The sequence below is a fragment of the Silene latifolia genome, chromosome 2 (genome assembly GCF_048544455.1).
Source record: "Silene latifolia isolate original U9 population chromosome 2, ASM4854445v1, whole genome shotgun sequence".
In the NCBI taxonomy this organism is placed as follows: Eukaryota; Viridiplantae; Streptophyta; class Magnoliopsida; order Caryophyllales; family Caryophyllaceae; genus Silene; species Silene latifolia.
This window is the reverse complement of record NC_133527.1, coordinates 11971970-12116148: the sequence shown is the minus strand read 5'-3', so window position 1 is coordinate 12116148 and position 144179 is coordinate 11971970. Positions and strand designations below refer to the sequence as shown.

General features: G+C 38.3%; 8 protein-coding genes and 1 long non-coding RNA gene across 17 annotated transcripts in view; 4 read left to right on the top strand and 5 right to left on the bottom strand.

Annotated features, from left to right (window-relative positions):
• LOC141633971 (uncharacterized) overlaps positions 1–1873 on the top strand; it is a 3717-nt gene extending 1844 nt beyond the window's left edge. Inside the window, exons 2-4 of the mRNA XM_074446316.1 lie at positions 1–303; positions 475–1170; positions 1439–1873. The exon at positions 1–303 is cut by the window's left edge and continues 171 nt beyond it. Of these exons, the coding sequence (XP_074302417.1) occupies positions 1–303; positions 475–1170; positions 1439–1873 (1434 nt within the window). The remainder of the gene's footprint in view (positions 304–474; positions 1171–1438) is intronic.
• Positions 1874–6772: 4899 nt separating this feature from the next.
• On the top strand, positions 6773–9422 carry LOC141642276 (G2/mitotic-specific cyclin C13-1-like). Its single transcript, XM_074451036.1, has 7 exons — positions 6773–7302; positions 7778–8010; positions 8111–8263; positions 8367–8400; positions 8487–8636; positions 8810–8944; positions 9042–9422. The coding sequence occupies exons 1-7, from the start codon at positions 6889–6891 to the stop codon at positions 9114–9116; spliced, it is 1194 nt and encodes a 397-aa protein (XP_074307137.1). The 5' UTR covers positions 6773–6888; the 3' UTR covers positions 9117–9422.
• A 186-nt stretch (positions 9423–9608) lies between these two features.
• LOC141642275 (uncharacterized) lies at positions 9609–12796 on the bottom strand. Its single transcript, XM_074451035.1, has 9 exons — positions 12681–12796; positions 12426–12523; positions 11909–12081; positions 11516–11609; positions 11260–11370; positions 10591–10680; positions 10270–10355; positions 10123–10187; positions 9609–9976 (listed from the first exon to the last, which is right to left on the bottom strand). The coding sequence occupies exons 1-9, from the start codon at positions 12697–12699 to the stop codon at positions 9870–9872; spliced, it is 843 nt and encodes a 280-aa protein (XP_074307136.1). The 5' UTR covers positions 12700–12796; the 3' UTR covers positions 9609–9869.
• Positions 12797–13046: 250 nt separating this feature from the next.
• LOC141642274 (tubby-like F-box protein 6) lies at positions 13047–19762 on the bottom strand. The gene is made up of 6 exons (XM_074451034.1): positions 18318–19762; positions 16048–16135; positions 15819–15948; positions 15551–15730; positions 14688–15167; positions 13047–13324 (listed from the first exon to the last, which is right to left on the bottom strand). Exons 1-5 carry the CDS (start codon positions 18645–18647, stop codon positions 14696–14698), a joined length of 1200 nt encoding a protein of 399 aa, XP_074307135.1. The 5' UTR covers positions 18648–19762; the 3' UTR covers positions 13047–13324; positions 14688–14695.
• A 2551-nt stretch (positions 19763–22313) lies between these two features.
• On the bottom strand, positions 22314–26795 carry LOC141642277 (NADH dehydrogenase [ubiquinone] 1 alpha subcomplex subunit 8-B-like). The gene is made up of 3 exons (XM_074451037.1): positions 26727–26795; positions 26467–26645; positions 22314–22712 (listed from the first exon to the last, which is right to left on the bottom strand). The coding sequence occupies exons 2-3, from the start codon at positions 26643–26645 to the stop codon at positions 22580–22582; spliced, it is 312 nt and encodes a 103-aa protein (XP_074307138.1). The 5' UTR covers positions 26727–26795; the 3' UTR covers positions 22314–22579.
• A 17529-nt stretch (positions 26796–44324) lies between these two features.
• LOC141642273 (uncharacterized) lies at positions 44325–50786 on the top strand. The gene is made up of 2 exons (XM_074451033.1): positions 44325–48119; positions 50256–50786. The coding sequence occupies exon 1, from the start codon at positions 46113–46115 to the stop codon at positions 47499–47501; it is 1389 nt and encodes a 462-aa protein (XP_074307134.1). The 5' UTR covers positions 44325–46112; the 3' UTR covers positions 47502–48119; positions 50256–50786.
• Positions 50787–64128: 13342 nt separating this feature from the next.
• LOC141633947 (secreted RxLR effector protein 161-like) lies at positions 64129–64810 on the top strand. The gene is made up of 2 exons (XM_074446293.1): positions 64129–64366; positions 64416–64810. The coding sequence occupies exons 1-2, from the start codon at positions 64129–64131 to the stop codon at positions 64808–64810; spliced, it is 633 nt and encodes a 210-aa protein (XP_074302394.1).
• Positions 64811–77491: 12681 nt separating this feature from the next.
• On the bottom strand, positions 77492–78809 carry LOC141628384 (uncharacterized). Its single transcript, XR_012537127.1, has 4 exons — positions 78458–78809; positions 77948–78118; positions 77775–77840; positions 77492–77677 (listed from the first exon to the last, which is right to left on the bottom strand). It is a non-coding gene; the product is annotated as an uncharacterized LOC141628384 (long non-coding RNA).
• Positions 78810–93939: 15130 nt separating this feature from the next.
• LOC141642272 (uncharacterized) lies at positions 93940–115387 on the bottom strand. Of its 9 annotated transcripts, none has more exons than XM_074451026.1 (12): positions 115221–115384; positions 112203–112282; positions 108041–108081; positions 104769–104893; positions 104568–104618; positions 101513–101534; positions 101193–101307; positions 100905–100937; positions 98567–98689; positions 96449–96555; positions 96293–96361; positions 93940–94536 (listed from the first exon to the last, which is right to left on the bottom strand). In XM_074451026.1, the coding sequence occupies exons 2-12, from the start codon at positions 112208–112210 to the stop codon at positions 94187–94189; spliced, it is 1044 nt and encodes a 347-aa protein (XP_074307127.1). In that variant the 5' UTR covers positions 112211–112282; positions 115221–115384; the 3' UTR covers positions 93940–94186. The 9 variants fall into 9 exon arrangements, with proteins under 9 accessions (XP_074307127.1, XP_074307125.1, XP_074307126.1 ...); XM_074451024.1 differs by having other exon boundaries at positions 108041–108096; positions 115221–115314; XM_074451025.1 differs by having other exon boundaries at positions 108041–108096; positions 112203–112261; positions 115221–115314.
• Between the last annotated feature and the right edge of the window lie 28792 nt (positions 115388–144179).

Below are 144179 nucleotides of genomic sequence, written 5' to 3'. Positions count from 1 at the left end.
GGCCATCAAATTTATGATGCTAAATCGTCTATTACTTTTAGTCCGAACTCCACCATGCATACTACTAGAAATTGTATTAAAATCCTTAAGGTCGTGGCCAATCGACAAATGGGTTTATACCTTGGGATCTTTACTGATTTTGGACGTACTAAGAAGGAGATTTTCGCCTTAGTCTCTGGCAAAGTCAGGAAGAGAATTCATTGTTGGAATAATATTTTTCTATCTCCAGCTGGACGTCTTACTCTTATCTGCTCCGTGTTATCTTCAGTGCCTCTTTTTTCACTATCTGCTTTTCGAATGCCGGTAAGTGTGACTTCAATGATTGACTCACTGATCTCATAATTTTGGTGGAGTGGCACTTGCAGGAAGAATGGGCTCCATTGGAGTAGTAAGCTCTTTACCCAAGCCTCTAAATCATGTGGTGGATTAGGCATTAGAAATATTGGCTGCCTTAATCAAAGTTTGCTTGCTAAGGTTGGCTGGCGAATTCTGCATAATGAGGAGAGTTTGCTTAGCCGTGTCTTAGGCAGTAAAATGGGTATTACTAGATCTAACCTAATGTCGAATAGTGGCTTTTTGAAAGGTAATCTCTCTTGGGGTGGACGTGGAATCCTATGGGGGGTGCAACTGCTTGTTCCTAATCTTGTATGGCAAGTTGGTTTTCCGTCCTCTCTTGATGTCTGGACTGATAAATGGATTCACGGTCGGTCGCTTGCCAATCTGTACTCTTTGTCTACAGATAGCTTAGCCATCAAACCACGGGTTCATGTTTCTCAGCTTCAAACAAGAGAGGGTGACTGGGACCTTGATCGGGTTCTTCAAGTGTGTCGTCATGATGCAATTCCTTTTATACTCTTTGTCTCTATTCCACGGGAGGATGAAGAAGACCACATTTTCTGGAGCCTCACCCCCAATGGTAAATACTCGGTTAAGAGTGGTTATAGGCTGGCTTTTGCATCCTTATGGGCGTCGAAGGCATCTGCTACGGTCCGTCTTCGGATGAATTCCGACTCAGTTTCTTTCTGTCATAAACGTCTTTGGTCTCTCTGTATACCTAGAAAGTGGAAAGTTTTTTTGTGGAAGATATTTTCTAATTCTCTCCCCACTGGTGAAGAAGCTCTCAAACGTAGACTCACTTGGAACCATCACTGTCAAGCTTGCCACTCTGAGGTTCCATGAATCTCTGAGTCATATCTTTCGGGACTATCCTTTTGCTTCCAGAATATGGTTTGGCTCTTGTTTGGGTATCATAAGTAGTGTTGGTAACTATCTCTCTATCCAAAGATGGATTATTAATTGGCTCCTTCTTTTCCTTAAAAGCAGTAACCCTATTCCTAAGGTCTCTTTTTTCGTTAATATCCTTTGGAGGCTATGGATATTTCGGAATAATTTAACCTTCGTTGATTTTACCCTTGACCTTTATTCAATTTTTAATCAGTTGAATAAGGATGCCAATGATAATATCAGTGTTGAAGAAGATAAGAGGATCCGGATTGCTATGCCTATTGTTAAGCTTTTGGAGGATCAGGATGAAGCCTTTCTCATTCGCTCTCATTTCCCGCATACTTTAATTGGTGATAAAATCTGCTACGACCATATCCAAATCAAATGTGACGCATCATGGAAGTCTAATTTCAAGTCGTCTGCGAGTTGGGTTTTTCAAGATGGTAAGGATGCTAATTTTCATTTTGGACAACGAAACTTCTGGGCTAGAACGCCTTTTCAAGCGGAAGCTAGGGCTCTTCTTTTGGCTGTGAGTGATGTTGTTTCTCAAGGATATAGACACATTGATGCTACAACGGACTGTATGAATCTCGCCCTCCAGGTTAACGGTGTTGGTGACCCTTGCCAAGATGTTGCTCCTCTTATCTAACTCATTTCTTCTTTAGCTATTTCATGTCATTGTTTTTCTCTTAGTCACTGTCCCAGACATCTTAATAGGACTGCTCACGCTCTGGCTAAAGCTATAGCGTAGTTGAGTAGTCTTTTTCGTACTGACAAAAAAAAAAAAAAAAAAAAGCTAAACAACAAAAGTGATGACATGCTAATATGAAAACCGCTCCCAAGCCTCCAAGCTAGTATATGCAAATGCTACCTGTCAAGCCACTGCTCCCCGTATGAGCGGAAATCATCATTTGGTTCACCGCTTTGGTTTGCTCCAATCGTACAAATGCCCACTAGAATCATGTGAGGGTGACATGTTAAATGCTTATGACATGAAATGATAATGTAACAATGCAAGTTATCAAAACCAATGTCTCCTCTATACCAAACCCAGTGACGGCATCGCAACACCGTCACTCAAAGCCGGACCGCAGTCCATAACAAAGTACTCGGGATACACCCGTGGTATCGAACCCGGGCGCTAACTGGATCTCTGCCAGACAGCGTGCCTCAACCACACAAGTCCTTCCAAACTCGAATCATTAGCGTGCACGTCCTTCTTGAAGTGGAAAGCTCCAAGAGGCGACTCAAGCGTAAGACGGATTCCCAACCGCTTTATGTCTCCTCAACAACAACCAACATGATACTCAAATCCTCCATTCATCACCTCCAACATCCACAATAAACCAAGTATGCAAAATATACTAATTAAGACTTTCCACATAATAATGAACCATCTTATGACAATAATCCACATGTTTACCAATAATCCAACTAATTAATTGACAAACTTCCCAATTCATGTTATAATGTAAAAAGGTGATCATCATGGGAAATCCATTTATCCAACCATGAGATATGATTAACACTTAACATTAGTATGCAAACAAACCTTAGTTACTTACTTACTCATGTTATCATGCAATTACTACATGTATTATGTAATTCATGACAGTAATGCAAGAGCAAACACTCATATTATCAAAGCTAAGTAGGAAAACCTTACCTCTTCTTAATCTCCAAGAACTCAAGTAAGCAGGCTATAAGGGCTCCTCAATGAAGTCTCCTCCTACACAAATTATGACTAACTATCACAACAACATATTACAACAATAATAATATTAATTAACCCATTTAATTAGTCAAAATCCTAATTAAAATCTCATAAGACAAGCAACATACTAAATACCTAGGTTTTACTAATTAAGAATAAAGCAAAAGGTGTAAAAGTATACTTACGAATGTAAACAATTGACTAGGAACAAGAATTGGAAAATCAAATCCTCAAGGTATGGGCAAGATCTTGAGTGGATAAGGTTTGAGAGGATTTTTAGGGATTATGAGAGATAAGGGGGATAGGGTTTACGAGTGAGAGTGAGTGAAAAATCTGAAAAGAGGGCTTAAACACCAAAACCCAATAACAAAGCCCAACGCGGAAAATAACTAAGCAGCGACACTTGATCGAGTGCTCGGTGGAACTCGGTCGAGTGCACCAGCCACTCCGCCGAGTGAATCACAATCAGAGTTTGATCAAAAGTCCCAATAGCCACTCGGTCATCCCACTTGGTCGAGTACTCGGCTGAGTGCAGCACTATAAAACACGGGGTATTACACTACCTCCCCCAAAGTGGAATGGATAATAAGGGTAGGGACTAAGGAGATCCAAAGAAGAATGCGTTGAAACATTAAGGGACGTGCCGATATGTCGATTGGTCAACTGACCTAAATGAGAAATCCTCGTACCATATGGGGTTCGCGACGAAATGTTGATTTGACGTTATGGAGAATTCACTCGTGCTTAACTGCAAAAGTGATGTTGAAGCAAACATTTGGAAAATGCTCGTGAAGTGTTATCTAGGGGATGAAGATATGCACTTATCAAAAACCGCCAAAGCTAGCCGAATGATTCTTGAGGATATAATGTTTGGTGACTTTTATATCATCGAGTTCAATTTATCCTTAAAGCAAAGCTTTACTTTAACATTTGAAAAACCCTTAAAACTTCACGTTCTCTCTTCCCTTTTCCAACTTGTTCATTACGGGAGTATATCTCCTCATAAACTGTCAAATTGGTGAATTTTGAAGATGAAGTGGGTTTATATAAAATGAATTTGGAAGGAAGAATAATGTTTGTTGGGAAGAAAACAATATTTTAGTTAGGGTATTCTTCTTCATGCGGTCCACATAGCACTTAACATCTTAATTGATGTTGTTTAGCATTATGGTCATGCTTAGTGTGTAATTAGAGAGTTGAAAGCCGCAAATGAGCTTTTCCAAAAAGTAGGGATACGAGTGGAATTAACCTATACTCAAGGGTATAAGTGCGAATTTCCCTTACTATAATTTCATCTTGAACTGACTCAACTTCCATTTCATATAAAACGTAATATGATAGCGAATTCTCAAAATACAACTATTATTCACAATAATTATATCAAACTTACTAACTAGTAATTCTTATATTAAATAAGATAATTATCAATTGAAGCACACAAAATCAAATGATACATAGGGTAAACACTGAGGGCAAAGTACTATTAATTTCATGCTCTCAATAGGATATACAGTTAAACCGAAAGATTTTTTAATTTCCACAATAATTTAGTGGCAGCTCCTTTAATCGAGCTATTCGATTCAATCCCTTCATCATTTAGAGGCAAACCATCAAAGTTAAAACAATCTAGTCGTCTGTGGTAGTAATCGTTGTGAGTATGTGGCATTCGCACGCTAGTAATCTAGTAACGTTCACTTCTTACTCAACCTTAGCTTCTTAGTTAATATATGTATGAACATATCTATATTTTCATACAAGTCTGCCCAAATGCTATGAAATTGGTGAGCCAATTATGAAACGCTTTATATATATTTCTATTAGTTATATCGAGGAACATTGTTGCTAAATTAAACAAATGATAATTGGCGATTGGATGAACTGGACTCGAAGAGGGACGTTACATACTACTATATATTTACTACTAGGACACTTTCATATTGATATAAACTCGCCTTAGCATTTAATAAACATAATTTCAAAATTACGCAATGCCTAGTTGGCTAATTCATTTTAGTTTCTATAAATTAACCTTTATAATTAATGTCGAATTTCCGCGCCTATTTGAGTTGAGTTGAAAGCGACATCCCTGAGTTCCCGCCATTTTATATTTCTTATTGATTCTAATACCATAAATGTTTGGAAACTGAGTAAGTGCGCGGGTTTTACTTTTACACCCTGTTTGCCCAAAACAGAATTATTCAAAAAGACGATCCTCTCACTAAATTATACGAAAAACAACTTGTTTCATAACTCTATGCATGCGTTTTTTTGGTATTCCGTAACACTTTAATTTTATATTTAATTATGTTCCAAATGAATTTTTTATTTTTTATTTTGGACCTGCCATTTTCATATTGACCACAACTAATTTTATTAATAAATCATTCTATATTATTTGCATTCATTATATTTCTCTAAATACCCTTTTAGTTCAGACTTAAAAGTGTAAAATGCTCTCAATCTTAAGTCTTATATGTACAACAGTTTTTCCAGTAGGTGGATTATACATCTGATGTATTACCACCAATTCATTAGATTATGAGCATTATAACAAAATTTTTGAGTTTGTTTTAAAAGTTCTAAGTTTTATTAGAAAGTTTATGAGTTTATTCATTTAAACATTAAGTTCTAGAAAATTATAATAAACTCAAAAACATTACATATAAATTTAGTAAAATTTGAGTTTTAAAGGTAAAAAAATTAAAATCTAACTTATAAATTTTAATAAGCTCAAAAAGAATATACATATGCTCAAAAATAAATAAAGTTTGAGGTAATAAGCTCAAAAAATATACATATATGGTCAAAACAAAAAGATTAGAGGTAGTACATCTGATGTATGTTCCTTTTTCTTCCAGTTTTTCCTATAAATAATCGAGTATAATATAAATACAAAGTACTCCCTCCTATTCATTTTAACCTTCCCCTTTCAAAAAGGCACGCAAATTAAGGGTAGGATTATTTTATTGTAAAGTATTGTGGTGGTGTAAGGTAATTGGAGAGAGGGAAGATATTATTGTGGGGTAAGATGATTAAAATAAGTATTGTTGTGGGGTAAGGTGATTAAAATAAGATAAATTATGAGTATTGTGGGGTATTGTTGTGGGGTAAGGTGATTAAAATAAGTATAAAACTTTACTAAATAAGGAAAGGGGGAGAGTTATATGAATAGATGAAAAAGGAAAGGGGGAAAGTTAAAATGAATAGGAGGGAGTACATTTTTTTGACCAATTCACTCTATTTAGATTTAAATCTTGTTTTTAGGATTAAAACTATCTACTAATTAAACTAAACTTAGGCGTTGTTTTTTATGCCTTAATATCAGCTTCTTTCACTTCAACTCTATTTAGTTTAGTTCAGGTCACAAACTAACTTTTACTCTAACCCCATTTAGTTCAGCTCAACCTCATTTAGTCAAGCTCGTTTTAATCGAAAATAACATGCCTATAAAAACTAAATGAACCCAAACTAAAGTGAACTTAACCGTGGAAAAACCAAAAAACATAAGCTTAGATATGCTTACGTGTTCCACTCCACTAAACATATTCAAATAGTTTCCGAACATTTTGACAACCAAATTTGGACCGCCAAAATTCAACCATATACTCCCCAAAAGCTGAAAAAGATCATCCCCAAAACTCAAAATCTCACCATCACACTTTCCGCTTCCGCTTCCAAATTTTTCGAAACCAAAAACTAAACCGAACCGCCAAAACAAACCCCCCTCTCTAAATTTCGAACTCCCTCAAAAAACCTCAAAAAATCAAACACGTTGTGTTCTTCAATATTTTCAAACACAACAAAAATGGCGCCTTCTTTAATCTACTTCACCTCCTACAAATCCCTACCTTCTTTCACTCTCTTTCCTCACCACCTCACTTTCTCTCTCTAAACTAAACCAAACCAAACACTCCCACATTTCCAACTTCAATTCAACCTTAGCTTCCTCCATGGCTAACCAAGAGAACATGATCAGGGTCGTAACCCGAGCCGCGGCGGCGAAACGTAAAGCAACTGACGAAAACCCGAACCAAAACCAACAATCAGCGAAACATGTTTCCAAGAAACGGGTTGTGTTGGGTGAGATTTCGACTAATGTGGTTGGGAACCCGAATTTGGGGGTTAAGCCGGTGGCGGTGCCGGTGCCGGTGGGTGTGAGTGGTGGGCCACGTGGCAGGCTCAGGAAGTGTTCTAAGCCTATTACTTCCCGTCCCGATACGAGTACGACTACGACTACGCCGGAAGAGGATGTTATTGAGCAGAAGAAAGGTGGGTTTTTGGATGATGTTGATGGTGATGATGATGATCCTCAGATGTGTGCTCCTTATGTTGCTAGTATTTACGATTATCTTCGCAATATGGAGGTATTGATTGCTTCTCTTGCCTATTTTTTCCCCGGGTTTTGATTCCGTCTCAATCATTTGTTTACCTTTTGTGAGTCGTATTTTAATCAAATAATTTAATTAATTAGCTATGAATCTTGTAAATTGAAAAAGGGTAATCCTGAATTCCTGTTTTACAGCTATGATTGTTTCTATTATGTACATTTTCCGGGTTTTTGATTGGTTTTTAATTGATACTTTTTCTGCCTCAATCATTTGTTTACTTTTTGTGAGTTGTATTATAATCAAACATCAATAAATGAGTGAGACGGAGGGATAAATTAGCTATGAATCTTGTTAATTGAAAAGGGTAATCCTGAAATACTGATTTAATTTGATTATATTAATTTCCCCCAAATGTTAAGGGTTTTAAATTTGAATTTTTTTGGGGGTTTAATGCTGAAAATGAGAATTAGGGTTTGTGTTGAATTGAGTGGAGTGTGATTAATTGTTGCAGAAGGAGGAGAAGAGGAGGCCGGTAGCGGATTATATGCAGAAGGTTCAGAAGGATGTGAGTGCGAATATGAGAGGGATATTAGTAGATTGGCTTGTTGAGCTTGCTGAAGAATTCAAAGTTGTTTCAGATACACTTTACTTGACGATATCTCACATTGATCGATACTTGTCGACAAAGCCTATCAATCGACAGAAACTGCAGCTTCTTGGTGTTTCTGCAATGCTTATTGCATCGTATGTTCTCTGATCTCTGATCTCAGATTTCAAGACTCTTCTCCTCTGATCCATTTTAGCTGGTTTATTGAAGTCTCTAATTTCGTGTAATGTATTATAGGAAGTACGAAGAGATTGATCCGAAACCTGTGGAGAAGTTCTGCGATATGACTGAAAACACGTATACTAAACAAGAGGTGGTAGACATGGAGGCTGATGTACTAAGATGTCTCAACTATGAGATGGGGAATCCGACTGTCAAGACATTTCTGAGGTGAGTTGCAAGGATCTGGTTTTATTATTGGTGGATCTGTAATCCGTGTTTCGCTTTTGAAATGTTACTGATGACGGTGCGTTTGTGTATTTGATCTTTGCAGGAAGTTCACTAGGGCTGCTCAAGGCAACTCTAAGGTATATTGCCTGACATCCCGTCTTAGTTTATCTTTGTTACAGTTAATTAAGAGCCAATTATCTGATGTTTTACGTGATTTATTCAGATCCCGAATCTGCAATTGGAATTTTTGGGCTACTACTTGGCTGAGCTCAGTTTGCTTGATTATGGCTGTGTGAAGTTCTTGCCTTCGACCGTTGCAGCCTCTGTCGTCTTTCTAGCAAAGTTAACTGTCCAACCCAAGAAGCATCCTTGGGTAAGTCTTTGCCTCGAAACGTCTTGCTGTCTTATACTCTCATTTCTTTAATAACGAGTTAAGTTTGAGACAGTTTCACATGTCTGCATAATGGTTTGTCGATTTGTTTCACCTGCAAGACTGATTTGTGTTCCACAAAACCGAAGTTAAGCTGTATATTTCTCATGTTTCAGTGTTCGAGCTTGCAAAGCTACACGGGATACAAACCGTCAGATCTAAAAGAATGTGTTCTTCGTATCCAAGATCTACAACTAGACAGAAGAGGAGCATCCCTAGTAGCTGTCAGAAATAAATACAAACAGCACAAGGTATAAAAACGAATCTGCTTCTATGGTAATATGTTTTCCTGCATCTTGGATTTTCGACTTTGTTTTTCTGATACTACTCTTTGTTTACTTGGAACAGTTCAAATGCGTGTCTCTGATGTCATCTCCACCAGAGATACCTGCATCTTATTTCGATGAAGTCAAAGAAAGATAGTTACTGTTAGCACATACTGAACGACTTTCGGCATGAATTGGAAGCTAGGACATTCATAATCTGACATGATGATATTCAATACAGCTGATTGGCATTTCCGGCGAAATTTTGAGCAGAAGTAGGCATGCAACTGATTGAAAGTTCAGCGAATTTTTTTGGTGCGATTTAGTTCTAGTGATTGTAACTAGCTTTGTGTAGTATCCAATAGAATTTGATGAGATTCATCACTTGATGAAAACTTATATTGCTGAATAAAAGTAGTATTTTCTTGTAAATGCTTCAATTTCACATTTGTGTTGCGAGATTTAGCCATAAACTATCCAACATTGCAGGACAAGAAGTTCTCTATTATTGTAATTACTTTATACTATGCCTTATTGCCTTGTACAATGATCTTACAGTTAAAGACTAAGCCATCTTGCTTTGTTTTACTGGTTTGCTCACTAATTTTGTGCACGAATTTTCGAGACAGTAAGATCGACTAGTTGACAATTTTGAGTTAACCTCTTCCTCCTTGTACAGACAACTGAAGTATTATCCTTGTTACTCTTAGCATTCTTCTTTTTTTATATCTTCCTCCTTGTACAGACAATATTAAGAAGAGAGTAAAAGCTCTGTATTTCCAACATTTACAGAAGTTTCTGTATAGAATCATCAATCTCAAAGCCACATCACGGATTCACGGATATCTCTATGACTATCCAGTATCCACCATGCCACAAAAGTAGGCTAAGCAACCAAGCTCCTTCACTTTTACAGTGCATCAAGAAAATGAGCAAAGCTAGGGTATTTCGGTTGCCATCCAAGTTCTTCACGAGTTTTTGAGTTATTTAATCTCTTCCCGAGCACACCATCAACACCTGAATAATTGAACACCGTCAAGGAAAACACTGTTAAGGGTTATCTTATTCAAGGTACTGTGCAATTATTTACGACAGCATTAATTGGCTAACAAAGAATACTCCGTATCAAAATATTTCATTGTGGACGATAGTTTCTCCTTTACCTGTGAAAGCTTCAAACTTTTTGGTAAATTTCCCACTTTGATTAACCAAGTCCATAATTTCTTGCCTGCACGGAAAAAAAAACAAATCAAAATGACGCTAATATGAGCGGAAGGACAGCTCATCAGAGATGATATACTGAAAAGCACCTTGATAGAGGATGATTGTCGCAACCTAGGAAGATCCTCTCCCGCAGATTCTTTTTCATGATTACGATGGCCAGAGAAGCTGCATCCTGGCAGCATAAAAGAAAGATCAGTGTATAATCAATCATTATTTGATACCAAAGAATACCGCGTCTTTGGCATTAATGCTCCATCGGAAATAGAAACAAAATCTCAGTCCATATGAATTGGCTATATTACTAAGGGCCAACAAATTATGACAATTCATGTACTCGTACCAGACGGACAGTTGGGCACATATCAATATCAAAGTACTAGTAAGCAAAGTAAATAATGTTTACTTACTTCATAGTGTATGAGGTTGAGGATGTGATCGGGGCGCAGATCACTAGTTCCCTGATTCAGCCAATATGTGTGAGGTCCTTTATCTGCTTTGTATGAAGAGTTAAGGATACAATCATGAAATACAATCCATACTAAAGTTCTCTATGAAATTTCACAATTAATATCAACCTTGTTCGGCACTCGCATAATAATCCCAATTTCAGCCCCATTTTTTTCCAACTAATGGTCCTACATACTCCTACTGATCCGAACCCAACATTATACCGTGGTAAAATAGGATCATACAGCTCGAGGGTAAGTGAAGACGGGTTGGGATAAAATGTCGCTGACCTTAAGGTCAAGGAGGAAATGAGGGGGTAGGTAAGGGAGGAGGAACCGAAACAGAAGGCCTGATCTAAATAGTTCACTCAATTTTCCGTTTGTATTTTCCTAGTGCACCTGTAAGTTCACCTTGACTTTGTATTACATTTTCGCTCTCCCTCTTGTTTTTCATTTTTCCCTTTTCTATTCGCATTTTGAGGTGTGCGTTCACCCAGGGACGGTTCTAAAGCATGATTCATGTTAGCCGACCCCAAATCATTTTGGGATTAAGGCTCTGATGTTGTTGTTGTTGTAGTATTTTCCTAGTGCACAGTTTCAAGAGTAAAAAACAAGCATCATTAAGGATATGTAGAGTCCTGACAATCGGAGAACACAACCACCATGCTCCAAAACCACATTTTCCGCTTTTAGGAGAACATCAGTCCTTTGGCTCTTCCCTATTGGTACGACAGGCGTGTCCTGCAGACACGTGAAAGAAAAGAGACGATTCATTAACCCTAAAATTTCACAAACCAGATCTGCAATGTGTATATACACCACATCTTTGTAAAATTCACAGGCAGAAAACTTGGTATCTTTGGTAACAACACAAAAGTTGTACTACCTCATCACAGTATCCATTTTCTGTACAGTCATACGGTGCAGAGCTTGACGTGAAAACAAAATTGCCTTCACCATTCCAGTTTGAAAACGCTTCCCTGTTTATTGTAAAATTACTAAACCATTAACAGACAAAAGATTCTGCATCTCAATTGTTCATACTTGAAGATACGCCTAGGAAATGCAGACATCGAAAGCTAGCATATAGTCGAACTATGGGAAGGAAGAGGCAGCTTTAGAAGTTAGAACCACAGAGCTAAATGGAGTAGACCAAGTATCAAATACCACATGTCAAGCCCTTTAATTAGGAAGATTCTTAGGTAAAATCGACTGGCTAGGGTGTACAGTGACGTGAAATATATCGGGTGGACCTAGGAAGATTTTGGTATGGACTTACCTAACATCAGCAGCATAATCCACACCCCTAGACGGGGGAGCACAGAAAATTACATAAGAAAATTGACGAGGCAACCTCGTTCCCTTAACAGACGGAATTATCCCAATCTCAATCAATTCGTCGTGATGATCAGTAGTTGCAGTCTGCCCATAAATTTGACATCCAGGATATTCCTACCCAGTAACAAAAAATCTCAAACAAATCACATTCCTTCATTTAAATTATACTCCCTCCGTCCCGGTCAATTGTTGTCCTTTGGTTTTGGCACAACGACCAAGAAAAGAGGAAAAACCTAATTACTAAACGACAAGTGGAACAAATTGAGTGTGAATGGTCAAATTGCTGACACGCCAATATGGAAAAGTACAACAAATGACCGGGGACGGAGGGAGTACACCAGAATAATAAGTCTAACGTGTCGAGGGTTAGACACGACTAAAACTAATTGTGTAAAACCGTCTTACACAAGTATTAATAATTACGCAAATTTTAGTAATTTAGAGATATGGAAAAGTACCAGACGCCATTGATGAGCAACTAAGCGACCAAGAACACCAGGTCCAACAATAAGGAGATCATTATGTCCATCAACGCTAGACGACATCGTTTCCGATTCTTCACAAAATTATTTACGTTTGAATTAATACAAAATATTCATCAAACATAACCCCATGATCAACAAAATTGTATGCTAATTCATAAATATATATAAAAAATCGTTAGATTATGTAGAATTTAATAAAATTGCAAAAAATTTAGCGAAATTATTTACCAGAAGTAGAGGAAGCCATGGATAGGAGAGTATAGAAGGTCAAAAAGGAAGATGATTAGTGGAAGTTGAGTGATGTTGATGGCGTGACTGTGATTGGCCATTCTTCACTTAATTCTTTTTTTTTTTTTGAAAAACTGGACCGATCACTCGGGTTTAATTCAGTCGGTCTCCCTTAAGACGAGTACACGTAATGACAAATTGACAATTCAACAACCAATCTAACGCTTATCTTTATTCTAAGAAACTTGCAGAGTTATACTTCATAATAAAACTACCATGACGCATTCGTATATCGTATAACAGTCTTATAGAACACGATTAATATTCCTCGTATTATAATGACCAAAATATTTCACGACATTCGTATTTTCATGAACTTATTTTTTGATTAAACAAAGCTCGAATACAATTTGTTTCTATATACCCACGATACAAATTGTTGATTAGATAATGAAGAAAATTACATGTACATAAGAGAGACCAACTGATACATAAGAGCAGGAAATACAAATGCACTGTACACATATAACTTCCGTTTCGAGGTGTGACTGGCAGCTTCTTCCAACCAAGATTTCGCTTTTTGAATCATGGAGCGATATCTGCTCTTTCTGCATAATTTAGGTTCTCGACTGCCTATAACTACCCTGCAGTAAATACATTAAAGTGGTAAATTACTTCGGCATACTTGTTTTACCGGATGGCATGACAACTAGAGAACAAAAACACAAAATCTCATTGAAGACGGGCGATATCCGTCACAAGCTTGTGACGGATACCGTTTCCTCTCATAAAATGCCCATTGAGAGGTGAGTGGGAAGCACATGGGGGGTGCCCCACCTTGTCCCCTCTACCTTTTTGTGAGAGGTCACAAGCTTGTGACGGGATTAGCCCGTCACAAGCAAGACTAGCTGAAAAAAAAAGGTAGAGCGAGTATATTGACATCTACTCCCTCCATTCATTTGGATTCACTACATGTTCTTTTCTGAACTTGTAAGTCATCTCTCAATGTTTCCACCTTCGTAAAGATAACGAACAAAAACAGGCGGATGTGGGTGTGTATCCCATTCATCTCTCACATTTTTGCTTCTCCTAACATGTTAATCCAAACCCAAATGTAGTAAATTCAAGGGAATGAAGGACAAATCAAGGGCGACGGCTACTGACAGCAAAATGAGCACATGGACTATTGGTCCAACACCTAACATAAAATGACAAACAACATGTTCTTTCCATCATTTTGGGAAGGTGTAGGCCGTAGGGGTTGAATCGGTGTTTCAGTTGCAACAGCAGAAATGGTCGTTTATGGTTGTCAGCTCATTACAATCAAAGAATATGATGTCCTTGTTGCTGGAGTAACATAGATGGTAAAACACAGATATCATGTTTTTAATCCAAGCTTGAAGCCTTGAAGTAATTGGGTCTATCTTCCTTGTCCTTTTGAAGGAGACGACAGCATAATGGTGATCTAAAACCACATTTAAATGTGAATTTTGTACTCAAGTTTTAGGGATAACCCAAAGTCCCAAACTTCCTATGGATCTTACTTTTTCCGTGTGTTATATGTCGCCACTACGATTTCTGATCCCACAATAGCCCACATTTTCCCTCGACTACCATTTCCCTGATTCCCTCCACATCTTATTCGTGTTCCTCAATTCAGTGGTGATGAAGGATTCGAAGTTAGGGGGCCCAAAACATAAACTGAAAATCTAGGAGGGGGATTAGTACTGCAAAGGGGTAACTTACAAAAATCGAAAATATTAACTACAGCATTCATTTTTCTCATTGTCTAGTAGCACGGCTTCCCTTGTTAGCCCCTCTCATGCCACCATTGCCTTAATTCTTATGCCAACGGAGGCATGGAGTTTATGGGAGGTGGATAGATGGAGTAACATGTAACATAGTCCGTTTAACAAAGTTTTAGCGTAACAGTCACACAATTATCGACATTAGCTTCCTTCCAGCAAAAGTGATATGCAGAGATAGGGTAAAAATCCAAGGAATTACCTCTTTCTTCATTCACAAGCAATCTTGGTATCAAAGCTGCTGAGGCAAATTGCGAAGGCTTGATATGCGGAGATAGGGTAGCAGTAATCCATGGTAAATACATCTTTTCCAACTTTTCCAAACTGAAGGACCACCTTTTCATGTTCAGGGCCAGACGGTCCATCTTCTGGAGAGGCGACTAACTGAAAGTTCTTTACTGAAGCAACAGTAACACGCCCGTGAAAATTCAAGCACCAGCATTGAAGCTGCTCATGCCACCTTGGAGCCTTGTTTTTCAGTATCAGGGACCCCGGAGTAGGACTGGTGAGAGTTGTGGACAGATTATCCTCCACGTGATTTGATTTTGAACGGAACAACGGAAGCATATGGAACAGCTCACTTCTACTGATGGGAAGCTCCGTCGGCGTAGGAGCTACCCCTCCAAGTCGTATAGCAGAATCAGGAATTGTGTCCATCACACATAACATCTTCCTTGGACCCCTGGTGCATTATAACTCCGAAATTAGTTTGCAGTGATCTAAAGAACTACTATTACTCCATTCTCTTCAACTCAACTAATTGTCACTTGTGTTACTCAGACACGCCGACACGTGTCGGTGTCCGACACGTGTCGGCGTGTCGGACACGGCTATTTGGGGTGAATTTCCCTGTTTTGTGGTCTAAATTGAAGTGTCGAAGTGTCGTGTCGTGTCGGACACCGACACGTGTCTGACACGCGACACGGCAGTTAAGTTAAGTGAAGTGTCGGAGTAACATAGATTGTCACCCTCCCTTTCTTTCCGAATCCATCCTTCCAAAAAAGGGATAAAGATATTCATAAACTTAACACATCTATAAATGACACGACCTTTACAAATAATTACCTGGAACCTAAAACATTCATCTCATAGGAAATGTGTGCCACGGCATAATTCCCAGCTGAAACCCTAGGTAAAACCGGGTTTGGACCGCTGATCTTTGCAGAACAGCTCTTCATCATCTTGACCCCACTTTGAGGCAGTTGCGAATCAAATACAGTAAACTTGGTTCCCAGGAAGTTTGATCTTAATAAAGAAAAACACCACTTTCAGTTTAGAAAGAGAAAATAATATTTTTTAAACATTGCTCAAGTTTATATCTAATATGACAAACCTTAGTTTTCCAACATAGGCACTGCATCCCTTTGACATTTCATTAGCTTGTAAGGAAATAATATAGTCATTACAGGTCGTCTGTCTACACTTACGAGCAGCAAGAAGAAGCTTACCATTATCAGCCAGTGCTGCAATAGAAGCAAAATAAGGGAGATTGTATAACTTAGTTATAGTAACAAATATGGACTGCTTTTAAGTTATTTACTGTAACATAAAACATAACTCACCGTCAGTCAAACTGAGATAAAGATGGTATGTCTGCATGGTTCTGTTTCTCTTTATGAAACACTTTATAACATTCTCTCTTGGACCAGGCTGCAAATGTTGAATTTAATGGTATATGAGCAACCAAAAGATCAGCTTGTTGTGAATTTGTAATTGTAACAGTATAGTAACATGAAAGATAGCGACTTTAGAAGTATACGGCGATGGGGTTTGAATCTGAAAGTCACCAGAGACGCAGAGGGTGTTGAGCAGTATAAGAAACTATCTGACGGACGTGTCCTTGCACCTCTATCCAATAGCTTTCATCAATCACACCCCTAATAATCCCAAGAAGGAAGATGGCAGGACAAACGATTCCAACATTAAACAAAACCATTTTACTAGTGGGGTACAAGGGCCTGAGGGGTTGGATGTACGTAGCAATATCCTTAAGAAAAACACAAAGAGCCGACAAAAATCTCACAATTTAAGAAGCATGTAGAGGTTAGTGAACCATTTTACTTTATTCATCATACTAAAGCCAAATAATTCCTTAGAATTAGGAAAAACATACAATAAATCCCCTAATAAATAATAATAAACTACTGATCTAAGGGGTATTTCTCTGATAATGGGTACAACTGTACAGGTTCGACAAGTTCGACAGACCTCAAAAAAATCCAACACATATTCCTCTGATAATGGGTAGAAGTTCCATAGGTTCAGACGTTCAGTAGTAGATCATAGCTACAGCCTACAAGCCCCATATTAGCCAACATCCAAAATTAATTAGCACTGCAAATTTTCAATCGTTATACAAGAACCTTTTCCACAATCTCTTTGCAGCCACCGCTACTTTTGGTTTCTGATGTAGCTATGACAGGAAGCCAACAAGTGCTAAAAGCACCACTTTATTACCTAAAGGAGAAAAAACTTCTTAAACTTCTAAAGACAGGGGAGCGGGATTGATAGATCAAAATTACCAAAAATAGTACTCGTAATAAAAACAGATGGATCGACCTTCTCCATCAGATGTCTTCGCTAAACGTTTCCAGATTTCGGCTCTTTTGGTAAGTCATTAAACGGAAGAACGGAAAAAAGCTTGTGAACTAATTTACAAGGGCTGGCTTATGTGGAGGAACTACTAAACGATACAGGTCTTTCTATTCTTTGGTTCTCTGTACCACCCAAGAGTCTAAGACTACCTCTGGAGGTTGAAACGCGAGATAAAGAAAATCAATGAAGAAAGTCACACACTTGGACTTGGTGGAGATACTTTATTTCCAAGGTCATTCATAATCAATGTATAACACATTGAAAACAATAATGCTGTCTTAATTTACTATGCCCTTCCAACAAAATGAGTCATTTATGTCTTGACCACAAGTCCACATATAGAAACAAAAAAATCAACACAATAATGCACCTTATCCTTTGTGGCTATCTTAATCATAAGAGAAAATGGATACAGCAAGTACAATCATAACCACAATTATCAGTTCAATTCCAATATACTTTATCATTGAATTTTAGGAGTTGACACCTAAGACTGGGAAGGTAATGACAGGAAATGTAATGCTGCACATCGGAAAATACAGTCCACCAATATGTCACCAGAACTGTCCTACGAAGCAAGCCGCTTATGTCTTATCAAAGACTAGAAACTCAAAATTAACACACGACTATAAAGCTTAATTATCTACAACTGGCCTCGACAAAGAATGCATAACTTTGGTCGTAAAAAGGGAATCATATGACAGTTTCAGTGCATTAATTCTGACAGGTTCCGAACCAACGGTCATTAATACCACCCCTCATTTTTCTCTCCCAAATTTTCACATCACCAAATTTCAAACCCATGTCATATACATTACCCATGGAACAATCACAAGTTCACAACTCATTCTTGTTCACATTAACTCTATTCAAATGCAATATATTTAGTTGCCAGTTTTAATGCACTAATTCTGATAGATTCCGAACCAACTATCACCAATACTACCCCTCCTTTTCCTCTCTCGAATTTTCACCTCACCAAATTTCGAACCCATGTCATATGCACTACCCCTGAATGACTTTACCAACTAAACTAGCCGACACACAACCGTATACAAATATCACAACTGCACAATCACAATTCACAGCCCATCCTTATTCACATCAACAGAACAAATGTCATATACTCATAAAGTCATATACACTACCCTGAACGACTTTACCAACTAAACTAGCCGACACAAAACCGACTTTACTCAATTCAAATGCAATATATCGAATTAGTTCATTATAATACCTGCTTAACAGAAATAGGAAATGTAATCTTGCCACTCAACTCAGGACTCTTGACAATCTCCTTCATAATATCTCTCCAACTCTTACAAACACCAGCACAATTAATCACATTACTTCTCATAGGCCACTCACTTTCAGAACTCTCCAATTTAATCAAAACTTCCCTAAGAAGTTCAGGTGGCATATTTGCCCAACAACTTTGTTCCATCCCATCAATTCTCATCATACAATTATTATCTTGGTGCACCACTCTTCTTGACCATGACCTCCATTTCCTACCAATTTTATACTCTATCCCTTTCTTTAATCCCTTGTTTATTGTATCTTCCATTTCAACTCAAGGGTCTTGTAAAGTTTTAACCTTTCTAACCTCTCCCACCCCACAAAACCAAATTTGGGTGAAAATTGGATTAAAATTCAATCTTTTATTTGCTTTTGGTGTAAACCGGGGTGTCCACCGCTGCAGTATAAAATCCAATCTTTTAAGCTACCCAAATCATAATTTTTCCTCAAGTTACTAAATTCTTGAACAAATTCCAAATTATGGATAAAAAAACCAAACTTTTAAGCTACCCAAATCATAAATTTTCCTCAAATTACTAAACTTTTGAACAAATTTCAAAACCCAAAACTTCAAATTATGGTTAAGGTACCCAAATCATAACTTCACCTCAACTTACTAAATTCTTGAAGAAATTCCAAAACCCAAAATTACAAATTATGGATAAAAAAACCCAATCTTTTAAGGTACCCAAATCATAACTTCACCCCAATTTACTAAATTCTTGAAGAAATTACAAAACCCAGAACTTAAAACTGGATAAAACAACTAACATCATGCAATCATGCAGGCAACTAACTATAATTGGTATTTGGCAAGTATGTGAAATAGCATTAAAAACCCAGAATTTTGAGAGGTAGTATAAGAGTAAAGTATTAAGAAGACATTAAGTTAGGAGAATAAAAATGATTAGGAGAAGTGAATTAGTAATGATTCGTTGCTTGAAAGTATGCAAGTCACGTCTAAAACACAGGTTGGATGTTTTGGCATAAAAGATTAGTAGGAAAAGTAGGTAATGAAATGAAATGATAAGGTGTCAAATACTATAAATTATATAATTTGAGCTTAATTATTGTATATTATTGTATCATTTGTATGCTTCTAAGGATATTTTTTTGGTGACTGCATAGAGACTTCACAATCACAGGGGATAACGATAGGTGCTTTTACCTCTTTTATACTTGTATCTATATTTTATTTCAGGGGATGAAATTTGATTGATATGAACTAGCCTCTATTGAGTAATTCTCATTTGATTAATTTTTTGAGGAAGAGGATTAGAGAGATTGTTTATTCTGTTTTTTGGGAGGTAATATAGGAAATTAATGGCAAAAAGTTCATAAAAGACCAATCTTTATCCATGAAAGAGCAACTGTGTTTTATTTGATTGAGTTTTGTACTTTCCTAGAACCGTAATAAAGAGATTTAATATCCACCTTCTCCTATCAATCTTCCCGCTTCTACCCTCTTACAAGTTACAACCGATTAAACTAATCTATACTTCAATGATGGTGTTGGAAGACAAGTGGATCAGACAAAATATATGATATTTTAAGCGGTTGTGATAAGATAAGGTAGAAGAGAAGATTGGAAAGAAAAGATAGGTAGTAATTCTCATTGGATAGCATAGACCTAGAGTTGAAATTGGGCTGTGCTGGGCCGGCACGCGTCGTGCATTCCCCCAAAAATGGCCCGGCCCAGTCACGGATATTGGGCTGGCCGTGCCGTGCCGTGCCTGGCCCACTCACCCAAACCCTCGCCGCGGCCCGCTCCTGGCACGCCCAGTTTCGTGCTTGGGCCGTGCCTGACCCATGTCTAAATACTTTTTGATTTATATAAATAATGAATATTAATGATTTAAATATATATTTTATTAAATATTAATGTACTTAATGTCTTGATTAGTTGATTACTTGTATTTTTAATGTATTAAATTTAATTAAATAATTAAAAAACGATATTGAAAAAAGAAATTTAATTAAATAATTAAGAAACGGGCCAAATCGCAGGTCGTGCCTGGTTCGTGCCGGACCCTCCGTGCTTGGGCCGTGTCGTGCCAGGGCACGGGAATTCCCAAAAAACGCAGCCGCGGCCCGCCTCCAACCCGTCCGTGTCGTGCCCGTGTCGGACTCGTGCCGTGCCCGTGCCACCCGCCTTAGCCCGACCCGAATTGCCATCTCTAGATAGACCCGATTGGATAAATGCTATCTTTACAATTTGAGTTAACTCATTGTGACTTGTATCTAATGACTCGATATACGGAGTAATATACTAAAAACGATGAAACACACCCTATATATGGTTGAGACAAATGTTTTGCAAACAATAAATCACATGATTGAATCCCTTCCTCATGTATATCTCTTTTACCAAAAATAAAAATAAAAATAAAATTTGAATATCCGAGAGTATATCCATGGCACGAACCTTGACAATAGTCAATAACAAACATAAAATATTTATACAAGAAACAAAGTAAGACGTCCTTATGGTTGAAAATGCACCTCTCATTCTGCATCTTTATCTCTTAAAACGATATCGACAATGAATTGCTGATATCGGTTTGTCTGAGAAATTGCATGTTGTAGTATCCCTCTATGTCACGTACTCTATTGTTCTTAAATTGTGAGTTTGTCCGCATGTCAGGCGCAATACAAACAACTTCGTTTCGAGCTAGGCACATGGCTTAAAATGAGTCAAGTATGATAAATAAGATACGGTAAAAAAAAAAATGATGTCAAGGAAGTAGGAACTAACAAAAATTTGACTTATATTTACAAGTTGAGAGCATATTTAACCCATTTTCATCTTAAGATAGATATTGCCGTTTTCATCCTAATCCAAGCATTCGAGTAGTCATTGTGAAAAATTTTATACGGATTGATGGTGTTATGTTCGGTTTGGATATGTGAGCCGTACCACCACAATGTAAAACACTTTCTTCACCGTTGCAAAAAAAAAAAAAAAAAAAAAAAAAAAAAAAAAAAAAAAAAATCGCTTTGGACTTATCCAAGTTCGAGCAAGTCAATTCAAGTCTTCCACATCAATTTGAGTTCAGATTAATTCGTACTTGTACTTGTCTGTCCGAGTCGGGTATCAGTATTCGGATTGGGTCACTTTTGCCAGGTGTTGTCACGCACTAACACCATATCATAGTCTTCCTTTTATAGTATGAGCACTGACTTGAGTTTCCGAGTGTAGTAATGGTTCATACTTCCACTAATCCACATGGTTTAGTGTATTTGGCTATTACCTATTCTTGTTTGAATCCCATATGTCCTTTATACTTTCTTTTTCCTTCCATTTTGAGCAACTTTTTGGTACAACTCCATTCTTGCCAAATATCTTCCACTATCTTATTTATTCAACAATTCAAAATAATAATATCAAAAATATCAAAATATTAATAATCTTCACTAAAGTGCAAAAAAAAAAAAAAAAAAAAAAACACAGCAAATGGCAAGTAATCGTTTTTTAATACTCCAAGCGGATACGAGTTATAAGTTCTTGTGGGGTATCATATGTAGAAATGTATTTTTCTTTGGTATCAAATGAGGCGCACCTGCAAGGCTAGTACAATCTAGGGGGATGGGGGGTTCAAACTTGACCTATTGTCACGATACCTCAGTCCTCAGCCTTAACCACGAGGCTAAGACCTTTTTGGTTCTCCGTGAAAAAAAAAATTAATAAGACCATAGTGGATCAGAGAAGAGTGAACTACAATTTCATGTCTAAGATTACGAGGTCCGACAATAAAAGATCAAATTCATTATAATCCTGGTTAAAAAAGTTTCAGTCACAAAGTAGGTGAGAAAATGCAAAAATATAGCAATATATGCAACCATAGATGGAAGTTGGAACGCATACAACACTACGCAAAGAGTACAATGGATTAATATTGTGCCAATTAGTCCATACTCCATACTCCATACTCCATATTGAAAATGATAGGATATGACTTCAAGCAATAATTTCTTCAGTAATCAATTTAAACAACACATTTTGACGACACCGGGATTTCAGGAATTTGGGCATCTCTCCAAGACAACGTTTTGAAACCTTAGTTGAAATAAACAAGTACATGGAAGCAACAAATTCGCAAGTTTGAAAATGAGATACATTGTCTGGTACCAAAAAGGTCACATAATGCAAACAGCATCACTTATTCAGAAATATAAGCAGTTTCGTTGCTTACTTCTTTTTCACTGCAGAGGACATGCTTTCTCAAATGCTTGCTGCTCCTTGCGACACAGATCAAATTCATTGGTATGGTAATACATGCAGTTGGAGTACGAATCCATCTCTTTCGTGCACTTCTGTTGAAGGTCCCTCAGTCTGTATTGCAAATTTGATGTTAGAAAACTTCACCTATCACATAGGTAATCAAATTCGTGTCTGAGAGAAAAAGATACAGCTTCCATCAATAAATGATGATTCTGTCAAACTATATGCACAAATTTTAAGCTCACTCGTAAAATACAAGATGGTCATCGCAGCCTTGCAGGGCAAAAGAAAAGAAGGAATTAAGGAATAAACATGGGTATTAGAGAAGATTGGGAACAACAGCAGCAAACCGGAAAGTCAGAAACAATTGACGTTAGAAACTTTGGTCATCACATGGGTTGTCAAATTCATATCCACACAGAAGAAAACACCTTTCATCACTAAATGACAATTATGCACAAATTCTCAATATAAAGTAAACCTTACTCGAAAATACAAGACAGCCATCGCAGGGCAAAAGAGACAGGAATTCAAGAACAATTGGAAGTACTAGGCAAGATTGGGAATTATAGCTAGTGGCGGAGCCCGACGAGGGGCTAGCAGCAGTGGTCGCCCTCGCTTAACAATGAAAACATTATAGCTTTAGTTGAACAGCGCGTCTTGCTTCAGACGGTTGTTTCTCGTCTGAAATAAGACGGGCAACATGTTATTTTACAATAAAATGTTGTTATTTTCTGATAACATGTTACCATTATTTTTCACAAATCATTTTCAGGGTAAAAAGTGACACCTCTAGTGATAACATTTTGTGGATTAAATGGTTACATTCTCTTAAAAAATGGCAACATTTTGTCGGTCTTATTTCAGACGGGAAAACAGCCCGTCTGAAATAAGAATTTGTGTTAGTTGAAATATATGGATTTTTTTGTTTGCTTTATTCATTAGTAGTTCATCTATGATGGAATTTTTCGGTACCCTTTAACGTATCATCCTGACTTTGCCACTGATTATAGCAGCGCCACGAAAAAAATTACTATTCAATTCAAAGAGAAACAAAGTGAAGTGCTGATGCACATGAGATTTGAACCTTAGTTATGGCCTATGGGTACTAGTGTAAAGAACGAAAGGATTTTAATTTTGTTGATCGGTTGAACTTTGGTTATGGGTAGTTGGGTACTACAGTACTATTATACCACCCCAATAATTTGACCTGTCGTGACACAATCTTTTTAACATTTCACCCTTTCAGCCCATATGCATAAAACTCTGTAATAGTCAACTCATCGCAGTAAAAGGGTGGAAGCATGAACAGATATACAAACGGATGGGATCAGGTGCTTGAGTCGTCAAAAGCTGACAAACCCTTCAAAGAACCCCAGAAAGAAGAAAAATAGAGCAGTATCTGAATGCCACATCGCCACTTCTCCCTTTTCAGGTTTTCCCAAAAAAAAAAAAAAAGTTATCAAGGTCTTTCAAGAAAACCAGGACTAGATTTCTGTAGCTTTGCGATTCTTTAAAGTTCTCTCCCCAAAACAGGACCACTTATGTGAAGCTACCCTGGCTTTGTATCAGATATTTAAAGTAGATAACTAGGAGTAGTGAGCAATTGGAGGGCAGCGCCACCACAGCTCTCCTTGGCTCTGACACTATGCTCAAGTGTGGATTGTTCGACCGACGCAATCGTCCCCCATTTTTGTAAGACTAGATTGTGTCTAGATAAACTAAACATGACTTGATACCTACCCTGACTCCCACTTGAAGCACCATATGCGTCTTTCTTTCGGCCATTGCCCCATCCTCCTTCAAACCCACGTACATCCTAGACCATGCCTAAATGGTTTAAGTTTGAATCTTTCTGGTTTGCTGAACCAACCTTCCCCAACGTGCTCATTCGGTCTTGTCCACTACCTTTAGAGGTTTTCTCTTCAAACTTGAAACTCTGAGTCACCACCCGATGGGATGGGATAGAGACGTTACAGTTGCCCTATCCACAATAAATAAAGACTCCTTGCCTACATCGATGGTCTTCAATGCGGGATTTGCAAATACTCATCATCTTCCCAACTCTTTCACCTTAATGACACCTTCACTCATGAGCTTAATGGAATCCTTGACCAAGAACAACTTTTCTGGTGCAACCGATCCACTCGAACCTATTTGGGGAGAGGACTTTGAAACCGAGAAAGAAATTTGCAGTAAACAATACAATCATGAAATTTGCAGTAAACTCTTTCCCCTTAATACCCATCATGAAGGCTGACAGCTCAACGAAAACTCTCAATAAGATTTCTTTTTAAGATTATATAAGAAAACCTTGGTTTCTCTCTTTCTAACTTCATCATTGAAGGGCTTGTCTTCTTTCCGTACTCATTCATCTATCACCTAAACATTTTTTTTTCTTACAGGAAAAGAAAAGCTAATTGATTGTATTGTTTATTCTGGAACTCGCACAACATTGAAATGTCTTATGATAACTGATAAGCACCTAAACCCTGGAATGGGTACGAGCATATTTCCATAACTCCAGCCTAAGATATTGGAACTGGAGCTGAAAATACTATAACATGTTTAAAGAAGAAACGAATATAATCAAGATACGAGGAAAAAGAGTCCCACAAGAACAGGCCTAAAGAGCTCATAGAGAAATCTGCCCAGATATCTAAACAGAACAGATCTGCTCATACTGGAACCAGATTGCATTCAGTAAAGTTCAGCGTGTATATGGAACTAGAGACTCATTATTAATCGTAACCAGTCTACAATTTTATGACCAACTTATCACCTGATTAACCTAATCAGTGTGGAATTAGGTTCACATTCACCGTTCATTGACAGCACTAAGCACAAAATCATTCTCATGAAAACAAAAGAGAACGCATGCTCACAAACATCTCTAAATGCCTCAACAGACATCCCAAATTTCTTGCGATGATAAAATCATTCATACGGAAGCAGCCACACTTCACCCTCCTTCAGTGTAGGCATTAGGCAAACCCTTGCAGGGTTTTAACGCAAGCCTATGCAAACTTTATGTCCTCTAGCTACATTTGTTGCAGCCCGAGACAAAGCAAACTAGCCAGATTAAGAGAGGGAAATGCCTGAGCTCCAATTGAAATAAGATTGGGAACAGAGCTAAGACTATGAAGCTAAAATCTTCACAATACAATGACTAGTATCGTACTTTAAAAAATAATGCCAATCTACGTTACTCCGACACTTCACTCTGGTCGCGTATCACGTGTCTGACACGACACGACACTACACTTCGACACTTCATACTTCAGACCAAAATATTGAAAATTTTGCGGATAACAAATGCATCCAACACTCTAACACCGTGTCGTGTCAGACACCTGCAGCTGAGTCAGAGTAACATAGATGCCAACATTTAGCATCACCTTATACAGAGTCCGATATTCAATCTTGTCAACTCATTGATGCCAACATTGAAAGCATCGCCTTATATAGAGTCCGATACTCAATCATGCCATCTCACTATCTCAGAGTAACACACTCCAGAATTTACTAAGATGAGAGATCATAGAACTCCATCCATTCCTAATGGAGCCAAAGACATCCTAATTCATTTGACTTTCGGACAAAACGGCCTTATTGCTCGTCAACACACTATCAAATCCGCAATTACTCCCTATCTCGCAATTATTTGTTTATCTTTCATTAAAATACTCCTTACCTAGAATAAAAGAGGTAAACAAATGATTGAGACGGAGAGACTAATCCTAAATTTACGACCTCATAGCTTAATACCAATCAAACCGTTACTCTATCATCACCAGCACAACAACGACAATCGAGTCAAAATTGAAAATTGCATAAAAAATGAATCGAAGAGAGAAATACGTACAGGCCAAAGACACAGCGAGTAACTTGATTACCCTTGTCAAGGCATTTCTCAGGATTAGCGTCGTTTTTCTTGCACTTTAAGAACGCAACGTTTTGATCATGACATCGTGTTCCTATATGCTTCGACGACGCCATTAACACCGCCGATGTCGGCACCGTCGATTCCACCGCACTTGCCATCTGAGGAAATTCTCAATTGTTAGGGTTTATTACAGTTGAAATTGGGGGAAAATGCGAAGAGATTGAAAGCGATTACATTACCGTTGTAGTTCAAGGTTCGTGAGACTTGATCAAATCAATTGGGGAAGTAACTGGATGACTGGATCAAACACTCGTTAAATATTGCTTAGATTTATTACACCTTGAAAATGTGGGTCCTGTCAAAACTCGACCCGACCCGTAAACCCGACCCGACCCGACCTGACCCGTTTTCTTAGGGTTACAAACCCGGTTTTCTCGACCCGCGACCCGTTTGACCCGAACCCGAAATGACCCGTTATTTTAGGGTCGAGACCCGACTCGCTTTTAATCGGTCGACCCGTTAGTCAAGGAAAATCATGAATTTTATTAAAAATATTATTATTTATATATTATATTTGAAAATATAGTTAAAAAATTAGTTTTTTATTACTTAAAATTAAAAATTCAACTAAAAAGTCAATTTTATATAACTTTTATAATATTTGTTCCGGGTATGAATTCCGAAGTAGGTTTGTTTACCACGCTAGCTTTGTCGAATAATGCCTCTTCTAGCCTTGACTGCTCTCCTCGGCCTCTCCTGCAACAATGAGCAAATCGAGGGCTTGGCTTTGTGCCAGTCTCTCACTCCGACGCTCAGTCGGTGAACTTATTGTGATTAAGTGGTATGTTGCTTGATGACGTGTATTGTAGAGAGATGAGAGAGATAATACCAATTTAAGGGGTTCTTAGGTTAGATTCGGATCCCTTCCTCATGAGGGATTGAGGTATTTATAGACTTTCACCTTTTGTCACGTAGTGCCAAGTGGGCCAAGTGGCACGGTGAAAAGATCGATCTACCCTCGGCCGAGGGACCTGTAGCGGCGGCGAGCCGTTGACTCCACGCCGAGGGTTCTTGGATATGAGTACGCGGGTAGGTGCCCCTACCGGTAGGTTGCCATGCCGACCCAGTCGGGCAGCCGAAAGGTCGACGGCCGGGATGTCTAAGTCATCGGCTTGCCACTGGGTCTCGCATGGCAACCTACCACCGGGCACCTACCCGCGTACTCATATCCAAGAACCCTGATGGAGTCAACTGTGCTCGCCGGCCCGCTATAGGTCCCTCGGCCGAGGGTAGATCGCCTTTTCACCGCCGTGCCACTTGGCCCACTTGGCCACTACGCGTGACAAAAGGTGAAAGTCTATAAATACCCTCAATCCTCATTGAGGAAGGGATCCTAATCTAACCTAAGAACCCCTTAAATTGGTATTATCTCTCTCATCTCTCTACAATACACGTCATCAAGCAACATACCACTTAATCACAATAAGTTCACCGACTCGAGCGCTTGAGTGAGTACGCTGCACAAAGCCAAGCCCCCGCTTGCTCATTGTCACAGAGAGGCCGAGGAGAGCAATTAAGGCTAGAAGAGGCATTATTCGACAAAGCTAGCGTGGTAAACAAACCTACTTCGAATTCATACCCGAACAATTGGCGCCGTCTGTGGGGATTGATACTAGAAGCTAGTCATTCCCAAACCAAAACAAAAAAAAAAAACCCACCCAAAAAGCCGAGAAGATGTCAAAAGAACAAGAGGTGTTCGTAAATCAAGAGCCCCTCCACCCGATGACACCGTCCACAATTTCGAGTTGTGCGCACCCTCCACCGCCGGATAATTCAACCGGAAGTCGGGATGCCAATAGTGCCGATACGCCGCCGCCGCTCGCGACCAGGTCACCGCTATGGGACGCGTGGTTGATGCAAAGAAATCAAGCAACTCCTGGACTCGATTGTCGGTCGCGCCGCTCACACTGTCACACCGACAAGAGCGGCGGGACCCGTCCAGGAAGCTAGGGCCCAAAAGGTGACTCCGAGAAACCTGAACGAAGCACTAAGAGAGGCCGAACCTACCAAGACGCCGGGGAGCCCAGTGTCGGTGGTAGAACTAAGCCCTTCCCGCACTCGCGGAAGGACGACGCCGCCGCGACGCCCACGAGGCATGCCCCCGGACGAGCGAAGGAGTCCGACTCACCGTAGTCGGAGAAGGAGTCCGACTCACCGAGTCGAAGAAGGAGTCCGACTCACCGAGAGCGGAGAAGAAGCCCTTCCCACCACGGGGAGAGGGACCGGACTAGGGATGCGAGGAGCGATCGCCGCGTGTCATTAGACACGTGGTCGACACGCCCCTCGGTGCCTACGTCCTAGAGACCCCAGTGCCGCCAAAGCTAAAGCTACCGTCTATATCATACAAAGGAGAGGGCGACCCAACCGATCATGCCGAGGCTTTCGAGTCTCACATGTCGGTGTGGGAGCAACCTGACGAGGTCTGGTGCCGAATTTTCCCAACGACCTTGGTTGGAATGGCGCAAAGCTGGTACAAGGGGCTACCCGATGGGTCGGTATACTCCTATTCCGACCTAAGAGACGCGTTCTTGGCCCAGTACTCTACCAATAAAAGGAGAGCCGTTGAGACATCGGATCTCCTGACCATCAGGCAGGAGGGAGGCGAGTCACTCCGAAGCTATGTGAAGAGGTTCGATGCCGGGTTCGGCAGATTAGGGAGTCGAACAAATGCGAACTAGCGGCCTTCGCGGCGATGAAAGGCCTCCCCAGGGGACTTGAAAACGAGCTCATCAAGTGCGGTGGCCTGAGCCTGGAGTCCGCCAGGAAATTGGCCGACCAGGCCATTAAGGTCGAAGACTATCACAAAATATGGATAGGCCACGGCGAGGCCGGGCACTCAGAAAGAAAGAGCCACCGGGAGGACAAGCCGGACGAAGGGCGCCGTGACAATAATAGGTCACGAACCGACAGGCCCGCCAGAGGCGAGAATCCAAATGCGGGCGGGGAATTCAGTCCGTACTACCATAAGAAGTACAAAGATCACACCCCCGGTCGTATCGGCCGCAGAGGTCTTCTCCCGAGCGAAACGAGGGGCGAGGTGGGAAAGGCCCCCAAACCTAGGGGGGACGGTGACACGAGCCTTGCATCTGCGAGTACCACGGCCACACCGGTCACTTAACCAACGATCGCGGCATTTGAAGAATGCCATTGAAGAGCTGATCCGGAAGGGGAGCCTCGGCAAATATGTTGCCGGAGGTCAAAAGACTAACACCGGCGGCTCAGATAAAAAGTCCGTCTTTGAACGGATAGGGACAATTCATGTTGTCATCGGGGGAAACGAGAACGGCGGATCCGCTCGCGGACACAAACGGCACCTGAACGGATCGTATCGGGCCGTCAACTTCGTGCCCACTACAAATGCGCCCGCGCTTCCAACATCCCGAACATAACTATTGGGAAGGAGGACTACGAAGGAATCATCGCCCCACATAGCGACCCACTCGTAGTCCACTTAGACATAGCTAACCACCTGGTCATGAGATGCCCGATTGACACGGGTGCTTACACGAACATCATGTTCGGGGAGTGCTTTACGGGGCTCGGCACGAAAATTGCGGACCTTAGCCCATGCACCAACCCATTGTACACTTCTCCGGCAGTTTGGTCCCCCCGGGGTCTATCAAGTTACCAGTGATGTTCGGCCAATCCGACGCGGCCAAGAATGTGATGTCCGAGTTCGTGGTCATCGACGGCTCATCCGCATACAACGTTCTCATCGGCCGTGTCACCCCGAGTGAGGTCGATCTTTGTAATGTCCATCCGGCCCGACACCGATGTATATCTCGGACCGCGGGGAGGTTCATAAACTCGTCTCAAAGAACGAAAAAGACGAGGTGGTCAACGTCCAAATATCGGCCAGAGGATGCAACATGCAATCCTTCAAAGTGGCAAAGAAAGAGGAAAAAGGGAAGAACCCATCCTTAAGACAAGAGGACGAACCGATGAGCACCAACCACGTCGCCATGGTCGAAGGGGTTGAGACCGAACAGATAGAGATTGATCCAGGACGCACCGTGATCGCTTGCGGTGTCGGCCGGAACCAAAATTCAGGGCCGATCTCCTAGACTGCCGAGAAGGAACAAAGACGTCTTTGCGTACTCACCGCCGAGATGCCAGTGTAAGCCGAGAAGTCATCGTTCACAAGTGAACGTACTCCCCAGCCGCCGCCCCCGTGAAGCGAGGATGAGAAACTCCTCGGCCGAGAAGGAAGATGCCATCAAGGCCGAGGTTGATAAGTTGTTAGATGCAGGCTTTATCATCCCTTGTACATACCCTGAATGGCTAGCTAATGTTGTAATGGTTAAAAAGTCATCAGGAGGGTGGAGGATGTGTGTTGATTTTACGCAACTTAATAAAGCATGCCCGAAAGATTGCTACCCCTTGCCTCGGATAGATAGTTTAATAGACGCAACGGCAGGCTACACAATGCTGAGCCTGCTCGACGCCTTTTCAGGGATACCATCGGTATTCATGGCGAGGAAGACATGCCTAAATGCGCATTCATCACCATACACGGCACCTACATGTACAAGATGATGCCGTTTGGTTTGAAAAACGCCGGCGCGACTTACACAAGACTGGTGGACAAAGTGTTCCAAAATAAAAAAGGGCGAAACATTGAGGCTTACGTCGACGATGCTATTGTCAAAAGCAAGTCCGACGGCGAGCACCTAGCCGATTTACACGAGACATTTTGTTCACTAAGGAAATACAAGATGAAGCTTAACCCTACAAAGTGCAACTTCGGTGTCCGGGCCGGCAAATTCCTCGGCGTGCTTGTTAGCGCCAGGGGAATTGATGCCAATCCAGAGAAAGTCCAAGCAATTCTAGACCTGCCGGAGCCAAGGAATCGCAAAGAGGTTATGATACTGACCGGGAGGATGGCGGCCCTTGCCCGTTTTATCTCTCGGTCAGCCGACAAGAGCACCCCATTCTTCAAAGTGCTAAAAGGGAATAAAGACTTCTGGCTGGGGGAGGAACAGAGCACGGCTTTCAAACAATCAAGGCCCATCTCGCAAACTCTCCCGACCCTGTCCCGCACCGACGCCAAGGGAAACGCTATATCTATATTTAGCAAGAACCTCGGCCACGGTCGATCTTGTAATCGTCGAGAAGAAAACAAGCAAAAAGACCCAATATACTTTATCGCCCATACACTGTTGCCCGCCGAGAGAAACTACCCGCGATTGAAAAAGCGACCTTTTGCCGTGGTTGTTGCCGCAAGGAAGTTGAAACCCTACTTCGACGCACATCCCATGACGGTCTTAACCGACCAGCCGTTGGAGAAAACACTGAAAAATTCGAACAATCAGCGGAGACTTATCAAATGGGCAAAGGAGCTATCCGGCTTCGGCATTCAGTACAAACCGAGGCCTTCGATAAAAGGGCAAGCGCTGGCAGACTTCTTGGCCGAGTGCACGTATCAGGAAGAATCGTGTCCCGGCATGTGGGAGGTATATACCGATGGATCCTCCACAACGAACGGCTCAGAGCCGCATCCTTATCATCAGCCCAAACGGGGACGAGTTCGAGTACGCTTTGAAGTTTACCTTCTCGACCTCAAACAACGAATCCGAATATGAGGCGGTGATAACCGGAGTTGAGTTAGCCGTAGCCGCGGGGTAACACATCATTTTGAAAACAGACTCTCTCTTGGTGACTAACCAATACGAAGGAGAGTACGAAGCTCGGGACGATGGGATGGTAAGATACCTGGAAAAGGTAAAAGCCGAGACCTCAAAATTGAAGTCATTCAAAATGCGACACATACCTGTGTCCGAGAACAACCGGCCGACGCTCTCTCAAAGCTGGCGTTCAACCATAAAGAATATTAGCCGAACCGTGCTGGTGGACATCAGGAACGCTAAAAGCATTGACGAAACCATCGGCATGGTGTGCGACGTGGAAACCGAGACAACATGGATGACTCCGATAAAGGGGTATAAACTGTCAAATGAATTACCAGAGGACCGCAACCTCTCACAAAAGATAAAGAGGATCGCAGCAAGGTACTTAGTGTTTGAAGGAGAGTTATATAGGAGGTCCGCGACAAGGCCACTCCTAAGATGTGTCGGTCCGGTAGATGCGAGCTAATCTTGACGAAATACACGAAGGCATCTGTGGTCATCACATGGGGGCAAGAACACTAGCCCACAAAGCTCTCCGAGCCGGCTACTTCTCGCCCACCATGCTTGAGGATTCCAAACAAAACCGAAAAATGCAACAATCGCCGATGCACGCTCCGGTGATACACGCACCTTCCCGAGACCCGCAACCATGCTTAATCCCCTTCCCTTTGCACAGTGGGGAATGGATCTACTAGGGCCATTTCCAACGGCATCCGGAGGAAGAAAGTTCCTAATCGTCGCCGTCGACTACTTCACCAAATGGGTTGAGGCCGTGGCGGAGTGCTGCAAAAACTGCGCGGCCGTAAGAAAGGTGATCTGGGAAAATGTCATAACTCGTTTTGGGTTACCCCAAGTCATGGTGTTCGACCATGGCCGAGAATTTTGGAGTGACACAATAATGAGCTGGTTGGAAGAACTCGGCATCAAATTTGCATACTCCTCCGTCCGCCACCCCCGAGCAACGGACAAAGTGAGGCGACCAATAAAACGATCCTCAACGGCTTGAAGAAGACAAATTGAAGACCTCAAGGGAAGATGGGCCGATGAGCTACCCGGCGTTCTATGGTCCCTCCGGACCACGGAGAAAGAAGCAACGGGTGCAGTCCTTTTCACCTAGTCTATGGGTCCGGCGATCCCCGCCGATTGAAGCAACGGTGCCACATTCGTAACGGCCACTTTTAACCTGCATTTAAAACGAGGAAGGCCTAAGAACCTCCCTGGACCTGGTCGAAGAAAGCCGAGATACGGCACGCCTCAACTTAGCAAAGATATCGAGCCGAATGAAAAGGGCCTACAACCGAAGAGTCCACAAAAGGGACTTAAAAGTAGGAGATCTGGTCCTAAGGAAGTCAGCCGCCACCAACAAAGGAAACATCCATGGCAAGTTGACGGCCAACTGGGAGGGTCCCTACAAGGTAGTTGAAGAAATGAGGCCGGGTACATACCGGCTGACGGACATGGGAGATGTACCCTTGATGAGCCATTGGAACACCGACAATCTCATAAAATACTTTGTATAACAGCGGAGTTGCCCAAAACAATTGTTGGCACCCCAATGCATATTCATATCTAATGAGGAGTCATCCAAGTTTTTCATCAAAGTGTTAATCCACCCCAATCGAAGGCATACTAACATATGTACACAAAGAGACAGAGCTAAAACCTCGATCATCCCGGCCTTTAACGGAGTGACGGGGACGAGCCGATATGCTAACATATGTTCAACGGCGGTCAAAACGTAAACTCCGTTGCCCCGGTAACTAGCCGGGAAGAGACGAGTGAAACGCGACTACCCTCGGCAAATTAAGACCGAGCTTAAAGACGTTAAACACAACAGATACGCATTCTAACTGCCTCGGCCAAGCCGAAGGTAAAAACGAAAAAGCGCTCAATTAATTAACGCAACTACCCTCGGCAAATTAAGACCGAGCTTAAAGACGTTAAACACAAATGAGATACGCATTCTAACCGCTCGGCCAAGCCAAAGGTAAAAACGAAAAAGCGCTCAATTAATTAACGCAACTACCCTCGGCAAATTAAGACCGAGCTTAAAGACGTTAAACACGGTTGAGATACGCATTCTAACCGCTCGCCAAGCCGAAGGTAAAAACGAAAAAGCGCTCAATTAATTAACGCAACTACCCTCGGCAAATTAAGACCGAGCTTAAAGACGATAAACACAAATGAGATACGCATTCTAACTGCCTCGGCTGAAGCCAAAGGTAAAAACGAAAAGCGCTCAATTAATTAACGCCCAAGACAAGTGAAGGGATAAACCAAATGCCACGGCCCGACCCAGGCAAAGCAAGCAAAATTCTCATTAAGAAAAAGATAACGAGTTACAAGAAGGAGAAACACAGACGACGGCCGTCCCCTTTGGGATAAGCCAAGACTCTACCTACCAGGGTCTTACAAAAATACAAGGAAAAGTAAAGCAAAAGGTTTCGGATTTGGTTCTTTGAAGCGCCAAAAGGATGGCGGGAGAAAAGGCTTAATAGTTGGCCCCCGAATAGCCGGCTATCCGAGACGCCGGTGAGCCTCGTGACGACCGCCCGTCTCTCCTATGCCTGTTCTTTCGCTTGCCCTTACCGCCATCGCGCGCGTTACCCTCGGTGAGCGGCTTAGGTGCAATCTGGCGGCCCTTAGCATCCTCGGCTTTCTTGGCGGCCTTAGCATCCTCAAATGCCTTATCCGCCGCAGACTTTCTTAGCGACCTTAGCATCCTCACCGCCTTATCCGCCGCAGCTTTCTTAGCGGCCTTAGCATCCTCAAATGCCGCTTGATCCCGCGGCCTCCTCCTGCCGCCCTCGTCTCCTCTACAAGGGCCGCCTTTGCGGCCGCCTCCTCCTTCTTGGCCCTCGCGTCCTCGGCAGCCTTATCCGCCGCAGCCTTCTCTTTAGCCTCGAGCCTATCGTCGAACAGCTCGTCAAATTTTGTCCACAGAAAGGAGCCATCCGGAATCTAACCTAAGAACCCCTTAAATTGGTATTATCTCTCTCATCTCTCTACAATACACGTCATCAAGCAACATACCACTTAATCACAATAAGTTCACTGACTTGAGCGTCGGAGTGAGTACGCTTGGCACAAAGCCAAGCCCTCAGTTTGCTCATTGTTGCAGGAGAGGCCGAGGAGAGCAGTCAAGGCTAGAAGAGGCATTATTCGACAAAGCTAGCGTGGTAAACAAACCTACTTCGGAATTCATACCCGGAACAATATTTAATAATAAAATAATTATTAAAAAAACTTTATTTTAATAATTATATCAATATAGTTATTGTATATGATGAATATGACTAAAATAATAATTTAAAATATATTTAATTTTTAAAAAAATATTTTTTAAATTTAAAAAATCGTTTAAAAAAGGCGTTAAAAATTATTTCTTGACCCGTATTCTGACCCTAACCCGACCCGTGACCCGTATGACCCGACCCGTATCTGACCCGACTCGTATTTGACCCGACCCGTATTCTGACCCGACCCGTATGACCCGACCCGCCCGACCCGTTTGACAGGTCTACATGTAAACGAGTACAATATTAACTGAAGAAGGATTCGAACCTGTAATTTTAACAACTAAGCCACAAATATAAGGCGTAGTTGCTTTTTCATTGACGCAATTTACTCTTTTATAGACTTTTTGCCATTAATTTTCCATTACGTACCCTTCCCTCCAAAACAATATAGACAAACACTAATTCACTTTCTCACAAATTTAATCAAATCTCGCACCAAAAAACACAAATGTAATCAAATTTATCAAATTAATCAATTATATACGCTAATTCTCAGATTAATCAGGTAAAAATTTTAATTTATTAACTTTATATCAAATTAGGGAGATTAGATTAATTTATACTAATGAAATTAGGGTTTGAAAAAAATATTATTAATGAATATTATTGCCAATGAGGAAGCGAACTGTAGTAGCACATTCACATGAAGCATCAACATGGATGTTGTGCAATCGAAAGCATTGACTTGAATGTTGTGTATTAGTTCATGCTAATTAAGGCCTTCTTCCAATATACTTACATTGTTCTCAAAGCCTACCAACAATCGGATGATAATTGAGAAGTGACCTAATTGAATCAATTGAGTCTGAAAAACAAACCCACTGTTTGAATCAATTCAGTGCATAGGGCGTGATGGTAGGGGACAGTGGTGTATGGCGGCTGTATGTGGTGGTTGGTGGCCAATGGTGGGTGGTTGTAGAGTGCTTAATTTTAGAGGATTACTGATAATGTGGTAAAATGGAAAATGAGTGTATGGAAATGACAAGGGTATAATGGTCATTCATGTCCATGATTGAGTAAATCATGTCCATGAATGAGCATGACCCATATAAGGGGAGAAGGATTCGTGAGACCGGATCAAATTTTTTTTTTCTGAGGGTAACAGCCCGAAGGCGCATTACGCATTAATGATAAATAAAAAAGTACAACACTGTTTGCAATCGGAGGTAAAACATCCGACGACCACAGAAATCTACCAACTATTCTAGGTTCGATATGAGCTAAAGCATGCGCTACACAATTGTTAACGCGACTAATATGTGACCAAACAACAGAAATAAAAGAATTACATAAAGCTAAAATATCGTCCAAAATTAACCAAAAGATACTCCTTCCTTTAGTCTTCTTCTTCAAAGCTTCGATAACCTGTAGACAATCACTTTCAAAGACAACACTCGTGTGCCCCATTTCGCACTCCTTCTTTAACTCCTTTGAGGACTGCTTCAGTTTCAGCGATGTGAGGCTCCCAAACCCGCTCCGTCACACTCGACACAGCCCACAACACTTTCCCCCGATCATCTCGACACACCACCCCCAAGCTAACACCCACCTCCTCTTTCACCCCTCCATCGACATTCACGTTGACAAATCCCGGTGGCGGACTAGTCCACCCCATCCCCTCGCTAATCCCGTCAACCCCTCCCTCAACCGAAACTGGATCAAATTAATTGGGGAAGTAACTATTCCAGCCTTTCTTTTTTTTCCAAATGAAACGCCAGACCCGTACAATATAAGTGGAGAGAAATTCGAACTGTGATATGTTGTCATAATTCCGTAATTTTAATCATTAGGCCAAGACCTTTTCAATAACTACTTACTTTTTAAAGTACATGTTTTTAAAGTACATGAGCCATGGTTTAAAGTGAATGAATGGTAGTATAAAACGATTCTAAGTGTAGAGTAAAACGATTCTAAATTAATGTTAGTATAAAACGAGATTATAAGAACCTAACTCAACTTGTGGATGGAGTTTTTTTTTTGACATATAGAAAAAGAGAGCTTATGACCTAGCATTTTATTGCTAGGTTATGACTTATGATCAATTCTATTAAGTCTTTTAGGACAATAACTAAGAGAAAAATAGTGTAAAAGGTAAATAAGACGGTTAATATAAAAAATAATAGCCTTGGTAATTTTGTCTAAATATGCAATTAGCCTTATCTGGTAAGGAATTAATTTGTTCATAGTGAATAAATGTAATATGTTCTTATGATGAGAGTGTGAATTACTTATTTGATGATAGACTCAAAGTCCGGAAGACATAGCCTTCGTTTTGTTAGGAGCAAAAAAGTGCGGATCTAGTAGTATTCTTGTTGCGGAAGCTCTCGTTTTAAAAGAAGGTATTTTAGCCGTTAAACACTTAGGAATCTCAAAGTTAATTGTGGAGGGTGATAATTTATGTGTTATTAACTCAATTCGTAGTACTTGGCAAATTCTTTGGGAAATGTTTAGTATTATCAAGGATGTGAAATTAGATCTTCATTTCTTCGATGAAGTGATAATTAAACATTGCTTTCGTGAAGCCAACAAGGTTGATGACTTCATGGCTTCTATTGGACATTCATGTCCAACTCTTTCGAGGTGGTTTGAAAGCCGGTGGCTTCAACTTACCCCCTCATTCGAAAGGATGAGATAGGTTGGTTCTACCCTAGAGGATCAACCTAATTTTCTTACCTTATCAAAAAATAATAATAATAATAATAATAAAAATATAGCCTTCAACCGTAATTACCTCCACAAGAATGCTTCTAAGAGGCCTATATACTTAGGCCCTATTCTTTTGGACTTAAAGTTGCTGAACTTAACTTAATTTTTCTGAACTTAACTTAATTTTGCTAAACTTTTCTGAACTTAATTTTGCTGAACTTAATTTTGTTGAACTTAATTTTACTGAACTTAATTTTGCTGAACTTAATTTTGTTGAATTTAACTTATAATTGCTTAACTTTCTGAATTAAAAGAATCTTACTTAAATTAACTTAATTTAATTTCACTTACTACTACTACTACTACTCAGCAGGGTTCTCACTCATCTGATTGGTTACGTGCGGTTCCTATCTCGGGGTTAGGTCAGACTATGAACGGGAGGACTTACCGTAGTGTGCTGGAGTATCGTCTGGGTGTTCCGTTATTCACGGTATCTAGGCCCTGTCCGGCTTGCTCTCGGGTTTTTGCTGAGGATGTTTTTGGGGACCACGCTGTTTCTTGTCTTTGCATCTTGTGTGCGTTAAACATCGGCATAACCTTGTCCGGGACACTCTTTTCGACATCTGCTATACATCTGGTATTACTGCGGGAAAGGAGGTTGATATCGGTTTGGTTGATGGACATGGTGGCTCTCTTCGTCCTGCGGATTTATTGCTTTATTTTTGGGACAGGGGGCGTGATATGTGCGTTGACTTGACGTGTTCTTCTCCTTTGACTCAGACTGGGATGTCGGATTTTGTGCCTGGCCGGGTTGTCGCTGATGCTGCTCAGCGAAAGTGTGCTAAGTATGGGGATTTGTGCGCGGTAGCGGGTTATGGTTTTCTTCCTTTCTCTTTCTCTTCACTTGGGGAGTTAGGTTCGGATGTTGTTGCCTTACTCAAGCGGATCCAGAAATTCTCGGTATCTCAGGATGCGGGGGCTCGGGTGGCCGCTTACATTTTTACTAGACTTAGCTTTGCTTATTGCTAAGGGTGTGGAGCCCAGTTGTCTCTCGGCTCCCCACCAATTTCATGTAAACTTTTATTTTTCTTTTAATGAAAGATGCGCGCATCCTTCTATAATAATAATAATAATAATAATAATAATAATAATAATAATAATAATAATAATAATAATAATAATAATAATAATAATAATAATAATAATAATAATAATAATAATAATAATAATAATAATAATAATAATAATAATAATAATAATAATAATAATAATAATAATAATAATAATAATAATAATAATAATAATAATAATAATAATAATAATAATAATAATAATAATAATAATAATAATAATAATAATAATAATAATAATAATGATGGGGCATATTCTCAGACCACGACTAAGTCAACACATTGAGCAAGGTCAAAGATATCCACAAAGAAGTCAACGGCTTAGACAAATTAACTAACGACGCGCGTCTTCTGTCGACGGGTCCCCGGGCAACCACAAATGGCCGGGCACACATCCACGAACTCATATCCAAGACCCCTTGGCGGTGAGTCAACAGGGCCCGCCGGCCTGCCATGGGTCCCTCGGCCGAAGGGTAGATCGCCTTTCCACCGCTAGCCACTTGGCCACTTGGCCACTACGTGACAAAAGGTGAAAGTCTATAAATACTCCTCTACTCTCATTGAGTAAAGGATCCACAATTTAACCTAAGATTCACTATTCATCCGTAATATCTTCCTTATCTCTCTACAATATTTACTTCACCAAGTAACAACAACTTATCTTTCTAAGTTTACCGACTTGAGCGTCGGAGTGAGTTCGCTCGCCCAAAGCCGAGCCCTCGCTTGCTCATTGTTTCAGGAGACCGCAAGGAGGAGTTGACAAAAGACGTCATTCTACAAGCACGGGTGGTGATAAATAATCGCTCCGGAATTACACCCGAACAATTGGCGCCGTCTGTGGGGAAAGATACTAGAAGCTAGTCACATTCATTCCCAAACAAAAAAAAAAAAAAAAAAAACCCACCCAAAAAGCTAAGAAGATGTCAAAACAACAAGAGGTATTCGTGAATCGACGAAACCGAGTTCGCCTGCATGATACCGTCCACAACTCGAGTTGCGAGCCCTCCACCGCCGGGTAATTCAGCCGAGTACGGGATGCCAATAATACCGATACGTCGCCCCGCCAACCAGGTCACCATCATGGGACATGTGGTTGATGTATCGAAACCGAAGCTACTCCTGACCTCATTAGTAGTACGTCGGCTCACACCGTCACACCGACAAGAGCGGCGGAACCCGTCCCAGAGACCAGGGCCCGAACGTGACTCCAAGAGACTTGAATGGAGCACTGGAAGAAGCCGGCCCCGTCAAGACGCCGGAGGAGCCCAGGCGTGCCGTGGTCGACCTAAGTCCTTCCCGCACCCGCGGAGGACAGCTCGCCATGCGATCGACGAGGCCTCGCCTCGGAGGAGTGAAAGAAGTCCGACTCGTCGGAGTCGGAGAAGAAGCCCGACTTACCATAGTCGGAGGAGAAGCCCCACCCAAGACGAGGAGAGGAGCCGGACTAGGAATGCGAGGAGCCGATCGCCGCGTGTCATTCGACACGTGGTCGACACCCCTCGGCCTATGTCCTTGACACCGCCGTGCCCACCAAACTAAAATTGTCGGCGTTCACATACAAAGGGGATAGCGACCCCACCGACCATGCCGAGGCCTTTGAGTCGTACATGTCGGTGTGGGAACAACCCGATGAAGTCCGTGCCGAGTCTTCCCAACGACCTTGCATGGGATGGCTCGAGTTGGTACAAAGGGGCGCCCGACGGCTCGGATATCTTTACACGCCGACCTAAGGGACGCCTTCCTAGCCCAATACTCTTGCAATAAGAGGAGGGCCGTGGAGACACTCGGACCTCCTAACTATTAGGCGGGGAGGGGGGCGAGTCTCTACGGCTATGTGAAGAGGTTCGATGCCAAGTTTCAAAGCAGATTCGAGAGATTAATCCCGAAATGGGCACCTTGCATGATGAAAGGCCTCCCAAGGGGAGACTTAAAAACGAGCTCATCAAGTCCGGAGGCCTGGGCTTAGACGCCGCCAGGAAGATGGCCGACCAAGCCATCAAGGTAGAGGACTATCACAAGACTGGGTCGGCCACGCGAGGCAGGTCAAACCGAGAAGAAGAGCCACCGGGAGGACAACCCGGATGAAAGACGCCGTGACAATAATAGGTCACGGTCTGATAGATCTGCCAGAAAGCAGAGCTCAGCGGGCGCCGGGGGGAGTTCGAGAACGTACCACCAAAGGCGGTACAGTGATCACACCCCCCTGGTTGTATCTGCCGCCGAGGTCTTCTAGAGCTGATCAAATGGCCCAAGCCCATTAATCCTACCCGGTTCGGCCCGCTTTTTGGAAGGGCTTGGCCCTTTAGTTTTGGCCCAAAAAAGCCCATGGATCGGCCTAAAAAGGCCCAAAATATTTTGGGGCCGGGTTTGGGCCAAGCGTTTGGCCCAAATTTTGGCCCGACTCGGCCCATATTTATTGATAATGAATTTTTTTTCTAATAAAACATATTAAAGTAACGTTAAAGTTATACCCAACTCTTTACAAACTCAAGTATATTTTTTTAGATTTATAAAACAAAGTATACATAAAATAAATCATATCTATGAATGCATGATTAAGCATTCTAAAGTAGCGATGCTTGTCTTTATTTTATTATAGAGAGTAATTCTTATGCATTTCATCATATTTTGTACAATTTTATACACTATGTATGTTTTAAAAGTTGTAATTGAAGGTATTACTCTAACTATTTCCGAGGGTAAGTCGTAAATTTTAGGGCCCGGAAAAGCCCATTTAGGCCCAAAAGCCCGCATTAGCCCATAATGGTCGGGTTTGGGCTTGCTAAATAAGTCCACACATTTGGCCCGACCCGACCCGGCCCATACAAATGGGCTGCTTTTGTTAGAAAGGCCCGGCCCAAGCCCGCATTGGCCCGGCCCATGATCACCTCTAAGGTCTTCGCCCTGAGCAAGGGCGAGGGCCAGAAATGGGAAAGGCCCCCCAAGCCGAAGGGAGACGGTGACACGAGCCAGTACTGTGAGTACCACGGCCACACCGGTCACCTTATCGACAACCGCGCATCTCAAGAATGCCATTGAAGAGCTAATCCGGAAGAGGAGCCTCGACAAGTATGTTGCCAAAGGCCAAAAGACTGAGGCCGGCGGATCAAATAAGAAATCCGTCTTTGAACGAATAGGAGTGATCCATGTTGTCATCGGGGGCAACGAGAATGGTGGGTCCGCTCATGGGCACAAACGACACCCGAACGAGCCGTATCGGGCCATCAACTTTGTGCCCAAAACAATGGTCCCCGCTTCAAAGATCCCCGATATAACTATCGGAAAGAAGGACTACGAGGGGGTCATCGCCCCTCACAAATACCCACTCATAGTCCACTTGGACATATCCAACCACCTGTCAAGAGGTGCCCGATTGACACAGCGCCTACACGAACATCATGTTCGGGAATGCTTCCTCAACCTCGATGGCCTCAAAGTCAAGGACCTAAGCCCCCGCTCCACCCATCGCATGCCTTCTCCGGGGCCGCCTAGTACCCCAGGGTCAATCGATCACGGTGATGTTCGGCGAAGGGAGTGCGGCTAAGAATGTCCTAGCCGAGTTCGTGGTCATTGACGGCTCGTCCGCCTACAACGTTCTTATCGGCCGAGTCACTCGAGCGAGGCCGACGCAGTGATGTCCATACGGGCCCGACACCGATGTATGTCTCGGACCGGGGGGGAAGCGCATAAGCTCGTCTCCAAGGACGAGAAGGACGAGGTGGTCAACGTCCAAATATCCGCGAGGATGCAACATGCAATCCCTCAAAGCGGCAAAGAAGTCGAGAAGGGGAAAAGCCCATCCTTACAACAGGAGGGCGACCTCATGGATGCAACCGACGGCTAACTAGGAAGGTGTGCCTTTAATAAGCCGTTAGAACACCGACGATCTCGTAGAGTACCTTGTAAAGTGCCGGAGGTGCCCAAGACAATTGTGGGTACCCCGACACATGTTTCTATCTAATGAGGAATCGTCCAAGTTCTCCATCAAAGTGTTCATTTCCCAAATAGTCACTATCGAAACAAAAAGTCTTGGCACACTTTCGTCATACCGACAAGAGCGGCAATCATCATCAAAAAGCGGCGCCGTCGCGATAGCCGCCCAAGTAGTAGACGCTACTAGCGATCACCCCAAGAGGTAGACGCCGCAGATCACTCCAGTGGTAGACGCCACTAGCGATCATCATCAAGAAGCGTGTACCGTCGCGCGTCACCCCAAGTAGTAGACGCTACTACTGTCACCCCAAGAGGTAGACGCCGCAGCTATCACTCCAAGTGGTAGACGCCACGGCGCATCATCATCAAGAAGCGAGTACTGTCGCTTGTCACCCCAAGTAGTAGACGCTACTGGCAGTCACCCCAAGAGGTAGACGCCGCAGCGGCCACTCCAAGTGGTAGACGCCACGACGTCATCATCAAAAAGCAAAGCGCCGTCACGGTCACCCAAGTAGTAGACGCTACTATCACCCCAAGAGGTAGACGCCGCAAAGTCACTCCAAGTGGTAGACGCCACTAGCGATCATCATCAAGAAGCCGCCGTCGCAGCCACCCCAAGTAGTAGACGCTACTACAGCGATCACCCCAAGAGGTAGACGCCGCAGCGAGCCACTCCAAGTGGTAGACGCCACTAGCGATCATTACGATAAAATGATACTCGCAAAAGCGGTCAACGTACTTGGGAACGTTAAACACGGTTGAGATACGCATTTTAGATCGCTTACCCGGCCGAGGCGAAGCAAAAGAGGCGCTCAACTAATAACGTAAGAAGACAACTCAGACGAAGACGAGAAAAGACCTCGGCCAAGCCAGAGGCAAAGTGAAAACGTTTACAGTTAAGATGCTCAACCACTAGCGCAAGAAAACTCAGAAAAATGGGGTAAAGACCTCGGCCAAGCCGGAGGCAAAAGAAACGAACTCTTATTAAAAAATGATCAAGTTACAAAGTGAGGAAAATAAAGACGACGGCCGTCCCCATAAGGATAAGCCAAAACACAACCTACCAAAGTTGTACAAAATTGATATGTGACATTTTGGTCGCTTTTTACCCCTCATTTATACCTTATTTCGACTCGATTTTACATGCTTAATTGATTAAATAGCTCATTTATTAGTTTAATTACTAATTAGTAGTTTTATTAAAATAAATTGAGACGGTTACTTTATTTACATGATTTTGGTACTACTTTCGTTGGTTGTATTTTGTAGGAATAAAGAAGGGAGTCAAAACGGATCAAGGAGGAGCAAATGAAATTAACAAATGATCAACCCTTCCATGACCAATCATTTTATAAATAGTGAAATGGTGCCTCTCTTTTGCCAAGTCGTATGTATCTTGTGCTCACATGACTTTGGGCTGCCTTAATTAATTGGGCCACATTCCTTCGTAGTCAACTCGATGCACATGATCCGTTACATTGAAGCCAGCAAATTGGACAAATGTCAGGGGCTTTTATGTCTTTTTGGAAGACCAAAAAGAGGGAGGCTTCATTGGGTGTGGGGGGAGCAGCCGTCATTTGGGGATTTTCTGGGGTTTTCGTGGTTGGTCAGAGAAGACGAGAACAGGAGGAGTAGAGTAGTATAGTTAGGGTTTATTCTACAATAAAATCACATAAAAATCCCATTTTTCTTCTTTATTTTTAGTTTAGATTTAGTTTATTATCTCAATTTACAATATTTGTATGAAGATCTTTCATTTCAATTCCATTTAATTATAAGTTGGTATGAATTATTTCTTCCCTTTCTTTTTAATTGTCATTTCTATTATTATCATGTGTTAATTAATTTAGTCAAGTTTTAGTCTTTATTACTCTTATTATGATTAGTGTTAATTTATTCATGTTTAGTCTTGAGATTAGTAGTTAAAGTTGTCATATTTATTGTTCTATTTTGCTTAATATTATGTTTAGTGTACTTATAAATGTGTTTAGTGTTAGATTAGTAATGATTAGTGAGTAGTATTTTCACTAGGATTCGATTTAACCCCTATACATGTGTGTAAGTTACTTTATTAAATCCTATTTTAATTAGTTGTTGGGGAAATAAGTAAGGGTTGACTAGAGGATTGACTATTTTTGATGGTTTATTTGTGGGTAATGTTAATTCTTAACCCTTGTCCATTAGTGAGAACCAATTAGGTTGGGGATTTGGTTACCTTGTTTAAGCCTAATTGTCAACTTTGGTTGAGACCGAGAGGGAGAGCCAAAGGAGGGCACCTCTAGTCTTGGGTTTGAAATCGACCCTCGAGAGAGGGAGTGGGATGACCTTAATTTGATGTGGGCCTAATGACCTTAGTTAATGTTAGGCTACCTTGGGAATATGCATGTTTTTGGGGTAGTCGGGTGTTAAATTAAGGATACCGACCTTCGAACCCGAGAGGGGGGTTGGTAGGGATAGCTAGTGTCCAAGTGCGAACCCGAGAGGGGGGTGCTTGGCGAATTAGAGCCGTCTCCTCCTTACACATTACCTCAATAACTAAATAACGGGATTATGATAATAAATGAACATGTCGGAGGTGAGATCGGATCCTAGGCTTTTCTTTATTGTTTAAATCACTTTTCATTACCTTTTTTACTTAGTTAACTAGTCTTAGTTAGTTAATTTAGTTTAGTCATTTAGTTTACTATATCTCTCAACTTATTGATTCGCGTAGCTAACCCATAATTTAAGACAAAACTAGTACTCAAACTTGATCTCCTTGTGGTTCGACCTCGACTACCCTCTACTAGTTGAGTAAATTGTTTGATCGGGTACGACGACCTCTACCCTTATATCAAAATGGCGCCGTTGCCGGGGAGATCAACAGATTGATATTAGTTGTGTCTTAGATTTGTTAGACTACGTATTTGTTACTTGTTACTTGTGATAAGATGGCTAGTTTTCACTTCCCACAATTTGAGCATGAGCCATTTTATTGTTATTTTGATAGGCTTGGTGAATATGTTGGTCAATTTGATAATTGTTTTGAAACATGGGAACTTTGCCTTGTTGTGTATTATGGCATGAATCAAGAGACTTGGACCATAGTCAACTATATGTGTGGTGGGCAATTCATTGACACAAATTATTTGGAGAATTGGGAACTTTTTAGAAGGTTGGCTAATGACACATACCAATGGGATTTGAATACCCCGCTTCCTAAATCAAACCTTGAGATCATGATGGAACAATTCATTGAAACAACAAACCAATACATCGACACTCTTGCTCATAGTTCAAGTGATTTGGAAAATGTTGAGAATTTTAAGAGTGATGTCTTGAGTGATAATGATAATGGTTTTGTGGAGTCTTGTGAATTTGTTCCTAATGATAATGTGATTGTGTCTCTTGATTTTCCTACATTTGAGCATGAATTGAATGAATCTTCTATGTCCTCGTTGGAAAATGATAACATGTTTAATGGCAACGATTTTGTGGAGTCTTATGTGCTTTATCATGTTGATAACATGTCACCTCTTGATGATATTATTGTGCTTAACGAATCTCCTTCTTTTGTCCAAGATGTGGTTGAGCAATTTGGCGAGTGTGAGCTTGAAACTATGTTGTTTCATGATGATTATGAGTTGGGTGAGCCGAGTGATACACTTGTTATTGATGAGCTTGATCAATTTGGCATATGTGAGTATGAGAGCATGTCATTTGAGGTAGACCATGAGATGGAGGAGTTGAGTAAAGAGTGTTTTGAGGAGAGTGGTATTTTCAACGAGTCTTGGAAAAAAGAGAGTCTAAACATGTTTGATGATAGTCTTGAGGTGAAGTGGGATGATGATGTTGTGGATATTGATTCTTTCGGAGAACCCACCTTTGCGAGATTCTTCCAAGAAGCCTCGATGCCTATCTCTTTTATCGAGGATGATTCTCTTATTTCCGTTGATTTTCTTCCTCTTGACCTTTTTACCCCATCTTATGAGTACATGATTGAGAAGGATGAGTGTGACCATCCTTTCAAGGAGGTTGTTTTGGCTCCTCGTTTGACTTTTGATGATTATTTGAGTGACAATTTTGAGGATAAGAGGAAAGAGGAAGTGAGGGGCAAGAAGACTAGTGAAGTCTCCAATGTTGTTGATTGGCCCTTACTCGTTGGTTTTGATCATTCTCCTCCAATGAAGGAGGAAATATTATATAAAATTGAGTTTGAAAATGTCGAGGAGAATGATCACAACCTTGATGATTATTGGAGGAAGCTCAAAGATGTGAGCTTTATTGACTTGGGCAAGGAGTTAAGTGGTCTTGCCCATAGGTTGTGGGATCCCGGTTAGTTGTTGGGATCACTTGTAGGTTTAGCGGTTTCCTTAAAACCGCGCTTCTTGGGAGGCAACCCAAGCTTTTTATACATTCTTTTTCTTTTTGATAAATTTTTCTAAAAACCCAAAAACATGTTCTTTTCTTTGAAAAAAATTGAAAAAACCAAAAACATGCATTTAATTTCAATTTTCTCCACACATTTGTTTCTTTTTGAAACATAGTAAATAAATAAGTGTGGGGAGAAAATTTTATATTTCAAAAAACCAAAAACATGTATTTCATTTTCGAATTTCCTCTACACATTTATTTCCATTGGAAATTATGTAAATAAATAAGTGTGGGGAGGAAATTCTATTATTTAAAAATACAAAAAACATGTGTTTTATTTTTCCTATTTCTTGCCTACATTTCGTTCCATCTAGGACGATGTAAATTTTAAGTGTGGGGAGGAAAATATCCACTTTGTGTATATTTGTATATATTTACTTGTTAATTTGAGAGAATTATAAAAATACCTAAAAATCGAAAATTTTCAAAATTTTCAAAATTTTTGCATTGTTTATATTATATATATAGCCTTGTCCTAACCTTTTTTTATAGACAACACATGCAAGCATCGGAGAAGACGTTTGGTAAAATTCTTCCAATCCTTTCTCCTTTATCCTTCCTTTTCTTTTTGTATATATTAGCATGGAGGAGGACGGGATATTTGATGTGGGTGTTCTCTTTGGGAACCGTTTTGGATATGCGTGTGTTGGTGTGCTGTTAGGACAAGATATTGTGTGTATTTAGACTAGTCATGTATATATGTGTTCACTTTGCATTCACGTAGCTTGTTCATATGTTTAGTTGCATTTCATACACTTTGCATAGTGTTTGTAAATAGTTGCATAGAGGGTCTAAATGTGGAGGGCATATGTTGCCAATGATGATAATTTGTCTTGCCCGTGTCATTTCCCTTTTGATAGCTCGTACCTCTTGATGACACATGTTAGGGTTTTTGCTTGCAAAAACCCGGAAGTCTAGCTTAACAACCAACTTGCGACCACCTTGTGAGACCGTATTAGGCCCGAGACTTGACCTAGGTACCGACATAGCTACTAAAATGTGAGGATAGAGCCTCCATATGGCCGGTCCATCAAACCGGTCCCGTTTAGGTCATGAGAGTAGTTCTCCTTACGTGGTATGTCATGTCAAAACGCACAAGTATGGTGCTCATTCCTTGATTCCGTAGAAGTGTCGATGTGCATGTTGAGACAATTTTGTTCAAATAAAGTAGCCTCTCGTAGCCAAATAAGCTTATTTTTCACCCATTTGATCATCTTTCCCTTTTGTTTACCCAATTTGTGCCTAAGCCTTGTCATTTCATTTGCCAATAAAATAACTACATTCCATAAACATCTCACCTTTGTTGAGTAGTTCGTCTTTGTAGTTGTTTTGAGGAGTATAATTGGGTAGGAAGTTTGATTTTTATTGAGGTGAACGGTCCGAAATATCACAAAAGTGAAATGAAGCTTGTTGGCTTACCAATTTTTGCATATTTAAGAGGTTTACAAGAAAAAGAAGAAAAGAAAAAAAAATGCCACCAAGAAAATCAAATAGAAAAGAGAAAAAAATAAAGTGAAAAACAAAAAGAAAAGAATGTCGTGTTTGTATCTAATAAAGGGTTGATGGATTTGCAATTGAGTCTTGCTTTGTAAATAATTGAATGATTTTTGGAAATGACAATCTTGCCATATTTTGTGGAAGAATTCTTTTGCAGGGGTAGAGTTTAGTGGATTGGTTGGATGTGGCGACTACTCGATCCGATAGCCTCACATGTCATAAAACGGTGCTTGCACCGATCCCTTTTCACCTAACCCAAGCCCCATTATAACCCGGTTGTCTCTCTTGTATGTGCATCATTTGACATTTCTCTTGCGGAAATCGGATATAGTACCATATTAGATTGCGGGCATGCTTCGCAAGTCGAGATAGGAGAGTGATTTTGGCTACTTTTTGTCACAAAAATCACCACGTTCTTTCATTTGAGTGACTAGTGAAACCCGTGAGAGTCGGGCTTTGGTCTCCTTTTGGTCAAAGGTTTGATATGGAGTCGAATCTTGCGTGTGTCGTGTCATTCTTGGGAGTATAGCTAAGTACTTCCCCTTTCCCGCCTAGAATTTGTTTCTTAGCCACCTCGTGTTGTCAATATAGGTTGCTTGAGCTAGAATTAGGGAGTCGATACCTTGGTAAGACTCAGAGACGACATCCTCCACTTATGACTCTCTTTATTCGGTTTTTAAAAGTAAAACGGCCGCTTAGATGAGGAAAGCGGTTTGACTTTTTGTGATGCATCTTATATATGTGCTATTTCGTTCTTAAATGTTTGGATGTGTCGAAATTTTCCGCAAGCCCCCACTTGCCTTGCAACGGGGCACATACCTCATTGTGTTTCGTTGTGAGTTGAAGGGACGGAGAAGGCCCGTTAATTGCCTCTCATCGGTTATTAGTAGTTTAGTTAGCCATTTTAAATTGAGGGTCTTAGTTTAATTAATGAGCTTACTCGAGGACGAGTAAGGTTTAAGTGTGGGGATGTTTGATATGTGACATTTTGGTCGCTTTTTACCCCTCATTTATACCTTATTTCGACTCAATTTTACATGCTTAATTGATTAAATAGCTCATTTATTAGTTTAATTACTAATTAGTAGTTTTATTAAAATAAATTGAGACGGTTACTTTATTTACATGATTTTGGTACTACTTTCGTTGGTTGTATTTTGTAGGAATAAAGAAGGGAGTCAAAACGGATCAAGGAGGAGCAAATGAAATTAACAAATGATCAACCCTTCCATGACCAATCATTTTATAAATAGTGAAATGGTGCCTCTCTTTTGCCAAGTCGTATGTATCTTGTGCTCACATGACTTTGGGCTGCCTTAATTAATTGGGCCACATTCCTTCGTAGTCAACTCGATGCACATGATCCGTTACATTGAAGCCAGCAAATTGGACAAATGTCAGGGGCTTTTATGTCTTTTTGGAAGACCAAAAAGAGGGAGGCTTCATTGGGTGTGGGGGGAGCAGCCGTCATTTGGGGATTTTCTGGGGTTTTCGTGGTTGGTCAGAGAAGACGAGAACAGGAGGAGTAGAGTAGTATAGTTAGGGTTTATTCTACAATAAAATCACATAAAAATCCCATTTTTCTTCTTTATTTTTAGTTTAGATTTAGTTTATTATCTCAATTTACAATATTTGTATGAAGATCTTTCATTTCAATTCCATTTAATTATAAGTTGGTATGAATTATTTCTTCCCTTTCTCTTTTTAATTGTCATTTCTATTATTATTGTGTGTTAATTAATTTAGTCAAGTTTTAGTCTTTATTACTCTTATTATGATTAGTGTTAATTTATTCATGTTTAGTCTTGAGATTAGTAGTTAAAGTTGTCATATTTATTGTTCTATTTTGCTTAATATTATGTTTAGTGTACTTATAAATGTGTTTAGTGTTAGATTAGTAATGATTAGTGAGTAGTATTTTCACTAGGATTCGATTTAACCCCGACATGTGTAAGTTACTTTATTAAATCCTATTTTAATTAGTTGTTGGGGAAATAAGTAAGGGTTGACTAGAGGATTGACTATTTTTGATGGTTTATTTGTGGGTAATGTTAATTCTTAACCCTTGTCCATTGGTGAGAACCAATTAGGTTGGGGATTTGGTTACCTTGTTTAAGCCTAATTGTCAACTTTGGTTGAGACCGAGAGGGAGAGCCAAAGGAGGGCACCTCTAGTCTTGGGTTTGAAATCGACCCTCGAGAGAGGGAGTGGGATGACCCGGAATTTGATGTGGGCCTAATGACCTTAGTTAATGTTAGGCTACCTTGGGAATATGCATGTTTTTGGGGTAGTCGGGTGTTAAATTAAGGATACCGACCTTCGAACCCGAGAGGGGGGTTGGTAGGGATATCTAGTGTCCAAGTGCGAACCCGAGAGGGGGGTGCTTGGCGAATTAGAGCCGTCTCCTCCTTACACATTACCTCAATAACTAAATAACGGGATTATGATAATAAATGAACATGTCGGAGGTGAGATCGGATCCTAGGCTTTTCTTTATTATTTAAATCACTTTTCATTACCTTTTTTACTTAGTTAACTAGTCTTAGTTAGTTAATTTAGTTTAGTCATTTAGTTTACTATATCTCTCAACTTATTGATTCGCGTAGCTAACCCATAATTTAAGACAAAACTAGTACTCAAACTTGATCTCCTTGTGGTTCGACCTCGACTACCCTCTACTAGTTGAGTAAATTGTTTGATCGGGTACGACGACCTCTACCCGTATATCAAAAATACAAGGAAAAGAAAGGCAAAAGGTTACAGACATATCATTCAAGCGCCAAAAGATGGCAGGGAGGAAAGGCTTAATAATTTGCCCCCGAACAGCTAAGGCTATCCGAGACGCCGGGTGAGCCTGGTGACGACCGCCCGTCTCCCTATGCCTGTTGCTGCTTGCCATCAGCGACGTTAGCAGCATCGTCCTTAATGGGCGACCCAGAAGCCGTCTCAGCAGCCTCAGCTGCCTTCATCCTCTCGGCCTTTTCCCTGGCCGCCTTAGCCTCCTCAGCAAGGGCCGCCTTCTCCGCGGCCGCCTCTTCCTCCTTCTTCACCCTTACCTCCTCCTTGGCCTTTTCCTTCGCGGCTTCCTCCTTAGCTTCGAGCTTGTCGTCAAATAGCTCGTCAAATTTGTCCCATGGAAAGGAGCCATCAAGAGGGAAGAGCTCCTCAATCACTTCCCTGGCAGCTTCTTCGGATAGGTCCCGATATTGGGCACACATGTTAGGGAGAAGAACGGTTTGGAGTCTCTCAATGTCCTCCTCCCTTTGGGCGATGATAGTATCTTTGTTCCGGACCACCTTCCCCTGGCACTGAAACAAGTCCCTAAATTCGTTCCTCTGCGTAAGGTAAAGGTCGGCGTGCTTCTGAACGAGGTCACGCATCTCCCCGGCTTAGCGGCCTTGGCTTTGCCGCAGGCTTTGGCTCTCTCTCGAAGGACCTCCTTTTCAGCGTCCTCCCCGAGTTTTCTCTCGACGGACGCCTCTTCACCTCGGCCTTGGCCCTCTTAGCCTCCTTGTTCGCCGCGTCGAGTTCCAGCCTTAGCCGCTCGAGCTGTGAGGCAGCCTCAGCCATGGTCCTCTCTTGCTCCATAATGTGGGAGCCGGCTAGCTGAGTCCATTTCGCCAACCTCTTGCCTATTCTCATCCCCTCTGCCACAAGCTCGGTGGGGGAAACCTTCTGAGGTAGGGGATTGACGGCGACACTTCTATCACCCGCCTTCTCAGGCTGCTTCTCCAATTGCCGCACAGTGAGGACGGTGGCTGCCGACGGTTGATCTACAAAAAGTCAATTAAAAATCTGTGTCAGTATACATGGACGTATCGGAAAGTCTGTCATCAGGAACGCCTCATTAACCGGCTAAGCCTGAGCCACAGGATGTATCTGTACCATGCTTGGCCTTTTTGCTTGGAGGACGCATCTCTCGCCGAAAGACGATTAGCGCGATAGAGCAGCAGGCGACGCAGCAGGGGTGGGCTCTTTCCTTTTATGGACAAGGGGAGATCCCTCCGCATCGGAGTCCCCCCCATCGGTAATGTCAACGATCTCCACCGTCTCCTTCTGGACTGAAGGGATGGAAGGTGGAACGGATGTCGACGCCGTCGCCGCCGAAGACTTCGTTTTCCGCGTTCGGCGCAGCATGTTACTAGCAACCCTCGCCCGGGCCGCCTCCACATTCAAGCCTTTGTTCACCGCGATCCATGAGGTCATTCGGCGACATTCTGCGGTCACGGGCTGAAGCCTTAGGATGCAAATCAGCGACGGTCTTGTCCTTGTGCAGCCCCATCCTCTTAAGAATATCCTCGGACAGGTCCGCGCCAAAATGATCTGCGAAAGAAGCAAGGCAAGAGTTAAGCAAAGAATGAACCAAAATTCAATACGGACAGAAACATTGAGAGCAGTCATGGGCCTCACACCGACCCCACTCACCCTGTGCTAGGGCCGGTATGAGGCCGACATGGCAGAGCAGCTCATCCTGAAGGATGATCTGCGTCGGGGGGATCCATCTTTTCGACACCCCACTCTTGTCCGTCTCAAAGAGCCTCATCGCCAGCCTCTCATCCTCATTAAGAGGGACCTTGTCGGCGTCCATCTTGAGTTTTTTCCGTTTAACCCATCTGTCATGCTCCGCCTTAGTCTCGCACCGCAAATTAACTTGGTGCTGGAAGGATCGGGGCAGCGGATAGTCATCCGGCACCTCAATATACACCCACCGATCTTTCCAGTCTTTGCAAGAAGACAGCTTATCAACGGAGACGTAACCCGGCTCCATTTGCACGCTGTACCATCCGACGCGACCAGAAAATGACGGCCGAAGGTGGTGAAGCCGACGGAATAAATTAACCGTTGGGACCTCCCCCTTAAAGAGACAGAGCGGACAAAGCCGACTATGGTCCTAATACCAACGGGTGCGGTAGGCCACAATGACGTTCATGGCCCTAATGATGGCCATAACGTAATCATTCAATGAAACCGGAGCCCGTACTCCAGGTGCCGCATATATACGCCGGTGCAACCCGGTGGAGGGCAACAGATGGCCTGACCCCTCTCAGGGATAACAATTTTGTATCCCCTGCCAAAATAGAAATGGCCCTTGAAAAATGTCTCGCCGAAACAACGGGCGAACTTATGGGTCCAAGTACGGTCAGGGCCGACCTTACAGGGTTCGCCGTGATCCATAACGTACTGCCTCCCCCCATCAGGATGAGCCCTTTCAGCATCATCACCGAAGTCGTCTCCGTCGTCATCAACATCATCATCATCCTCCCATTCCTCCAAAATTTGAGGATCAACTTCAGGAGAAGGAGACCTAGGGCCCCCAGACCTTAGCGGGATGGCGTCTAGCATCTCCTCCTCATCAAGACGCGATGCGGAACCCCGGCGTCGGTTTACTAGTTCCGCATCGCAGAAGACATGTTTACAAAGAAACTCACAAGTTAAAAAGAGAAATTTGTTGGTTTACCTTGAAGAAAAGTACTAGCCGGAGTAGTGACACTGAAAAATAGAAGAGAAAAGCCCTTGAAAGTCTAAAGAAAATTTTTGAGAAAATGAAATTGGTGCCCAATTTCAGGGATTAACTGCCCTATTTATAGGGGAAAGCCCATGAAGAAGGACCAATCAGGGCTCAGCCCATGAAACGTCAGCCAATCAACAAACAGACACGTGTCGAGCATGCAACCACGGAATGTCAATCGTTGCAACAGTTGAATGTCAATCAATGCAACAGTGACCAAGCGTCTTCAACACGCCCCTTCATATCTCTCTGCCTGTTCATCTTCCTCAACAAATTCCTAGGTATCCGTTTCTCCGCCGGCCACATGATCAACCAAGCCAGAAAGCACCGGCCAGGGGGCAATCGAAACAACCGACTCTCCACCCCGGTCTCGGCCAAATCATTGCCTTTTCCACATCGGATGTCCATTACACAACCATGTGGAGGGGGATATGGTACGGCCTAAGCAGAGTCACGCCGAGGAAGAAGAAGCGGGCGAAAATTTTCACTTGCGCAGAATATACGCTCAAAGATACATCGAGCCCATACCACGGCATGACTACGCTGGGGCAAATTGATGGGGCATATTCTCGCACCCGACGACCAAGTCAACACATTGAGCAAGGTCAAAGATATCCACAAGAAGTCAACGGCTTAGACAAATTAACCAACGAGGCTGTCGGCTGTCGGATGGGTCCCGGCCGGGGCAACCAACAAATGGGCACACATCCGCGAACTCATATTCAAGACCCCTCGGCGGTGAGTCAACAGGGCCCGCCGGCCTGCCATGGGTCCCTCGGCCGAAGGGTAGATCAGTCTTTCCACCTGCTGGCCACTTGGCCACTACGTGACAAAAGGTGAAAGTCTATAAATACTCCTCTACTCTCATTGAGTAAATGATCCACAATTTAACCTAAGAATCACTATTCATCTGGTAATATCTTCCTTATCTCTCTAAAATATTTACTTCACCAAGTAACAACAACTTATCTTTCTAAGTTTACTGACTTGAGCGTCGGAGTGAGTTCGCTCGGCCCAAAGCCGAGCCCTCAGTTTGCTCATTGTTTCAGGAGACCGCAAGGAGGAGTTGACAAAAGACGTCATTCTACAAGCACGGGTGGTGACAAATAACTGCTCTGGAATTACACCCGGAACAATAACAATAATAATAATAATAACAATAACAATAACAATAACAATAACAATAACAATAACAATAACAATAATAATAATAATAATAACGCAAATTCTTGTTTATAACGGTTGTATATACGACAATAGTGAAACGGACTCGGATATTGGTTATTTGAATCTGATTATCAACTAATATGGGTTGGGTAGAATTAGTCATGTGATTTACTTAAAACAGTTTCCACAAAATCAGCCACTAAATAATACACTTACGTTAAATAAAATATTTTCAATTAGTTTCCCACGTTAAACAAATATACAAACACAGCGGTTTCACCATTGTTACTCATCAATTCGTGTTCATCTCCTACCTCTGCAAATCAATCATTTTCATCAATTTTTTTCTGTTAGTAAGATGATCAACCATCCCATTTGCGTGGAAGACGATGATGATACCATATTTACACCCCATAATGACGATATCGTAAGTCCATCTTTATATGAAAATGATAATCACGTCGAAGGCGATGTCGAAGATGATGTTGGTTCCATTGTTTTGAACGATGTTCTGATAATTTTGTGGCTAAATTAAATAAACATGATATTTTTTATTTTGTGACCAGATCTGATTATGTTATGACCGAATCTAGTAAACTTGTTACTAGCTCCAAATTGTATATATTTATCCACAAAATTATTTGACTAAGAAAACAAAAAAAGCATAATATTGTCTAGCTTTAAAGCAATAGTTGGTCACTATCACTATCTAAGGTAGAAGTCTGGTAACTTTGTGACCAAATAAACATGATATCCTTTATTTTGTGACCAACTTTGATGATGTTGTGACCCTATCTAGTAAACTTGTTACTAGCTCCAAATTGTATATATTTGGCTATAAAATTAATTGACTAAGAAAATAAAAAAAAGGCATAATAATATTGTCTTGAAAGCAGTACTTGTTCAATTAACAATCCGAATTAGAAAATGACCAAAACAGAACGCGTTCAATACTTAGTCGTTCACATATTAAGAGCAAAATGTGAACGACATATCAACTACAACTAGAAAGCAATAACGGTTTTAACTCAACTACCAAATCCAAATAAAAATAGCATTATACTTGAGGTGCGCAAAACCTCATTCCCACGATTACAAGGTAACATAAATGTGTCGTATACATCAACTCTCGTCAAACAAGGTACCGCTCCTTATCTATCAAGAACATCCTGGAGTCTGGGTCATAACGTGCCATCAACCAATCTATCATTACATGATACATTCTCGCTAGCACTAACCTCCAACATCCCCCTGAAACCAATCTCTTCAACACTTTTCTTCTGCTCTTCCGTCATCTTCTTAATCAGCTTAAATAAGCCACCCGGGGACCCGAATGCATTAGCAATCCTTTTAGAAGTCCTGCCAAACGTAAAAAAAAAAAATAGAGATGAAACTGGCTACCAACTAGTTATACATGGTCAAAACATTTGAACTGCATATTCAATTACAAAAATTAAATAAGTACTTATAAAATATAACAAAATTACGAACAATATTTTTAGCGACAAATATCACAACAATGGTAATTAACAAAATAGTATATGTACCTATTAAGTTTATCATAATGGTACTAAACTAATAAATGGCCACAAAGATCAACATATTGGTCACAAATGATCCTAAGCTACTTACAACGTTTATTTGGTCACTACGTTCAGCAAAATGGTTACAAAGAACTGAACACGGAAGTAGTCCTTCAGAAATGGTCAAACTTGGTCACATTTTGATCTTAATAAGTTACAAAAACAAATCTAAATCAATATCAACAAATGGCCACCAAGTTCAGCAAAATGGTCACAAAGAACTGAAATATAAGTAGTCCTTAACAAATGGTCTTAAGTTACAAATAGCACAAACTTGGTCACATCATGATCTTAATAAGTTACAAAAAAAAAGATCTAATTAAACATCAACAAATGACCACTAAGTTCAGCAAAAATGGTCACACAAAATGAAAACAGAACTACTCTTTAACAAGCGGTCTTAAGCTACAAATAGTATAAACTTGGTCACATTCTAATCTTAATAAGTTACTAAAAAGATGTAATTAAACATCAACAAATGGCCACTAAGTTCGATAAAATGGTAAAAAAGAACTGGAAACAGAAGTACACCTTAACAAATGGTCTTAAGCAACATATAACATAAACTTGGTCACATCTATAAATATTATTAAAAGGCTAGACATTAAAAGCCACGTAAACATGGGCTAAATGCCACATTGGCAAAATAATTGTGGCATGGCAATAATTAATTGTGACGTGGCGAAATATAGTCCACGTGGAAATACTAGCATAGTAGTATACATGAAAAAAAAAAATTATCAATTCCACAATTAAAAGTTACTCTCATAATTAATGATAAAAAAATAAATGTAGATAATTATGAAAAACCATTAAAATTTCACAATTTACTTTTTCAACCATCATGACAATCATCCTTATTTTTTTTATCATTTATATTCTATTTTTTTCAGGTGTTGAATGGTTTTTAACCATTATTAGGTGATTGTTGATCTCAAAACAGAGATCTTATAATATTTCTTTAATCTATCAATAAATAATATTTAAAGGCATGTTGATGACCTAATTGACAAGGATTCTACATTTTCATTCATTTATTTAAAAGTGATACAAATAAGTACAAAAAAAATTCAAAAATATTAGTTGCAAATACAAATTAAAAAAAAAAAACTAAATCTCTAATACTAAATTAATACAAACTTTTTGGTTTCCTCTCATAAAACTATACAATTTAATATTAAAAGGCTACTTAACACATTTAATTTTAATTCACATGTCATTTTTCTATTGGTTAATATTAATTAATCTACACAAATATTATTAAAGCCTACCTATAACACATTAATTAACCACATCACATACTCTAAATCCATCTCCTAACTTATTAAACAAATTATTGTGAAAAAAATAATAATTCAAAGTTTAAGCAAATTAATAACAACTCTCATATATGACCGTCCCATAGCATAAGACGGGCCCAAATAGGAGAGAGTCCAATTGTTAAATAAGATCTGTTCAACATAATGAAAGTAAAAGCGAAATTAAGAGCAGTTATGTAAAAGCATTACAGGCTTACAGCCAACTTCAACTACCCATGATCAACCCTCTTCTTTAAATCAAAAATCGCATTTTTTTTTCACTACACTAATAAATGGATAACTGTACTACTTGTATAACTCAATTTTCCACATGAAAGGTACGAAGGTGGTGATCATATTGATGTGATCTAATCATCTAAGTCAACGAATTTAATCAGCTTGATTTCTTCCTAAAATGTGGAGTTTTTAAAGCATAAATTATATCTTCAAATTATAAATTATACAAAGTAAAAATTATAAGATTTCATACTATAACTTTGAAAATTTTACTATTGAATTTTGAACGGCCATCAATATGGTAAATGTTACAAATTCTAATAGTCATATAACCTCTGTTATGACTGAGATTATGACTGAAACATTTGAGAAAATTGAATATGTTTCAATACTCATAAATCTCCATAAATCTCCTAGTTGTAACTCACATATTGTGTGAGTATAAATAGTGAATTGATTTAAGTATAATCTATCCAACAACAATAACACAAAACAGTAGTACAATCACAACAAAGCCACCATCATTTGAGCTTTTGGGATTTGGGGTGTGAACAACCTCCGGTGACTCTAGTAGCCATCGGTATCAAGTTTTCGTGGACAGAATTCGGCACGTCGATCTTCGTACCATTCCGCTATTAAGGTACGCATATTCTAACAGTGGTATCAGAGCCAATCGTGTTACGGCTTCTGTCCCGACTCTAAATAACATGATTAAAAAAATCAAAATTCGTTTTTTATTCATCATGTTATCCGCAGCCCCTGATAAATTTTTTGTAAACTGATGATTTCATTGATAATGTTACATATCAATTATTCATATGTTGAATTTACATAATAAATTACAGCCTTTTTTTCTTGGTTGTCTTTTTTTTTTGTAAAGTGGACTCTTACCCGTTCTTCGTCTTCAGTCTGTGTGACTGTCGCAAATAACCCATAAGTTGCGGTCAGGCTTCGTGTGTGTCACGAACCACCATCTGATGCCAAACAGAGGCGCGTGTGTGTCACGCACCGATACCGGTCATGGAGCGTTGAGCACGTGAGTCAGCTCAATTGATTTGCCCGGCGCCGATCTGAGTACGATGGTGGTTGTTCTGGTCGAAGTGGAACACGGTTGCTTCGGATTTGCTTCTGTGTGTTTTTTTTTTCTTCGAATCGTTGTTTCTGATTAAAAATGGAGATGGGTTCTGTCATTATCAAGATGATGTTTGTGTTTCTTTCAAAAAGAAGACGAGGGGTCAGGGGGTTGTATTTTGAGATTTAATTTCTTTTAATATATATAAACATGTGGTGATAGTCATGGTACTAGAATCTTCCAGTGTTTTTTAATAATTAAAAGTGTGGTGGTCTGGTGGATATGAGTATAGACTATAGTACACATTTTTTATTTTTTATTTTTATGGTTGCTTTGTATGATCATATTTCACAAGATTAATTAATTGGATGTTAATGTTATGAACTAAGGTGACTTATCACATGTTATAAATACAAGTTGTGTACTTGTCGTATAATTATGTAATTTGTTTTACATTTCATTGTTAATGTCTAAGTGACATTATATTATAATGCTAATGTGTTTAGCTTAAATGTTATAACACGAATTTGTTTCGTAATAATTTTATGAGGAAAAATTAAGTTTATAAAATTTTATTGTTTATGTCATTTTGTGATGATTATGAGCATAGCGAAGTTTTCGAACATGTGATATGAATAATAAAAATCTTGGGGTAATTTAATTTTTCCGAGCGTGCCTAATGTCCATTATGTTAATATATACTTGTAGATGGCTAAAAATATGATCGGTGATTTGTCCACGACTGAAAAGCTAGATGGTACTAACTATGACATCTGGCGTAGGAAGATTCAGTATCTTCTTAATGAACGCGAAGTACTTGAAACTTTGACAACTACTGTGGCTAAGCCTCAGGAACCTGAGAAACCCGAGGATATGGCTAAGTATAATGAAAACTTGAAAGTCCATGATGAGTGGTTCAAAAAGGATCGTTCTGCACGCTTTACTATGTTGTTCTGCATGCACAATGATTTAATTGGTGAGTTTGAAATGTGTCCTACTGCTAAGGACATGTGGGACAAGCTTAAGATCTCGTTTGGTCAAACTTCGGCGACGAGGCTTCGTGCCTTGAACCTGAAGTGGATGGATTATTCGATTGATCCTAAACATAATGTGACTGAACACTTACGTGTCATGAGTGCCATGATACGTGATCTGAAAGCTGCTGGGCGAGATGTGCCCGATGAGGAGCAAGTAGTGAATGTGCTTCGCTCTCTTCCCTCCGATACTGAGGAGTGGAAGAATTTTAAGCTCCTCATGTCCCATAGTGAGAATATCAAGACTTTCACTGAACTTGCCAAACATGTGGAAATGGAGGTAGAACGTCAAAAGCGCTCAAACCACCTACTCCTGTTGCTGCACTTGTTGTTCATAATAAGTTTAAGAACAACAAGGGTAAGAGGGGCAAGAAAGGGAGACGCCCTATAAAGCCTCTTGGACCACAGGATGGAATCCAAAAGCAACAAAAGGCAAAAGAGCCTAAAGAGGTCAATTTAGCGCGTGTGAAGTGCTTCAATTGTGAGAAGAGAGGTCACTTTGCTCGAGAGTGTCCCGAGCCAAAGAAGGTACCTATCTCCTCTAATGATCATGATTTACTTGTATGTTCCCATGCATTAGTTGCTAATTCTCTTCCTAATTGGATTGTAGATACGGGGGCGAGCAAGCACATAGTTCGTGACCGTGATGGTTTTATGGACTATCATCGTTTTTCGGTGGGTTCACAAACCGTCATGCTTGGGAACGGTAGTGAGGAAGATGTCCTTGGAACTGGTACCTATCAAATAAAGCTTCGTGGAGGCAATACGATGCTTCTACACGATGCCCTCTACGCACCTGGGGTGCGATGTTGCTTAGTTTCAGTAATAAGTTTATTGAAATTAGGATTTGTTTTCAATTTTAAAGACAGTAGTTTGGAAATTCTGTATCATGGCGATGTGTTTGGCCATGGTATTTTGAAAAATGGTTTCTTTGTACTAGACTTGGATGATATTTACGATAATTCATCTTATGCTTTTGTTTCTCATTTTGATGTTGATTCAGAATCTGTTAAGTGGCATGCTAGACTTGGTCATATTGGCCAGGAAAGAATGAACATACTAGCTAAAGATGGTCTTTTGGATCGGCTTACTAGGGTTAAGTTGCCCATATGTGAGCCTTGTCTAGCTGGTAAAGCAAGCAAGAATCCTTTTAGTAAGGCTTCAAGAGCTCTATGTCCTTTAGAGCTAATCCATTCTGACATTTGTGGGCCTTTAAATATAAGGGCTCGTCATAGTGCTATATATTTCCTCACTTTTATTGATGACTATACACGTTTTGGTTATGTGTATTTGTTGTCTCGTCGTTATGAAGCACTTGATACGTTCAAGCGTTTTGTAGCGGAAGTTGAAAATCAATTGGATCGAAAAGTAAAGACTCTTCGAACCGATCGTGGTCGTGAATACCTTTCTGATATGTTCAAAGGGTTTTGTGAGGAAAAGGGTATACGTAGACAACTTACGATTCCCCATACTCCCCAACAAAATGGTGTTGCGGAGAGAAGGAATCGTACCTTACTTGACATGGTTAGGTCGATGATGGCTCAAGCCAACCTACCAATTAGTTATTGGGGAGATGCGTTGCTTACAGCAGCCTACATTCTCAACCGTGTACCAAGTAAGAGTGTACCCCTCACGCCATATGAGTTGTGGTATGAGAGAAAGCCCTCTTTGGATCATTTACGTCCGTGGGGTTCGGCTGGCTATGTGCATAACCCGACCCATAAACATGGCAAACTTGGTCCAAGAGCCACTAAAATGGTGTTCATTAGATATCCTGAGCATTCCAAGGGATATGTGATGTATGGTGAGCACCCAAATGGTGGCATGACTGAGATTGATTCTCGTAATGTCGCTTTTCTTGAGAATGAGTTCCCAAGTATTGGTGAAATTAATAAAGATCTCGAGTTGTATGAGTTACAACAACCATCTCTTGGTGAAGAGGGGGAATTTAGAACTCTCGAAGTCACCAGAGATGGTGAAGTTTCATCTAATGGTGTGAATGATGGGAATAGTCCCGTAATTCAAGAAGATGGAAATTTTCCTAGTGAAAATCCACTTGAAATTGAGGTAAGTCCTCAACCCTCAAGTGAAGAACATGAGATTAGTTCTCAAGTTCAAGATCCTATTTCTTTAGAAGATAGTGGGAGAGATACTTCACTTAATGGTATTGAACGTAAGAGTGAAAGAGGGAGAGTTCCTCGACGATATTTTGATATCGAGGAGCGAGTATTCCTTTGCGCTATTACAGAGATCGATGAGCCTACTTCTTTTAGGGAAGCTATGGAGTCACCAAATAGTCAAGAGTGGATGAATGCTATGAAGGATGAGTTGGACTCTATGACAAGGAATGGAGTTTGGGAACTTGTTGACCTTCCGCCTAAACGTAAGTCAATTGGAAACAAATGGGTTTTCAAAGTTAAACGTAAAGCGGATGGGTCAATTGATAAGTTCAAGGCCCGATTAGTGGCGAAAGGCTTTACCCAAATTGAGGGTATAGACTATGATGAGACATTTTCTCCTGTGGTGAGACTTGCCTCTATTCGCCTTTTGCTAGCCCTAGTTGCCCATTTGGACTTGGAGTTAATCCAAATGGACGTAAAGACTGCTTTCCTCAATGGGACGCTTGAGGAAGAGATCTATATGGATCAACCTATTGGGTTTGTCTCAAAAGGTGAAGATGGCAAAGTGTGTCGTCTTAAAAGATCCATATATGGTCTAAAGCAATCTTCTAGGCGATGGTACTTCAGATTCCATGAGGCCATAACTGAGTTTGGTTTCTATATGGTAGATGAAGACCATTGTGTGTATGTCAATAAAACTGCAAAGGGGATTATGTTTCTCTCGTTGTATGTTGATGATATACTCTTAGTGGGACAACTTGGAGATGATTAATGCCGCTAAGCGGTGGCTATCCTCTCCTTCGAGATGAAGGATATGGGTGAAGCTAGGTATGTCCTAGGCGTGGAAATTATGAGAGATCGTTCTAAGAAACTTCTTGGTTTGTCTCAAGAGTCATATATTAAAAAAGTGTTAGAACGATTTAGAATGCATAATTCCAAACCCACTGACACTCCAGTTGAAAAGGGTAAAACTCTAAGCCTTGATCAATGTCCTAAAACAGTTCGAAAAGAAGCAAATGAGCAATGTTCCATATGCTAGTGCGATTGGTAGTTTGATGTATGCCATGTTGTGTACACGGCCAGACATCTGCTATGCGGTTGGCTTGGTGAGTCGTTTCCAAAGCAACCCAGAACCTGCGCACTGGCAAGGAGTCAAGAGAATCATGCGTTATCTTCGTGGTACAAGTGATCTAGTCCTATGTTTTCAAGGTGGAGACTTGAGGCTAAAGGGTTATTCGGATGCCGATTGGGGTGGTGATTTAGATGAATCTAAATCGACCTCGGGATATGCTTTTATCCTTAGTGGAGGCGCAATATCCTGGTGCGAAGAAGAAGCAAGATTGTATTGCTTTGTCGACTATGGAAGCAGAGTATGTCGCTACTAGCCTTGCCGTTCAGGAGGCAATGTGGCTAAGGTGTTTTCTCCAGGATCTGAAACTTACTCCTAAAGTTGATGAACCTGTTGAAATGTTTTGTGACAATACTGCTGCTATCCAGTTTGCCCAAGATCCAAAATTCCATAGAAAGACCAAACATATTCAGAGGCGTTATCATTTTGTTCGAGACGCCATAAAGAATAAAGAGATAGCCATTAAGTATATATCGACTAAGAAGATGATAGCTGATCCGTTAACTAAGCCTATTCCTAGAGATGTGTTCCGAGCTCATGTTAGGAGCTTAGGTTTGCAGAGGTTTTAGTTTTATGCTTATAATCTTGTTTAATGTTTTTGGCATGTATTGGATAATGGACTTCTATTGAGCATTATGGAATAAAATTTTGTTTTTCTTCTATGAAATGTTCATGAGCATATGTTGCAGGTTAAGGCACGTTAGAGATGTCACCAAGCTATATGATGCCTAGTCACACAGGTAATCGCCTTGATGCTAGTGGAGCATCAAGATGAGACTGAGTCATGTTAGCACTTTATGTGTATGGATGACGAAATTTATACTTGTGTAGTATAAATGGGCTATTGACTCGTTACATAGTCGCCTTAGTATGTCTAAGATGAGACTCTAAAAGAGTCGAGTATGAAATACATGTCTTTCATACTAAAGCTTATGAAACCGAATCTTGAGTGGAGGATTGAGCATTGGGTATGCCAATCAGGCGACTCGAGTTAGATACTTGTGTAGTATCTAGACTTTGATTCGCACGACATAGAAGAGTGGCATGCCCACCGTAGTGGGAGCTATGTTGTGACACATATATCATACTATGTGTGTTTTGTCGACCATTAGGAGTGACAGATGATTCCCTAATCTGTTGCTGTGTGAGCCCTTTTGGACTGTGTGTCCTATTTTGGTACGAAGCCCTTTGACTTAGAGCTGTGAGATGAAATTGAGATTTGATGTTGCTACTTTAGCGTGATTTCGGAGAATCATAAAGTCGTTGGTTCAACGGGTCACGTTAGGAAAGCAGTCGAGTTGAGATGGATTTTCATTAGTGTCTAAGGAATGGTCAATTCAACTACACCATGTTAAGCCCGGCCGGCGGTTATATTGTGTATATAACTACGTAACATGTTATAGCATAAAGGGACAGTGTATGCTGCGGTGTTGTTTGAATGATCTGGGGAATCGTTAATGTGAGAGTGTTATGTTAGTTTGATGGTGACTTAATATAACACTACTTGTTACATATTGGTCGCACGCCCCATTTTCCTGTATGAGATGTGATTGTTAATTTTGTTAAGATGTATTGTGATAAGCTTGGCTGTGTGACCAAGTGGGAGCTTTGACTCGGTTGTGTGGCCGAGTGGGAGTATTGAATTTTGAACGGCCATCAATATGGTAAATGTTACAAATTCTAATAGTCATATAACCTCTGTTATGACTGAGATTATGACTGAAACATTTGAGAAAATTGAATATGTTTCAATACTCATAAATCTCCATAAATCTCCTAGTTGTAACTCACATATTGTGTGAGTATAAATAGTGAATTGATTTAAGTATAATCTATCCAACAACAATAACACAAAACAGTAGTACAATCACAACAAAGCCACCATCATTTGAGCTTTTGGGATTTGGGGTGTGAACAACCTCCGGTGACTCTAGTAGCCATCGGTATCGAGTTTTCGTGGACAGAATTCGGCACGTCGATCTTCGTACCATTCCGCTATTAAGGTACGCATATTCTAACATTTACATTATAATCATAAATTTTGACTTATACAAGTACTTCCCTTTCTTCAAGTTAATACATCCACAAACTATCAACTATAAAGATAAACTCCAAAAACTCAATGCTCAATCTAAAATAAACAGTGCTTTTCTGTAACTTGAGAGTTAAATTTTAAAGTTTTTATTTTAAAAAGATTCAAATTGAAACCTAGGTTTTTAAACTTTAAAACCGCTAATTTTAAAGTCGAAACCTTTGAATTTCAAACATAAGCCTAGTGTTTTCATTATTTAAGTTCTCATCTTAAATATGATGTTTTCAAGTTAGAATCTCAAATTGTTATTATTTTTAAGAACTCGATTTCCAAAATCTAACTTAGTTTATTTTCAATTAATTTATTCGTTTTCAAAGCTGAGGTAGGACTTGAACCCACATCTTGTGCAATGCACACGCTCTTCCATTTGAGCTAATCAGCTTTCACGAGCTTTTTTTACTTCCATCCACAAACTTATAACTCTCATTGGAATGAGAACTAAATCAAAAGTCGTCAAACTAAAATCAAGTGTCATCAAACTAAAAATACAAGCACTGAAAATTCAGATTCGAATGATATCTTGCATGAAACTCGGTAATGAAACGACAGTTCAAGATACGATAGATGACACTAACAAAAAAAACTATTTGAATATACAGTGATAGATTAAACAGTAAACATGAAATCCTTTATCAAAGTTAGAAAACAAGTATAGAAAACAAACCTTGGTTATTGAAGTATATATTGAACCATGTTCTACATTAATGATGGAAGAAGAAGCAAATTGTATAAGTTAAACTTGATGAATTGATGCTTGATGGAGTATCTTTGCTCATAAAAAAATGCTTGTTTGAGGGAAGGTGGGAAATTACACAGATGGAGGAAGTTAAAAATAGGAGAGTAAGGTTACACTAATAATAAACCGTATAAAATTTTATAAATTTTTAAATAAAATAGAAAATATGATTTGGGCTTTATAAGTTGAAAGTTTGGACTGGTCTTATGTCATAAGACCGTCCTTTCTAACAATTTGTGAATTAATAATTACCCTTTTTTAATAGCATAAATGCCAAAGAATTCCAAAAGGGAAAGATGGAAATAAATTGCTATAAAATTTTGAATTGATTACATGTCTTTTGACATGGCTTCTTCAATGCAAGAGTAACCACTATTATTTCTCAATTCCTATAAATTTCTGATTTTTCCTCCATGATTTGTACTTCACATATGCATATTACAATCTTTGGAGTTGTCATTTCATGAAACCACTTTAGACACTTTTATTTTTGGTAAAATATCATATCCTTCGCAACAAATAAGTTTATTTTATTGATCATTGCATTTACATATTATACTTTGTAGTTAATTTAATAGACTCTACATTGTATATATAATGAGTGATTGTTTTTCTTTTTTTTGCAGATTAATGTTAGGGGTACTTTATCTCAAGATTAAGCTATTTAATCAATTTTATAAATTTAACAGATCATTTACGCTTTTGTTATATCATATATATGTAAGTAATTGAGCGTTTTGCTTTATAAGAGTATACAAGTATATCATAGACCATCAGTGGCTTACGTCTTAGTTTATATAGAGTATATTTTAGTTTTTTGAATTTCTTATTAGTTTAGTACTTCGTATATACTTTTTAATACTTTTAAATATTAGTTTCGACACTTTTCAATTGTTGCACACTCCATTTGCAAACAAATGTAAGAATGTACAATTTATGTATAAATATCCCTTCCCTTTCCTTCATTTTGTCTAACCAATCAAAGATATTGTTTTATGTATATTTTTCCGTTCTAAAAAGAAGACAAAAACGTATGCAATCCTACAATGTATAGTTTACATATTGCTTTGTTAACTCGAAACACATAAATTGACAACAATAGATATAGTAGAGACTTTATCTTTTATTAATAAGTACAAAAACGGAAGTGAGCTTCATTTATATTTCTCATTACTTATAGATAGTGAATGTGTTTTGCTTGATAAAAACGGAGTGGCATGTCTTCACGCGGTTTGAATTCTCTCCATTTTTTCTGATAGACAGTTCGAATTCGTTTGTCGCTATCTAATGGTTGTAATCTTTATAAAAGTAATGTTTATGGAAACAGAAAATATATTAAAGTATTAGTGTATTAGAGAGAAAACACGAAGGAAAAAAATAAAGAGAATCCAAATTGGCTTTCACATTGTAGATTTATTTACCAAATAACATGTCACTGTATGATATAATAAGTCAAGGGGTTGTGAATCTCATATAAGGTAAAATATTTTTTTGGTAATTATTGCTTAATTTTTTTTAACAAAAAAAAATTATAAAGTTGTAAAAAGGTTACACCAATGTATTTGGACGTCAATTTTTCTTCATCATTTACCTCAAAAAATGTATGCAATGTATCTAGGAGATTCTTATCTATAAATATTATTAAAAGGCTAACCTAAAATGTTCAATTAAGTCCACGTAGACAATGCCACGTAGGATAAAAAAAGCCACGCAGACATTTGAAGCCCACCTCAGCCCCATAACCCAAATGCCACATACACATTCATACCCAATTACCCCGTCTCTTATCATCACTGTTCCTACCGACAACGACAATCCCCCTTTTTCCGCTCATTTTGTTAACCGGCATTAATTTATTTACATGGCATTAATTTAATTCATTTATCTATAAATTAATTTAGTTCACTTATCTATAATATTAAAAGATATTATCTATATTCTTAAATGATTTTTGTATATTAAATATATTGTTTTCCCAATTTATGTAACCTTAGAAATTACATCAAATTTTCATAATTTATAGTTAATATTGACATTTTAATTGAAATTTTTGTGATAAAACATGTTAATAAAATTTATAATTTATAATTAAAATTGAAATTTTTATAATAAAATATGTTAATAAATTAATTAAAACTTATTAATTAAAACTCTTCATATTACTTACCACCCACCATTTTTATTAACATTTTTTCCTATTTAATTCATTTTTTTTAATTAAACACGGAAATAAATTGATTAAAACTCTTCATAATACTTAACACCCACCAAATTAATTAAATTTTTTTTCTATTTAATCAATTTTTATAATATAATATGTTAATAAATTGACTAAAACTCTTTATATTACTTAACAGTTAACACCAATAATTTTCATTAATATTTTTTCCTATTTAATTCACCTCTTGAGTTTCTCGGCAATCAATTATCTAATTAAATAATACCACAAAATAAATTAAAAATAAAATTAATATATTGGATTTTATGGTTGTATAATGGCTATAAAACCTATAATAGTTTCTATCTATAAAATCTTATTAAAAGGCTAACAAAAAAATGTGACATTGCAAGTTTAATTGTGATGTGACAACTTTTAATGTGACATGGTAAAAAAAAAGTGATATGGATTACCAATTTAAGAAAATTAAAAAATATAAGGTAAAAAAAGTTAAAAAAATATAAGGGATAAACACACAAAAAAAAAATTGTAAACCATTGATCTCCTCTCATAATTTTTTTTTATTTATTTACCTTATTTATTTAATAACCATTATTTCCTTTATTTAATGAAATGACCTTTTAACTTTCCTTTCATCATTACTATATATACTCCTATTTATGTACCATATTTTTTTATTTTTCTTTCATTCATAAAATTTTGAGAGAATTTGTAATAAAATTTTTCATATATATAACTATTATATTCACCCTAATTTTCAATTTTATTCAAAAAATAGCACCTAAAGTATACATAGAAAAGTAAACTAATTGTTTCATTTTTCATTTTTCTTATGTTTTGTATTAATTTGTTATTAGTTTTTGTGTTTGTATTAATATTGCGGAGAAATGAATTTCCAACTTTATTCAAAAAATTGGTAGGTAAGGTATAGCTAAAGAACTAAATTAATTATTTCGCTTTTTATTTTTATTATGTTTTGAATTAATTAGAATCTTATTAGTTACTTTTTTGTGTTTATATTAATATTGCAGGAGAATGAATTTTCAACTTTATTCAAAAAATTGGTAGGTAAACTATACAATGAGAACTAAATTAATCGTTGCACTTTTTATTTTTATATTATGTTTTGAATTAATTAGAATTTTATTAGTTATTTTTTTATGTGTGTTTGTATTAATATTATAAGAGGATGACATACTCACATATCAATAACAATGCACGAGATTCGAAATAATGGCTATGGATCTTCTTTACAGATTTTTTTCTTGGTTTGGATGACTCTTTCATTTTTGTCAGTTTTTCATTTTTCTACAATGGTGTATTAGAAATATCGAATGGTAGCAAAAATCTTTAATAAGTTATTGACATGTTGTTGCATTATTGTCCTTCACTCTTTCATACACTTTAGTCTCCTTTGTAACACTTATGTTTTATTTTTACTTTGTCAAACAGGTTACAAATCAAATTGTTTAGCCAAATTACGATACACATGTCAATTTGATCTTATCATAGTGTTATAATATGCATAAATAGTAATTAGTTAGAAAACGATTCTTATTCTCCAATTCATTGTTTCAATTCCAATGTGTAATTAGTTTTGCTCATCTTATACTAATAATAATAGTTATTAGAGTTCACCTATAAAGTTTTGATCCTTACTTTACTCTCTTACTTTTTGTCCCATATCTAATCTTATATATACTACGGAGTATATTATTATAACACAAAATGTGATATTTTAAATATATGTAATCTTTCCTTGGAATTATTTGGAATAGTTGTTAAAGTTGCTCACATAAAAAGTTCACGACCGTTTCTTTGCAAGATAAACATAGGGTCAAGTACTTTAAAATGCACCAAAACGACAATAAAAACAGTATCTTCATTCAAGCAATAAAGAGGCAAAATGCAATGTTTGTTGGTGAAAAAAATCATTCATATTCTATAATCTTTAAGCCGGTCAAATCAATGGTTAAATAATAAAGAGACAATTGACGAATCGCTAATTAAAGAGACAATTGAAGAACCTTTAATTGAACAGGCAATTGAAGAATCATTAGCAACTAAAACGAGAAAATTGAGAGTCATTGATTTTCTTTCTATAAAATCTCATCAAAATACCAATTCATATTGTCTTATTTGATACCAGGTTGTCGAAACCAACATTACCCGTCCTTTGAAAACAAGGGACGACAATGGAGCGCAATTTCATGTTCCAATACTTCTATGGCGTGAAGATTGTCCATAAGACCAGAAGTACCCGAAAATTCAATTTGACGGATTGTGTCCTCACTTCAAAACAACCAAGCTATTCACATTTTGGTTTGCGTACCATCCAGAATCAAAAATTTGGTGTATTAAACTTTTGTTTTAAAATACTGTTCCCCCAGTCGTGTTTATTTATTTACTTTTTTTTTTTAATTATTTGTGTGTGGTTTTTTAATTAAAATTAAACAAATGATTGAGAGGGGGACTACTCCATATAAGTTATTCACAAATTAAACACTTAAACACAATCAATTATTAACGATCCCGTGATTTTCACGGGCTCTAAAACTAGTTAGAAGTTAACGTGGATTGTGGTCACATAATTCATAGTATTTAGTTAGTAATTAATGAATTATGTTAAATTAGCGACTCTTAATATGTCTTGGGTAATACTGTTTTATAAATATATTTTAACTTTAACTAACAAATGAAAGATTAAGCATTTGCATAATAATCTATATATATATATAAAAGAGAGTTTTTTCGAGCATCTGAGAGCGTCCACATCATCAAAAATCAATTTAGGAAAGTATAATTTTTGATGTAAAAAATAAAGTAGAGAATCTTTTAATTATTATAATATGTATATTTCCTAAATTATATTCAAGTGATATTTCTAATTTTTATATCAAACTTTTACATTTCATTTGCCAAAAAAATATCGTTAAAAAAATTATGAAAATAATATAATTAGCTTTGTGGTAAAAAATGCTATCATTAGAGTATAAATTTCATATTATTTGCACATATTAAAGATGTACTTCTTAATATGTAAAATTGTGTACTTTTTAGTATGTTTTGTCCCACATTGGAAAATAAGTAGGTGTGGTGAATATACTACATATAAATAGTAGAATTGTCCCACATCGAAAGATTAGTATAAGGTAGTGTGATCCTATGATTATAAATAGGAGACATATTTGGAACTTATGTATCAACCCAAAAATTTTTGAGTCTCATAAATATTGTTTTAAAGAGCTCTCTTAAGATTTTCTATTATTATCTATACGATATGATATAAAAAATAAAGTGGAGATTCATGATAACTATACTCGGGAAAGAGTTAAGAACATGAACAAGAGAAGCAAAAATCACTTAATGTTGGTGTCACATAGGCAACCTATAATGAACAATATTACAACATACACAAAGTTAAAGCACAATACAAAACCAAGAGTTTTACTAATGGTTGTCTCCTAAGACAGTACAAAACTAAAGATTTTACTAATGGTTGTCTTCTGAATGCACTAATAGAGCGTTAATGTGTCGTTATATGTACGATATAGAGATCCCTATCTAATGACGTCGATCGAAACTAAGTGGTTTTACCTTCAAAGAAAAATAATACGTATACAATAATGGTTTTTTTAAGAAGAGACATTTACTTCTTGGTATGTTATATGTTTCACATTGAAAAATAATGTATGCATGATGAACATAGTACGTCTAAATAATTAAATTATGTATCTCACATCGAAAGAATAGTATATAAAAGATATGTACTTTTTAGTAGGGTGAAATTTAAATAAGAGGCATCCTAAAAGATATGTACTTTTTAGTATATTATATGTCCCACATTGAAAAATAATGTAGGTGTGGTGAATATATTATGTATAAATAATAGAATTGTCTCATATATATATATTTTCTATATTATATTAAAGTGATGTTTATAATTTTGATATAAAAACTTCATATTTCATTTGACAAAAAAGTATCGTATGACAATTATACAATTAGATGGTGACAAAAAAATGCTATCATTAGAGTGTAGATTCTATTATATTTTCTCATTATTAAATCGAGTTGATGTCAAAGTAGGTGCGAAAAAAAATGGTCTACTTAGTATGTTATGTGTCCTACATTGAAAACTAATGTAAGTGTGGTGAATATACTATGTATATATATTAGAATTGTCCCACATCGGAAGATTACCATAAGGCAGAGTGATCTTATGATTATAAATAGAAGTCATAACCCAAAATCTTTTGAGTCTGTTAAGTATTGTCTTGGAGATCTCTTAAAGTTTATATTATTATTTTTTACCTATAGATTTTATATGTCCCACATTAAAAAATAATGTAAGTGTGGTAAATATACTACGTTTAAATAATATAATTAGAATTGTATTAAAAAAAATTCTATTATTAGAGTGTAGGTTCATATCATTTGCATATATTTTAATTATGATAAAAAAAATAGAAAACAAACGTATGAATATTAATAGATAATATAGTATTTGCTTATTATTAAATCGGGTTGGAGTCGAATTAGGTTCAAAAAATATGGTGTACTTTTAAATATGTTATTCATCTCACATTGAAAAATAATGTACGTGTGATAAATATATACTACGTATAAATAGTTGAATTGTCCCACATCAGAAGATTATCATAAGGTGAGGTGATCCCATGTTTATAAATAAGATTTATCCTTGGAACTTAGGTATCACCCCAAATATATTGAATCTCTCAAAGTATACTTATTATATAAGAGACTTTAAACATAATCTTGAATTAAATGTTAAATTTTTAAAGTTGTAACATTTTTTTAGGTGGGAGGAAGAGCGATAAAATGGTAAATATTATAACGAAAAATTTTCATTGTACCCTCGAATTTTGGTAGATTACACATAATACCCCTAATTTTAAGTTTCTACATATAATACCCTTGTGTTTAATTTTTTCATAATGTCGTTACTCCTATGAGTAACTGAGCATGTCATACTATTTGTGTTTTATTATTTAGGTATTAAATGTTAGTTTATTAAATAAAATATGGAATTAGGAATTAGATGATGAACTGTTTGTGTAATAGATAACAAAAGAAAAAGGAGTCACAAGTCATAGGAGTAATGACGAAAGTTGTCAAATGGTATTCTGGGAAAGAAAAAGGTGAACACATGGGTATTATTTGCAGAAACTTAAAATTAGGGGTACCATGTGTAATCTATCAAAGTTCAAGGTTACCATGAAAAATTTCCAATATTATAATGATATAGTTAATTAAATTTTCATTTAAAAGAGATAGATATCCGTACCAATAAAACAAGAAAGGGGATATTATTCTTTAATTGTTATTTTATTAACATGCCATCAAACTTAACGTCTATTTAACAGCCTTTACATTAGGGGGTACCATAGGCAAAAAAGTAGAACCTTAAGAGTACCATAGGCAGATTCTTAAAAGTAGGGTAACATGGAAAATCTGACAAAATTAAGGGGTACCACGAGACATTTCCGTATCTCAATAATGATAAAAAAAATGAAGAAAAACAACGTACAAATATTAATGGAGAGCACTTGATCATATTACTAAATTTAAATATAACTATTATATATAATGAGTAGCAATTGTCCGTATTCGGTATTCGGGATCTGGTTGGATGTCGAACTAAGTGCAAAAAAGATGGTCTAATTCTGAGTATGTTATTTGTCTCATATTGAAAAACAATGGAGATTTGATGAATATATACTACGTATAAATAGTAGAATTGTCCCACATCAGAAACATAATCCAAGTTTGGTGAATATATTACTTATAAATAGTAGAATTGTCCCACATCGAAAGATTAGTATAAGGTGGGGTGATTATATGATTATAAATAAGAGTTAACCTACGTATATATTAATCTTTTATTTTTTTTGAAAGAGATATTTTAATAATATGTAAACAAATCATTAGACATAGAATGTAAACATTAAACTCTTATAACATTTTTTTTTTCATTATAAATAAGTTAATTACCTCGTTGCAACGCACGGGCATTCAAACTAGTTATATTCTATACAGAAGGTAAGAATTCTTCCTCTTTTTTTTTTTACTTTTACCACTAATTCTTTTCTATGTATGCATTTAGTAATTGATCGATTACAAAAGTAAAGAGATAGGGAGAAGGCATTGGAGTTTTATTCTAATATTCAACAAGCGTTTACATTGAATGAAAAAGTCATTCCCTAGATAGATCAAGAATGCCATAAATTAGCGAAAAATTAGAACATTTAAAGTATTTTATTGGTCCTTCAAATGTTTGATTATGGAGTAGGTGAAGTATTTACATGATTAATGTGTAAGTGAACTGATTATATTAACAAGAAGTTGAGATGGTTGATTATCAAAATTTCTAGACAAGTAGATAACTGTCATTATTGTAAAACATATTTTCATGATGGTTAGATCTAAAAAAGATTTTGATACCGCAATTTCAATTTCCTATTAGTATTAATGTTGTAGTAAATGATCAAATTATTAAAATGTATAAATATCTTAGTTTTCAGTGCCCCGTGAATTGATAGTGTTGTCAGATTGAACTTTAAATATACTTCACTCAAATTATGATAGTAATAAGGCTACTCAATTTTTCTCATCCTACCCAAACAAATAAGCACGGTTTAGTTTTCAGTAATCAAGTTGTATTTGATTTTCTCAAAAAAATGTATCAATTTGAGAAAAGTGTATATTTATTGATTAACGAAAAATGAAGCTATTTTACGTTGCACTACGATGAGCTTCTAAATATGTTTTTGGTAAAAAGGAGTGGCTAAAATGACGTGTAGTAAAATATGAAGCATGAAGTTTAATAATTTACCAACCATTAATTAAAATACCGAATTTCGCCTTAATATTTAAAGCGACCCGTGCTTTTTGCACGGGGTACAAAAACTAGTTATGATCTTAATAAGTTATTAAAAAAAAAAAAAACAGATCTACTTCAACGTACACAAAAATTAACAAAACCAGCTACTAAATCATTAACCATGGTAAAAATATTAATCAAAATGTAAAAACTCATAAAACTGACAAACCAACATCAACACCATTAGGTCGTTGTTTTACTTCATCCTCTCCATTAGGTCGATCTTTCCTCTTATTCTTATTTGTAATTGCTGTCTTGGATTTTCATCTCCTTAAAACAAAGAATCAACCCAAAAAAAATTACTACAATGAAATTATTTAAGTAAAAAAAAATAGTGAAATCAGTACTATTAAATTACTAAATCATACCTTTGATACCCATTTGAAGTGGCTTAAACCAAACCCCTTCTTGCTGCTTGCTTCCTCGTCATTTCCTAAAAACTGAAAACACAAACAACAAATTGATTACAAAAAATGGTACTATGGTAAGTTTAGATCCGAAATTATGATAAGTAAAAAGTACCTACAATTAGGTTGAAAATGAAAAAAATGGGGAAGAAAACGGTAGGTTGAATCTGAACGAAAATGGAGGTAGAAGACGATTATGGAGAAGTGTGAAAGACAAAATATGGGAATGGAAGGAAATTATTCTACAAAATTTTTGGAAAGATTAAAAAGGCATGAATATAGGCAACAATATAATTTCATCCATTAGACGGTTAAGTTGATTAGTTTTCCTTTTTTAAATAATCATATTTTTTGAAATTACATCCTACCATTTCATCCTAATTCCTATATGGGAATTACTTGATCCGTTTTATTGGTATAACGGATACATCCGTTATACAGGAGACTAATTGTAATAACAAGAATAATAATAATAATAATAATAATAATAATAATAATAATAATAATAATAATAATAATAATAATAATAATAATTAATTAATTAATTAAATAAAGAAATATAACTTAAAACACAAGTAAAGATAATAAAATACTTTCTTTATATAAATTAATATATTCGTACACATTACCTAATACATAAAAATAAAAAGTAAATCACATTTTACTTTTTTTCTTCTTCTAATCATCTAGTTCCATATTATCATCTTCCTCGTCACTTTCTTCATCTTCATTTGAGCTCACTCCGTCAAATCCATTGCCTCGCCAAATGTTTTTGGCTATGTTATTTCACACCTTGTACATAGCTTTTTTCCGCTTCTTATCAAACATGCCTGAATCTGTTGTCCCTAGAACGTTCTCATGTTGAATAACAAGTATTCCAAAAGTGTGCATCCGTGTAAAATTATGAAGTGTGAAAGTAGAAACAATAATGGACATTTGATACTTAGGTGACATTTGAGGCATAACTTTTAACACTTTCCACCTTTTTAACTCCATATTAAGAAACAAAGCTATTTTTGAAGGACCTAAGAAACTCATCTTTATAGGATCATCGATATGATGACTGATGTTAAAGGGGCAGCTGCTGATATCCAGAAGAGCTTAGGTTTCTTCAAGCTCTACCAAATTACACAAATTAACACAACATAAGAGGAAACATTAGATCAATAATGTAATACAGACATGGAAAAATTCAATTTAATTCAAGAGGCTTACAATTTGTCTTGCTGATAGCATAAACACCAGAAAACTGATCCCTATGATAATTGTTTGCCATGACCACTACAAAAAAAAAAAAAAAAAAAGATGAAGTTTGTTCATCTGTATACAACCTTAAGTTGCTAAGTAGTATACATCCTTAAGTTGCTAAGTACTCCATATTTTATTACCTCATTCTTGTGGCTAAAAACAGATTTTAGGACGGAAACAATCTGCATTTTGTTGGTGAAATGAATAATACCAAACAAATCTTTAAGCTGTTGGAGAGAAACGATGATTGCTAACCGGCTGTGAAACCAATAAGTGTCGCCTTCGATAGGAAATCTATTATGAAACCCAACCTACATTCATGTGATTCCGCCATGGATTATGAAGAAAGAACTCTTTCATCCATTCAACTCGTCTGGGTCCAGGTCCTGGGAAAAAGAAGACATATCTCGAGCAACTGCACGAACAGGACTTCAATTCCGAAACAACGACATTCTTTTCTTCCCGGAATTCCTAATCAGGTTATGTTAAAAAATCGCGGGTTTGTTTACCTGTGTCTACTATTTAGGCCGAATGCCCTCTTTTAAAAGTCATTAGACCTGTCTTCTTAGAGGTTCACCAGTCCATTTTAAAAACATTAATGAACCAATTATAAAGCTTATAGTTACATAATCATTTGATTAGAGAGGTACCTGAAAAAGCCCAAAGAATGGTACCAGTTTTGAAAGAGCCGAGAGAAAGCATCTCAATAATGGAGGTAAGGATGAGATTTGTCGTCGCGCATGCCGATTGAACCTATTTCGATGGTTTATAAATCAACATGCATTATGCATGTTTGGCGAGAGAGAAGGGAAAAACGGTGAGACGGAGATGACTATTAATGGCCGGCGGAGGAAGAGCAATCGCCGATTTAAACTCTGAATCGGTTTGAGGGAGATGAATCGTTGGGGAGATGAGATGACAGATTTGAGGTGGAGTTTTGTTAGTAGAAGGAAGAGGGTAGGTGAGGAGCAGACGAAAGGACACGGTGGGGAAGATGATAGAGTGGAAGTGGTGTTTTGTTAGGTAGAATGAAGAGGGTAGGTGAGGAGCGGTGGATTAATGTATATCTGGATGCGGTTTATTTTTGTTGTTCTGTTTGTTATTCGAAATAGATCATAATTAATTAGTAAAGTTTAAAATTGAACTAATTTTACGGTGAAACGATGTTAAAATATGAGACGGTTTTTTAAAATAAAATGATATTAATATGACTAACTGATAATATGTTATGTCAAACGATCTTAAATAAAAAGAGAATCATTAATTATGAAAATGTGAATATATATTTTTTAATTTTAATTATAAACCTTCTTGCGGTTCAAACCGTCTAACTATACGCTTTTTGAATAGTTGTTTTCCCGGCTTCACGTATTATTTGTTTTCAAGAATTTTTACTCTATATGACTAATACAAGGATTGACGAATTACGTTCTTAATTTATATTACATTTGTCCCAATCATTTATTTACGTTGTTAGACTCTTTATCATTTAATGCAACTTATATGGCATACAAATTGTATACTTAACCATTCTATTTTGTTTCATTTTATATTTATAATAACGATTTTATCAATTATAATCCATTTTTGAGTGTTAACAAATATTAGCCGTACTTTTCTTAACTTACTATAAAACAGCCCGTGAAGTTCACGGGTTTAGATATAGATTAATGAAGATGTGGATGAAGTTTCAACAAACGATAATGTACGGAAGATGTACGAATAAGCTAGGTTGGGAACAGCTTGTGAATTTGTCTATACGAAACTTCCGTACCTCTGATTGTATGTGTTAATTAATTCCAATTCACGTGTGCATCATTTTGATCTACAAATCTACAATTATGTAGAGTAGGAAATGGGCCGTGCTCGGTCGGCCCGCGTGCCAGTTTGTCGTGTCTTCCTTCAAAATTGGCCCGGCGTAGATACGGATATTGGGCTCTTCGGACCGTGTTGTGTCAGACCCACTGATCCAAACCTATGCCGCGGCCCGCTCAAAGCGCGGTCATTTTCGTGCTCGGGCTGTTCCTTGCCCATGTGCTTTTCAAGCCTTATTCGTGGGCCGGCCCATGTGCTTTAATATTTTTTTTTTAAATAAATGTTATATAATTGATACTCCCTCCTATTCTACATAAGTGTCCCATTATTCATTTTCGTCTATTCACAATAATGTCCATTGTCTATTTTTGGTAAACTTTTATACTTATTTTAATCACTTTAACCCTACTACAATACCTCACCTCAACCCAAAACAATACTTGTAAGAATAATATCTCATTGATATTATTCTGATCTTGCATATTATTTGGTATATATTATCCTATGTAGTTGATAGGTCCATTTTATATACATTTTAACCCCTTATTTTAGCTCTATTTTACATGTCATTTGCACTAATGTTAGTGTTTGTGAGCTAATTTCGTGTTCTAGTTGTGCTTGCTTGTTTTCCATTGTGTTTTGTAGGAAATTAAGCTTTTAGTAGCTTTTTCCCATCAAAATAGCATGTACAAGAGTTCACGAGGCTAATGAGAGCAAGTCTTGATCATGCAAAGGAGTTTCGGGAAGCATAGGGGCATTTTGGGAAGAAATTGGAAAACCCGAGCAAGAGGAAACCAATCTTAGTTGGTGGATATGTAAAGAAATGAAATCCAAATGAAAGCCCATGATAAGAGTTTGCATTGGATGCCAAAGGATGCTTAAGATACCTTAGACGGACGCATTAAGACATAAGCATCGGATTCCGCATCAACATTAAGTGCAAAGTTAAGACGGAATTAAGAGAAATTTGAGAAATACCATGACCCCGATCGGGTTGGGTGGCCCGATCGGGTTAGCCCCTGTAGCTTATTTCCGTTACTCCCTTCACTCCTATAAATAGAAGCTTTGGTCGACACTTCTTGGACATCTCTTACACCATCTTTCTACATATTTTTCCATCTAAATTCTTTCTAAATTTTAGTAGTTAGTTTAGGTTAGCTTAGTTTAGTTTAGTTTGTTTACATTTCATTTTAGCAATTACATTACAATTCCATTTCAAGTTTGATTCCAAGTTATATTTCAAGTTTGTTCTAGTTTCATTGTTCTTCTATTTCTATTTCCATTCCCATTTCAAGGTAATTCTATTTACATTTTCATTATGTTTATCATTTTAATTATCATTAGTGTAGTTTACATTTCCACCATGTTAGAGTAGTTGCATTTGTCTAAGGAGTAAGGGAAACCATGCATGATTAAGTAATATATAAATGTCAAAATGAGGTTAAGTTAATATTGATAAATTGTTTCTATCACATGTTTGCAACATCACGTTTAATCTTTGTTTAAAGGCCTTATTCATTGATTAAGTTTGTTCATTCGTTCTAAAAGTCGAGAGGCATGGAATTGAATTAGACTAAGCATGTGTAGTAGGACGACCTAGTCATGGACGAGAGTTTCTCTAGGACCCGGTCTATGGTTGACACTAATATCGTAAGGTGGGTGTCTTTAAGCCTAAACAATTGACAATATTATTATTACCAAGTTTAACATAATCATATATTTACGTAATTGGCATGTGTGACCCGACCTCCCTAGACATTTTATTTATTATTGTTTTATCACTTCAACCCAACCAATCAATCGATAATCTACCAAGGTAAAATTCACTCCATATCAACTAATTAACAACTCCCGTCTCTCTGTGGTTCGACCCCTACGTACTACATTCATTTGTTTTGGTAGGGTATAAATATTATCTTTGCATAGGTGTGCGATAGCCTATCAAATTTTGGCGCCATTGCCGGGGAGCACGGTTTTGTTTGTTATTTAGTTGTTGAGTTTTATCTTATCTTGTCCTAGGGAACACTTGTTCCTTAGGATTTATCTCACCGTTTTCTTGTAGTTTTAGTACTTATTTTGTAGGTATTAAAGCTTGGCCTATTTCATAATGATGGATCAATGTATGATGGATCGATTTCTCCCGCAACAAGCGAATGAGCTTTTCCATGACTATCTTGTTTGATTTGATGCCTACGTTCGTGTTCTCTATTCTCTTGGATACACTTATGACAATCTCTACATGGGTGTTGTTGTACTTCAAGGCATGAACTTCGAGACACGTCACATGGCTCTTCGTTTGAATAATGGGAACTACTACAACTTGCTTGGGAAGGAGGATCTATGGAATTTCTTGAATTACATGGCCTCTGAATGTCGAGAAAGAGAGAGAATCAAAGAGAAGATTGAAGTGCTTCAAGCTCAAATAGAACAACTTTCTCAAAAAGAAGTAAGTCCATGTGAGCCTATTCAATTAAGTGAGTCTATTATCTCTCCTCTTGTCTCTCCACCTCCCCAATTTGAGTCTTCCGTTACTAATGATTTTGAACTTTTGGGTGATGACAATGATGATGGTCCAATTTTATCTTTAAAAGTCCCATCTAGTGTCATTCCAAAAGAAGATGCAAAGACTCATATTGATGACATTGAACCCTTTGTAGAAGATAATGTTGATCCAACCGAGGTAGATAAAGGACTTAGCTATATTAATTTAGAAAATGAATGGGATACGCCTCCCATTATTGATGAGCCCTACCTGCTAGATTCTTCTTATCATCCATTTGAGACCATTAAAAATGATATTTTTTACACTAACGATTTATTTTATGGTCTTAAACATGATGCTCCATCTCTTGCTGATGAGAGGAGTGATTGGGTGGTATTGTTTGAAGTCTTACATATGAGCATTTATGAGATTTACAAATCTCTAACTTTGATCTATTATGCATATATATTGTCAATTGCTTACATATGTTTTCATATAGCTCATGCGCAGATATATGATAGACTTCTAAGGGCTTTGACGAGCTTTTTAAGAAACAAAAGTCCTTTCTTCCCAAGCCCCTTCTCAAGCTAGCTTGGGGGAGGCTTCTAAAATTTAGTATGCTTTTATTTTCTTTATTTTCCGCATGTGTCATTTCCATCTCCCCTTGTTGGCTTTACTTGTCTATCTTTTGTGGTCAACCCGGTTTTATACATTGAGGACAATGTGATGTTCTAGCTTGGGGGAGGGAATTAGTGTGTCTAGTTGTTTTATTACTTTCAAATAAATTGAAAAAATCAACAATTTTCGAAATTTATAGTTAGTTTTTACATCTAGTCAGTGTAGATTTAATGAGAATTTTTGAAAAATTTGTGTTGTTTTTGCTCTAATTCCTCTTGTTTGTCCCATTTTTGGCTTGATAGCTTTTGATTCACTATGTTTGACGGGATATAGCATGCATGGGGATGTCTTGACATAGTAGGTGGGAGATGGAGAATGAACCGAATAGGCTTGATCTTGACTTTTGGCAAGCTACAAAATGGTAAGGTAGAACCTCCTTAAAAGCCATTTCATCTTTATTTGGTCTCACTTAAGTGAGTGGTAGGTCTCCTTATGGTGTGTGTTACATCAAAACGCACAAATATGGTCTTCTTTTCATCTCTTTTAAGCATTACTTTCATTTTGCTATGCATTTTTGAAGCCAAATTCACATTGATAAGTTTGCCCATTTTCTAGCCCTCTTCACATGTTCTTGTTTCCCTAGCTACAATATAAATTGCCGACCCTTGTTAAGCTAGTAGCTATGTTTTGGTGTTGGGATGCTCAAATTGGGATGTTCTCTAAAGATTATGTCTTTGTGAATTGGTTGTCGGATTGTTGTTTTTCCGGAATTGTGAAGGTAGAATTGGAGCAAGAAAAAATGATGAAAAAAGAAAAAAATGAAAAAAAATGAAAAAAAATGAAAAAAAAAATGAGAAAAAAAAGAAGAGTTAAAAATTTATTTGATGAAGTTGATGTTAATAATAAGTGGTAGAAGAAGAAGAAGTTAAGATTTCTCATATGGTTAATTATATATTTTGGAGAAATTCTTAAGGTTTGTAATGTAAGAAGTCATTTGTCTTCTAATTGGGCTATTTTGGGTTGGAATGAGCATTTTCACATGGTTTTGTTGCTAGCTTAACATTAGCTCCACATATCCATAATCATTTGTCCCTCTTATGTCCCATATCACAATAAAGCCTTCTTCTAACCCTTTGGCTTCATTATTTGCTTGTATTTGATTGTTTTGTTTATGATTTGATTGTTTACCATATTAGATTGCGGGCACATTCTCATGAGTCGAGGATAGTTGAGTGATTATTCACAAAATGTCCCTTACACAAAATTGAGTTATGAGTGGTTCGTGAGAGTCCGAAAGTCAAAAGATCATGCAAGAGCCGAAAAGTTTACTTGAAGTCTTCTACGCTACGCCGCCATGTAAATCTCATCCATGATTTTGCATATCCTTATGCCCATGTTGTTTCGGGATTTGAATCAATTGCTTGTTAGCTACTTGGGATTTGCAATGTTGAGATGATCTTGCTTGAGGACAAGCAAGGGTTTAGCTTGGGGGAGTTTGATAGGTCCATTTTATATACATTTTAACCCCTTATTTTAGCTCTATTTTACATGTCATTTGCACTAATGTTAGTGTTTGTGAGCTAATTCCGTGTTCTAGTTGTGCTTGCTTGTTTTCCATTGTGTTTTGTAGGAAATTAAGCTTTTAGTAGCTTTTTCCCATCAAAATAGCATGTACAAGAGTTCACGAGGCTAATGAGAGCAAGTCTTGATCATGCAAAGGAGTTTCGGGAAGCATAGGGGCATTTTGGGAAGAAATTGGAAAACCCGAGCAAGAGGAAACCAATCTTAGTTGGTGGATATGTAAAGAAATGAAATCCAAATGAAAGCCCATGATAAGAGTTTGCATTGGATGCCAAAGGATGCTTAAGATACCTTAGACGGACGCATTAAGACATAAGCATCGGATTCCGCATCAACATTAAGTGCAAAGTTAAGACGGAATTAAGAGAAATTTGAGAAATACCATGACCCCGATCGGGGTTGGGTGGCCCTGATCGGGGTTAGCCCCCTGTAGCTTATTTCCGTTACTCCCTTCACTCCTATAAATAGAAGCTTTGGTCGACACTTCTTGGATATCTCTTACACCATCTTTCTACATATTTTTCCATCTAAATTCTTTCTAAATTTTAGTAGTTAGTTTAGGTTAGCTTAGTTTAGTTTAGTTTGTTTACATTTCATTTTAGCAATTACATTACAATTCCATTTCAAGTTTGATTCCAAGTTATATTTCAAGTTTGTTCTAGTTTCATTGTTCTTCTATTTCTATTTCCATTCCCATTTCAAGGTAATTCTATTTACATTTTCATTATGTTTATCATTTTAATTATCATTAGTGTAGTTTACATTTCCACCATGTTAGAGTAGTTGCATTTGTCTAAGGAGTAAGGGAAACCATGCATGATTAAGTAATATATAAATGTCAAAATGAGGTTAAGTTAATATTGATAAATTGTTTCTATCACATGTTTGCAACATCACGTTTAATCTTTGTTTAAAGGCCTTATTCATTGATTAAGTTTGTTCATTCGTTCTAAAAGTCGAGAGGCATGGAATTGAATTAGACTAAGCATGTGTAGTAGGACGACTTAGTCATGGACGAGAGTTTCTCTAGGACCCGGTCTATGGTTGACACTAATATCGTAAGGTGGGTGTCTTTAAGCCTAAACAATTGACAATATTATTATTACCAAGTTTAACATAATCATATATTTACGTAATTGGCATGTGTGACCCGACCTCCCTAGACATTTTATTTATTATTGTTTTATCACTTCAACCCAACCAATCAATCGATAATCTACCAAGGTAAAATTCACTCCATATCAACTAATTAACAACTCCCGTCTCTCTGTGGTTCGACCCCTACGTACTACATTCATTTGTTTTGGTAGGGTATAAATATTATCTTTGCATAGGTGTGCGATAGCCTATCAGTAGTTTAGGTAATATATATGTTAGCTTAGGCAATAAGATAATAGGGTAAATCTTATGAAAGCTTAGGAGAGTTGTATATATGTAATATCCCTGGCATTGTGATGAATAATAAGATTGTTTCCTTCATCAATTAAACTTTCACATGGTATCGTGAGCAGTTGAAAGATCCGAAAAAAAAAAAAAAAAAAACTAAAACACATAAATTTTCAAAACGAAGATTCAAAGCAAAGTCGACATGCCTGGTAGTGACGACAAATTAAAAGGTGGAATGAAGGGAAGTCCAAAGACGATCCCTATGACATCGCCTTTTTATCTTCATCCTTCGGATAACCCGAGTTTGAATGTCACACAAATTATCTTTGATGGTAATAATTATGATATATGGGCAGAGGCCGTGAAAAACGGACTTGATGAGAAAAACAAACTGGCATTCATCGAAGGGAAGGTCATCAAGAAGCCGGAGAGTGATGAAGAGGAGGACAATATCGAGTTGGTGGCGTGGCGCCAGTGCAACGCGATGCTAAGAGCATGGCTTCGGAATGTAATAGACCCGAAGTTACATCCGAGTATTACCTTTTATCAATCAATCGAAGATATTTGGAATGAGCTGCGTGAAAGATACTCAGCGGGAAACGCTCCTAGGGTTCATCAGTTAAAGGGAGAATTGAATGATTGCAAGCAAGGACGGGATTCCGTGGTTGAGTGCTACACGCGTCTGAAGATGATTTGGGACGAACTAGCGAATTACAGTAAGATCAAAAACTTTACTTGCGGAGCAGCGGCCTCAATTGCAAAGGAACGCGAGGAAGAAAAGGTACATCAATTTTTAATGGGATTAGATACAAAATTATATGGAAATATAAGGTCTAATTTGTTGATGGAGGACCCGATAACCACATTACCTCGTGCCTATACCTTGGTCTTGAGGGAAGAACGCCACGCCTCAGTCACCAAAGTGAAACAGAAGCGTGAAGAAGCGGCGATGACAGTCAAGAATTACGGAGGAACAGGTAGAGGTTTCACGGCGAAAACAGAGTTAGAGGAAGGAGATGCGCCACCCCAATGCACTCACTGTAAAAAATACTATCACACCGAGGAAAACTGCTATGACAAGCATGGATACGAAGTGGTGAAAGCACGTGAGAGAGGACGCGGAAGAAGAGGAGGCCGTGGGACAGGAAATCGAGGTAGAGGCAGAGGTCGTGGACAAGGAAACTATTACGCCAATGCCGTAGGCAGCTCCTCGGGAACGAAAGAAGGAGAGTCAGCAAAGCAAAATATACCTTTCACCAGTGAAGAAATTGAAAGGTTGAGAAGCTTGTTGATGGCAAGTCCTAATGGTAATGAGAAATTGCAAGGTATGAAATTAACTATTAATGTTGAATGGTTGATAGATAGCGGAGCATCCCACCATATGACAGGGAGACGCGATCTTCTAGAAAATGTTTGGAATGAGGACCCATCGACTGTAAGCCTACCCGACGGGAGACAAGTCCAGGCCAACGTTCATGGGACAGTTCGATTAAGCAAGAATTTTGTTTTGAAAGATGTCCTATTTGTGCCTACTCTTACTTGTGATCTCATATCCGTCCAACAATTGTTGTGTGAAAATAATTGCGTAATAATTTTTTTATCCCGACTATTGTGAAATGCAGGACCGGAATACGAGGATGGAGATTGGACGGGGTGAGCATCGACAAGGGGTATACTATTATCGGCCAAGCAAACTCGAGGTGACGGCTCATACCGGAGTAACCAAGGAAGGAAGGAAGGTTATGGCACAGGAGGCTAGGACATCCTTCTAAGGGAATTTTTAATCGTTTTTCGGATTTAGTCAGGTGCAATTTAAATTGGACTTCAGATGAGGTTTGTGACTCGTGTTGTAGGGCAAAACAAGCTCGTAATTGTTTTAAAATCAATAATAAAAGGTGTGACACTTTATTTGGTTTAATACATTGTGATATTTGGGGAAAATATCGGGTAGCTAGTTTGACTCGTGCGCATTATTTTTTTACCATAGTCGATGACCACAGTCGGGGAGTATGGGTATACTTAATGAAAGAAAAAAGTGAGGCCACTGACTTGATGAAATCCTTTTGCCAAATGGTCAAGACCCAATTCGAAACTTGTGTCAAAATAATTCAGAGTGATAATGGGACGGAATTGTTATCTGGACCAATGCAACATTATTGTCAAGAAAATGGAATTTTGTTTCAAACTATCAATACCGATACACCACAACAAAATGGACGGGTCGAGAGGAAACACCGTCATATACTTGAAAAAGCGAGGGCATTGCGGTTTCAAGGCGGGTTACCTATCCAATTTTGGGGTAAATGTATATTGACCGCAGCGTATTTGATTAATAGAACACCCACGCCTTTGCTAAATGGGAAAACACCGTATGAAGTTCTTTATCATAAGTTACCAAACCTCGAAAATTTAAGGGTCTTAGGTTGCCTTTGTTATGTTCACAATAAGGACAAACCACGAGACAAATTCGGGGAACGGGGAAAACGATGCATTTTTATCGGTTATCCTCATAGCAAAAAGGGGTGGAAGGTGTATGATTTAAAGGAAAAACGAGTTTTTGTGTCACGAGATATCATTTTTTACGAGCACACTTATCCTTATTTGGTGACGGAAAATGAAATGACCTCACAACAGCGGGACATCAGAGGTAATCCGGGTGTCCCAAATATTTTTGATATTGATGATGAGGTACCCCACGTAGCAAGGGGCAGCAGCGATCAGATTGAGCAGCACCACGAGCCAAGTACAGAGACAGGCAGCATCAATGAAAATGATAATAATGAAAATGCCATTGAAAATACACCAAATGAAAGTGAGGTGCATTATAATGAATTGGAAATTAATGAAGAAGTCAGGGAGGAGCAAACAAATGATACAGCTCATGAAGTACGATTTGGCAGAGGAGCTCGAGAGAAATTTGAGCCGATATGGAAAAAGGATTATTATTGCAAATCAACAAGGATAATTTACCCTACTGTCGATGCTCATCACGCTCAAACGAAATCCTCGGAATCAGGTACGCGTTATCCATTAGTTAATTATGTTGTTACCAATTGTTTCTCACAGTCTCACAAGGCATTTATAGCAAAACTCGATGAGAACCGAGAGCCTACTTTTTTATCATGAAGCTGCACGAGACCCCTTGTGGCGAGAGGCGATGCGAAAAGAAATAGACGCACTGGAGAAAAATGGAACATGGAAAATTGTTACATTACCGGAAGGCAAGAAACCTATTGGATGTAAATGGGTATACAAAATTAAATACCAATTAAATGGAACAGTGGAGCGATATAAGGCGAGACTTGTAGCGCAAGGTTTTACTCAAGTAGAAGGGGTAGATTTTCATGAAACTTATGCGCCGGTAGCGAAAATGACTAGTGTGCGATGTATGCTAGCGGTTGCAGTTATCAAAGGTTGGTTTATTGAGCAATTGGACGTAAATAATGCATTCCTTCATGGAGACCTCAATGAGGAAGTGTACATGAAAATTCCACAGGGATTCGAAAATAAAGGGGAAGCCAAAGTGTGCAGATTGTTGAAATCAATTTATGGACTCAAACAAGCATCACGAAATTGGTTCGCTAAGTTAACTGTGTCGATGAAAAATTATGGGTTTGTTCAATCATTGGCCGATTATTCATTGTTCACATTTAATCAGAATGGGGTATTCATTGGAGTATTGGTATATGTAGACGATATGATAGTGGTTGGTAATGATAAGCAAGCTTGTGCGCATTTCAAGGCATTTCTCGACAGCAATTTTGGCATTAAAGACTTGGGACGACTCAAGTATTTCCTCGGAATCGAGGTGGAACACGGAGTGAATGGACTTTTCCTCAATCAGAGGAAATATGCCATGAGTATTGTCGAGGAAACTGGCATGGCAGGGGCAAAGACCGTCTACACACCCATTCCCCAACGACACAATTTAGCTCTGGCGAAGGGAGTGTTAAAAGATGTTATGAAATACGTCGATTAGTGGGACGCTTGGTGTACTTGACTATAACTAGACTCGACCTTGTTTATGCAGTCCATATCCTATCTCAATTCGTGAATGAACCGCGTAAAGAACATTGGAACGCGGCCTTGCGTGTGGTTCGCTATATTCAACGAAATCCCAGTAAAGGGATTACATTGAGCAAGAAAGCAAGCCTACAAGTTCAAGGTTATTGTGATTCCGACTATGCTAGTTGTCCACTAACTAGGAGGTCGTTAAGTGGCTACTTTGTTTCGTTAGGTGGGTCACCAATATCATGGTGGGCGAAAAAGCAAATGACTGTTGCAAAGTCCACAGCCGAGGCCGAATATCGAGCCATGGCCGCAGTTACTAGTGAATTGTTATGGATAAAATCCTTCCTTGCGTCATTGGGAGTTTTTAATGAGAAACCTATGCACTTGTATTGTGACAATCAGGCGGCTCTACACATAGCCAAGAATCCAGTTTTTCATGATCGAACGAAGCATATTGAGATTGATTGTCACTTCGTCCGTCAACATTTGGTTTCGAATAGCATCAATACCTTTCATCTTCGCAGCAAAGAACAGATTGCAGACCTTTTTACTAAGGCTCTTGGAGGCGAGTCCTTCGACCATTTGCAGTTCAAGTTGGGACTTGGTTTACCAAGTGCTCCAACTTGAGGGGGAGTGTAAGAATAATATCTCATTGATATTATTCTGATCTTGCATATTATTTGGTATATATTATCCTATGTAGTTTAGGTAATGTATATGTTAGCTTAGGCAATAAGATAATAGGGTAAATCTTATGAAAGTTTAGGAGAGTTGTATATATGTAATATCCCTGGCATTGTGATGAATAATAAGATTGTTTCCTTCATCAATTAAACTTTCACAATACTTATTTTAATCACTTCACTCACAATAATACCCCACAATACATTCCCTCTCTCCAATTACCTCACCCCACCACAATAACTTATCTAGAATAGGACGAAGTATATTTTTAGTACTTTTTGTTTAATAAATGATGATTAATAAATGATGATTAATAGTTTAAATATATATTTTATTAAATATTAATGTAATTTTTGTGATGATTAATGACTTAAATATATATTTTATTAAATATTAGTGTAATTTTTGTTTAATAAATGATGATCAACGGGCTGTTTTTTGGGCTGAGCCTTGCCTGATGCGTACCAGGATCCACCGTGCTTGGGCCGTGTCGTGCCTGGGCATGGATTTCTGAAGAAAATCGCGCCGGAGCCCGTCTCAAGCCCAATCGTGCCGTGTCTGTGCTTCCTCGATTTTTTCATCAGGTCGGACCGAGCCGTAGGCCGTGCCGCCCGCAAGCCTGCGGCCCTTTATGCTAAGTCTACTTGTACTATGTACTTTCATAGTTTCATTCGATAAAATTTGCTTAGATTTAATTTATAATTGTAGCTATTGAATTTATGTTTAGTGATCTATTTGATTACTATAATGTGCTTTGTGAATCACGAAACTGGTAATTTTCGTTGGTAAAGAGGTTATGTTATATGGATCGGAGTAGTGCAATGAAATTTTAATTATTTAACAATAATCTATTGTAGTATTGTCAAATACTTTATGATTTTTATGTACAAAAATTAAAACAAATAATACATTTTTTGTTTCCAAAATAAGAGGAAGGAAAAAGAGGATGCAAGGTAATGTTCGTCTTTTATTATGAAAAACGTCGACCACGTTTCGCAACTCGGTTTTATTAGCTATCCTGTGTAATAATAAGACACAAACCTAACCCACGATAACTACAAACTTATTACTACTACAGAAGATTTCTTTTTTTTAAAAAAAAAAGAAAAAAAAAGTCTTCTAAAATTTGTGATTCGTAATAGGAAAAAAATTACGGAAGTTTTGCCACACCTAGCAACACAGACATTCATATCAATGAAAACAAAAAAAGAAGTTAATTGTGTGTTGTCTATTGACGTGTTTAATGAAATTTCATCTTAGCTCGACCTTGTCCAGCTTATTTATCTCACAGAATTATTTAATCATCACAAAGGTTATTTATTATGCTAGATGAGTCGTTATCTAATGTTATGAGACGGGCTGTTGAGTGAGGGGCGATACATGGGATCCGCATTTCTAGCACTGCTCCGGTTATCTCGCACCTTTTGTTTGCCGACGACTCCATCTTTTTTGTGAAAGCCACGACTCAGGAAGCAGGTACGGTTAGAGCTTTGTTGAGACGGTATGAGGAAGCATCTGGGCAGCTTATGAGTTTGGACAAGACCACTGTCTCGTTTAGCAAAGGTGTGACGAGAGCAAGGCGAGATGATATTGTGGACATTCTGGGCATTGTCGAGGTAGAGGAGCAAGAGCAATATCTAGGCCTTCCTACGGTTGTTGGGCGCTCGAAGAAGGCTATTACTGATATTTTACGTGACAAACTTAGCAAAATACTTATGGATGGCGCGGGAAATTCTTGTCTAGGGCTGGTAAGGAGGTACTCGTAAAGGCGGTTGCCAATTCACTCCCTACCTATGCGATGAGTGTGTTTAAAATTCCTGCGAACTTTTGCGAGGTGATTCGTTCTATGGTCACGCGTTTCTTGTGGAGCCATGAGGAGGGGAAGAAAGGAATGGCGTGGGTGTCTGGGCGAAAGATGTGTTACCCGAAGTGTAAAGGAGGCCTGGGATTTAGGGATTTTCGTCTCTTCAATCTTGTGCTGCTAGGCAAACAAGCGTGGAGATTAATGGTCAATCCGAACTCGCTATGGGCCAAGGTTATGAAGGCGAGGTACTTCCCTTCTTGTGACTTTATGGCTGCTTCTCTCGGTTATAACCCGAGCTATACTTGGAGGGGGCTCTTTGAGGCTCGATCAGTTCTGCAATGGGGCCTACGAAGACGGGTGGGTGATGGGCCGACTACGAAAGTCTGGGTGGATGCTTGGGTACTGGGGACACAAACGGGTCGTATAATTTCGCCATGTCCGAATGGTGATGAAAACTTACTTGTCACTGAGCTCTTAGACGGGAATAGAGCATGGCGGGCTGAAGCCATTTCTTCTCGGTTTTTGCCATTTGAATGTGAGCGCATTATGAACATCCGCTTAAGCTCAAACGCATCAGCAGACTCGTGGTTTTGGGAGGCTGAGCGAGATGGGGAATATACGGTTAGGTCAGCATACAGGTGCCTTGCGGGGGAGACGATTGATATGAGAGATATCTCAAATTGGGACAGGGAGAAATGGTTATGGAATAGGATGTGGAAGGTTCCGGTCTGGCCCCGTGTGAAACTCTTCTTCTGGCAGCTGTGCAATGAAGCACTAGCGACGAGAGCAAACATAGCCCCGCTCGAGTTGGAGGTGAGACTTCTTTATGCCCTTTTTCTAATTCCCATGTCGAGTCTCTGCACTTATTTAAACTTTTTCACGTGTCTTGTCGAGTCTGGGATGGGTTGGGTTTGGTTTGTGATGATGAGGTGAGGGGTGGAGGAGGGGTGCGTAACTGGATTGAACCGAGCTGAAAGGAGTTAGGAGCAATAGAGCATATTCGACTTATGGTGGGATGTTGGGCCTTGTGGGAACATCAAAACAAAGTAGTTTTTGAGTCGGTGGGTACTGAACCGTTAAGAGTTTTGCAGAGAATCCGAGATGTAGTGGAGGAAATCTAGGGGCGGGTTGGGGTGTGAGTACGCAAGAGAAGGGGAGAGGGGCAGTTCGCGAGAGAAAAGAAGTAATGAAGGATGGCAGGTACCCCAAAGCGGTTTTGTGAAGGTAAATGTAGATGCGGGTGTGAAACAAGATAAGGGTGTTGGGACGGGTGCTGTTTGTCGCGATGAGGATGGACGGGTGTTATGAGGTCTGTCGTGGATGAGACAACAAACGTGGGAACCTCATATTGCAGAGGTGGTGGCTGTTCATGATGGGCTAGAGGAAGCGAAGAATAGAGGGCACGCAAATGTTCTCATCGAGAGTGATTACATCCATGTCATCGAGGCACTGAAGATGAAGAAAAAAGGACGGAGCATCTTCCACCAAGTCTTAGATGATATTTTAGCTCTTAGTTGTAATTTTAATACTGTCATATGGTCGATTACGCATAGGATTAATAATTCTGTGGCACACGCTCTTGCGCACGTGGAGCCTCGAGTCTTTGGTAGGTGTGGGTGGTCGGATCAACTACCTCTGATTGCATCCGATGCTGTCCGTTTTGCTTCGCTATTAATATAAGTTAACCTTCGGGTTTTTCTCAAAAAAAAAAAAAAAAAAAAAAAAAAAAAAAAAAAAAAAAACTCTTAAAATTGGTAAATAATATCTCCACCACAATAACATATTAACCATTCTCTCAAATCCAAGGGCTGCATTTGGTATTTCACTTTCTTTAATCATTCCAAAAGGAAAAAGACACAATAACTTACATAGGACATAGTTATTATAGCCACAACTAAATAGTAGATGCTCTTCTACGTATAACTTTTATACTAATTTTTATATTATTAAAAAAAGCCACAACTTCAAGTTGCCAGACTCAACCCGGCCAAACACGGTTCAATTAACGGGGTCGCAAAAGGAGTAGCTTGGGTGACTATTATCAGCATGGAACAATATATGTTCCTCTTTAAATGTCTCATCGCCAACAACTAACACCCAAGTTTCTACTACTTTTGTTACTCTACCGTCCTTGAAATCTACCACCGTGAATGCACGTGACTTACCCAAGTCTAGAGGTTTTACCCTCGGTACAATGGCCGCATTCAAGTAAATAGTACCATCACTTCCAATGGATATCATCTTCCGGAAACCTCCATTGACCATTTCTTTATGCATGTGCCCGAACACAACCAAAGGAACGTGATAATTACTACTCTCTTTTAAGAGGGATAGAGCTTGGGCTAGATCTGCATAATAAAATAGGTTTCGGATAATCAAAGCCATGTTAACATCAGAGATTAGGGTGCCACAAAAGTTAAATGTACTCTACCAATTGGTAGGATATGGGAGTCACATGTACAAAGCTTAATTGCTCTCTATCAAAGTGGTAATTTCCAATGGACCCGTAATAACAAAAAAAGGTTTGGAAAATCTCTCCCAAAGGCTAGATGATCGTAAAAAGGGGGGAATTCTAAGTTGTACCCTTCTTTTATTCTATGGTATACCCCTAAACTCCATGAGTCCATACTTGGGAATTTGTTTGGAAACCAAAATGAGTGGGAAATGGAAGAGGGGGGAAGGAGGATTCCCTTCCCTCCAAGTCCTCCACCTCCATTTTGATACCAAAGTACCAAACACTCAATTTCCTTCCAAACCCCTTGATCAAAATGAAAGCACCGTTTTTACATCTATAATTATAAGGATTAAATTGATAACTTATACCTAGTATAATCCCATTTTTTCAAATCTAAGATAATTTTTTTCTTAAAACTTATGCCTATAATTTTATTTTCTATTAAACTTAATACCAATTTTCCAAAAAACACATAAATTGACCATTTTACCCTTACAGCCTTGCTAATAAAACATAATCACTTTCTTTCATCTATTAAGCCCCACAATCTTCCTGCTTTTTATCTTTATTACTTTAGGATTACAATTACAGTTCGTGTATGCTCAAGATGCCGTCATCAATCCCAAATGCACCAACAAGGCTCAATTGGTATCTCATTTTTATTTTAGATAATGCTATCATTCATCATTTCTACAGCTCTTTCTGCATATTGCATCCTAAATTTCTTTGCTCTTTTATTTCTCAAAAATTTGTGCATTTTTGTCGTCACACCCATTACCCAACACAAACACTATACTACCACTAATCTTCTTCTCCGTAGAAAAAGCAATCCATTAATGTCGTCATCATCACTCTCCATTACCGCTGTCACATCTCCCCAACTTTTACACACAAACAAATCCCAAAGTTGGTCTTTAATTCACAATTACAGTTGAACTAATAATTGAAGAGACCCAGAAAAATAGTGATTGTTTCTCAAGAAGAGGCCAAAATAGTCCCTGGGAATAAAGGACAAGTACTGAATAACCCCCATAAATGAGGAGAATGAGCCGAATTTGGGTTGATTGAAAATAGGCCCAAGTCCCCAAAATCGAGATACACATGTAAGGTATAACAGCTCTAAGATAAGTCCCCCAAAATCATCGCCAAATTTAATCCATGGAAGAGGAGGTGATTTGTTGTAATAATGGGTGGTGGATTTGGAATTAATGAGTTAATGTGCTTGATTTGGAATTAATGAGTTAATGTGGTGGAAATGGTAGAATCCCTTAATTAATAAGGGTAAAACGGTCAACTTATGTCTATTTTTGAGATTCTGTATCAAGTTTGGAAGAAAATAAGATTTTAGGCATAAGTTTTGAAAGAAAGTTATTTTAGGTATAAGTTTTGAAAAATTGAATTATACTAGTATAAGTTTTGAAAAATTGAATTATACTAGGTATAAGTTATCAACCCTAATTATAATTTATAAAATATGCTAGAATGATAAGACCAAGATAAGTTGCCAAGAGGATAACATGTATGATGTATCTCTTCATAAAAGAAATATTCAATTTTAACTTTATATAATGTTTGTCCTATAGATCGGGTGCAAATGAAGAAACTTTTAAATGAGAGAGAGAGAGAGAGAGAGAGAGAGAGGCACACACCTGGATCCCCAAAGTCTCCACCACCTACCCAGTCTTTGCCGCATATGTCATCTGGACCAGAACCAAGACCTGCACTCGCACGGATACATAAGTTCATCCAAAATACCACAATCTTGGATTCTTAGGCAAAGGTATAAAAATTCACTGTTCACCTACCTGTTGGCCCATTATGTGCGAGAAATATAATTGAGTGGTTGTCTGGAGTTTCCATAGCAGCCTTATGAATTCTGTCCGCACTTTCTTCCATTGTTTTGACTCCAAATCTAAAATCACAACATAAACCAAAAGCTAATCTATAAAAGCCAAACGAGTCTTTCAATTCCAAAGGAAAACAAAGTCCCAACTCCTATAGATGAATGCACTCAAATCTGTGCTATTCACATGGATTTAAAACCTTCAACACCATTACATGCTATGCTTAAGAGCCAACAGTTTGGAGTTGAGCAATGTCCAAGTTCTCAAAATCTTCCAACACTTAAAGGGTCCGAACTCCGAAAGTCTATAACGACATAAGGAGGATATATAACATAGCTATTACTGAGTATTAAAATTTTATATATAATCAGATGATAAGCTATAAAACACCAATCTCGCATGACGGAAGCAATCCCAAGGTAGCAATAGACAAAAAGAGGTAGGAGAACAAGAAAAAGAGATTCAAAAGCTGCTAAGTTAGAAATGATGATGGTCCCCTTTGGGAAGTAATGAAACAAGGTATATTTTGTCTATCCTCAGCATCTTTCACAAACTCACCCATGTGTAAACATTACACATAAGAAGAAAAAATATAGCACCCAAATCAGGGGCGGATTTGCGTGTAGGTTGGGTTAGGCACGTGTCTATACATGCATTAACCAAAAAAAAAAAAAAAGAACTTAAAAAAACAGAACAGCGCGTCTCCTTCTCTTCCACAAATCACAAACCAAAAGCTTCCTCACAAATCCCAATGCCTAACGTCCGAACTCCTCCAGTCGCCTAACCTCCTGCCGGAGACTTCTCGTCGGACAGCACGGCTGACCGGCGACGGCTTCAATTCTTCTCTTCCAATCTCAAGTAGTGGTTTTCAATTTTTCGTAATTCTCATGTTCTTCAATTGATTTGGTATTCTTGCTGTGTGATTGTTTGGTATGCCTAAATTATTACTTCTCGGTACAAACAACTCCATAAAACACATTATCATCAAGTATCTTGCATAATTTCACTTCCATGTCATTTGGTATTCTCTTGTGTAATTGTTTGGTTGAGTATACAGGTAATTGCTTATTCTTGTTAGATTGTTACTCCTTCCGTCTCGGTCAATTGTTTTCCTTTGATTTTGGTACAAAGACTAAGGAAAGAGTAGGGGCCAATTACTAAATGACAAGTAGACCAAATTGAGTGTGAATAATTAAATTGCTCACCTTTTTAATTCTTAAAATCGAAAGGACAACAATTGACTGAGACGCTCCAAAATGAAATGGGACAACAAATGACCAGGACAGAGGGAGTATTTTGTTAGTCTATTTGTGTAACTCTTTGGTTAATTGGATTGAAAAGTTGTTTATTTTCTCAAACCCTAAATTCCCTACTTAGCTATTAATTTCTGTTTTATTTGATTTTTTTATCTTTTTCTCTTGGTTATTTATTTAATTTGATGATTTAATCTCTTGCTACTTACTTTGATAATGTAACAAAAAATGATTGGAATTTGAGTAAAATAGTTTGTCATTGCTCTTTGCTCAATACGACAGTAGTCAATAATACTACTGCATGGTATTCCTCTCCTATATTTTCTGTAAGTACTAGTCAAATTAGTTGCTAATACTTTTTAAGCCTAGCTTGTTTTTTAAGTCAAGAATAGATGTCGCAAAGAATAACTTCATTGTCTTTCCATCGTCATCGGAAACTCAAAATAATTTTTATGTATAAATGTTGTCCGAATTTTTTTCCGTAAAGTGCCTACCCCTTGCTCAAATCCTGGCCCAAATAGTCAAGGGGACACTGGAAAGATGGTCTAACATAATATTGTCAAAGTCGGTTAATAGAATATGACTCCACTAATCAACGGATACAAGTTGGTATAATAAGAAATGCTTGAGAAAGATTATAACTATTAAGAGAACTCTTTTTTATGTAGCTTTACACAACCACCAATCAAGTGCAAGACTATAAAAAACAAAACATTCAGAACAATTAGAGGAAAAAAAGGCCGTAATAGCAGCAACTACAACAAAAAAAAAATCTTACATATCATAAAATAGGAGTGACAGTATAAAACTTGCTTTCAGTTCATACCTTTTTAGAAGCTTTTTCCTGAATAAGTTATCACCTCCACAAGAAAAGGGTCTCCCACCTACAACACTAACTTTCAATGCAGGGAAGTCCAAGCGCCCATATCCAACATGCTCTTCCCCTAAGCTAAATGATAAGAAGGGTACAAAGTAATCATTTAATTTTACCAATCAAGTTGTACCGGACATCTATTTGACAGATAATGGCTAATTAACAAAGTTATTTTTTGGTGTGTGTTTGGAGAGGGGAGAGCATATAGGCATGCCTACTCGACTTTGCTGAGAAGCTTTGCTCGCAGCAGTTGCAGAAGGATAAATTCAGAAATGAAAACCTATAAAGCCCCTAACAATCTTAAGATCACTTTTTATATAATCAACGAAATATAATTATCAACCAATGAGGCGGGGTAAACGTAAATAGGATCGATTCTAAGTGAACTCTGCTGAGAAGCTTTGTTGGTAGCATCTTCCTTTCCCTCAAAATCACTCCTTGTCTTCTATTTTTCGTTTCACAATTCTCTTTTAGGATACATCATAGAGCGTACCACCAGGGCCTGCTCCCGAGAGTCGTTTAGAGTGGCGGTGGCGTAGGACCCAAGCTTGAAAGATGCCCAATGTTTTAGATTTCTTTTTCCTATTATACATTTGTACATTTTCACAATATGCACGAGACCGTTCAAATATAAGACTAGCCCAATATGTAAAGACCCAATTAAATTTCTTAATTTGATGACCTAATACTCACTGTTTCATATTATTATAATTTGATAACCTAATACTCACTGTTTCATATTATTATAATAAATCGTTTTAGCCAGGGCGTAACCAAAAACGAAACTTTTGGGTAGCAAACTTTCTTTTTTGTAGTTTAATATCTTTGTTAAGACCTCATTTTCGGAGATTTTCGAGTAGCATAATTCAAGGTAGCGAGTGCTACCTCTTGCTACTATGTAGCTCCCCCTGATTTTCGGAAAAATTAAACTTTTCATGTATTATATCAACTCTACATTTTTCAAAGCACTAATAACTAGGGAAAATATGTGATTTAAGCTATTAGATTGGTGAAAAAGTTTGTTTTTTCTGCTTTTATAAATCAATTATTTTTAAGGGGCATAAATATAAAATAATGCACGATTATTGGGTGCTAGATTGCTTTTGTGCAATATTATCATCCTAACTCAATGGAAGGGTGTATGAAACTATATATTACACTACCTCTACATTTTTAAGGTGTAAAGTATGCAATTTCAGTACACCCTTTCACATACAATATGTGAGGGATCATTAAAATCCTATATAAGGGAATATGAGAGGGTGTTATCGAGATTGGGTACCATCCGGCGGTGCCCCATAAAATTGTCAAAATATATCAAATTGTACCATTCACATTTTCAGCATGTCTATAACTCTATACTACATATAGGATGGTAATATAGGAGAATTGTTAATTACTATATTTCAAAATTTAGAGGACCCCAATGTACTATTTTACCTAGGGCCACAAAAAGCTCAAAACTGGGGCTGCGTACCACCAGTCCACCAAATGTCCGAATTTTCTAGATTATCGCGTCAAAATTTTATTTCACTCATCATTTTTCTTCAGTACTACTATTCATCTTCCAACGTCCAAGATTGGAAACGAACTGGAAATGTATCAACTTTTGTCAATTCTTATACATTTAGTGTAGGCAAAAAATGACCATAACCTCTTCTACTTCAATATATTCCGGAATCCAGACCGTGACCTAAACTATATCTAAGGTTTGTCGTTTGCCTCCTGAGTATTGCAGATTTTTGTTTTAGTCAGCTAAGAATTATGGAGAAGAAGTCTCCTAAAGACAAAAGAAATAAAAACTTCTGAAGGAAAGTTTACAGTAAATAGGGGCAATGTTTCATCCACTTCAAAACATAAAAGCAGAATAACTGACATGCAAACCCATCGAATGTTTGATTACAATTTAAGATATAAGAAAAGCTCTCAAATAAAAGCAATTTTATTTTACGAACAACGGCCCATTATGATCACATTATTGCTGCAGAAATAGAGATCAAGCATTTACGTCTTTCAAATGTCACGGGCTATGTTACTTCGACACTTCATATGAGCTCACGTACCCGTGTCCGACACTCGATTCTTAGCCACTGGTATGACACTCGAACATTTCATTTTAGACTAAAAACTTGACAATTTTAAAATAGCCGTGTCCGACACTTGGATACACAATTACACACCCGTGTCCGACCCTTCGACCCTTCAATCCGAGTTGGAGTAACATAGGTCACGGGAGGTGGGAATAACACAACATTTTAAGGTAGAAAGATTTAACAGTAAAGGAACTTACGCTTCCAGCTGTAGCTGAACTCCATCTTTTTTCCTATCACAAACAAAATAGCCAAAAGATTAAATAAAATGATGCACTAGATTTGAGAATCATTGAGTAAATAAACAATAATTTTCACCAGGGAGAGTTCAAATGGAGAAAGCAAGTGAAGACTAATACAGATTCCTATTGAGAATTCACAAATGACTGCATTCAATTCGTCAATACATGATGAAGGTCTTTGATCGCTAATATAATTCATCAATAAAAAGTATCAGTTATCATACTCAATTGGGAAGTTGAACTTACTTTGAGGAGAACTTTTGGGTATCCCAGGAATCATGATTTCCAAGTATTGCTGCTTTAGGCATGTCTATCTTTGCGACACTCCTAACAAGTTCGTAATTCTCATTCCCAAAGTCACCTAGTAATCAGAAAGGCGAGATTCTTTTAGATGGATACACAAAGAGAGACCAGATCTACTGCAAAACAAAAGCTCGCAGAACAATTGCTGAAAGTATCTTACCAGTCATGACTCAAGATGAATAAACGGAATAATACCTCAATGTCCTCAAGAACATCAAAGAATGGTTCTTAAAGATACAAAACAGGAAGTGAAGGAGACTTGCCTGTAAAAAGCACCAGTTCCGGCTGAGGAAAACATAATTACTTGTTAGACATGCAACGATCATAGAATTAGAAGGTTAAGTTCATTTCAGCAATAAAGATTCACAAGTGTAGAGCCTAGTGTTAGGGGGTGGACTTCTCACTGACACCGACTTCGCAATAAACCAACTATGAAATCCAGGGACCAAGATTGTCCGGAAGGTTCTAGGAGCTTCAAGAAGATGTCCAGCCATTATGGAATGTAGTGGAGATGTCTAGGCAATCCTAGATCTTTCCATGTTCTAGAGTCTCCTCATGAATGAAGGCTTGGACGTCCCCAATAAATAGGGTACCTTGCCATTCCATTCGCATCCATACGAAACATGCACAAACCTGCCCTAGCATTTTCTTCTGTTCTAATCTTTCCAGAATCATGTAAGCTCTTCAGATCTCTTAGCTTTCTTGTTCTCTAGAATTAGCCTTACACTTGTTCGTAAGATTTAGGCTGTGTTACTCAGACACGCCGACACGACACGTGTCGGACACGTGTTGGCGTGTCGGACACGGCTATTTGGGGTGACTTTTCCTGCTTTGTGGTCTAAATTGAAGTGTCGAAGTGTTGTGTCGTGTCTGACACCGACACGTATCTGACACGCGACACGTCAATTAAGTGAAGTGTCGGAGTAACATAGGATTTAGGCATTGCTCAAATCAATCAGGTTGAGTCAAGCCGAGTACGGTCATATTGGGTTCGAGTAATATTGGGTCAGGTTAACCTTTCGGGTTGAGTTGGGTCCGGGTCTCTATCGAGTCTGGCCAATTGATTGATGCACCGGGTTGAGTCTGGTTGGGTGGATTTCGAGCTGTCAAACTTTTTGGGTTCTGGCGGGTTGTGTTTCGGGCGGAATGGCGGATAAGTCCAGCTTCTAAGCTTGTCAAGCTTGTCACTGGACGGACTTGCGACAAGAGTCTTTCTTTAGGCGAACAAGACTCACTCGGACTCGGATTTGTTATTGGTCGGGTCAAAGTTGGTAAAGTTGGTCGGGTCAAGTTATATTGGGTTTGGGACTGGTATAATTCGTCACGAGTGGGGTTCAGCTCGTCGAGTTGGTTTCGGTTCGTCTATACCGCTATGAAAATACTCCCTCCATACATATTTGTTCTTCCCATTTGACTTTATAGGGTCAACGTTATCAAGCTTTGACCTCGAATAAGTTGAAAAGCTAAAAATATTAAGGCATATAAAACTTATATATTTAGATTTCTCATCAAACAAACTTTCATAAATTATATTTATAAACAAGAGAAAAAATTACAAATTCAAACTGAAAAATGTGATCAAAGTAGCGTCAAGGAGACCGCGTAAAGTAAAATGAAAGAACAAATATGGATCGAGGAGTATATTTTAAATTTCATGTTAAAACAGTGTGTAAGTGTGTTAATTTTAATTTTGTGAAAACAAATAAGATAAATGTCAAATTGGTCTTATTTGCACCATTCTTAAGTAAATTCGTTATCAAGTCATCCGTCTTGAGTCAATATTGTGTATCAGGTAACGGGTCGGGGGGAAGCTAGGTAGCACGGACACGCCTCGTGTCTACCTTTTTTTCATTTATTTGGGCACGTGTCCATGGTATTTGGACATATCTTGGACGTGTATCCATGGTATTTTGACACATTTTAGAGGAAGTCTGATGGTTTGGCTTAGGGACTTTGCTTTGTTTAAATTAGCTTTGTTTAAGCAACTAGCTTCATTAGCATTTGCTTAAATAGAACTACCACAAGGAAACAACCAATAAAAAGTTACTCCCTCTACACCCCTATGTTCTTCTCATTTCAATAAAATACTACTCACAAATATTAGAAAAATGGGAAGAACACTTTTGTGTGGAGGGAATAGTATCTTAAAATGTGGGTCCAATCTAGCTAGTGAAAAATTAAACTAAACCATTGGAATGCATTACTAGCTCAAAAAATTTGTAGCTTAAAATTTGATTTGACAAAGGGGAACTAGCTTACCATTGGACTTGCTCTTAGACACACTTTTAAACAGAATCAAGTTGAATTTGAGGGGAATAGTGTGAGTTGTTTTATAGCGGGGATATGAGTTGAATTGGGGCTGAATGATGCTCTTTAAAAGAGGAATGACATGTCAAAAGAGATTGATTAGAAGATGTGTTTGGGTGGGAAATAAGAATAAGTTATAGTCAAGATCAAGTTTTACCATCACTTATAAAAAAATTTAATATCAAATACTTTTACAAAAATAAAATCGTACATTTACAACTATAAAATATACTCCCTCCGATCCAACAGATGGTAATACTTACCTAAAATGGACGATCCACACCAATGGTAACATACCTTATTTAGCCTAAAAATGGCTAAATTACCCTTACATCCACTACCTATTTACAACTCATTGTTTAATTACACAATTCATTTCATGTGGCCCCAATCAAACTTTCCTATTTTACCCCTCACTTTTCCACATTTTCCTAAATAACCCAATTTTCCCTATGTTACCATCTCTCTAGATCGGAGGGAGTATATTTTAGCAAATTTAAATAAAGTGTCCCGTGTGTCCTAAGTTTCATGTGAGAAGAAGTTATAGTCAAGATCAATTTTTACCATCACTTATTTAAACTTAATATCAAATACTTTTACAAAAATAAAATTGTACGTTAGGCAGATGGCAAAGTTTGTTTAAATAAAGTGTCAGGTTCCTCGAGTCAAGTCAGCTCTAAGTTTAACATAACCACATTCTGGAAGAAATTGTTCAAGTGAGTTCAAAAAAGTTTGTTTCAGCTTTTGCTTTTTCTATGCAATAGTCTCGTGGTTCAATAAATTGGAATTCATAAATTTCATTTATGAACTCCTCAAGACATTATTAAAGCAATTTTCTATCAATTATTATTCGATGCTATTACTTGTATGATTTATGTTCTTTATTAGCCTGAATCGTAATACTCTATTTGAGTTTTTTGGATCACGCACTAAACAAGTCGTACATTGCACTAAACATTGCATATCTCAGATTGTAAAAGATTGATGAGCAATTAGCAAAGGCGTATTTACCTTTAAACATTTGAGCGCCTTGTAATCTTGCTCTAATTCCCAATCCTCATGCTTCACCATAAGAATCAACGAAATAACAAGTGAGAGAACAATGTACATATCAAATAACAAAATTTGAACAAAAATAGTACATAGCTAAGAAATTCACAAGATATGAAATGAGAGTTGGGCAGATGGCAATGAAGATAAAAGAAAGCTTACAATGTCTCCAACAACAACAGTACGAAAAGAGGTTGCCATGGAGGAGCAAAAAGAACGACTTTGGGAACAAGTAAAGGGATGTTCAAACCAAGGCTTGTTGAGTGCGCAAACAAAGCCGTCCTTCCCTGCAGACATCAACACTATTAATTCATCTTGTGAAAACTCAAAAAGTGGTTACAGGCATACAGATAAATATTCTCAAAGCCAGATCATTGTCCATTCAATCTGTAAAGCCTGCTTGAGATTGAGGGGTCGATGCAAGGCGATACTTCTACCTCCCCGTGTGTAGGTGCTTGTTTGGCAATATGATTCTATAGGGTATTAGCATTACTTAATAAACCAATTAAAGCTGCTCAAGATCTAAATTAGTTATTAGTGATTTCAATTATGTAATATGGCATAATTAGCGTTGAGAGTAATTCAAAATGTTATGACTTTTCAAACTTATGTTTGAATCTCATTTCCTAACAAATATAACTAGTTTGTAACACGAGCTTATGACCCAAAAGGCTCTTGGAAACGCTATTTGCAAATGAGTGTGCTCCATACCTTTCATTCCTATGAAACTAGTTTCGCAGAAAAAATGTCGGGTTGTTTTTTTAAAATTAGAGACGTTTATGTTCTTTATTCTTTTTGTGTGACACCTAAAGATAGATGTCGTTTAATTTTATTTATATTTCGATTTTATTTTAATAACTCGATATGTTATAACTAATACTGACATATTTAAATAGGTAAGTTATCAATAATCTGGGTTATCAAAATAAAATACTTTTTTATATAAGTTTCGAACTTAGTTGGGGTTATTTGTTATTGGGCTAGTCTTATGTATACAACGGTCTTATACAACAATTTATTTATGATAATAATGTACCAAACCCATACTATAAATAAGCTTTCACCTTTTTTATTGTAGATTATTGGTAAATGGTAATATTAACACATGCCTAACATATGAAGCCCAGCCCGTCAATTACCAAACTCTTTAGTTCTGAACATAAACATATTTAACCTCAGAAATCACAATACACTCTCATCATTCATATCCCTACTTATATACCCGTTTAACCTCATACTACCGTCCCTTTTACCATGTTTTAGAAAACCTACCAAGCTAAAGTTCATAGAAGACTTTTAGTATACATAGTCCTCTTGCTTCAATCTCATCCTAAAAAACACATAAAACACACATACATAAAACATTTATGTTATCTATTTATTTCCATCTATTTTTGGTGTAGATCTCTCTTGTTTTTACTTGGTTCATGATTTTAAATTAATTGAAGGTATAGTATTTTATTGAAACTCTTGATATAATCGTCATACAATTGTTTGTTGCATGGAATTATAAATATTTATTTACATTGTTCAAGCTTCATTTTTTATCCAACCGGATTTTTTGTATGTATTAGGAATCTGTTTATAAAGATTTTAAGTTTATTTTTCAATCAACAAATTTTTTTTTCCAAATTTGTGATATTTTTTATTGTTTTGTATTTTTGAAATCAACGCAATTTAAATTTAATATTCCCTACCACTATTGAATTTTTGTAAGTGGCGAAAATTTTAATTGTCCATTCAATTGAGGAGTATTATCGTGATCATTATTCACCACTCCATAAAAAATGTTGATTTTCAAATTTATGAAATTCTCGAATGGTTTCTCAATCTTTATATTCAAAAATTTCTTTATTTAATATTGTAGTTGGTATGTAACTCTAAAACTAAAAAAAAAAAAAAAAAAAAAAAAAGTAGTATGTTGTACAAGTAGAAACTAATTCTCTTGGAAAAGTGGAACCCCACCTACCCTTTAAAAGGTTGATTTTCTCTCCTAAATTCAAGGAACCAATAGGAAGGCTAGAAAGGAAATTGCTTTTATAGAATAGAGATTTCAAAGCTAATAGTACTGATCTACTAATGGATGGTCCAACAGTCCAGCTTCTAAGCTCTACCAACAGCCCTAAGCCCCTAACCCACTCCAATTTCAGTCCAGGGAAGGTTTTCCCTTACCTGGGTAGCATGGTGACCTATCTCATTTCCCTTTAGCCTTTGTTGTTTTCTTTCTTTAGCTTTTTACCTTAATGAGCCCTCAACCTGTGAGGTGGCCAACTAGTCTAATGTTTTACCCCAATCCTATCTATATAAGGCTCCTATGTAACATGAACAAGGCAGACTTTTATCTATCACAAAAACAGAAGTTTGCTTTTTCTTATTTCCTGTGTGGAATTTGGTGCAGTTACCTGTGTGGAATTGCCATTATGGTGATACAATGTTTGTGGTGTATTCATCTTTATTTATCCTGTTATTACCTTGCTGTTTTCATCAATTTATGTGCTGGAATTTACAATATTATTCATCAAATTAAGTTCCTTTTTAACAGAACATTATTCTGTGTCAAGTCCCTTTCTCAGAATTTCTGTTAAGGAGTGAATTATACCCTGTATTTGTCACTAATCCCACGCTTTATGCTGCATAAAGAATTTCTAATGTCATGACCAATGAGTCCTAAGTCGTTTGTGATAGGAGACATTTCATTAGATTGATAAAAAATTGTAAGACAAGATAGCACCAAAGTGAAAAGAGTGAATAGATTATAAACCCTGTGGAGACTACATGAAGGGCATGAATATATTCCCTATGTACCGCCGTAATGTTTGCGATTGCTTTTGAAACAATTTTAGGTTAAACATTTTCCACCACGCAAAACAAATCTAAAATCCAAAACTCATTCTCCGCCACACAAACATATCTAGAACGAAAAAGTAAAACAGAATACATAAACAGACGGAGGATCCCAGGAGCGTACTGTTATATTATGATGATATTAGCTTTTTGTACACCAATCCTACATAAGGAAGTGAAAAACAAAGGAACGCACCACAGGCAAATAAGGAACTAGGTATCATTAACGTTTCATTTTAACAAATTACAAGGTCTTATTACTTATTAGTCATTACTTATTACGCTAATGTGATTTGGGTGATTCAATAGACTATCTTGTTCTACGTCTAACATATTCAAAATTACTAACCTACAGTCCTACACTATCTACAGGTAAATTTATGACTTCTTGACAACCTATTATGAAGCAAACAATGGCTTAGTTCAATTCATGTAGTATATAACATTAGAACATACCTAATTTCACAAAAATAAAATGACACAAAGTCAATAAGGGTAAAATGCTGCAAAAGCTAAATAGAATCATCCCACTGGGAGTATTAATCAAACCTTATTGCACAACTGAAATCACAATCATAAAATCTCCATACCTTTTCTCAGTATCCTGCCAGCAACTGACGCCCATTGGCTCCTATTGAGATTGTAACTATTATATAGTCATAGGTACAATATCATAATACAACATACAACAGTTAGAGGTAACCACCAGAGTAACAAATTTATAATCAAGGTTCAGCAAATAAAGATACAATAAATATATACGAAAGTGAAATCGGCCACTTAAGCTCTTAAGGGGGCGTTTGTTTCGTGCGTGGGTATGGGTTTGGAAACAGGGTCCTAGGTGAGTATGGTATGGGCAGGGGCGGAACCAGGAATGAAATACATCTAGGGCTAAACTGAAAGACTAACTTCAAAAATTTCATACGCTAGCGGGATTTAGAACCCCTACCCCCTCACTCCTCCACTGATTGTAAGTTTGTAACATACCTATCTATAAAGACGGATATTTACTATCTCAAAATTAATCTTGTATGATCACTGAGAAAAAAAAAATGTAGCATGATAAATTGATGATTGATAAAACAAACTAATAACAAAAATTAGTAAAATAAAGTTTTTGAAAAAATACTCTTATTTCTACAGTATACGATATTTTTATCAATCAAATATTTTATAATGATACAATAAAACGCACTTGCTAATTAATCGATATAAATAAGGTACATATTTATAATAAATTGTTCAATAAAATTGAATTTTGAATGATAAATAAAGAATATAGGAGTTTGTGAATGGGCATGTATTGGGAATTGGATGAAACCAAGTTACATATTGATAATAAACAAATAACTGAATAAAGGGTATAAAAAAAAGAAGCCGAACGAAATGCCATTAGAGGGATTCGAACCCCACTTGCTTGTGTGGTAGACAGCATTTCCAACCATCCAAGCTACTCCTCAATTATGTGTATTGGTTCACTAAATTTTATTTAGAATTGTATCTAGAGCTATAGCCCTAGAAGAATTGGGCTGGGCTGGTTCCGCCCCTGGGTATGGGATTGGAACTTGATTTTCCATACCTTGAGTTTGTTGGGGACTTGGGGTGGTGTGGGTTTGAACTAATTCAAAATTAAAAAAAAAAAATTAAAATATACAGAGTAATATTTAAAATAATAATAAATTTTAATATTACAAAATCATGTAACTAAAGAATTAAGCAAATATATAATTTTATATATATAAGGTCAGGATTCGTTCAGAACCACCAACCTAATGTCCACCAACCTAATGTTAGATGAATCATTTACCATTAATTTAGTTCATTCAAGCACAAGATTTGATTTAATTAAACAAAATTTATTGTTTATATTTAAAATATATATATACTACTTTATGTACAAAAACCTAATGGTACACTAAAACAGGCTCTAGATGCATGAAAATAAGCACTAGGTGCATGAAAATTGTTAGATGCATGAAAATGATTACTAGTTGCTTGAAAATTAATAAAATGTATTTCGTCTTGTTCCTTCAATAGCTTATAGTTTTTCAACTAATCTAGCCATAAAATTCTACGCGGAGTCCAAATACGTCATTTTTAAAACTAAATCTTTTTTAAGGTGAAGTTCCCACTCACGGGTCTCATTATATTGATTTAGTTTATGATATGACAGTTTTTTTTTTTCACTTTTTTTGGTTATTCTAATTTGAAATCCATGGGTAACAATCTCATATCCACCCACGTCTTTGGGCGTGAGAAACCCATACCGTTCACGTTTGAGGTATAGGTATAAAACCCCCACATTGGTATGAGTGACACGTTCCAAAAACATACCTCATACCTTAATTGGTGACACACACACAAATACTCCTCATCTATACTAAATAATAAAACAACCATTTCACATTTTTTTCCCGCCCACCTATCCCTACTTCATTTCCATTAAAAAAATATTATTTCTAAAATAATTCCTAAACTAAAGCAATTTGTTATTAAGAAAAATAAACCTACATTTGTTCCCTCATTTTAAAAATGAATTTATTGAAGGCTTCTATGTTCTATTATTTAAATTATCATTTAAATATATCAGTTAATTTATTGATCAATGGTTTTCCATCTTACTCCAAAGTCACCACTACATTTTTTACTTTCTTAGCTTTTTTTTGAAAAAATTACTTTTATATATAAGAATATTTAATTTGTGACGGTCTTACATTATTATTTTTTGACACATAATACCAAACATATTTTGTCACCGTAATTCATAATTGCTACCTTTTATTTTTATGAGAAAAATCCCCAAGCTACCACATTGATTTCTTTCATTTTTGATCAATTGTTATACATGTAATACTCCTTTTGATTCTTAGGAATTGTCCCATATGAATAAAATACATCTCACAAATCTTAAAGAATGGCCCAAATACATATAATCGGAGGTAGTAGTATTTTTGGCCTAATGTTTCAAAGTGTTTTTTCGGCAAAAAAACACAAATTGGCCAAACACACGATTACTCAAAAGTTAAAAATAATTTATCTTTTAGCCCTTAAAATATAAAGTACTAATTTAGTGCTCCTAAGTTTTGAAAAACATTATAAAAAAACTAAAGGAAAATAAAAACTCATTTTTGATAAATTAGGCCAAATATATTCTAAATAAGGGATGACATTGGTTAACCTAAGTGAATCATGCATTTTTCCCCATTTTAAGTCACATTTTCGTAAAGACAAAAAAAAACTTGACGAAAGGGTACAGTTTAAGCTCACGTTCGAAATAATCAAAATGACATGACTACATGACAATGAGTGTAAGTATATATAGTGACTTATGAATGTGTTAGGCGGTGCGAGGCAAATTAAAGGAGTAAATATAATATGAAAAACTTACTTAAGCATGCCTCCATGGTTAAGAGTAGGGTATAATTAGAGTTGTCAAAGGGGACAATTAGGCCGGGTTAGTTTGAGCGGGGTGATTTCAGGTTTGTAAGAATCCGAGTCAGATTGGATGGGTTTGGAGTAATGCGAGTTAGGGTCAATTTCGGGTTTATTATTATGAAGTTATTTAAGAGATACTGGTCTTTGTGCAACAATATATAGACATTCAGGTCGGCTCAATTGTGGTTAGGGGTCAGGCTCAGGTCCTTCATTTTGGGTGTCTGATCGGATACGAGTCAGATCATTAAGGTGCCAATTTTGCGAGGTATAGGTATAAATGCTTCAACAATTTTATTCTAGACGATTAAATGTCATAACAATCTGGTATTGTTCTTTTCTGTTTGGCTACTATATAGAAGTATAATTCCTTAATACTGATATTCAACTTTCTTTTCTAAATCTGAAATCATTTGTGAAAGATGTTGTACATTCAAATAATTATAATATTGTACAATTAAATTAAAATAATGAGTTGTAACAATATAATTATAAAAGTTTATTTATATGTTTAATTTACATGCTGGTGCAATTGCACGGGTCTTAAACTAGTACCTTGATAAGGCGAACCAAACACCCCCTAAATACTCTTCCAACTATCAAGCAAACTCCTGTTTTCATTCCACAGTTATAATCTAGCTACAATATCAGGAACCCAAATGACACTCCCTCAACTAGGTCATAGGGAAAGTTAACAAAGTACTAAATCATAAAATCAAGGATCAAATTTTGCATACCCAGTACGGCTCGTTCCAAAAACATATCTCATACCTTAATTGGGTGAATGGCCTGAACCATACACCCCCGGCTCATTCTAATCACTGCTTTACAACAAATACTAACAAATTTGGGTCTAACAACGGCACACACAACCTCCCACACGGTTGGGTAAAATAATTTTTTTGCATCCAAAAATACAAAGAAATAATAAAAGTATTTGCCGGGGTATAGCGACTCAAACAAAGCACATAGGTCATGGTGCGCTCCACTGAGGGACGGCATAACACGCCTTGCCTAGGACTACCTAAATATGATGTGTAGGCACAGGCATGAGGCACGAGGCACGAGGCACGAGAAGACAAGTCAAGCGCACATCACTTTGTACAAGTGGCTACGACAAATTCCACCCTTAAGAATACAATACTAAAATAAACAAGTGGGCGATACATGTGAGTGATAAAATCACCAAACCCCGCCTGCCTCATTTGCTACTTAACTTAAACCATATGTTAAAAACTATCATAGTAGCATGTTCTTCAAAGGTAATAAGTATCATAAACAATCGTTACTTTTACAAATCATGATATGTATGGCACGTACCGAAACATTAGCTCGCACCCACGCACGCAAAACCGGAGACGGCCTCAAGATATGTAGTCCTAAAGCAAAGATATGTAGTCCTAAATCAAAGTCAACGGAACATTTCACCAACAGCTTTCAAAATGTTACATATTAAAAAGTTCACATAATAGAAATCAAATAAATAAGGAGCAAAAAAGTTCTATATGGTATCTTATTCAATCGAACTCTAAAATGGCATGCAAAGTTCACAACCAGGCACGTTTGTAAATTATTGTCCATAATCATAGTTTTAGACTCGAGACCTGGGAACAAAAAAAAGGTTGCTAGGGGTAAAGGGAGACCAAAACAGACATGGCTAAGAGTGATAAAGCACGATATGAGATTTCTCGGGCTTGATTAGGAAATGGTGACGGGGAGGGGACAATGGAGGGAAATAATACATGTGAATTTTTAGTATTCGATGTTTATTTGAAATATTTAGGGGTCGTTTGGTTCGAAATATTGGAATGGTATGGAATGGATTGTGATACCATAGTGGTATGGAATTAGAACCTCATACTTGCTCATGAGCGTTTGGTTCGACCCTGGAATCGATATAGAGTTAGTAATAATATGGAATGGAGTTAGAAACTTGAGTGAAAACATGGGTATGAGATTCCAAGGGGTTGGAATGGAGTTAGAATCCTTTGAGTATCTAACTCCATTCCAAAAACCTCCAACCAAATACTAGAATGAATTGAATCCATTCCAATCCATTCCAAAAGCTCAAACCAAACACCCCCTTAGTGTTTCTATTCAATTTTTAAAAAATTATTTGTTCCTTTCGAATATATTACACCTTTTTACCAACATCTTTCTTATATATATTAATACTTTGTTCATATTTAAAGGTTTTCCGGACCTTTAAGTTTTACTCCGGTTATCAAAATCGTTTTAATCTTTTTTCTCGAATTAAATTTTAAATCGTTTTAATCTTTTTAAGTTTATTATAAAAGAAATCAGGACTTCGATTTTTAAAACCTAGAAGTTTACCTTGACTTTTGTATTATGTTTCACTCCTCTTTTGTTTCTCACTTTTCTTTTTCTATATTTTCGCATTTTGAGATGTGCATTCACCCATGGACGGTTCGACGGTTCTAAATGATCATTCATGCCAGCCTACCCCAAACCATTTTGGGATTAAGGCTCTGATGTTGTTGTTGTTGTTGTTGTTGTTGTTATAATCATAGTTTTAGACTAGAGAGAAAAGCATCAACACCAATAGAAGCTCCTAAAAGCAATATGCAATTAAAAGCTTGAAAATAAGAGAAAAGGTGAGGGTTTCCCGTGGAGAGGTATGTTTAGACTCTAGGCGGCATCTTTGATTTTCCTTGGCCTCGAGGCTCTTCCCTCATTCTAAACGAAGGTTTCGTGTCTGGTTTTAGGGTGGTGATAATTTTGTGCTCTTGGGGTTGTAGCTCATAAAGGGGATTCTTGACTTCTTGATGGAGGGCAGAGGTTAATTAATTTTGAGCACATGAATACAAGTATACAACACAAGAGAAAAACCCTACCTAAGCTAGGAACATGCGTTCAGCGCATGGATACAACACATGAGGAAAGAACCGAGTCATGCCACTAATCATTCTGTTTACTATGTCGTACTCCAATAAGGAATTTGTTTACTTTTAGTAATCTTTGTAGTTTTTTTTTTTTACCTGATTCGGTTGTCAATTTTAGTTTAAACAAGAGTAACCGCAAATTCAGAGAATAAATCAATACCAATTGATAAATGTGACATTATCCCAACAAGCACAGATGATACACGAACAACAAATGCTCCATCTGATACCTTTACTCATTTTTTAAACAACATACAACTGTTAAAAATCTTATTGCTAACCTTTTAAAATAAATCTTTCTTCACGAATTAGAGACATTAAATTGGGGCGTTTGCAAAGAAAACATCTTTTTTTTTACACAGTTTTTTTACATGTGTCTAAGGGAACATGTTAAAAGTACTTAAAAGGAACGTTTAGGAAGAATTCAAGAAAAATAAATAAATTGGTTAAATTAACACGATGATGCTTAAATTTTGGTCCAAACCGTTATATTTGGGCGAGTATTCAAAAAAATAAATACTTCCTCCTAGTTTCCATGTTCCTCCCTCTTTCTTCTTTAAGCTTAGTTAGATGTTCCTCCCTATTTCCTTATTTGAAGGTTAACTTCATGTGGAGTAGTGTATTTTGTATGGTCCAAATTCACTTTCTTAATTCTTGTGCCCAAAAAAAAAGGGAGGAACATGTGAACTACGAGGGAGTAGATGATTTTGCATCTCATAAGAATAAACTCGAATATCATTCTAGTCATCCTAATTCAAATATATTACTATAATAGGTAGAGTCCCAATTTCATGAGACAATTCATTGGAGCAGTATTGCAAGCAAACCCGGCGAGAACCAAACGTAACCATATATAAGTGGGTAAAAATAGTTATGAAAAGGACTCGTTTACAGTAAACGGGCTTAAGCAAGTATGCATTTTACTCCTTGTGGTACGCATTTTACTATTCCGTCCCCGTGAATTTTCCTCCTCTCCCAAAAATCCCTTTCTTTGCAAACAATTAATCTAATAGCACTACCACAACATCATACACCGTCTATGCCCAAATTCGACAGATGAACTGTTCAATCAACAGAAAAATAATCATACCAAAGAAGTATAGGTCTAAATAATAATTGAACAAGATGTTAAATTTCATACTGTCATTATGGGGTGAAGAAATCAAGCAAATTCAGTGAAATAACCTATCCGTACATGATTCGTGCTTAAAAAACTCATATCTAAAAAGAGATTTGCAGCAAAGTCTGGAAATCGGCCCATTGCAAACCTTACAAAGACCCCAAATCCTAAAATACTAATTTAATCAATAATTTTTAGTAATGAATGAAAGATTTGTTCTGAAATTGATTTATGATCCATAGTTGTTCGATGAAACAAGAAAACTGTAGATCTAAATCTAAGATAAAGCTAAAACGGAAAGGGTTTAAAACTTACCTCGTCTCAACGCCGGATATGATAATGATAATCACAAAGGGTATAAAAGATCTTCAAATAATGATAAGCAACTACGGAAACAAGCAAGAAACGCAGGCCGGCCTTTACGGGTGTAAAATATTTATAGACTAGTTGGAAAGCCGTGCGATGCACGGGGTTTCTATTACGATTATCTGTAAAAATATATTCTTAATAACGGAGACGGACCTTTATGAGTCTTGTAATTATTTTAACCTACAACAACTACGTTAAACTGAATGTTGTTACGTAAAACAATAATTATCATAATTATATATAGTGTGTTCAAAGAAAATGTTAGATCTCTTAAACATAATTTTACCTTTATTATATATATTTACAATTATGTGTATTTGCTCCTTATAAACTTCTCGCAACATCAAATCCAAACTGAATTCCAATAGAATTATTAGTTTCTAAACAACAATAAAAAATATTTGTAATTCTATTGCATACAATGCACCGGGGCAACATCATTTATTAGTTTTATGACATCATTTAAAATCGTTGAGTTACCAAGTTAGTATTTTTTTGGCAACGCTGAAACGTTGGTTTACGTTACCATGATCCGGTAATAGAAAACTATTAAATTTAACAAAAAGTCAAACTGTGCTGAAAATGAGAGCAAACAAAATTTTGAGAGTTGATTTAGATGAGGAGTGACTAATCATCCGTTCCCCTTACAAAAACGCAACAAAAATGTTGGCATTTGGTATTGACTATATCAGTTGTAACATTCACATATATAATTGGATTGTAGAGTTATTATTCTTATAATCTCGCGCGTCATCGATTTTTAACAGAAATAGTATTTGACTATTTACAATTAAGACTACTTGTCCTTAAAAGTTTCATGCAAAATATATAATACGACACATAATTTGATAAATTTGTGAAAACTTCTTTGTAAATAATGTCCTTCGTTTGACCTTGATACATTTGGTCTCGATCACGATGAGGACCTTAATGCCTTGGATGACGTTGTTCTTGACGCTTCTACGTAAAGGCGGTCATTACTAAAAACTGGTTTCAGCACATAAATTCCAACATGATTAAATGATTGTCTCTGACTCTTGTTTACTGTCTAGCGTGGCATAGCCACAATGTATATTGTCTCCGAACGAAAGGAATCTTTATATCCGAGGAAGTCATTCCTATGCTCGGTTCAATACCTTTTGTTTTTTGGGAACCCGTAATTATCTTCCTTTCTATTTCAAATTTCCCAAGGCGTTTGATAATAAGACGATGTCTCTTTACATAATCCTCTTACGGAGTTGATGTTCCTCAACAACATAACCGATATACCACACTTGGTAGAATATACCATTATGAGTTATGTTAAAAAATTCATCATGTATACTCTCTTCCCTTCTTAATAAACATTTTCCCATTGCTTCTCAAGAGTCAAACGTCGTTTATAACTTTGACCATTAATATGTCAAAAATCATGGTCAAACTAATGTATTGACGACTCTGCAAAAGCAATACGTAGGATCATTGCGAAGAGGATGATGTACATTTAGTGTGAAATTCAAAAAAAAAAAAAAAAACAATGAATTTTGCTCCCAATGTCTAACGGGACTAAAATACTCTACCAAGTCTCGAATAATAGGAAAAAAAAGCGACTCCTAAAAGCAAATATGTCATACGGGCGAGGGGACATGACGAATGTAGGCTTTCTCATACCCATATTAATTAGAAAAGTTACATGCCCTTAGTTGTCATAAGTGAAAAATTTCAAAACCATAGATCAACTTGTTTAAAATAGTTCGTGTCATATAAATGTTATATTCTCGATTATTCTATAGTTTTCAAATATTATTTCTGATATTTTATTTACCCATGTCTACCTAACACCCATGGTTGACATTATTTAAAATTCAATTTGAGTCTGGAACTTTATTTATATTCGTTGCATCCAAGACAAAAGAGATATAATTGGACAATTGTGATAGATTTTTCTTTTGATCAAATTTGTTTTTTCTTATTGTACAGTTTACAATTTTCTTATATGGAACGCTATTTATTTTGAACCAATTTATTCTATTTCTCATGATTATGATATATACGTACTTTGTGTTATAATGTCTCCTTGCTAATGGAACATGAGTTTAACTCCTAACAATAGGTTCAAAAGTAAGTAAACATTGGCCAAAAAAATTATCAAAAAGAAATTATTTTGATATTAAGAAGGTCAAGAGATCATGAAATTAAAATCTCATATTTTGGCTTATGTTTCGAAAAAAATTAGCTTAAATTTATCTGACCAAAATTTTATTTATCTTTTTTGTTGTAGGTATTTGGTGGATAAATTATTTACCAAAATAAGCGAAGCATGTGAGAAATAAGCTACCTGTTTTTTTAATACTTCACTTTATAATATTAAATATAGAGTACTTAACTATGTCCTTTTATACCATATTATCAAAAAAAAGCTATCTTTCGGTTAGTTTTAAAAACAATTTTTATTTAATCGGTTAATTGATCGGTTTTGAATTTCCAGTTATCTTTTAAGCTCGTTTTTTAGGTTTATGTTAATTTTTATAATGAAATCTGAGATATAGTATATGAATAATGTGTATTGACATTAATATATCATATAATTAGTTACATAGTATATTTTGAGTGTATAGAACCTACTATTTCGTAATGGTTAGATTACTTGGATATATGCTGGTAGTATATATGAATTTTTTTTAGTAGATGAAATTAAGTGATACTACTAATGTGTGAGTCTAAAACCGATCATCAATTCAACATATGAATAACACTATGAGTTGTTCCATTGTTACACAAAACCTTTGAGTTGTTTAAACCACCAAATTCTACTTCAGTTTTTCTCGGTTTCATTTCACCATGATCTCCACATTCTTATAGAAAGTAAATTAGTTAAACAAAAATATTAACATATATAGATTAGTGAAATGTTTTATGTATTGATAACTTGAATGTATATGGAGGCATTTATGTTTATGATTTCTATACACACTCAAATGATTATTTAGTGATCACATTTTGATGAAATCGTAATTTATACTTCATGTAATTACGTAAGATTACACTACATCATCTTAACATAATAATTTAATAAATAAATTCATCTTTTATCCGCCAGCTTCTTAAATTTTGATGCGAGAATACAAACTAAAAATGTATGAGACCATAAGTGGGGGGAAAATAAATGCGATAACTTGAATTATTATGAATTTCTATTATCTATTTGATCATTTTAATCTACTTATATTAGAAAATTTTTATTAAAATATATTTGAAGTACGAATTATATTAGGATAATTTTATTAAAATTTGCTTTAAATACAAAGAAATCTACTTTGATTAGGATAATTATTTATTTAACTTTTTTCGAAATCTACTCTTGTTAGGATTTCTAAAAAAAAGTTGGACTCTCTAATATCGCTCGAAAAGTTTATGTTTATATATATGTATTGATTATTATTCGGAATTAGGAATCACTTCCGAATCACAAATTGTTTGATGAGACGGTCTCATACTATAAAACCAACCCATTAGACAAAGCCCAAAACAACAAATATGTCGTAATTGTGCAACTTCTCTTGACCAAATACAATTCACCTCTATTCTCTCAGATCCTCTCCTTACCAACTTCCACCCTTAAGCCACCATTGATCAGACCTCCAAGGCCATGTTCTTTTGGACTGAAATTGTCTGAACTGAACTTAATGAAGCTGAACTGAACTTAATGGAACTGAACTGATCTGAACTGAAATAATAATAAAAAGATTATACTAATAATAATAATACCAATAATAATAATAATAATAATAATAATAATAATAATAATAATAATAATAATAATAATAAAGATTATAATAACAATAATACCAATAATAATATTATTATAATAATATTGTTCATTAATAATAATAATATATTAATATAATATAATAATAATAATCTAATAAAATATATAAAAAATAAAATAGTACTATTACAATAAATATTATTAATAATAATATATTAGTAATATAAATGATACCATCATGAATAATAATATAATATAATTATAATAATAACTCAAAAATTAAAAATTAAAAATATAATAATAATAATAATAATAATAAATATGTTATGAATAATATTAATAATAATGAATATATTAATAAAATAATAAAATAATAAATAGAATAAAATAATGATAATAATAATAATAATAATAAATATATTAGATATATTAAATATAAATATAATGATATAAACAATACGAATAATTATTAATAAATATAATATTAATATAATAAATATAAAAATAATATTATAATAATAGTAAATACAGTAATAATAATAGTAATAATAATAATAATAGTAATAATAATAATATAAAACAAGAATAATAATATTAATGTTGAAATAAACTAATATGAGCTTTAATCAACTGATCTCGAATCAATGGAGGAGTCAACCGAATGGAGTCAATCAATCGAATGGAATCAAAAATTAAGTCCAAAAGAACAGGGCCCAAATTGGCCTCGAATGACGACTTTACTTCGCAGCGTTTCCGGACCAAAAAAAATAATCATCTCAAAGCCATAACTTTAATTTAAACACTAAGTTGTCAAACTAAAAATGATAGTTATCAAGGTAAAAACCACATCTTATAAGAACAAAGCAAAATTTTGAAGGTAAAGAACTTAAAATCCGAAGTTTTCATTATAATATTTCAAATTTTCAAGATAAAATCATATGTTTCAAAGATTAAACTTGTTAAATTATAAAGTTTATGTGCAGGTTTTGAAATAATATTGATGGGGCATATTCTGCACCCGCTGACCAAGTCAACATACTGAGCAAGGTCAAGGATATCTACAGCAAGTCAACGACTTAGACGACTTTAACTAACAAGCGCGAACTGACACATCGGCTTTGTCTCTTGTGCCTCGGGCTGGGACAACTAGCCAGCCGGGGCACATATCCGCGAACTCATATCCAAGACCCCTCGGCGGCGAGTCAACAGGGCCCGCCGGCCTGCCATGGGTCCCTCGGCCGAGGGCAGATCAGTCTTTCCACCTGCTAGCCACTTGGCCACTACGTGACAAAAGGTGAAAGTCTATAAATACTCCTCAACTCTCATTGAGGAGGGGATCCACAATTTAACCTAAGAATCACTATTCATCTGGTAATATCTTCCTTATCTCTCTACAATACATACTTCGCCAAGTAACAACAACTTACCTCTCTAAGTTACTGACTTGAGCGTCGGAGTGAGTTCGCTCGGTCCAAAGCCGAGCCCTCAGTTTGTTCACTGTTTCAGGAGACCGAAAGGAGAAGTCAACCAAAGACGTCATTCTACAAGCACGGGTGGTAACAAATATCTGCTCTGGAATTACACCCGGAACAATTGGCGCCGTCTGTGGGAAAAGATACTAGAAGCTAGTCACATTCATTCCCAAACAAACAAAAAAAAAAAAAAAAAAAAAAAACCCACCCAAAAAAGCTAAGAAGATGTCAAAACAACAAGAGGTATTCGTGACCGACGAAACCGAATTCTACCATGATGATACCGTCCACAATTCTGGAGTTGGGCAGCCCTCCACCGGCCGGGTAATTCAACCGGAGTACGGGATGCCAATAATGCCAGATATGCCGCTGCCCGCCAACCAGGTCACCATCATGGGACACGTGGTTGATGCAGCAAAACTAAAGCAACTCCTGGACCTAATTAGTAGTACGCCGGCTCACACTGTCACACCGACAAGAGCGGCGGAACCCGTCCGGAGACCGGGGCCTGAATGTGACTCCAAGAGACTTGAACGAGCACCGGAAGAAGCCGCCTGTCGAGACGCCGGGAGCCCAGAGCGCTAGTGGCGGGACTGAGTCCTTCACGCACTTGCGGGAGGACGGCGTCGCCGCAAAGACCGACCGAGAGGCATTCCCCGGAGGAGTGGAAGAAGTCCGACTTACCAGAGTCGGAGAAGAAGTCCGACTCACCAGAGTCGGGGAAGAAGCCCGACTCACCAGAGTCGGAGAAGAAGCCCTTCCCGCCACGGGGAGAGGAGCCGGACTAGGGGTGCGAGGAGTCGATCGCCGCGTGTCGTTCGACACGTGGTCAGACAGCCCCTCGACCTACTTCTTAGAGACCCCTGGTGCCGACTAAGCTAAAGTTGCCACCCATAGCATACAAAGGAGAAGGCGACCCAACCGACCACGTTGAGGCTTACGAGTCTCACATGTCGGTATGGGAGCAACCCGATGAGGTTTGGTGCCGAGTCTTCCCAACAACACTGCATGGGATGGCACAAAGTTGGTACAAGGGGCTACCCGACGGGTCGGTATCTTTATTACGCCGACCTAAAGGACACATTCCTAGCCCGATTCTTGCAACAAGAGGAGGGCCGTGGAGACCTCGGACCTCCCGACTATCGACGAGGGGAGGCGAGTCTCTCCGAAGTTATGTGAAGAGGTTCGACGCCAAGGTTCAGCAGTTTCGTGAGTGAGCAATGAACGGCGACCTTGCGGCGATGAAAGGCCTCCCAAGAGGAGACTTACAAAACGAGCTCATCAAGTGCGGAGGTCGAACCTGACTCCGCCAGGGAAGATGGCCGACCAGGCCATAAAGGTGGAGGACTACCACAAAACCAGGGTAGGCCCAGCGAGGCCGGACACTCGAAAGAAAGAGCCGCGGGAGGACAACCGGACGAAAGACGCCGTGACGATAATAAGTCACGGTCGCGAATCTGCCCGGGAGCGAGCTCGGCGGGCGCCGGGGGAGTTCGGGAACGTACCACCAAAGGCGGTACAATGATCACACCCCCGGTTGTATCTGCCGCCGAGGTCTTCGCCCGAGCAAGGGCGAGGGCCGAGGTGGGAAAGGCCCCCAAGCCGAAGGGAGAGACGGTGACACGAGCCGATCTTGTGAGTACCACGGCCACACCGGTCACCTTACCGACAACCGCCGGCATCGAAGAATGCCATTGAAGAGCTGATCCGGAAGGGGAGCCTCGGCAAATATGTTGCCAAAGGCCAAAAGACTGATGCCGGCGGCTCAAATAAGAAATCCGTCTTCGAACGGATAGGAGTGATCCATGTTGTCATCGGAGGCAACGAGAAAGGTGGGTCCGCTCATGGGCACAAACGGCACTGAATGAGCCAGTATCGGGCCATCAACTTTGTGCCCAAAACAATGGGTCCCCGCTTCCAACATCCCCGATATGACCATTGGGAAGAAGGACTACGAGGGAGTCATCGCCCCTCACAATGACCCACTTGTAGTCCACTTGGACATATCCAACCACCTGGTCAAGAGGTGCCTGATTGACACAGCGCCTACACGAACATCATGTTCGGGGAGTGCTTTCTCAACCTCGGTCTCGAAGGTTGAAGACTTGAGCCCCCGCATCAATCCGTTGTACGCTTTTTAAGGGGCCGGCTTGGTACCCCAGGGTTGATCGATTGCCGGTGATTTTCGGCGAGGAGATGCGGCTAAGAATATCCTAGCTGAGTTCGTGGTCATCGACGGCTCGTCCGCCTACAACGTTCTCATAGGCCGAGTCACTCTGAGCGAGGCCGGCGCAGTGATGTCCATCCGGGCCCTGACACTGATGTATGTCTCGGACCGGGGGGAAGCGCATAAGCTCGTCTCCAAGGACGGGAAGGACGAGGTGGTCAACACCCAGATATCCGCCAGAGGATGCAACATGCAATCCCTCAAAGTGGCAAAGAAGTCAGAGAAGGGGAAGAGCCCATCCTTGCAGCAGGAGGGCGATCCGATGAATACCAACGTCGGCATGGTTGAAGGAACCCCGACCGACCAAGAAGAACCGCATCCGGCATATGGGAAATAACTCGCGACGGGTCCCCTACGGCGAACGGCTCGGAGCCGGCATCCTTATCACCAGCCCAAACGGGGACGTGTTTGAGCACGCCTTGAAATTTACCTTCCCGGCCTCAAACAACGAATCCGAATACGAGGCGGTGATAAATGGAGTCGAGTTAGCTAGGGCTGCCGGGGCGGAGCACGTCGTGGTAAAAACATGCTCACTATTGATGGTCAACCGAATCAGGGGAGAGTATGAGGCTCGAGACGACGGGATGGTAAGATACCTGGAAAGGATAAAAGCCGACACCGCCAAATTGAAGTCCTTCCAGATACAGTACATCCCCAGGTCCGACGCTCTCTCAAGACACACCGGCTGACAGACATGGAGGGTGCGCCTTTGATAAGCCATTGGGACGGACAATCTCGAAAAAAATTTCGTATAGCGGCGGAGGTGCCCGAGACAACTGTGGGCACCCCGACGCATGTTTATATCTAATGAAGAATCATCCAAGTTTCCATCAAAGTGTTCATTTCCCCCCATAGTCACTATCAAGAAGCAGACGCCACGGCAGTCACCCCAAGAAGTAGACGTTACGGCAGTCACCCCAAGAGATAGACGCCGCAGCAGTCACTCCAAGAGGTAGACGCCACGACAGTCACCATCAAGAAATAGGCGCCACGGCAGTCACCCCAAGAAGTAGACGCTACGGCAGTCACCCCAAGAGGTAGACGCCGCAGCAGTCACTCCAAGAGGTAGACGCCACGGCAGTCAACATCAAGAAATAGGCGCCACGGCGATCACCCCAAGAAGTAGACGCTACGGCAATCACCCCAAGAGGTAGACGCCGCAGCAGTCACTCCAAGAGGTAGACGCCACGGCGATCACTATAAGGAAGCGGCGTCGCGGCGATCACTACCGAGCTGTTGATACTCACGTAAGCGATCAACATGCCTTAGAAACGTTAAACACAGTTGAGATACGCACTCTAGACTGCCTCGGCCAAGCCGAGGCGGAAACAAAAAGAAGCGCTCAATTAATAACGTAAGGAAACAACTCAGACGAAGACAAGAAAAGACCTCGGCCAAGCCAGAGGCAAAATAAGCAAATTCTTATTAAAAATGATAACAGGTTACAAGTAAGGAAAATACAGACGACGGCCGTCCCTATAAGGATAAGCCAAGACACAACCTACCAAAGTTGTACAAAATACAAGGAAAAGAAAAGCAAAAGGTTACAGACATATCACTTAAGCGCCAAAAGATGGCAGGGAGAAAAGGCTTAATAATTGGCCCCCGAACAGTTGAAGCTGTCCGAGACGCCGGGTGAGCCTGGTGACGACCGCCCGTCTCCCTATGCCTGTTGCTGCTTGCCATCGGCAGCGTTAGCAGCATCGTCCTTAATGGGCGACCCAGAAACTGTCTTGGCAGTCTCAGCTTTCTCAGCAGCCTCAGCCTCAGCTTTCTTGGCAGCCTCAGCCTCAGCAGCCTCAACTGCCCTTGCCCTCTCGGCTTCCTCCTTGGCCGCCCTAGTCTTCTCAGCAAGAGCTGCCTTCTCCGCGGCCACCTCCTCCTCCTTCTTCACCCTTACCTCCTCCTTGGCTTTCTCCTCCGCGGCTTTCTCTTTAGCTTCGAGCTTGTCCTCAAATAGCTCGTCAAATTTATCCCACGGAAAGGAACCATCAAGGGGGAAGAGCTCCCCAATCACTTCCCTAGCAGCTTCTTCGGCCAGGTCCCGGTATTAGGCGCACATGTTAGGGAGGAGAACGGTTTGGAGCGTCTCAATGTCCTCCTCCCTTTGGGCGATGATAGCATCTTTGTTCCGGACCACCTTCCCCTGAGCCTGAAACAGGCCCTTAAATTCGACCCTCTACGTACGGTAAAGGTCGGCGTGCTTCTGAACGAGGTCACGCCCCTCCAGCAGCTTAGCAATTTCAGCCGCCGCAGCCTCGGTCTTGGCTCTCTCAGCAAGGACCTCCTTTTCGGCGTCCTCCCGAGTTTTCTCTCGGACGGACGCCTACTCGGCCTCAGCCTTGGCCCTCTTAGCCTCCTTGTTGGCCGCGTCGAGTTCAAGCCTTAGCCGCTCGAGCTGTGGGGCAGCTTCAGCCATGGTCTTCTCTTGCTCCATAATAAGAGCACCGCCGTATCGCCCACTTCGCCAGCCGCCGATGCTGATCAAACTTAGGCCCTCCAACTTAATCTGGAGGGGGGTAGGCTTCGGGAAGGAGGTGACAACGGTGGCATCTTGACCACTTGCTTGCGCAGTTTTCCCCTCGGCACGCCGTTCAATAGTGTGACCGGTAGACGGCAGCGGTTGATCTACAAAAAATTCAATCAAATCATCCATATCAACATTCATGGACAAACCAGAGAGCCTGTCATTAGGAACGCCCAATGAACCGGCTAAGTCTGAGCCATAGGATAGATCAGTACCAGGCTTGGGCTTCTTGGTCGGAGGGCCCATTTCCTTGCCGCCCTCGGTAGCAGCAGCAGCAGGGGTAGACTTTTTCCTCTTAAGGACAAGGGGAGATCCCTCCGCATCGGAGTCCCCCCCATTGGTGATATCAACGATCACCACCGTCTCCTTCTGGACTGAAGGGATGGGAGGTGGAACTGATGTCGACGCCGTCGCCGCCGAAGACTTTGTTTTCCGCGTTCGGCGCGGCATGTTACTAGCAACCTTTGCCTGGGCCGCCTCCACATTCAGGCTTTTCAACCGGCTGATCCATGAGATCATTCGGCGACGTCCCGATCACGGGTCGATCCTTAGGGTGCAAGTCGAAACGATCTTATCCTTGTGCGGCCCCATTCTCCGGAGGATATCCTCGAGTGTCCTGGTCCAAAGTGGTCTCAGCAAAGGAAACACAAAGAAGAGTTAAGTATAAGAACTAAATCAAAATTCAAAGAAACAGAAACATTGAGAGCAGAGATGGGCCTCACACCGACCCCACTCACCCTGTGCTAGGGCCGGTATGAGGCCGACATGGCAAAGCAGCTCATCCTGAAGAATGATCTGCGTCGGGGGAATCCATCTTTTCGGCACCCCACTCTTGTCCGCCTCAAAGAGCCTCATCGCCAGCCTCTCATCCTCATTAAGAGGGACCTTGCTGGCGTCCATCTTAAGCTTATTCCAGGTGACCCATTTGTCATGCTCCGCCTTAGTCTCGCACCGCAAATTAACTTGGTGCTTTGAAAGGACCGGGCGGATAGTCATCCGACCTCAACGTACACCCACCGATCTTTCCAGTCTTTGCAGGAAGTAAGCTTATCAACGGAGACGTAACCCGGCTCCATTTGCACGCTGTACCATCCGACGCGACCAGGAAATGACGGCCGAAGGTGGTGAAGCCGACGGAATAAATTAACCGTTGGAACCTCCCCCTTGAAGAGACAGAGCCAGACAAAGCCGACTATGGTCCTAATAGCCAAGGGGTGCAGTTGGGCCACGACGACGTTCATGGCTCTAATGATGGCCATAATGTAGTCGTTTAGTGGAAACCGGAGTCCGTACTCCAGGTGCCGGATGTACACGCCGGTGCAACCCGGGGGAGGGCAACAAACGGCCTGACCCTCCTCAGGGACAACAATTTTGTATCCACTGCCAAAGTAGAAATGGCCCTCGAAAAATGTCTCGCCGGAACAACTGGCGAACTTATGGGTCCAAGAACGATCAGGGCCGACCTTACAAGGTTCGCCGTGATCCATGACATACTGCCTCCCCTCATTAGGACGAGCCCTTTCAGCATCCTCGCCGACATCATCAAAGTCCTCATCAGTTTCGGCGTCATCCTCCCAATCCTCCAAAGCTTTTGGGTCAACTTCGGGAGAAGGAGACCTAGGACCCCCGGACCTTAGCGGGACGGTGGCCAGGGCCTCCTCTTCATCAAGACACGACGGGGAACCCCCCGGCGCACGCTTACTAGGACCGGCATCAGCAGAAGACATGTTTCACAACGAAAACTTAATGAAAAAATTAAAAAATTTGTTTGTTTACCTTGAAGAAAAGTGTTACGCCGGAGTAGAAATTCTAAAAGCTAGAAAGAAGTTTCGTCAAAGAGGGCTAGAAAGAAGGAAATTTTAGAGAAAGTGAAATTGGTGGCCACTTTCAGGGACTAACTGCCCTATTTATAGGGGAAAGCCCATGAAGAAGGACCAATCAGGGCACAACCCATGAAACGTCAGCCAATCAGCGAACAGACACGTGTCAGACATGCAACCACGGAATGTCAATCGTTGCAACAGTTGAACGTCAATCAATGCAACAGTGACCAAGCGTCTTCAACACGCCCCTTCAAAATCTCTCTGCCTATTCATCTTCCTCAACAAATTCCTAAGTATCTGTTCTCCGCCGGCCACATGATCAACCAAGCTTGTCAGCACCAGCTGGGGGCAATCAAAAGCACACGGCGCTCACAACCTCGGTCTCGGCCAGCACCACTTTCTTTTCCACATCTGATGTCCATTACACATCCATGTGGAGGGGGGATATGGTACGGCCTAAGCGAGCCACGCCGAGGTAGAAGAAGCGAGGCGAAAAAATTTTTGTCTTACGCGAATATACGCTCAACATACATCGGAGCCCATACCACGGCATAGACTACGCCGGGGCAAATTGATGGGGCATATTCGCACGCACCCGCGACCAAGTCAACATACTTGAGCAAGGTCAAGGATATCTACAAAGAAAGTCAACGACTTAGACAAACTTTAACCGACGCAAATGACTGTCGGCTGTCTCTTGTGCCTCGGGCCGGGACAACTAGCCAGGTAGGGGCACATATCCGCGAACTCATATCCAAGACCCCTCGGCGGCGAGTCAACAGGGCCCGCCGGCCTGCCATGGGTCCCTCGGCCGAGGGCAGATCAGTCTTTCCACCTGCTAGCCACTTGGCCACTTGGCCACTACGTGACAAAAGGTGAAAGTCTATAAATACTCCTCAACTCTCATTGAGGAGGGGATCCATAATTTAACCTAAGAATCACTATTCATCTGGTAATATCTTCCTTATCTCTCTACAATACATACTTCGCCAAGTAACAACAACTTACCTCTCTAAGTTACTGACTTGAGCGTCGGAGTGAGTTCGCTCGGTCCAAAGCCGAGCCCTCAGTTTGTTCACTGTTTCAGGAGACCGAAAGAAGAAGCCAACCAAAGACGTCATTCTACAAGCACGGGTGGTAACAAATATCTGCTCTGGAATTACACCCGGAACAAATATAAAACCCAATTTTCAATTTAAAAGTCAGGGTTTTCTACATAAACGATGAATCTTCCTTGAAAACAAAAGATAAAGTTCGCAATATAAAGTATTCAAATTAAAACAATAACTAAAAGGATGATTGAAATTTAATTTTAAAATCTGAACTCTTAAGATCAATATAAACCAGGTAGTTGGCGGCGGCTACAGCAGCAACTAGTTAATATTCTTTATTTTTGGTTTTAATCGTTGGGTTGAAGTAGATAAAGGGGATCATAGGTGGCGACGACAGCAACAATGGTGAATTGGGGACGAAAATAACAATCGCAAACGAAGGTGATGAAGATGAAAATTGTAAAGGCGGCAGATTAGGTGACGTTGGTGAGGACGGGAGCGGCAGATTAGGTGGCGATTGTGAGAAGGGGGCGGCAAAGGCGGCGCGAAGTCGACGTCGATAAGGAGGTGAATTGGAGGTGTGGTTGATGGGGTGGATTGTAGACTTGCAGTTCCATTGAAGTAAATGTTTATGGGTTTTTTTATTTTTCGTTTTTATAAAACTTTTTCTTATTGGGCTCCTATTTTTTATTAGACCCGTCCAATGCTATAAGACGGTTCTATAGGAGAGTTACTGATTAAGAATAGAGTTTAAATAACAACTCTCATATAGACCATCCTATAATATAAGACTGGTCCAAAATAAAAAAGTCCAAAGTTAACATATAATTACACTCATATTTCATTTTTATTTTGATTACCCGATATCTTATAACGATACCGACATATTTAAATATGCAAGTTATCAAGATAAAATATTATTTTACCAAATAAATAAATTTTTGTTAGAGATTTATTAACTTACTTAGTTGAGCTTTGGGCCATTAGACTAGCCTTTTGCTAAAAATGGTCTTATAGAATAATTTGTGGAGTTTAAAACTCTTGGTTTTTTTGGATATCGATATCGAATATTGAGGTCACTTTGCATAAAGATATCTAGTACTCCCTCTCATTCTCAATAACATTTTCTATTTAAGGGTGGTACGAGAATTAAGGAAACTCAAATTAGTATTGTGGTGGGTGAGGTGGTGGGTATTGTTGTGCAGTGTACTAATTAAAATAAGTATAAAATCTCAACTATGCGTCCCCTTCTTATATTAATTTATGCTAGTGTTTAACTTAGAAAAATCTTAACTTTGCCATCATTTTACTTGTATTGAACTCGGGCATAATTGACCTGTTAATACCGGTTTCCCATGTCAATTTTTTTTCTTTTTCTTTTTTCTTTTTTAATTTATTATTCCTTCATTATCCTTTCATCCTTCTCTTTTATTTCTCTTTTCCCAAATACCACCGCCCTAAGCATTGACGGAAATCCTTCATTAAAATCCACCGCCTTCTACATCATCATGCGCCGCCTTATTCGTGTCTCTATAGAAATCGCCACGCGCTAAGCAGTGCTGATCCAGTGGCATTAGCATTGGCTCTAGCCCACCGCCGAGGCACATGTCACCAGATTTGTGCGCAGCCACACTAAGCTCGAGGATGCGAAACAAGCAATTTGACTCTCCACCGATGTCGACATCACTACCCTATTCGTCAACGTCGAATACTTTTGAGTAGAGGTGGCAATTATTGACACGACTCGAAAACACGACACGAACCCGACACGAAATTAGCGGGTTAGGGTCAAGACGTTGTGACCCATTTATGTAATTGGGTTGACACGGACACGACACGAAACTTAAATGGGTCGGGTTAGGGTTGAACTCTTTTGACACGAACCCGACACGAATAACTCGCTTATTTAAAAGTGTCAATAATCCACCCAAAAAACTTAAAAATATGTATTTTCATTCCTCAATTGTGGGATTATAGGCTTATTAAGCTTGGTTTATTTTATTAGTTTATTGGGTTAAACGGGTTAACTGGGTTAAAAATGACCCGCTAAAAGATAAATGGGTTAAACATGATCTGCTAAAAGATAAATGGGTTAAACAAGTCGGGTTGAGTTATAGAAAATTTAAATGGGTTGGGTTAGGGTTGAGACAAATGACCCGTTTATGTAATTGGGTCAGGTTAGGGTTGAGGTAGTGGTGACCCGTTTAAAGTTGACACGAACACGAACACGACACGACCTGATCTGTTTGCCAGGTCTACTTTTGAGGCCCTTAAGAAAGCATTTGGAATTCGTGACCTTAGTCTAGATGTTGATATGTAATCAGGGGGTTGGGTTTTTTATCGAGCTTGAATTTCAATAGTTGGATGTTAATGATTGATGTTAATTTAATGGGATGTTTTAATTTTATTAATGGTTGTTGTTTTGCTGCTGATGTTGGTGGTCTATATGATGATGAAGGCTACTGACTTAGAACTTAGAAGGGTGGGTGGCTTTTTTTTTTTGTTTATTTATTGAGATTCATAGTCAAGTTAACCGGTTTTACAAGTCTTCCTCCCAGAAGTTCAATGAAAGTTAAATCATAGCAAAGTCGAGATTTTTCTCAGTCAAACACTAGCATGGATTGATATGAGAAGGAGATGCATAATTTGAATTATTCCCATGAAATAATATATATATTTTTTCAAAACTTATACCTAAGATAATTTTTTTTCAAAAGTTATACCAAAAATCATATTTTATTCCAAACTTAATACCAAAACTAAAAAAAGGACATAAATTAACTGTTTTACCCTTACTAATCAAACACAATCACCCTTACTCCACCCCATTAAACCCCTCAATCCACACATCCACCAAAACCATCACCAAAAACTGCCTCCCCCCATCAGTACCACCACCGATGTCGCTGCCCCATACCGTCCTGCCGCCAACGCCCCCGTCCTAACCCCACCCCGAATATGTCGAACATTACAGCCTCAAACCCTAACCCCTATTCAACACATCCTCACAATATAAATCAATCCACCATTGTTGCTACCATTAACTCTCCACGAATTTGTTTTTGATCAAATGAATTGGATTCGATACTTGTGTTTTATCCTCATAATAATGACTGGAATGCAAGTTGCAACAATATTTAGTTATCAGATCCATTTGTCCATGTTTTGTTGCTTTGCAATAATTAAGATAGGTGACTTGCAGGGTCTTTCATTGTATGGATAATTATTGCTGGAGTATATTGATGGAATCAAGAAGTTAAAAGCAAGATTAATAATCAAATTTATAAACCAACAATGATCTCAAGGTCGACACCTACGGTGGTGACTGGTGATGGTGTTGGTGTTGGTGTTGGGGAGGAGAGGTGGTGTTGAGTAGTGACTGTTGACTCATAGATTTGGGTTAAATGAGTTAGTGATGATAAAGGGTGCATTGGTTAATTAGTAAGGGTAAAATGGTCATTTTGTGTCCTTTTTTGAAATTTGTATTAAGTTTGGAAGAAAATATGATTTTTGGTATAATTTTTGAAAAAAAATTATCTTAGGTATATGTTTTGAAAAAGGACATTATACAAAGTATAAGTTATCAATTTACGCTTTTTTTAGAGACAATAAACTTTTGAAAAGTCGACAAATTTGGATCGACATCAAGCTAACCATCATGAGGGAAACAGTCAAACAGATATTTGTAAAAATTAAATCTCAGCCATCTATCAATCAATCATCAATACTATATATTAAATCCAGAAAACAAGGGACTTCAATGTAATTAATTATATTATATAGTTTTAAATCACTAGCACCGTGTGAGGGACCCGATTAAGGGATCTCAATGCAAATATTATATAGTTTGGTTAAAATTAAATTATATATAGAAGTTTGATAATTTTCCTAAACATTGTAGGAGACTAAAACATGATCAATTTCCATAAAATAAAATAATTAATTAAGATGCTCAATTTCCTTAAAATAAACTAATTAATTAAGATGGTCAATTTCAAGGAGACTAAAAGAAACAATTTCCTTAAAATAAAATAATTAATTAAGATGGTCAATCAAAGAGACTAAAAGAAAGAAGATGTTTGGTAATTTTCCTAAATATTTATAGAAGACTAGAAGATGGTCAATTTTCTTAAAATAAAATAATTAATTAGTAGAAACATGCACACTTATGGTATTAATTATTATCATCATAAAATTATATATTAAATTTAAAATCTATGCAATTTTATTAAACTTTACAGTTTATTAGATGTATAGAGATGCTAATTATTTAACATACAAAAACATAATATAAGTAGGTTATAAATATTTCAAGTTAGATTTCATAATATATAATATTGCATAATTCTTTCGATCTGATTTAATGCATATATTAATATATTAATATAAATATATAATCCTCTTAAAATTGCATGCCTAAGTAGTAAACGTAATTTATTCAGTAAAGAAAAGAATTGTAGTAACATTGGATATAGTTATATGATAGTAATAACTCATTTGAATGGTAAAAGTAACAATATTATCAGCGAGATTAGTGAAAGTGGTAGAAACAACAACGGGAGTAGTGAAATAATCAATATTAATGCGACAATAGTGAAAGTAACAATAATTACGGCGGGAGTAGTGAAATTATCAATATTAATGCGGCAGTAGTGACAATAACAATAATTACGGCGGGAGTAGTGAAAGTAACAATGATTACGGACAAGTAGTGAAATGCTATTACTATTGTTTCATTAATAAGAGTAAAATATTAATAGCGGGTGTAGTGAATTTGTCTCAAAATTTATTTCATCGTAATTTTACGATATGTCATATAAAAATCTATTAATGATAAATTTATGGGTTATGAAACGTTAAGTAATTTTATTTAACAAAAATCAAATTAATGGTAAGTAAAGGCAGCCCGGACGAAGCCGGGCACAAATACTAGTTTCATCTTATTTAATGGCTGAGATTTGTGAGCACAAACTCACCTTAAGATCCAAATTCATGAGATCCCGCCTCTTAGATATCTAGTTAAATAATACTCTCTCCTATTTGAAATAACTGACACATTTGGACAATGGCACGAAAATTAAGAAATATAGTTAAATAATGAAAAGTAAAAGATAGGGGTACGATTATAGGAGAGATGGTGTTATGATTTAGATGGGTAATTTGTTAATCTATCTATCTATATAAAATAATAAAACAACAACCATAACATATTTTTTTCCCTCCAAAACCTCACTCCACATTTAATATAGACTAGTTGGTTGCACGGCGCGCGATGCGCGCCGTCCCCCAAGTTATTTTAATCGTTTATTTTTCAAATGCGTAGTAGCGAATCTTGATTTGGTTTGGTTTTCTATACATTTTGAGTGGCGATCACAATTAAATTCTTGTCGTTATAATTTTTTGGTTGTTACCAAAGTTGGCTGGTGTGAGTGGTAAAGGCTCTCATCTCTTAAACAAGTGGTCAGGGGTTCGATTCCTGACTCTTGCGAATGAAAAAAAGTCAAACTTGGGAGAGGTCAACCCATTAAATTGCCTTCATTACCCCGAAAGAGATTGCCCCAGCTGTCGGTAGGGGATACTCCTGGTCAACACAAAAAAGAAAAAAAAATTGGTTGTTCGAATCAATTCCAAACAAGATCACATTTGTAAATATTTCATATCTAACTTTGTTGGTTACATGAATATACGATCTGGTTCGATTGTTTGTACACGTTGAGTGTCGATCACAATGGAACTCTTGTTATTATATTATTTTGATGGTTGAATATACGATCTGGTTCGATTATTTGTACACGTCGTCGCATCCTAAACCACTTTCTATTCTTCAACCTTGTAGTCCTCCTTCCCTTTCCTCTTTCTCCTTCCCTATATTTTCTATGTTTCACTATCCTCCTCTCATGTATTCTTTATTTCGCCTTCTCCTCCACTTACTCTCATATTATTTCTCCCATTTTTCCAAGTCCTCCTCCTCCATATCTTTCACTTTCTCCTCCCCATTCCTTCCTCTTTCCCTTTTCTCTTATCGTCCGCATACTTTCATTTTCCCCTCTCTACCTCTTTTTCGACCTTCATCCCTTTCCCCTTCCTCCTCCTTCCTCTTCTTCTCCTACTATTTGTCCTCCTACTCATTACCCTTACCCCCTTCCTCCTTATCTACTTTATTCCTCTCCTTCTCCCCCTCATCCGCCTCTTACTCTTTCTCCTTTCTCTTTAACATTGCCGCCTCATTCTCCTCCGCCTTTTTATGAGCCTCCTTATCCTCTTTCCTACTCGTCCTCCCCCTTCTATTATTGTGGCTCCATGCCTTCTCTTGTGTCTCCTCTGTCAGTTTTCCTATGCTTCTTCCAAAAAAATGACATTTTGATTAAGAATGTTTCTACTAACTGATACATTAGTGAAAAGGAAATTTGATAGGTTTAATACATTTTATTTTATTTTAGTCGAGTTTTTTTCTATTTATTTTAATTCTTCATTTTAATCATTTCTCTTCCTATTACTACTCCTAGTCCTCCTCCTCTTTCTTCTCATACTACACGCCCTTCCCTCTTTACCCCTTTCTCCTACTCTTCTATATTTTCACCAACCGGATACTATTTCTAGTTGGTTGCATGGGAAGCGATGCGCGCCGTCCCCCAAATTATTTTAATCGTTTACGTTTTAAATGCGTAGTAGCAAATCTTGTTTTGGTTTGGTTTTTTATGCGTTTTGAGTGACATTCACAATGAAATTCTTGTCGTTATAATTTTTTGGTTGTTCGAATCGATTGCAAATAAGATCACATTCGTAAATTTTTCGTATATAACTTTGTTGGGAACCTGATACGATATGGTTCGGTTGTCTGTACACGTTGAGTGTCGATCACAATGAAACTCTTGTTATATTATTTTGATGATTGAATCAATTGCAAACAAAATTATAACTATTCGTAAACAATTTGTATTTAACTTTGCTCGGAGCCTGAATATCCGAATATAACAACGTTAAAGAAAACAATTACATGGAATACATAAGATATTAGTATTATATTGTACTTTGCGAAGTAACGTAAATATCACATCTCCTCCTCTCCTTCCTCCGCATACTAATCGCTCTTTTCCCCTTAACCCTCTGTAATCCTCCTCTTCCTTCTTCTTTTCCCCAACCTTCCTCGCCCACAACTTCGTCATCCTCTTTTTCTCCCTCTTTTATCTTCAGCACCTTTCGCATTCTAAACCACCCTCTCTTCTTCAACCTCGTAGTCCTCCTTCCTTTTCCCTTTTCTCCTTCCCTATGTCCTCATTCTTCCCTTTCCCCTTTCTCCTCCCTTATACATACTATGTTCCTTTATCCTTCTCTTATATATCCTCCATTTCCCTTCCCCCTCCTGCTTATCTCGTATTACTCCTCTTCTTTTTACTCCTCCACCCACATCTTCCCGCCTCTTTCCCTTTCCTCTTATCATTCACATCCTTCAATTTCCTTCTCTCTACCCCATATTCTTTCCCTCTTACTCTTTTTATGGACATCCATCTCTTTCCTTTTCCCCTCATCCACACTATCCTTCTTCCTCTTCTCCTCCTACTATTTGTCCTCCTACCCTTACCCCCTTCCTCCTTTTCGCCCTTATTCCTCTCCCCTCCCTCTCTTCCGCCTTTTACCCTCTCTCCTTTCTCTTTAACATTGTCGCCTCATCCTTCCTCGCCTTTTTATCAGCCTCCTTATCCCTTTTCCTGTTCGTCCTCCCCCTTTTATTACTGTGGCTCCCTGCATTCTCTTGTGTCTCCTCTGTCATTTTTCCTATGCTCTGTCCAAGAAAATGACCTCTCTCTACCTCCTATTTTCCCTTTTTTCTCTTTCTCCATTTGTATCCCTTTTCCCCATCCGTATTCTCCTTCTTTCTCTTCTTCTTATACTATTTGTCCTACCCCCCTTAGCCCTTCCCGTTTCTCTTTCCCCCCATTCCCCACCCCATTCCCCTCATTCTCTTCTTTACCCCTCTACTTTCTCTTTAACGTTGTCGCCTCCTAATCCTATCCTCTTCCCTCTTCTTATCCTCCCTGACTAATGAAAACGAAATTCGAAACGTTTGGAATTTTTTTTAAAGTAGAGTTATGTTATAATTTTTTAAATTTTTCATTATAATCACTTCTCTTTCTATTACTACTACTCCACCTCTCTTTTCTCCTCTTACTACTCGCCATTTGCCTCTTAACCCCTCTTCTACCCTTATTCCTCTACTGCTCATTCTCCCTCTTTCTCGCCCCCCTCTTTCTCTCTCCATTTTCTCTATAACGTCCTCGCGAGCTTAACAACCTCCTTCTCCCCCCTCTTCCTCACTTCTTCTCATAGCACTCTTTCACTTTGTCCTCAAACTATTCATGCTTATCTTTCTCCTCCACATCCCTTTCTCTCCCTTTCCTCTTATAGTTCACATCCAGTGATTTGTTTAAAATAATATATGTCTATATAGGCTTTATTATAAAGTGTTACGATACTTAGTGTAACACCCGCGAATTTTCCATTTTGACATTTAAAATTTATATAGCCGTTCAATTACCTTATCTTGTATTTTTAAATTATTTAATTTAATTAATTCATTTCAAGCACGATTTTTAATGAAAAGAATATTTTAAATTACGTATTATATAAATTATATTTTTGGGACATAATTTATATAATAATATATATACGTATTTTTGGTCGGATAATAATAGTGTCTGTAATAATATTAGTTTCCGTCTCAAGTTAAAATAAACTCGAGACACTTTTCCGTCTAGCTATAGACCGTCACATTTCACTTTGTACATGCTTGAATCCGGACCAACCAGAATTCGACAACACATCACACCCACCTAACAACCTACACTCTACTTGTAAAATATCTCCCTTATTATTATTATTATTATTATTATTATTATTATTATTATTATTATTATACTCCTATATTACTGTTGTTGTCCTGATGCTACAACCCCACACCCTGCATAACTCCCCTTTTTCCTTCCTTCCTTCTTCTTTTTCCCCCTGCGTAAAACAACCACAACAACAGCAACAAACTCAACTCCGTACCGCCATTTTTACCACCTTCAACCATAGATCCCTCCTTCATTCCTCAACCAAATTCCATGAATTTTGCACCAATAGCTTCCCCATCTCGTCCTCCTTCTTTCTATGCAATAAAGAACCAAATTTTCGTCCTGTTTCTTGCGAGTCGTCTTTCCGGGATGCGATTTCTGAGCTGACTTCTTCCATTCGGGGTTTGGGGTCATCCTTGGACGGTTCTTGGACGTTTAAGAGATAAAAAAAACAGGTAACGGTGATAGGTTACTCGACAAATGTCGATATCTCACCCTTCTTACTCGATTTTCACTTTGGTTTATGGTAAAGTTTGAGCCTTTTGCCTTCCCCTTGTATGTTATTAAATTTGCAGGGTTGTGGTTAGTTTTACACGGTCGTTGTTTGCTTTTATGGCCTGGTTTCGTGTTTGGTCGATTAAAAAGGCGTGTTCTGTAGCTGGTCTGTATATATGCTTTGCCTTGTTGCTTATTTCTGGTCTGGTTATGGCAAAAACTAATCGTGTCATTCCCATTTTAGTCGTGCGAATTTGCGTCCTAATATCACCTTCAAGGTCAGTCTTGAGTTGGATCTGTAACAGCCTGCTAGGAACTGGTTTTATGTTGCGAAAATTGGTAATTTACCTCTGTTTTAGGACGGATAATTCTGTCCCTCGGACCCATTTCTCATCTGTGCCTGCAAACTCATGTCGATTCCCCAGGCAGAAAATGGCCAAGGAGATGTCATTGTATAGAGCAATGAAGGAGGGACATGCTGTACATTCCCGAAGATTTGGCAGTTGTGGCAATGTCTTACGTATTTGATGCAATCGGATTCCATTGTGGTCCAATAATACCCCAAACTTGTGATCTTCTTTGCCGTCATGGGCCCGCTAATGCGAGGACCGCATTCTCTATCATGAACTTCTTCCATCACTTTTCGCGCCTGTGAATGATCAAGGCAACGTAGGATTACACCAAGAGCTGTTCTTTTGTATAAATCTCCTTACATGATAACGTATTGAGAAGCTAGTAGGCGTATAGCACGTTGTCCCCTTTTGTCCATATCCGGTGGATATGTACCGTTGAGCTTGAAGTTTAGGATTGCTTGGAACCATGGTTCCTCTGTGATTTCCTCTTCATCGGTGATTTGGTGGACATAAGCTGGCTCTGATCGTCGTTCGATACATAAAGGCATTTCCACCATGTCATCTGGCATATTAATCAAAGATGCAAGTTTTGAAAAAGTATCTGCAAATTGATTTTCTTCCCGAGGTAGGTGTAGGTAGGTCACATGATCAAAGAATTGGGCAACTTGGTCTATTCTTGCTTGATAAGGTGCTAGGCTTTCGCTTCGAATTTTCCAAGATCCCGAAACTTGGTTGATGATCAGGGACGAATCCCCATGCACTCGGAGGTTTTTATTGCCTAAGCGCACTGCCGCTTGTAGTCCAATTAGACAAGCTTCGTATTCTGCAGCATTATTTGTCACCTCGAAGTCGAGTTTGACAGAGATTGGTGTATGCTCGCCTTCAGGAGAAATGAGCAACACTCCTATTCCAAATCCTCTTAAGTTTGATGCTCCATCAAAGTAAAGGTCCCAGGAGTCTACATCGGTTTGGAGTATATCCTCGTCTGGAAATGACCAAGTGTCTATTGTTTGTGCATCACTGATGGGATTTTCTGCAAAGAATTCGGCAACGGCGCGCCCTTTTATAACCTTTAGGGGCACGTATTTGAGGTCGAACTCTGAGATCATCAAAGTCCATCTTGCTAGGCGTCCGTTGAGGACGGGTTTCTCGAAGAGGTATTTGACTGGATTCATTTTGGAGTATATTTTGACGGAATAGCTAAGCATGTAATGACGTAGCTTCTTCATTGCCCACACAAGAGCGAGGCATGTCTTTTCGAGTTGTGAGTATTTGCACTCGTACTCCAAGAACTTCTTACTAAGGTAGTAGATAGCCCTTTCCTCCTTTCCTACGGTTTGAGCTAGCATGGCGCCCATGGCTGTTTCGGTTACTGTGAGATATAAACCAAGAGGTTGATCTCGTTGAGGTGGCATGAGCACTGGCGGTTTAGCTAATATCTCCTTGATTCGGTTGAATGCTTTTTGAAAGTCATCATCCCACATGGTGTGGTCTGTTTTTTTGAGCTTCTTGAAGATAGGTTCAAAGATCATGGTGAGTTTCGATATGAATCGACTTATATATTGCACTTTTCCCAGGAATCCTCTTACTTCTTTTTCTGTTTGAGGTTGTGGTATTTCGATCAGAGCTTTGATCTTGGAAGGGTCTATTTCTATACCTCGTTGGCTAGCGACGTATCCCAGGAGTTTGCCAGATGTTACTCCGAATGCGCACTTCTGAGGATTGAGCCTCATGTTGTACTTTCGTAGCCTTGAGAAGAATTTGCGAAGGTTCGCAATATGCCCCTCTCTATCCATGGACTTGACAATCATGTCGTCTACGTATACCTCAACCTCTTTGTGCATCATATCATGTAGGAGTGTGGTTGCGGTGCGTTGATATGTAGCTCCGGCATTGATTAACCCAAACGGCATGACCGTATAGCAATAGGTTCCTCATTGAGTGACAAAGGCGGTCTTATGCATGTCTTCTATGGCCATCTTGTTTTGGTTATAACCCGCGTACCCATCCATGAAGGATAGTAACGCGTGATCTGCGGTATTGTCCACCAATATGTCGATATGTGGTAGAGGAAAGTCATCTTTAGGACTTGCTTTGTTTAAGTCTCTAAAATCAACACAAACACGGATTCTCCCATCCTTTTTGGGTACGGGTACTATGTTGGCTACCCAGTCAGAGTACTCGGAAACTTTGATGAAGCCGGCTTTGAATTGCTTATCGACTTCTTCTTTAATCTTGAGAGCCCATTCTGTTCTCATTCGACGAAGTTTCTGTTTCACGGGCTTGAAACCTGGCTTTATTGGGATTCTATGTTCGGCGATATCCTTGTCGATCCCTGGCATGTCTTTGTAGGACCAAGCGAAAACGCCTTTGAACTCGTGTAGGAGGTCTATGAAACTGGCCCTTTCGGTGGGGCTCAGGGTAGTCCCTATCCTAAGTTCTTGGGGTTCTAGTTCGGTTCCTACATTGATGGGTTCGATGTTCTCTATTACTGGTCCCCCTTCCCCCTCTTGTACTATTTCTTTGGCTATGTAGGGAGGTATCTCAATTGAGTCAGGTCTGGTCATCCTCGGTATCATCGTAAATAGAATTGCATTCAAGATAACACACAGAGTAAGCAGAACCTGATTTATTCATATTAAAGTTTGATAAAAGTTGAAACAAGGAAGCCTTCTGATCTGTGGTCAGCGGCGGTAAAGGGGCAGTTGTTGGGACATTTCCCAAGCTACTGTTACTATTTGAGGCTAAGCTAGAAGAAACAAAGGGAATGGGGGTGACGACAGGAGGAGACTCCTTAGTGACTTCTCTAGACTCCGACTTTGACTCTGACTTTGACTCTGACTCTGACTCGAATTCATCGTCTTGTGGTTCTCCTTTGAACATCTTTCCTTCTCCAGTGGTGAGCTTGAAGAGTCTTCCTTGATTGTTGGTCCACTTGATTGATTTTCTCCATCCTTTCTGTTGGTTCGCGTTTGTTTCTGTGATTAACGCGGTAGGGTTGAAGTGATCGTCTTGAAGTATCATGGTAATGATCTCATCCTGCGCGGCTCTAACAAATCGATCCTCTCCAAATAGTAAACTAACAGCTTGTTCGTCTAAGCAAGGTGCTTGACGGACTTTGACGGTAGGAACCGTTTCTGGAGGAATGAAGTAGCAATCGTGAAAGATCTCGATTCCGGCTAGCTTCCTTCCGAGGTAGTGCCAAGGTTCGGGAAATCCGTGAAAGAGTTCTTGACTTCCTTCCCTAACAAAGTATCCATTCAGGGTAGGGAAATATGGTCGCATTTGGACTCCTATGTGCTTACGGCTTTGAACTTGAGTGAGCATCTCGAGAACTTCCTCTTTAGTGGGTTTTTACCCTAGTCCAAGTGGTATTCTTTTTGAGTTGCCTTCCTTGTAGGGTGCGAAGGTGTTTCTTCGGGCAAGGTTCAAAGGCATTCCAGGGAAGTATCCCTGGGTTTTGAGTATGTGGTTAACCACCAAGTTGGAGTAGGGATCGTAGTATAGGGGTGCCAACTCACTTTCTATGACACTTATGCTTTGAAAGCCCCCAAGTGGGATTGGTAGGGGTCCAATCCGACTCTTTCATTTAGTGGGATTTTGATCTTTTGGTGAAGGGTGGATGTTACCGCTTTGGAAGCGTGAATCCAAGGTCTTCCCAGAAGTATGTTGAAGGAAGCTTCAATGTCCACTATTTGGAAGTTAACCTTTCGCTCAATTGGCCTTGTGGCTATGGTTAGGTTAATGAGTCCTACTACCTTTCGTCGTGTACCATCATATGCGCGAACACCTTGATTGGTAGGGGTCCAATCCGACTCTTTCATGCCTAGTTTGTATGCCGTTTTCAGGGGTATGACGTTGACCGCGGAGCCATCATCTATCAAGGTCATTGGCACATTCTTCTTTAAGCAGATGACAGTGATGTAAAGAGCCAAGTTATGACTGGCACCAAAGGGTGGCAAATCTTCGTCTGAGAAAGTAATAGGATTACTTAACTTCGGTGATTCTTGGAAGACCAAGTTGACTACATCGTCGGGTGTGGAGTTATGTGCTACATTCAGTTTGGCCAAAGCTTGCTGTAAGGCTTGGCGATGTGGGAATGAGCTTGCTACTAGTTGCTGTTGGAATATGTGTCCTCCGACAATAATGCGATCACAACTGTCGATCATGATGATCACATGTTTAAGTTTCATTTTAAAGAATACAAATTGGGAAGTAATATTTTACTGTCAACTGGTCCACACATATCGGTAATGATTGGCTGACTAGAGTTTGACATTACTGTCGTGCGACGGTGGTGATCAGTTGATCCCCTTAGGTCATACCTAAAGGGTAACACTCTTAATTGATTATTTAATTAATCGTATGACGATACGAGTTAATTAAAATACTTAAAATTGACGGACGATTTTTGAAGTGATATTTACGTGTCTCATTGTAATTTGATTAAATTAGATACGGTCTAAGTAATCGAATTATTTTATTACTTAGATGAAATTATTGTTTACGGAAACAATTGAAACGGAATGAATTGATTATTATAAATACAAAATTTTGTATTTTATGACTCGGGAATCCATTACGGTACAAGTAATTATGAATTACTGGGTTAATTTAATAAATGACATATTTTATTAATATGTTGATTTTTAATTGTTAAAAATACATTTTATATACCTAATGTCATGAAACATGTTACATGTGACAAATTGACAAAATAATGTGTAAAATGGATTTTCCATTTTACACCATATGTACCGAAATTTAGGGTGTATTAGGCAAAATATCGTGTTGATTATTTTATATGGAAAACACAATCATTAACCTAAGGAATAGCCATGCAAACCTACTTGTCTTTGTGAAGAGAACCTTGATCATGCATTGGCTATTTCCACCCCCCTTACCCGGTTTTTCAAGAGCAAGGCCAAGGGTCTTTTGCTCTATAATTTACCTTATACACTACATGAAAAACTAGTGTATTATCATTCATTATATACATCTAAAATAAGAGTTTTTAGAGAGATAAATTCTTCATTATTCTCCCTTTCTCTCAACCGAAATATTGAGAGAACAAAATAATATCTTGGTCAATTTTATACAAAATTAATATTGTTCTAGTAATAATAATATTAATTTTATTAAGTTGTTACTTTGGGTATTATTCTTTGGGAGGGATTCTCTACTTGAATCCTTGTTCATCCATTTAAGGAAGCTCAAGAACAAGTGAGTAGGAGAACTCACTTGTGCCCAAATAATCCGAAATCTTCAATGTAAGATGATGATTTATTTCTTATTCTTTTATTGTTTGCATGCATAAGATCATCTTTTAATTTTATGACTAAATTAAAATTAAAAAAATATATGAATATGTCTAGTAATGAGATATAGATTTCTAACAAGCGGTATCAAGAGCCTTGGTTGTTTGCATGCAAATCGGTTATAGTTTTTCCGAGTTATACGATTAACATATAAAACTTGTAAATTTGTGTTATTATGATATATCACGAAATAAATTATGCATGTTAAAATTTCTGATACTAAAATGTATTTAGGATATTTTGGTTAATTTATGGATTTTTATTGTTCATTTTATATTATAATGGCATTAAAAATGCGATTTTATGATTAAAATGTCATTTTCGGACTAAAATTAGCTAAACTTCGAATTTTACAGTGGTTTTTGGATATGTTTTCACATATATTATTTTTAGATGACCTGTAAATTTTCAGAATTGTTGGAGTTTTTATGCTCGAAATATGGATTTTTCATGATAAAAATCGGATTTAAATGAAAAATAGGTTAAAATGAGATAAATTTCGAATCTGGCCATTTAAATTTAGTATGTTGTCACATGCAATTTTACAATATGTGTGTAAAATAATTGGCTATAATGAAGTCTTTATGCATGATTTATGAATTTTTGATGACAAATAGCATAAATAGTGACTTAATTAGTGAATAATTGCTAAAACATACTTCATGACTAAGGAAAAAAGTCACATGTTGCATTTTATTATCTTTTTCAGATCTAAAATTGAAAATTTGATGAATATATTTTTCTCATGTTTTTATGATTATAATTGATAAATCCGATAAACCGCAACATTGTTTTTCCCGATAAATTTCGAAATTTTTAACCTAAGTTTTTGAACATTATGAGTGTCATGATATTTTTCCAGAATGTTCATGAGTTTAAATTTCGAATTTTGAATTTATTTGAAATTTTTGTGATTTATTTGAGTTTATAGCATTTTATTGTAATTTTAAGTCCTCTAATGAACAATTTTAAGAAATATAAGTTAATTATAGTCAATTAGTTAGTGGAGACTAATTTTGAGTTCTAAAAAGGTTAGAGTAATTAACTTGTGCATAA

Coding starts and splice junctions, on each gene's coding strand:
- LOC141642276 (XM_074451036.1), top strand. CDS start 6,889: ATGGCTAACCAAGAGAACATGATCAGGGTCGTAACCCGAGCCGCGGCG. Junction 8,011..8,110: donor TCTGCAATGCTTATTGCATC/GTATGTTCTCTG, acceptor AATGTATTATAG/GAAGTACGAAGAGATTGATC. Junction 8,945..9,041: donor ATAAATACAAACAGCACAAG/GTATAAAAACGA, acceptor TACTTGGAACAG/TTCAAATGCGTGTCTCTGAT.
- LOC141633947 (XM_074446293.1), top strand. CDS start 64,129: ATGAGCAATGTTCCATATGCTAGTGCGATTGGTAGTTTGATGTATGCC. Junction 64,367..64,415: donor TTCGGATGCCGATTGGGGTG/GTGATTTAGATG, acceptor TTTTATCCTTAG/TGGAGGCGCAATATCCTGGT.
- LOC141642273 (XM_074451033.1), top strand. CDS start 46,113: ATGGCTAGTTTTCACTTCCCACAATTTGAGCATGAGCCATTTTATTGT.
- LOC141642277 (XM_074451037.1), bottom strand. CDS start 26,645: ATGGCAAGTGCGGTGGAATCGACGGTGCCGACATCGGCGGTGTTAATG. Junction 22,713..26,466: donor ACTCGCTGTGTCTTTGGCCT/GTACGTATTTCT, acceptor TTTGCAATACAG/ACTGAGGGACCTTCAACAGA.
- LOC141642272 (XM_074451024.1), bottom strand. Junction 101,535..104,567: donor AGGCGCTCAAATGTTTAAAG/GTAAATACGCCT, acceptor TGTTTTCCTCAG/CCGGAACTGGTGCTTTTTAC. Junction 100,938..101,192: donor ACCCAAAAGTTCTCCTCAAA/GTAAGTTCAACT, acceptor TGTTTGTGATAG/GAAAAAAGATGGAGTTCAGC.
- LOC141642274 (XM_074451034.1), bottom strand. CDS start 18,647: ATGGAAGATACAATAAACAAGGGATTAAAGAAAGGGATAGAGTATAAA. Junction 16,136..18,317: donor TTCCTATTTCTGTTAAGCAG/GTATTATAATGA, acceptor CAACATTTGCAG/CCTGGTCCAAGAGAGAATGT. Junction 15,731..15,818: donor GCCTATGTTGGAAAACTAAG/GTTTGTCATATT, acceptor TTCTTTATTAAG/ATCAAACTTCCTGGGAACCA.
- LOC141642275 (XM_074451035.1), bottom strand. Junction 11,610..11,908: donor GATTATGCTGCTGATGTTAG/GTAAGTCCATAC, acceptor TACAATAAACAG/GGAAGCGTTTTCAAACTGGA. Junction 10,356..10,590: donor TCAACCTCATACACTATGAA/GTAAGTAAACAT, acceptor TTATGCTGCCAG/GATGCAGCTTCTCTGGCCAT.